Consider the following 119,599-nt stretch of genomic DNA (forward strand, 5'->3'; position numbering starts at 1 on the left):
TGTGTGTGTGCAAAAGAAGATGTGGAAGGGTGTAGATCTGAGGTGTTGTGATGCTTCAGAGTTGGTGCAGTCATTTTTCAGAAGGAGAAGAGAGAGTAAGCATCGTTGCTCTTGCATCAGTGTGTACAAACACATGTCGAGGTGTTTGCGTCCGACTAAACTCTCTATTGATGTCACATGCTTCAATGGTGAGCCCTGCATGTGGGGCACAAGACAATGACCTAGAATGGTACTTGTGTGAGAACTCGATGAAGCAGGAGCTCCCAAGTGGGTGTGTCGAACCAGTTGAAGTTACAGTTAGAATTCATGCAAGAGGTACAAGTGGATGATAAAGATTGTAGTTAGTTTAGGCTATGAATAAATTCATACCCAGAAAGAAGCTACTAGGTGTCTTTTACTTTGGATCCCATGAGTACAAGTGATCTCTTCTATCGGGTTGTAGCAATAGGAGAGGTACAGTCACATTATATCGTGCGATAGTAGGCAATAGGGGATTTTGTAGAGACAAAGTCAACAGTATTTTTCTTCAAGAGCGGCTTGCAGAAGTAAAGTCAATGTTGAGATTTGTTGGGTTTGTGTTTTCTATTTTGCATGACCACATAGTTATTATTGAGCTTGTATATGTTTAACTGGGTTCGTTTTGAGTCTACTATACATGTATACATGGAAAATTATAATGGGGAAAAGGTTGTGCATATATACCGCCAAGGTGCCCAACATGTGTCTTCCTCTCTCTTCCCCCTTTAGAAATCACTCCCTTACCCTCATGTGTCCAACCCTACAATTGTTATATGTCGCTAGTTTATTGAAAACTGGCAGCATACTCAACCCCCTCCCAATTATAATTATGTGGGAGTCAGAGTTTCTAAGGTATCTATTTATATTGTCTCTTTTGAAACAAAAAATTCATTAGAAAATCAAGTAATGAAGTGGAGAGGTGTAGAATTTTTTTTTAGTCACTAAAAAATTCTATGATTCTCTCGAGTAGAGATGTAAACAATTGTGACAAATCATGGGAAATTCTTTGTATTTATATGTGATTATTTGCTTCACTTATTCTTTCTCTTGTTTACGTACTCTACTAGACCCGACAAATAATACTACATCTAAAACTGAATTCAGCATGTCTCCATCCACCAGTAAGCACATTAAATTTGACATTTCAGCTACTTGATTCTAATTGAAGGAGTTGCTTGTTATTATTAGCTACAAGCAAGAAAGGCACTGGGGTGTCTGAGCCTCTGAGTGTTCTCCACTTGAATAGTTGTGTACGGGTTGAAATGTTGAATGATGTAGGTGTCACAGTGCCTCATCAGTCCTTCTCATCCGTATAATTTTGTTGACTTTAAAGAGTTGGACAAAGAGCATTTAATGTATAAACTATAATCACTGAGTGGTAAGTAAAGGTAATGTAATAATAAAGCCTAGATTGATTATGAAATCCTCATCTTCCTCTGATTTCTGTTCTTTTTGTCTACAATGCCTTAACCCATCTTATACACTTCTCTCTCTCTCTCTCTCTCTCTCTCTCCTCCCCCCCTCCCTGTTGTGTTGTGTTGTGTTGTGTTGTGTGGGTTAAAAAGAACGATTCTGGGGGATGGGGGTTGTTATTGTTGAAGCCTGATTTTAGTTTAGAAAGTGTAGCGGTGATTTTTTGATGGGCCGTTTCGTTTTCGAAATGGGTTAGAATGGTTAAACAGTGCATACGACGGCATCATAGGGACTAACTACTGTAGAACTTATCGAGAGCTTCGATTTGTTATGTATTTCGATCTATTTCGGTTTAGATCCGAACTGGGTGGATTACAAAGGGTGGGGAAAGGGACAATGTTGTACTTTTTGGGGTTAGGGTTTTCCTATTTAATGTTGCTAGCTCTTTCAGAGATGGTGAGAGAAGGTTATATTTTGATTCAGAGATTAGTGGATTTGTACTATCACTCGGCTATAGAAGTAGCATTCCTTGTTAGGGTGAACCACGTAAATCTGGTCTCGTGCATATGTATTTCTCTTTCTCTTTACATTTTCTTCGACAAATCACCATTTTGGACGTTGTACTCTTAACAGGGCATTTGGATGTTAACGATTGGCACAATTAGGTTCCGAAGAGAGTGATGATATTGGTTAGGTAAGCATGCTGGGACAGTGTTACATTAAAGATGTTCGCCAGTATTTATGTTCTTATGTACTTTGTCTTTGTAAATCTCACCCACGTATTTGCTTCTCTTTTCAACTCCAAGAGGTCCCAAAGAACAAAACAGCTGTACGTGTTGGTTCTTGACTGTATATCACTTTCTCTGTTGGCTTCCGGCTAAGCTTGCCTTCAAATTCACTTGGCTTTTGTGTTTGGCTTTCGTTTTCCCACTTAAATGTTAGGTTCCGACCTTCATCACCATAGATGACCTGAAATTTATTTATAGATCAAGTTTTCCTTCGCCGACGGTCGAGGGAGAATTCCCTGATCCAAGGGTTTGGATGGTGTTCATTAAGTATTGTACACTAGTAGGGGTATTTTTGATCATTCATAAATTGTTATGTGTGTCTCGAATTCTTGTATTCGTTTCGAAGATTGACTCGCATTGACATTTTTTGTGGCAATTCAAATGAGATTTTTTTTTAAAGGTTTGATGGTAGCGGAGGGGTATTTATATAGTTTTTGTATCTTTTTAAGTAAAATGGTAAAACAAATGAGATTCGGGATTTTCGAGTTAGGGTTTCTTGATAAGAGTTATTGCTACCGTTTTGGTGTTCTTAAGAAATCTCCACTATAATTTTCTTCCATTATATAATAAATCATCTTCAGCTTTGCCTATGGAAAAAATACCTCACATCGGTGTATGAACCACGTTAAATCTCTGTGTCCTCTTTGTTTGTTCGTGTTTCGTGGTGTTTGTTATAACAGAAATAGAGATAGCTATTAATAATCATTAATGATGGTTGTACGTTTTCTTAACTGCATAATCAAGAAAAACTTCCTCCTTTAGTTTTTAAAGAAAAGGTTCTCTGAGCCACTAGGTAACACTAGTGCTACCAGTGAATATTTTTTTTATTCTCACATGAAATGATCTCACTTCCCTCTTGTGTATGATACCGTTTTGTTCCTTCATATTGTTTTCTCCCAGAAATCTCCTCCCTTAATTAAATATTCTTCTTCTTAAAACAAAAGAATATTTTAAATAAATGCTAGCTATATTTTCTTTGATTGTCTAGAGGAATTTCAAAAAGAATATTTAAAATAAAAGCTGTCTTTTGTTTGGCTGATATATACCTCAAACCTACCTATGTGTCTGTAGGACATATCATGTAGGAATCTCTCTAGGTTTAAATTTAATGCCAGGGAGAGAGAGAGACCCATGAATCCTTAGGGGATACTTAATTATCAAATCAGGATAATACCCTTTAATTAATAACTTTCAAAGGTATTATCGATCAAAAGCTAACCATGTTTTTTTTTTACATTAAATTAATACCCAAGCACATTCATAGAATGACCAAAATATCCCTGATTAACAAATCAAACTACTCTTAATTAGTTGATAATTTACAAGCTATTAATTTACAGCTAAACGTAATTTTTTGTGTGATAATCAAAATACTTTATTACATCAATGACCCAAAACCCATCGTGCATCCATATCACCATACGTGATTAGTAACCCACCCAACCCCTCCCCCCCCCCCCCACCCTTTCTCTCTCTCCCAACAAAAGGTAGAGTCCATAAAGAATCCATTAAATCTACCATTATGGATGTTTAGCATGGTTTAAGTAATTGAAATTGACAACAGGATCAGGTTCCATCAATTCGGATCGAAGGAATTGGTCTAAAAATTGGTTTGAGCCCTAGAAATTTGTATCAAGAAGAAGAAGCAATGATCTTTTAATTTTTGATTTTTTAGAGTTTTTTATACAATAAACTTGGGTCTGAAATTGGTCTAAACCCTAGAAATCTTTATCTAAGAGAAATGGGACAAAAAAACAATTTTAACTGTGATATTTTGAAGTTTTTGATTCAATAAAATTGAGTGACTGAAAAAAATATGGGATGGGTCACAACCAATTTGGGTCGATTTGATTCCAATTCCTTTTGTTAGAAAAAAAGTGCCTAGAATGGTGATTTTGAAAAAAAAAAAAAAAAAAAAAAAAAAAACAAACACGAAGAGAAAGAGAAGACAATCACACAAGATAAGATTTTACATAGTGCACCCCTAAGTAGGACTGCTACATCCACGGCTGAGCAATAGAACGATTTCACTACTTCTTTGAAGAAAAAATTACATGTCCACAAATCTCACATATCCTCTCAAAGAGATAAAAACAATTTATAAGGAAACCTTAACCTAGAAAGTACAAAACTACCCCTAGAAACCCAAGAGACTCAACCAATATATGTACTTTTAGACCATTCTGATGCGTTTTGAAGACGAAATGATCCACCCAAGAATCATCACATCACTTTCTAGACTGAGATTAAGCTTTACCAATAACACCTTTCGACAAAGTGAATAAGAAATGAATCAATAAAAGAGGAAAAGGGCTGGGGGTTGCCCTCACAAGATGATTAGTATTAAGAGGTAATGGTAGTGGTCATAAATCATAACACTTTTTGGTTGCCACTTGCAGTGCATGGGATTGAGTTGATGCCCAAGCCTAAGCTGATGAATTGGTCAAGGGAGAGAAGCCAGACTCTGTGAGAGAGAGAGGATGACGGCAGGAACAGTACTCTGGATGTTTGCATGTAAGTATGTATGGGTAGGAGAGAGAGAGAGAGAGAGAGAGAGAAAAGAGTATAAAAGACAATGATGATGAGAGGGGTTGGGTTTTGAGACAGTGCTTTCAGCTCGTACTAAGCCGAGCCGACCAAAGCACGGCCACCGAAGCAAATGCCGGGATGGTGTAAACCTACTTCTCAACTTGCCCATCCCCAAGCAAAGAGGAAAAAGTTAGAAGAACCCCCAACCCAAAAGCTTCTCCTTATTTGCATGTTTCCACTGCTAATGCTCTCTATCTAGTCTCTCTCTCTCTCTCTCGTATGGGTATTGGGATGGGGGGACAACCTCCAACCCTAATCTCTGATCCTGTCTTTGGGGTTCTTTTTTTTTAGCCTCTTTTTTTTCTTTCTAATTTTTTCTGTATATTTATCATCTCCTCTTTTTCCTCCATTTCTCTTCTTGGGTTGGTGTGGGTAAATTATTTTTTCATTTCCACACTCCCCAACATAGAGCTTTGTTCTTACAAGTCCCAAGATTATCTCCTTCTCCCACTTTACCCCCATCCCCCCATTGCTTCTCCCCAATCCCCATCTGTCCCTCTCTCTCCCTTTATTTAATCACAGCCATACGTGAGATTTCTTCTCTCCCCTTTTCATCTTCAAATGTTTTCTTTCCTTTAATATTAATTTTCTTCTTCTCTTTTACTCCACAGCCCTTTAATCCTGTGATTTTTGTTTACTCTCCACCTTTTTTACACTTTTGAGTGATCTTTATCTCTCTCTCTCTCTTGGGTGCAGGTGAGTTTTCTACAATATACTCTACTTCATCCTCTACCTCTCTCTCTCTCTCTCTCTCTCTCTCTCCCCCCCCCCCCCCCCTTCTGTAGTCTATAATAACCTCTCCATCCAACAAAACCATCTCCCTTCTCACCTTTCACCATGGGAGACCCTTACTCCAATTTCTTCACTGGTCGGTACAATTTCAATCCTCTTTTCCACCATTTCTCTTCATCTTCTTCTTCTTCTTCTTCTTCCTCTAACCCATCTCATCCTCCTCCTCATACCTACAACTACTACAATAATTTCAACAACTCATCCACTCACTTTTATTCCCCACCTCCATCTCCTCCTCTAAGAGAAGCACTTCCCCTTCTCAGTTTAAGCCCAATCAGACATGAAGAAGAAGAAGAACCCTCTTGCAGTGCCATGGAAGAAGACAAGAACAAGACCAAAGAAAATGGACACAACTTCTATTCTAATCCTACTGATGATGAAACTGTAACTGTTGCCCTACATATAGGGCTTCCCAGCCCTAGTATTGCTGCTGATCTGATCTCTAGAGTCTCTTCTTCTACTGAGATGACAGATAAAGAAGGAGTAAGTATTGTTTCTGGTTATCAACCTAATAGACCCAACAAGGGTCAGTATTGGATCCCTACCCCTTCTCAGATTCTAATTGGTCCTACCCAGTTCTCATGTCCTGTTTGCTGCAAGACCTTCAACAGATACAACAACATGCAGGTATGTTTAATGACTACATGAACTCATCAGCTCTCCTTTTAATCAATTCCCTCTTTAATTTGGGGAAAGAAAAGAAAACCCAATTCTTCTTTCTCTATTTCTAGTTTTCTAGTTCATCCAAGTTTGATACTAGAAGAGTATATTGGTCAGAAGGGTATTTCCCTCTCTTTTTTTGTTTTTTTGGTTCAAGTTGTATTTCTAATTAAGTTCAGTTTTTAAATTTATAATCTTTTCCCATTTGCATGGTTTGTGGGTTTTGGAATTCGAATATTTATATATATATCTATCTGGTGCAACTGAGACTCAGATCAGATCAGCTGTGACTTTCTTTATGTGATGGAACAACACAAGCAATGTTCCTTATGTTTTTGGTACTTTGAAGTTTGTGTTCACATAATATTACATTGGCAAGCGTGTAAAACTGAAATATGTTTCAGTTCTTCCAGGTATCTTCATCAAAGAACCCAACTTCTACATCTGAAGATTTCTGAACACTCCAGTCTGAAAAAAAAAACCAAACAACCCCTACATGCATGAGAAATTCACACAAAGGAATACAATAGCTTGTTAAGACATTTCTAACACCCACCTTCTGATTTCCTCAGAGTTGATTTCCTTGTTTGAGTTCATCTTTCTTCCTTCTTTTTCTTTTTTATTTTTGAGGACCTGATTGGAAAAAGAAAAAAAAAGCTCCCTTCCAAATATCAATTAGGTAGGGAAGAAATATTCTTTGAACACTTGAATTTAGCAAGAATTAATTCAAATTCACTCCAAAAGATAGATAGAGCAAGCAGAGAGAGAGAGATTAAAATCTCCAAAACCCATGAATGCTTCAACCAAGAACAAAACAAATAATATGTTCCCATGATTCCAACTGAAAAGTATAGTGACTAAATTTGTAGCAAAAGTCCTGGTTTGCTTTTATTAGTCCTTTTTATTCTTTGCTGATTATTCTCTACTTGTGTTTGTGTGTCTGTGGGTGGGTGGGAAATTCTTGTTTTTTTGCAGATGCATATGTGGGGGCATGGATCACAGTATAGGAAAGGTCCAGAATCACTAAGAGGAACTCAACCAACAGCCATGCTTAGGCTACCTTGCTATTGTTGTGCACCAGGGTGTAGGAACAACATAGATCATCCAAGGGCAAAACCTCTCAAAGACTTCAGAACCCTTCAAACCCATTACAAAAGAAAGCATGGAATCAAGCCTTTCATGTGTAGGAAATGTGGTAAGGCTTTTGCAGTGAGAGGTGATTGGAGAACCCATGAGAAGAATTGTGGGAAGCTGTGGTATTGCATATGTGGATCTGATTTTAAGCATAAGAGATCTCTCAAAGACCATATTAAAGCTTTTGGACATGGACATGCAGCTTATGGTATTGATTGTTTTGAAGAAGAAGATGAACCTGCCTCTGAAATTGAACAAGATGAAGAGTCTTCACAGTGATGATACAGATGAACTTGGTCTTAAATTTTGGTGAATTCTCTGGTGGGTTGGAGAATCATAACCCATTTTCATTTCTTTTTTCTCTTTTCTCCATCTGTTCTTGTTAGTATAGCTGATAGGAGATCCTAAACAGGCAAACACATCATCAATGTTAGGACCAAGTTCCTGTAAATCCATTTGGATTTCAGTTCATGACTTCATGTGGGTAGTTTCCATTTTTCTCTTTTCAGCTTTTAGGTTCTCCTCCTATCTTTGGTAATATGGGTTCTGATAAATTGTCAATATTCCTTACCCATAGCAGCTTAAGCAGTTAAATTGTTTTCCTTCATTGGTTTAATGAAGAAACCGAGCTTTAATGGTTGTACTTCTCAACTCTCATAAATAGATGTACACATTCATGAATCCATGCTTAGATGCATATATTTTATTCATTCACTTCAGGCCCTTCAACAGAACTACAGAAGAGAAGAGAGGAGTTAAGAGTTGAGACTATGAGTCTCAAAATGTGAAAAAGATCTCTTATTCCTCTTTCTCTAGGGATTAGGTTACATGCATGGATGACCCATGTTTATTTATGTATTTATTTATTTGTTTTTGTGTGAAAGAGAAAAAGAAAAAGGGGAAAAAGAAAAAGGAGAAAGAGAAAATCTTTGATGGGGGTCCTTGGAGCCTTAAATGTAACCCACAAAATCTAGAAATGGGTAGGGAGGGATATAGGGTCTTTGGATAATTATATCAAAGATGAGTGAGGGATATTTGGTTCCAAATGTGGTTGGGATAGGCTTTTTAACCTGCAAATGCATCAGCTTTTTGGGTGCATATGATGCCCTTAACTTTGGGTAGTGGAGAGATGTGTTTGTTGATGGATGGAACCTACACCATGTGAGGATTCACTGCCTTGGGGATTCAAATCAAATGATTAGCTTTGAAGAGAAAGAGTGAGGTACTTTATAATATAAAAAGAAAAGATGGGTAGGATGCAAACAATAATAGTACCAATTATATAAGTGATTTATAAGGTTGGAAGGAATGGAATGGATCTTGGTACCAAAGCTTTGTTGATCAACCTTGAACGTAGAGAGAGGACTAGCAGTATGGGATCAGGACCGTCTCCAGGGGAGCTCAAAGCCCAGAGTGCTCTCAAGGGGCATCTAATAGCTGAGTTGTGTCGTACACATCTCGGTGGATGCCTAGGGAAATGTGTGGTATAGTTCAATGGTTGGCAGCATCCTGAGCGTGCTGGGCTCTTTAGAGACGAACTAAATTCTATATGAGGGGGGAAGGATAGAATTAGGGATGTATACGGATCAAATTTAGTTCAGATACAGATCCAAATATTCTTTGGATAGATTTGGATACTTCTAAACAGATTCAGATGGATTTGGATGCAGATTGAATTCAAATTATTTATCATTCATTTACATCTCTGCCTTATGTATTCCAAACCTTCTTCTCCCTAGTGAATACAATTCACTGTCAATCCAAAAGATCATGATTCTCTTTTCTTTATATTTTTTAACTAGTTGAATCTTCAAAAACCCCCCAAGATCATTATTATTATTATTATTTTATTAATAAATATTTAAATTTTTATAAGAGTATTCAAATTTTTTTCTGAATATCTTTAAATGAATACGAATATTCTAAAATGAATCCGGATAGAGGTCGAACTCGAATTCAAATTTTGGATTCCATTTACATCCCAATTTTGGATTCCATTTACATCCCTAGAGAGAAGTGAGAGGGAACTCTGAAAACAGTAACGGGCTAGAGCCAAAGTTTCAATGGTTGGGCTTATCTGCGACATATACTGATGTCTCCTTACAGTACACACACACACCCAACTGCTGGACCCTACCACTGTTGGATTGATTGTAGATTGATAAGACGTTTCAATACCACCCTTTGACTGCTCTCTCTCTCTCTCTCTCTCTCTCTGTGTTGCACTTTTACTTTTTCTCTCTTGGTTTTTTTTAACGTAGTCTTTGGATTTTCACTTTCTAACGAGGTAAGCAATTGGCAGTCTTTAATTGCAATTAAGTAATGTACGTATAAAGTTTCTACAGAACAGTCATGTCGCTGATGAATACGATGATAATAGTGTAAGTGCAGTGTCATCATTTTTTTTTTTTTGTACTTTCTGCACTATTTCTTCTTTAAACCCATCAACATAACTTAACAACCCTTTTAAACTCTCTCTTCTCATCACTTCTATGAACCATGGTAGGAAGTTAACTCACCAGTGGATCAACTGGGAAACCTTTTATTCTCTCCTCAAGGTTTATAATTATTGAGGTAATAATCTTACACGGTTGTAGGTGCATCGACTATCAAGTATAAGAGCTACAAGAGACCACCTTAGTTTGATGATGAGTCCTGCTCCATCCACAAACACAGAGCTCAAAAGAGGCTTGCACGTAAGGGGGAATATTGAGGTAATAACCTCACATTGGCTGTGGATGTTCCAACTATCATGTATAAGAGTCACAGGAGACCACCCGAGTTTAATAATGGGCCCTGCTCCACCCACGAAGACAGAACCTAAAAGAGGCTTGCATATAAGGGGAGTATTGAGGTAATAACCCCACATGGGGGACTGTAAATACTCCGACTATCAAGTATTAAAACCCACTTTATAACTCTCAATATTTGATGGAAACTGTGAGTTTATTCCAACCTAAGAATAAGCCTTAGTAGTTTAGTCAAGGACTCCCTACTTAAAATCCCAAGACCCTTTCTTTCCTTTCATCTTTGTTGATCATTAATGTTTTTGTTAGCTTTATAATGACATGTATTGACATGAATTTGTCAAGGAGACCAAGCATCCCTTATAAAAGAATATATTTTATCTTCTTAACTTATTCACATTCCAGCCAACACTAGGGGGGGGGGGGGGGGAGAAGGGGGACAACTTTGTCTCCCTTTGGCTCGAATCACAAGTCTTTTTCTTCTTCAAAATCTCTAGAACTCTTCTTGTTGCAAACAGAAACTAAATCTCTAACTAAAAACTGAAACTGAAATTGTAACCTAGAACTCATCAACCCAAAAACTAGGGTGAGGGTAAAGATAATCTTGAGACATAATCACCTTTTGAACAAGGAAAAAGTGAGGAAAACCTTCTTTTGGACTATGCCTAGAGATCCCTTTTTTTATATTATCATCATCCATGGTTGTGTATATGCTTTGTTTTTTTATCCATTTCTTATGCTAAAGTTTTCTTTCTTTGGATGTCTTGGAGATTCTCCAAGTTGCACGTATTGGGTCTCTTTGTTAAAGAATATATTACTTAGAGACTTCAAACATAAGAGAGAGAGAGAGAGAACAACTTCTAAGCTTTTCTCTAAGTGAGGAGCCTGGAGAAAAGCCATGTTTGACATTCTTGGCATGATTCTAGCTTATAAGATAAAAGGGTCTTTTGGTTCCAACCAAAACTGAAAGATCCATTTGAGATAAAGATCCTACTTACAAAGAACAAAAACCCTAATCAAAGTTTTTTTTTTTTAAAAAAAAAAAAACCCAAACCCAAAAACCCTAAAAGGAATTAAAAGATATGAATTTGACCCACATGTAAATTCGTCTTTGTTGTGGGCCAACAAAGATATCACTTCATCTCCTTTATGGTCTCGTATGCTTATCTTCTCCATTAAGAACAAACCCTGCCTTTTACAAGGACCAACTAGGTTTTGTTTGGAGCCTTTGGACACAAGAGAGAAACTGGAATCTCTACCTAAGCATGATCCTGACACGTGTCAGAAAATTTGCCAGCCAAACCCTTGAAAGATCCTTAGGGCTCCACTAATAAGAGAAGAGATGAGTGAGAGGTGTATGAGTGACGTGTGAGGAGGACATCAATAACAGGAGGAGAATGGGTCCCACTTTGAATGAACACATGGGACAAAAACTCTTTGTAGTTGCAGGCTTCTCAGTGTGAGCAAAAACAACACAAAAACAACAAGAACAACTCATATATATTGAATTTAATACACGAAAAGATATTTATGATGTAGGATTAATAATCCACCAAAATATAGTAAAGGGTCCACTATATATGAAGAATGATCCACTTTTTTTCTTTCTTATTTCTTTTCTAATTGAAGGAAATATAGAAAAATATATTTGCATTGTAACAGTTTTTTTTTTTTTCTTTGGTAAGAGAAATTTTATTAAGGATAACATGAGAAACTCATGGTTGAGATGAACAAATATCTCGTAATCATGGATCAGAAATAGGTCACACCATCGTACACGTCACCGATAGAGCCCTCCTTGCCAAGAAAAATAATCAATGTCTAAATCATTAATAATGTGGCATTGTGGCTCAAAATTCTTTTTACTTCCATATAAGCTACTAGCATTAAAGATCATTAAAGATGATTTGAGAATGTGACTCACAAATAATAAAAGATGATTGAAAACTAAAGATAAAATTCATTCTACATTTCTTTTTCCTTGACAAAAGGACTTAAGTTTTGTATAAGTAGATCGATGATACCTGATATAAATGAAAATAATCAGCATTGGATGATGATCATGTAGTATCAATGGATGATTGACGCGTGGCCATGGACCTGACAGGAGTCTGACAACAATAGAATTTAGTTATAACAATCACGTTCTCTCGAGATTGGAATCCCACACTCAAAGTAACAACACTCACGAGTAACAACCAGGGACTTTTCGAAAAATCACTTTATCCACAAGGACAAAGATGACTTTTCATCACTCCTTGAAGTTAGGGTTACATCACTCTCCGTACTATAAATGGTTAGGAGGGGACACAAGGTTGACATTCTTTTGATTATTATTAGAGCAAGAGATCTCTACTTGGTCGCATGGTCTATACACAAGTGTCTAGGCCAATGGGTGAGCACGCCTGGGTAACTACTTAGGGCGCAGAGGCATCATCTCACAGTGCCATGTGAGAGGACGTAGAAAACACCACCAAGAAGAGATCTTCTTCCCTTATTATCATTAGTTGCTTGGTAAATGCAATAAAAGTAGGTTTCTTTGTGTCAGTGGCTCCATGTTAAGATTAATTATCTTGAAATTTTCATTTGACCATTTATTGTATTCTTTTTAACAATTAGGGATTGAAGGCCTGCCCGGGATCTTAGACTTCTAGCTAGGGTTAGAAAAAATTAGAGATTGTTTTATTTTATTTAAAACAAAATAAATAGAAGAGTATTCTGTTTCTTAAAATTACAAAAATAATAATAATAAAAGCACAAAATCCACGGAAATTCAAAATCTTTTCAGCTAATTTATGTCTTACCTTCTACTTGATGGGGAGGGGAAAAAGATTATATTTGAGATTTTCATGAGAACCTCCTTGCTACACTTCCCTTGTACAGGTTCTTTTATACATTTCTCACATAATAAATAGTGGATCCCACCCTCTCTCTCTCTCTCTCTCTCTCTCTCTCTCTCTCTCTCTCTCTCTCTCTCATTCTGACCATGTGGGGCTATGTGAACCTCATATGGATGATATCATTTTCTATCCCCTCATTGATGTAGCATACAGATTCCTTCTTATACTGCACTTTTAGAAAACCCTTCATTTTCTTTTGATAGTGGTTTTTTTTTCTTCTAATTTGAGCACTACAATTAAAATTCCTCGAGGAATGGTTAACCCTACACTCATGATAGGGACTATGGTCCCAATAGATGCCTAGCTAGACATTGGACCTCATGTCAATAGGAGTTGAGAGCTAAGTTAGATAATTGAATTTAATAAATGGTCAACATTCTTAAACAAATTTAGTTCATATCTAAAGTTTGATTGCCATGGATGTCTATGATCAAGCAACATGGTGGGTCAAAATTTTCCTTAAAGAATAGTATGACCAAAGGAAGAAAAAAGGGTATGGCCCATTCAATAACTATTAAATAGGGATGAGATACCAAATAAAATTTTTCTTTAACCAAACATTGGATAATGGTAAGGTCATATTTCTTACATTGGCCATCAAACTAGAAGTTTTTATATTTCTTACACTCTTAATGGACAAACATATATAAAGTATGTACTAAATACTTAAATCTCAAAGTTGAGTTATAGAACACTTATTTAATCCACCAATCTAAAAACCCAAAAGCAAAGGGTGTTTATGGGGTTAAGTGGGTATTATGGGTCAGAGGTCCATCATGGAGATGGGCCTCTACCATATCTTTTTCAGAGACCCCCCTCCCCCACCCCCAAAAGAAATTAATATAAAGAAAAGCTCTATTTAGGAAAGAATGAAGTAAAATGGAAGAGAAGAGAGAAAAGAGCTCCTTCACCAGCTTCATCAAAGGCCCTTCTCCTCTCCCAACCTATAATTAAATTAAAGACGAAAAAAAAAATTCCCTTGAAAAGAAAGCGGCAGTGTACGATTGTGAAGGAACCTTGGGCTTTTGGTGCTGTTGTGACCTGCGTTTTTCATTGGGAGGAGAGGAACAGAAGGTGCTTTGAGAACTGTTTTCGCAGTCAAAGGCAGATTATTGAGTCCATTAAGGGAGAATTAAAGGATTGTAAGATGGTGATTAAGGGAGTCAAGACAGGTCAAGACCTGAGATGCGTCGGAGCTTTAGGTTTGGATACTTCTACCTCGGCTTCTAATGAAATATCTGAGGTATTCTGGTGTAAGCCTTCGCCTACTTGGACCAAAATAAATGTTGATGGTAGCTCTATAGGGAACCCTAGTAGGGCGGGTGCGGGAGGTGTTTTTCGTAATCACCAAGCGCAAGTGGTCTTTTCTTTTAGCAGATACCTGGGGATCTCTAGTAGTTATGTGGCGGAGTATGAGGCCCTTCTTGAAGGTCTCTTCAGTGCCAGGGAGATGGGGCTTAGAGAGTTATGGATTGAATCTGACTCGGCTTCAGTGGTTTTGTCTATACAGTCTTTGAACATCCCGTGGTTTGCTCGGCAGAGATGGATGGTTCTCAAACCATATTTGGACTCTTGTAATTGGAAAATAACTCACTGTTTCAGGGAGGCAAATCCAATAGCGGACTACTTGGCCAAACAGGTAGCGAAATCAGGTTCTTCAGTGACCAACTGTGTTCTTCCTAGACACATTGAGGAACATTTAACTCTGGACACCATGGGGCGGCCGAGATATCGGTTCTGGTAATTGTTTGTAGCTCCCTTGTGTATCTGGGGTTGCAGGTGTTTCTTGTGGTTGTGCTTTTTATTTTTCTCTTTTCTCTTTAATACAATGATCTTTTAGCAAAAAAAAGAAAGACAAACCCATGAAGCTGATCAGGTCAGATCTTTAAGATACTTTCTCTCAAAGATATTTACAGCCATGGTACTTCACTCATCAATGATTTAGATTGATTGGTTTTCATTATTTGGCCACAAAAGAATCCTTAATTCACCACAGTATTGCTAATATTGGTTGGTGAAGACGTGTAGTTTCAGACTTTAAGGAGCCAAGTCATATCACCTGTTGCAATTGGCTTGATTATGTTGTAACCAATGTGCTCAAACCTGATCAGTGGTTAGAAGGGATGGGATTTTTTTGATCTCCCTATTGCTTGTTCCAATCGGTGGGCTAGGTTGTCTTGGATAACCCCAGGTATCTGGTGGTGTCGGAGAAAATAGGGTTGAATCTTCAAGGTGCGTTACAAAGTCGTTTTCCTTAAGATACAATGAAGCCCAACCACTTGTTGATAATCTTGACTATGAATTGCATATACGGAATCAACAAAAATACCAGAAATCTTTTGAGAAAAACAGAAAATCTGTTTTACTGCAGGAAGATGTTCTACAAGATCAACTCAAAGAATAAGGAAGAGACGAAGAGGAAGAAACGTTTATTAATGCCCTTGATCTGATCTTGCTCGAAGCGTGCAAAGTGCTAAGTACGTGCGCCACTAAACGCCTCTATTGCCCACACACAAGTACGCGCTCAAATGATTGTCCTCGCACGTACACCATAGCGAGCCTATTTGTATTAAATTATAAAACATAAAGCACTTTATTAAATATACCCAACAAACTTTCTTCTCTTGCCCGATGTGGGACTATTCTCAAAACACATTATTTTGAAAATACTACAACATCTGGTTGATTTGGTCAATCTCTGTCCTTTTGCTTTCTCTTCGGTTTCTATCCAACTTGTTTCAGCTGTAGAGTTATGCCGTTGTTTTTGTTCTGGAAGTGTCTCCTTGTATTTATTTTCTTTATTTTTGCTGTTTCTCCCCCCCCCCCCACCCTTTTTTGGGTGGGCAGGGGAGAAAGAATTTCTGAAATTCATTGATTATATTTCATTCACCAAAAAAAAAAGTGCTGAAACCCACCCCAATCTGGTGGCAGAGGCAAAAAAAATTTTCCAGTGAGGCAAAGTTCTACTGACCCTATTGTAAGCTATGTTGGGGGTACGATGTCTTGTATTCCATTGTTTGCATTAGTGGGGTGATTAATTATGAAGGGCTGTAGAGATGCCGAAGGCCCCAAGATTTGAATTAACACGCAAGGACTGGGTCCTCGACAAAGTAATAGATCCATGCGAGGGTTTAGGGCTATAGCCCCGAGGAAAATTTTTTGGGGCTATATGGGTATCACAGTAAATTACCTATATAGGGTTTTGCTATATATTTGTAGCCAGGGCTTTTTTTTTTGTAATCAATCCGCGAGAGGTGTGAGGAGGAGCGGCTATAACCCTATTCTCCATTAATAGTGAACCAGATCTCATCTCACCGTGGACGTAGGCAATTGTCGAGCCACATAAATCCTTGTATACAACTATGTGATTATTGTTTGCGATTTCCATTCGTTCCCTGCATCGTTTTAGATTCTTGTTTTCTACTGGCTAAGTTACATGAGCTAAAATCTTGTCTTCACCATTATTACTAATTGTACTACCACAACTTTGTTGTAAGACTGCCAAACCCATGTGGAGTTCTTATTTTAGTCTTTGGAGAGGGGATTAGATATGATGTAGGTTCCAGTCGATAGGCCTATGTTTCTTCTATTCTCTCTGATGGCTCGTGGAATCCAGGTCCCCCCAGCTTCCACATCTCTTGCTGTGGTTTGGGATCAGCTCCATTTCATCCAGATAGTGGGATTACGCACAATGGATCCCTACTTGCTCCAAGAGTTTCTCCTCTGCCTTCGCTTGGGAGCTTGTTAGATCCAAATTTATTGTTGTCTCTTGGTGGAATGTTGTCGTTCAACCATCATATTTCAAGACATATATAGCTTCATTTCTTGGCGGGCCTTGACTAACAGTTTGCCACTCAGCTGTTACTTTCTCATAAGAATATTAATAGGGTTGATGTTCTCTATGCCACGGCGTAGCCTGTGCCTAGACACATGGGCCTGCCATTCAGAAGGGTAGGGTGATCATTTTGCCCACCCCCATGTGTCTGGGCGCAGCCTACGCCACCGGCACAGAAAACATTCTCCCATATTAATATTACTAACTGGTGTTTCTATTTGTATGCCTTGGAAGATATTGACCACTTTTTTTTTTGTTTTTCGCTACTTTCTCTTTGCATATTTGGAAGAGGGTTCTTTGGAAATGTTCACTTACTTATTCTCCCCTTATTTCTTTTGAAGGAGAATGGAAGTGGATTAAAATCGGGTGGTTAAATTAGCCTTTTGTGCTTCTATTTATCACATTTGGTGAGAAAGAAATATGCGTAGATGAACTTCCTCCCCTCAGACATAAAATCAGATTTGGAGCTCTATTGATTTCGAGATAAAGACTAAGGTCAACAAGCTTCGTGCCCCGGATTTGGATTGTGCTAAGAATCGTCATATAGTCTCCTCTTGGGACCTTCATATTCAGCTTCTCTAAGAAACCTTATTGCTCTTTGCTTTGTGTTTTTTTGCTCCGGGTGATTGTGTATTATATTTTTCTCCTTTTCTTGTATTCGTTGTTTTTTTGTTCCCTGGTGGGGGGTCCTTTTGTATAGTTCCCCTTCCTTCTTTAATCATAAACCTATGTTTCTATTCAATTAAAGGCAATATCTTGGTTTGAAGGCACTTATTTCTGGCCATATGCCTCATTAATAACTATTAAGATTCATTGTTAGATGGACCATACCTCAAAGATAATAGATCAAAGTCAGGTCAAACAAATGATTACAACAATGTTATGTTTTCCACATTTGTTTAAACAATAAAATGAAGTTTCAATAAATTCTAAAAGCTTTAGCATAAAAAAAAGTAAGTACGAAGTAATTAGCTAATTTGTTTGTTGGTCTACAACAGAGTTATGTAAATATGTATTTTTTAGTTGCTTTACCAATTACAAATATGTTTGATGGTGCAGTGATAAGTGTAAGAACTATAAGGGGTCAAGGTAGTGATTTCTCAATTACAATTGGGTTACATCGAGGATCAGTTTTAAACCCTTATTTGTTTGCTTATCATGGATGATTTAACCAGAGAAATTCAAGATGAGATTCCGTGGTATATGTTTTTTGTTGATGATATCATTTTGGTGGATGAGATCAATGCAAGGATTAATGCCAAGTTGGAGTTATGGAGATCAACCTTGGAATCAAAAGGTTTTAAGTAGAACGAAGACAGGGTATATAGTGTGTAACTTTGGTTACTCTAAGACGGATAATGAGGTGGTGATGAAAATTGATGAGAAGGAGATTCCACAAAGTGGTTATTTTAGGTATTTGTGTTCGATCATAAATAATAAAAAAAAATGATATAGAGGGTGATGTTTCACAAATAACTAAAAAATGATGGATGAAGTGAAAAGGTGCATCTGGAGTGTTGTGTGGTCGATGTACTTCTTTAAAATTAAAAAAAAAAATTTATAGGACAATCATTATCGGCTATGGTGTATGGTGTGGAGTTAGGAGCGCAATTAAGAAGCATCATATAGATAAATTCAGTGTAAAGAAGAAGAGGATGTTGACATAGATGAACAGCAAAACTAGGAAAGATAAAGCAAGGAATGACCATATTAGAATTGATTTGGGAATAACTCTGATACATAATAAGCTACAAGAAAGTTGTTTGAGGTGGCATGGCCATGTTCAACGGAAGCCTTTGAATGCTCCAATATGGAGGAGTGACTTGATTCAAATTGAAAGAACTAAAAGAGCCAGTGGTAGACCTAAAATGAACTTAGGAGAAGTGGTGAGGAAAAACATGCAAAGCGTAGGCCTTATATCAAGTATGATCTCGAATAGAGTTGATTGGAGGCCAAGGATTTATGTAGCCAACCCCATTTAGTTGGGATAAGGCTAAGTTGTTGGTGAGGCTGATTTACAAATTGGTCCAAATTAACATATTCATAAGACTCTACTTGTTTCAACATAAAATGTCTGAAAGTAAAATAAAGTAAAAGAAATATTTCCAAGTTCTCTACATTATTTTACAAAATTTGTGTATAGAATAGCTAATTTTGCTTGTTTTTTTTTTTTAATTTTTTATAAGATGAACTCTATAATTAGGTAACCTATTATCCACCATAGAAATCACATACGTATTTAAAAGGGAAAAAAAGATAAAATCTGACAACTTAAGCACAGACTCTCCAATTAATTTGTTCCTGTGAATCATGAATCAAATGAACTAAAAATTGAAAAAATACAAAAATTATGCACCATGAATATGAATTTGAATAACCAAACCAACAAACCAGGTAATTCTAGTCCTCATAACATGATGTGCTCATTGGGCCTAGCCAAAGCACTATTCTTGTGGTCCCAAATCCCATAAATTTCCCTTGTTTCAGTAAAAGCAATATGATGTGAGGATCTCTCTTCCAAATCATGGTGCCACAAATTATATTTGTGTGGTATGGGATACTTATTAATATTTGGTTAACTATAGTGTTTGTCTCTTATTATATAAAAATAAAAATAAAAAACCTTCATTCATTACAAAGCCAAAGGCTCAAAGTATTGTGTTCAATGAACCTTTAGTACAATGCCCTAATCTAGTAGTGCACTGCAGTGCGTGTCTGAGAGTTCAACATGTGGAAGATGCAACATCCAACGGTGCCAAGCTCGAGAAGAAAGAAAAGAAAAAAAAAGAAAAAAAAAAAACTGCCTTGCATTAAGCTCAATTGTACCGTTGAATGAAGCTTCTTCCACACGTCGAGCTCTCATGGCCGCACTGTAGTGCACCGCTAGATGCCTGCACTAAAGAGGATTTTAATCCAAACATTATTCACCAATTATAAAGAACCATAATAATGAAATGCAAAAATATTTCATTTTGAAAGCAAAATCTAAAACACTCATTAAGACAAATTTTACCATCAAAATTACTGCTCCAAATAAAAAAACAAAAGACTAAAATTTACTAGATAATTTATTTTAGTTTTTTTCAACAAGGTCAATCCATAATAGACAATGAAATTACACTTTAAACTTTTAGATGACAAGTAATTGTTTGGATCTGAAATTACCTAACATTGATAGTTTTATAAAATAATTCTCTCCAAAAATGATCTTTCTTCTCTTTTTCCTTTTTGGTGTAAAACCAAAATCAAATAAAAAAGACCCACAACATGAAAAAGGTGTCTATGGTCCAGTTTTGATCCTAATAATTTCACAGTCAGATTGGAACATCAAATGGTCCATTGATCATCACCATCATGATCATGTCCAACAATTCTTTTTTTTTTTTTTTTTTGGGTAAACCAACAACTCTTAAAAGGAGCTGGTCCAACCATGAGCCACCTGGTCTGACAGTGCTGTGAGCCCTATTCAACCTTCTGGTCTACCACTCTTACAAGTGTTAGATTTAGGAGGTGCAGCTAGGGTTAGTCAAAAAGGTTAATAAAAGGAGGAGTACCAGTGGAGCTGGCAATCAAAAGAGATGGAAGTACTAACTTTTGTAGGTTGGCTTGGGCAGTTTTTTCTCTCTCTCTCTCACTAAGATCCTTTTCTACTCTCTAGATTCTGAATTAATCATTAAATACTACCTTTGCAAATTGTAAGAGAGAGAGAGAGAGATCCTTTTCTACTCTCTAGAATCTGAATTGATCATTAAATACCACCTTTGCAAATTGTAAGAGAGAGAGAGAGATCCTTTTCTACTCTCTAGATTCTGAATTGATCATTAAATACCACCTTTGCAAATTGTAAGAGAGAGAGGGGAAGAAGAAGAAGAAGAATGGGTGACTGTGAGTACTGCAATGGAGAGATAGAAAAGGAGGGGGGGGGGGGGATGGGCCATGGGGTGCCTGTGAGTACTGCAATGAGCTTCAGAGAAGGGTGGGGGAATGGGCCATGGGGTGACTGTGAAACTGTGATGAGTACTGCAATGGAGAGAGAGAGAATGGGGAGACTCTGACTGAACTGTCCCTTCCTCTTTAAATCCAGAGTCTCACAGACTGAACCAAACTGAACCATCCATTTTGCTCTTGGGGTTTGTTGTTGGACTCTCTCTCACAGACAGATGGAATAATGCCCATTACGAATGACCCGACCTCTTCAGCCTTTGTCCTTTTTATATATATTAACGTCTGTCAAGTCAAGTATGAGAGTCTGTACAACCCCCTAACCCTAACCCTAACCCTAAGACCACTTCCACATGCCCTATTACATGTATAGGCTATACAGCCTTTAAGTTAGATGATCATCCTTCTTCTTTACTGCTCATTGGCCTTAATCAAAAAAAAAAAAAAAAAAACTTCTCATTGGCCATGCTAGACGTATGATCTTAACCGTCTGACAGGAATAAACAGTGGGTTCCTCAAAAATTTTGAAAAGAGAAGTGTTTCTCTCTCTTTCTTAGGGTCTTTAATGTGGATCCTGTACAAAGCCAAATGGCCGTCAGATTAGAATTTTTCAGTTTCCTGCATTAGAGAAACCAAAGCCAAGAGATAACATAGGGATGCGATTCTTTTTTTGTTATAGGATGTATTCGGCCTTTGGTCCATTAAATCCCCCAAGGCTATTCTGACTGGTTTGGTCTTGGTTGTTAATGCTGTTTTGGATAATATTTTATTGGGGATTGATAACACTACCTTGGCGTTCATCCTCAATGACCCTACTACTCCAACCCCAATTGAGATAGTCGGCATGGTGGAAGATATCCGTGTAGTCTTATCAAGATGTACCAATGTATCTGCGTCTTGTATCTGTGGAGAGGCAAATTTTGTTGTCGATTCTCTAGTCAAGAAGACCTTGTCTCTTGTAAGTAAGATAAATTGACCATTATCCACTCTTTGGCTTCTTAATTCTTGTAATCAGGATGCCTTGTGCTTCTCTTGCCTTTTTTCTTAATAAATTTGCTTCTTATCAAAAAAGAAAAAACTCCCCTAAGATTCATGTATGACCCTACAACACATACGAATCAGGAGATAGTGAAACCCCCATTGTTCAATAGGGAATTTCCTTACAAGTGGGTGACCCTAAGGGGGGGGGAGGCGGAAAGGATGAAATTTTTATTTAACGGTTTCAGCTGCTAGGGTCTAGGATCTCGACCGTAGTTTCTAATCTATTAAGATCGTCAACCTAGTCAATCAAATCTCTATCAAGCCATGATGTCCCTTTCATCGTGATTAGATGGAAAATCAGACGGAACCTGCACACGTGAAAAACGTCAAACCAGTAAGAGACATAAGAAGGGTTGAAACTGTGCTACAGAGACACCTTATTATCGTGCTTTGGTTTGGCTAATGTTTTCATCTATCAATGCGCTCTGATTGAATGGCCCTCTTTCGGTTCGATTTCTGTTTTGTGGTTACAAAAATTAACTTCACCCTTAGTTCCAATGGATCAGAACATCTAATCAGTATCATTATCATGCTGTTGTCCACATTGGAGTTGGCCCAATGAGTTCCACTTTTTTTTTTTGATAAAAACAAAAGCCCAATGAGTTCCACAGCTTTAAAACAGTTCTGTGATTGTGAGACTGAGTGGGTCCAGGATTCCTTCTTGTAAGATTCCAATTCAGTCTCTGTTATTGACCAGTACTTCTTGGACTCCGTTTACAGTGAAGTGACCTTAATATTGGACCCAGGTTTGAAGACAAGAAATTAGGTTTTGGCTCTTATTGAGGCCCAAAACTCATACAGCCCATACAAATTGATTTGATTAAAGCCCAAACCCCAAATTTTAACTGCAGAGTTGCTTGATTCAGATCAAAGCTGGGGTTGAATATATGCTTCAAAAATGGAATAATTGTTCTATTCTTGGAGATATACCCTCAGTCAAAGTGGATTCTTATATCAAAAAACTGTAAGAGAAAAGAAAGACCCTTTAATTTAGATAGTTAAACTAACTTGTTTCATGTGAAAAAGAAAAGAAAAAAATAAAATTCATGGTTAATTAGTGTAGGCCTAATGAAGAAACATCAGTCACTGTTCTTGGCAAGTGGTATAGTTTATCAAATCTCTCTTTATTCTTTTTCCAATGATATCATTGCAGAATTTTCGAGCGAACGGAAAGAAATATGGGTCCCCAAGTCAGTCTCCGTATCGTCTAAGCATAAATAATAATAATAATTTGTGGAAATGTAAATCTAATTAGATCAAACACTAATACATTTCCCTTTTACATAATAGTGATATAAAAGATATTCCACTAATTTCTCTTTTAGGTATTGCTTTTGAGGTTCCTTCATATTCAAACTTTAATGGACCTAAATAGGGGGATTGCTGCTATTTTAAGGCTCAAAATTTACAGGGGATGGACTCTCCTGATTCACAAGGAAAGGGGTTGGAGGTTAAATATAAAAAAATAAATTAATTAGAGCTAAAACAAGAGTTAATTAACAAAAAGAATCCTTTTATATATTAGTGGTATTAATTATTTCTTTAAAATAAGGGGGGAGGAAATCAGGTATCATACTTAGCCATGAAGGATAATTGTTCTAAGTCCTCTCTTTCATATATTCTGTTGGGGCATTGAGGGTAGCTTTAGGTAGCTTTTAACATTTACATTTAATCAATCAATGATGGGTTTGTTGCTATCTCTAACAAGTGGTGCCTCTTCCCAATAAAGTTCAAGAAAATAAAATTTTCCTTTTCTTCTTTTTCTCTTTTAGCTGATGAAACACTTTTCTTCTCTTTTGCTTTTAGTGTAGCTGTCTTTATCTCCCTCTAAGCCTCGGCACATATCCATACTCTCAATTAACTTGGTGAGAATCCATTCAAAAGCTCACTTTTTTTTTCCCAAATGAAGAAAAGGTAGGACAAGACAACTTTAGTACAATGAAATCCTTTTAGAGATTTATGTTTCATATTATCATATATGACATGTTTGGATGTTGCAATCAAAGCCCATTCTCTAATGTTCTCAAAGAATTTATTGTAGAAATTATATATGGAGATGGACAACTCTTCTTTCAAGTTTCAATCATAAAGTATCAGAATTACATCTCAGAATGGAACATTGAATGCCAAATTGCCATGGCAGGCTCTGATGTAGACTATGCCCATGCCAATGGTGCATGAATTTCTGCAACATAATTTTTATGTTTCAATTTTCTATTCACAGCTTTCTGTTTTGAGCATGTAAAGTACTTGGAAAAGATGAAGCTCAGTTGCAAGAGAAATGCAAATATTTTCCTGAGAAGTGAAATATATTTACAGAAAAAGTCATTTTTGGTGTTTGGTTGCAATATATATTTTACAGTAAATGCATATATTTCCCTTCACTTCCCTTTCCCCACTTCCATTCAATCAAATGGAGCCGTGAGGATTCCAACTTCGTCATCACGTCACGGCTCTTACAGATAAGGGAGAAAAAAATGAAAAGAACAGAGGATTAAAGAGAAATTGTCAGCCTTTGGCTGTGGGCTCCTTACTACAGAATGCATTCACAAAAACTCTATCCATTTACTTTACAGGAGTGTTTGTTGATAAGTTTCACACATCATGCATTTAAAACCCCTGACTTTCTATCATCCCCTTTGCCATTTCTTTTTCTGTTTTGGTTTGCTAATCTATTTATTTTTTCTGATGAGAGTGACTAATCTTCCATCACTAATTAGAGGGATGAGAAATAAACATTTTACAGAACATGTAATTCTTTTTAGTTACTGAATGAACCTGCCCACCATAACTACACTAAGAACTCACAATCCCAACTCCAAAAATATTAACTCAAAAGCCTTCTAAAAGCAAGCACACACACACACACACACGTACAGGGAAATCACAGTTCTAGAGGATAGAAAATGTGAAATAACCAGGAATAGTTTACAACGAAAACATAATACCTGTATTTCTTCAATCAACTGGATTTCCAGAACAACAGCTCCACAACCAAGACACTTCTTATAAGCAGAAGAGAAGTCCAATCTTTGATCAGCTAGCAACAGATCCTCACTTTGAAAGCAAGTGAAAAGGAAACAGACAGGGTTCCATTGTCTTAAGACATTACGTGCTGTCAAATTGAATGATCATATATGGAATATACAAGTATCAATATCCAACAGGGACATTGGGTTACACCCGATCATAGTTTTTCAAAGCCGGATTTTAAAATGAAGTCTCCTTAATTTGAAATTTGGAACTTCAAAGATTACTTATTAAAACATAAATGCTTCTTCATCAAGAGATAATCAAGGCAATTTGAGCCAGAGATTGCAACAAACAATATAACTTAACAAGCAGAACTAATTGGCACTGAGATTTGAAGTACAAGATGTACAAACATATAAATTCCCCCCCCCTCTCTCTCTCTCTCTCTCTCTTTTGGGTGGGTGGCTGGGGTTGGTAGGATAGGGAAGGCAGGGTTGGTGAATTAAATCTCTGGAGCAGCCTAGTAGAAGCTGCGGATCGGGAGAAACGAGAATGCTTCAATTCGTCATGGAGTTGATCAATCGAACAAGCACTAACAGTTGCAGGGGGGGATATTCTACTAGAGATCCAAGACTAATGTCTTAATTTTATTCAACCTTCACTACCTTCCTCCATTCATGGAGGATTACATATAGGCTTAGAGTTGAGTACATGTAAGGAAAAAAAGAAAAATAAGAATCCAATCTTCAATCAGCCCAATAGACTCTCAATCAGAAAATAAGAATCCAATCTTCTCTTCAATCAGTCCAATATACTCTCAATCAGAAAATAAGAATCCAATCTTCTCTCCAATCAGCCCAATATACTCTCAATCAGAAAATAAGAATCCAATCTTCTCTTAAATAGAAATTCCCCGATCGGCAAGTTTGACACACTATTGGAAATTTCAAATTCAAATCTTCCATGTATAGATCGTCACCCAATAGGAAATAATTCTATAGAAGATTCAATGCTTCCATAATAAGAACCGCTTTAATTAGGAAACTATGTGAACCAAGGTTTCCATTAAAATCCCGTTCCAATTAGGAAAGTGTATCTCTACAGCAGATCCCGTACTTTCCATAATAGAAATCTTCCAATTAATGTAGGGTATTGCTGAGATGGCTGATAGGAACTTCCAACAATAGAAGATGCAAAGCTGTCCTGCGAACGAAGGTTTCCATTAAAATCCTGTTCCAATTAGGAAAGTGTATCTCCATAGCAGATCCCGTATTTTCCATAATAGGAACCTTCCAATTAATGTAGGGTATTGCTGAGATGGCTGATAGGAACTTCCAACAATAGAAGATGCAAAGCTGGCCTGCATGAATCTCCTTATAATGACACAACTATTTTACCTTCATAAGAAGACAACATTGCACATAATACAAGCCCTTAATGATCACTAGAAAGGAGGAAAGGAAGAGCTCGGAACACATCAAGAGCCTGTAAAGATTGTTTTGGAATATACACAAATTATCAAATGCTGATCAACAAGTCCATAGTTACAAGCTCAGGTCCTTTGGCAAGCTGATTTCAAAAATACAGGATGCGAGAAAAGCAGAAAAATGTATAAAAAATATAAATGTGATTGCAGGTACAAAGAACAACCAGGAAACACAAACTGACCCAAAGCCAAGTATATATTGTTGCTCTATGACACACAGGTCCATCCATTATTCCTTGTGTGTTTGATGAAGATAAGTTTGCACTCTTGGATAGGACCCATCACTAACCAGCATTATGAATCTATAGCTAAACAGTGGGAGGGCCCAAATCCCTAGAGTCTGTCTGTGTTAATGAAACATTAACAGCTAAAAGGTAAATAATTCTAATAACAGCAGATGTTGTGACTCAGAACAGACATGTAAATAAGAGTTTATAGAACATGGAACACCTCAGCATATTAGAGACATCCCACTGTAATGTGCATAATTGGGTTACCTTGCAGACATGAAATCCATTCCAAGGAACACATCCTTGATTGCGTGCTTATGTGCTGCATAATCAAATGCCCATGGCAACATTTAATGCAAAATCAAAGTGAGAAAAGCCGTCACCCCTTTGACTTCATGGGAAATAAATAAATTTTGTCATGACTCAGAACAGACATTCAAATAAGAGTTTATAGAACAAGGAACACCTCAGCATATTAGAGAATATAATACATCCCACTGTAATGTGCATAATTGGGTTACCATGCAGACATGAAATCCATTCCAAGGAACACATCCTTGATTGCGTGCTTATGTGCTGCATAATCAAATGCCCATGGAAATATTTAATGCAAAATCCAAGTGAGAAAAGCCATCACCCCTTTGACTTCATGGGAAATAAATAAATTTGTAAAGCAAAATGAAACAAGGTAACATATACTAGTTCTCAGTCAATGGCCTGAAAAGATGGGGCATGTTCTACACCAAACCTGACCCAAGTAGGCCCTCGAGAATTTCAGGGCTTAGACTGCTGGGCATAAGTAAGCTGAAAGGGAACAAAAATATAAATCCAATAGCTTAATTTTTTTTATAAAGAACAAAAACCCGGACCAATAGATGATTTTCAAATATACTGAGACATCCATGACAATTTTTTAGCAGTGAAACTTGTATCTTAATTTTTACTACATGCATGCACGTCAGTTAAATATGTGGTCTAAGATGGTCAATACCATGGTTAGCAAAAGCTGATAATTATTTTCCTTCAAATTGATAGACAATAAAAGCCCACTAATGAATAAACAAGTTGGATTTAAAAAGGTACTGAGATAAGGATAACCATGAGAATTTTAACTGCAAAAGTTGTATCTTACTTCTTGCCATATGTATGCAGATCAGGTAAATATATGATCTGGTCACGAATTCATCATCTAAAGATTTGGAGCTATGAGATCCCTTATGTCAAAAATCAATAAGATAGCCAGATAGATGACTAAGAATTTGATCTAACACATCTTATGGACAGCTTTATCTACACGGGCATCGATGTTCGTTGCATAGGCTCTGGAAGAGAAGGTCTAGATAGGATGCATGCAACCTTCCATTAAGAGCTACCTAGTGGGGCTAGAAATTGCACGATGTTAATGCACACTCACTATAACATCCCAAGAAAATTAGAAATTCTTTAGAAATCTTTGTTAGGCAAGGTTTACAAAGTAAATTCTTCCATACATACAAGCTGCAGGACTTTTGTATTAAATTTGTTTTTTTCTGATTAGTATTGCTTTATTGTAATTTAAGTTTTCTTTGTTCTTCATTTTTCTAGGCTTTTGTTTGCATTTTCCATGTTCAAGTGAATTATTCATACAAAAAAGCAGCAACAAATCTTCTGACAAAGGGGCAGAACAAATCAGTAGCCATTGTAGATAAACTGCTACTCTTCATTAAGCATGAGAACTTAACCCCCGTGTATGTCTCCTCGAAACACTATCCCACTTATGACCATCTAGATATAATTCTCTGTCATTGTTTGATTCAAATAGCATTTGTTTGTACATTGCAGTTGTATTATTTCCTATGATTATGTGGGTTATATTTTAGTGTGAAAAGAGTCTACATATAGCATCCCAGTGCTCTAAACCTTTTTGAAACATTGTTTAGACAGTATGATATGTTCCAAACTTCCATTTTTCCACAAATTATTGGCTTTCAACTTCATTACTTACTAAAGTAAATGATTATACTCTGATTTTGCTGATTTATCATGTAAGTGATTCAGATCAAACTTGTTTTATTCTCTGAGAGAATAAAAAAATTATACATGATGCAATAAGATGAAATTAAACATACCAACAATAACCACACAAAGGGGCTTGAAATTAGCTTATTGCAAAATCTTCAAACAAATCCCATCAATCTTTTCAATAAAAATATGAACTTATAACCACATTCAGGATTTAAGTTTTTTTTTTGGGATGAATGAATATATTACCATACCCCAGGAGGGGGCAGGGAGGAAAAAAGGGGGGGGGGGATATACAAAGGGAGAGGAGAGAGAGGGGGGGGGGAAGAAAAGAGGACCAGCCCAGCCTACGCAGAGGAGGGGGGCCTCAAAAGAGACAAGTCAAGCCCCCAGGAAACAACAATATGCCTGTTCCTTGGGGATTTAAGTTCATTCATCCTTTTAGAAACAAAATCCAAGCAATGGTATGCCTGCAAAAGATCCACAAGTATTTTGCATGGTTGTGAGAAAGGGAAAACTCTCTGGTCTGGGTCTACAAGAGTACAAGATCTACACAGCTCTGGGGCCCAATAACTTGCTACATTGGACAATGTCAGAGGTTCAGGACCCATACATGAACAGATTTAACCTTAAAGATCATGCATAAAAAACCAGCATACTCTGATAGATCTAACCGTATGATCCAAATGCTATTGGTTGCAGCTTTCTGAAACTATTTAAATTCCTCTTGACCCTTCAGATAATGTAAAAGAAACACACAGTTGCAATCATCTCTCAATTCTCAATTCTTATTATGATTCTAGTTAATCTCTTATACCTCTCATTATGAGAGACATAACAGGCTACAAGACTGTTCTACAGGTATGGGGCCCCAAAGTGGAGATAATAAAATATTGCCTTTTCCAAAATAATACATCACAGCATCATTGATCAATGCATATTGACCAGTATATCCCACAACATGATGAAAATTTTAGTTATAAAAATCCACTATGTTCATCAATGGGTAATTAAATTACAGGGCAAGGGTTGGGCACGCCGCCTGCGTGCTGCAAGCTAGAGGCGTGCACCAATGGGAGTGCGGGATGGAGGAGGGCAGGGGGTCATTTCCAAAAGGGGGAGAGACAGACACAGGCTGGGCAGCCCAGAGGCGTGCCCAGCCTTTTCCTTAAAATAAATTTGAAAATTTAGATTTCAAATTTAGAATAAGAAAAGGAGAGAAGAAATCTGTTCCCCCCCCCCACCTTCCCTTGCATTTTGAACCATCCATTATTTGTGGATATGTTATGCAACATTAGTCTATGGTAGTTGTATTGATACAAACTATTATACCCGCACCCCGGATCATAATTAATTATTATTTCTCCCTCATGACGTGTAGATACCACTGCCATGTATGCTGGTGACCTGTTCTTGATGATGGTCGAACCCAGGTACAAAATTATTGACCATGATACGGGTTTGCCTATGGAGGAAGCTATTCAGGATCATGGGTGACGCACCATGGCAATGGAGAAGTAAGTTCTAGCCCTTGACTTATTTATTTACCCTTTTCTTTGGTGCCCTCAAAGTGCGGGTCAAGATTTAGACCGCCCGGGCTATTTTAGTTGAGTTGGGAATATTTTATTTGTGGGTCCCACTTACCTCGAGAAACGTGTGAGGGACTTGTGTTCCATTATTACGTGGTCCCACCCTTTAATAGACCCCTTTGATAGACTTCTTTCCTATTTAGAACTAATGGGTTGACCCATTTAACTTAAAATAACCCATTTGGCTTAATGACCCATCCAACCTTGGTGACCCATTTAACCTGGGTGGCTCATTTAAGTTTATTTGACCCAAGAATGGGTTTTATTCTATTTCTTGCCCAACCAAATGGACCCATCCTTTATTGGGTTCTTTTTCTATTTAAAACCAGTGGGTCGACCCATTTAGCTCTCATGACCCATTTGACTTAAGGGACCCAAGTCTCACTTACTATAAGTAGGACTAAAGGGGGGAGGGAGTATTCATTTCTCATTACTTCTCCTCCAACCAAAAACGTGGGAAGAAGGGAAAGAAGAGAAAGAAAGAGGAAAGGAGAGGAAGAGAAGGAAAGAAGCAAGAAGGAAGGAGAAAAGGAGGAAGGGGAGTGGAAAGGCTTGATTGGAGGCTTGAAGATCTCACTTCTTGGAGCCCTCAACGTGGAGCACCACTTCCTTGGGGTAGGTAAGCCATTAAAGCCTTCTCTCTTCTTCTATTTTGGGTTTTGGGGTTTGGGAAATGGGAGAGATTCGATCTAGGGTTTGTCTTGGAACCCAAAGATCGATTGGAACTCTTAGCTTTGGTTGTTGTGGAGTTATTTCACTCCATGGCTTGCTCTAAAGCTCTCAATCTCATTCTATTTGAGAAACCTAGGGTTTCTACCCTATTTGAGCTATAGATTAGGTTTTCCTTGGTTTCCCTCTTGAATCCTTTGGGATACATGGACCTAGTGAGGTCTTAGAACCCTAATGGACCTAGGAGGAAGCTTCCTTGAAGCCTCCTTACCTTTAAACCCCTTGGGAAAGGAACCCCTGGTGAGAAACCCCTCGAATCTCGAGTTTGCAGGTATGTGGTTTTACATGTGGTTTCAAGACCTACGAGAAACCACCCTTGCAACCACCCCCTGAATAAGCCCCTGTTAAAGTCCGTTTTAGGTGCGGTTTCATGTTCTGAGACAAACCACCCGTAAAACCACCCTTGGCAGAGACCTTCCTAAGCCCCTGGTTAGTTAGGATTTACATGTGGTTGCAGGAATTGGGCATGAGACCACCCATAAAACCACCCTGCCTCTGAAACCTTATACTTAAATGATTTATGGGATACCTTTTGGGGATCCTTCCCTTTACTTATTTAACCTTATTCTCACTCTTTCTTTAGGTTTAAATTCCCATCTTGTGACGTGTTACTTAATCTCGGCGACAACTTGTAACATCGGGGCATAACATATACTGTAAGTGGGTTTGGTTGTTTGGGCTTGTTACTAATATTTGCATTATGTATCATGCTATTAGTATAATTTATTAAGCATGTTTGTGCATTTGCATACTTTATTAAATGATTGATATGATGATGTTGTGGTTGCTTTCCATCTCTTATCGGGTTACGGTGTCGGTGAACGCCCATGCCGGAGCCCCGGATTATGTGTATAATATCTTTGATTGAATTTCATATTGAACTGTATGCGCCGTGCCGTGCTGGTACCCGAGTGCTAAACCAGATGAAAAGTTGATGCACCCAGAATACCTCTCGGGACGATAGGACTTGCATGTAGTATATCTACGGCTAGGATTTTTGCACCCTTATGCTACTACCCTTACCAACAGGGGTTAAGGTGTTGGGTAACCAGAACTCCGGATTCTGTGGAGGTGGGAGAGGCCAGTCATGGTAGTAATGGTTATCGGGGTCTGCCCCTGGGTGGTTTTGGTGGCTTCGACCGGCGTAGGCCCCCTGGTGACAATTGAGGTTCATTGTGGCGGTAAGTTAAGTGACCCACAGAATTTCCCGAGTTGTCACAGTAGCATATACCTTTGACTTAGTTGTGATGATAGGTGAAAATTTTATTTAACATATGCATGCATCATTGGACTATGTGATCTGTGTGTTGTGCATCCCCATCCCCTCACTGGCTCAATGGAGCTAACCCCCTCGTGTACACACTTTTTAGATTATAGTGCAGATACGGAGAAGCCGGAAGCTGTGTTTGAGGAACATGGCGACGGATGTCCTTGTGACGATTGCGCCTACGGCGTGAGGATACTTGGGACTTGTTCCCCTTTTGTTATTTTAGGGCTTAAAGCCCATGTATAAACATTTACTATTATACCCTTGTTGATAGTTATTAGATGGTCTTGGGAAATGTATTAATTACAGTATTTATCATTAACCTTTGAACATCTTGTAACTATTTGATTTTATACGCTTCCGCAAAACTATTGATCTTTTGGAATGTAATATTCCCTTTCCGCACTCTGATATTATATGGCTTTAATATTGGTTATGACTGTGCGTTGGGACACTGTGTCAGTGATCCTGGTAGCTTAATGGGACAACACGCGTCGTCCTAGTCACCCCTTATATTATATTATATCCCTTGTCTGGGATGGGGGTGTGACACAAACCCCACTGTTAACTTAGTTTCCATAGATATTGTTCAAGCATCTTTGCCACCAAACCTTCCTTATTACAGTTGACTATTTATGGTAGCAATAAAACAATCCCTCTTTGATTAACTTCCAAAAATATAAAAACATATTTCCATTAATTGAGCAAAAATTACCTGAAATGCCAGAATATTAAGCAGTTTCAGCATCATTTCCCTCAATAATATGCAACATTTTAACCATGTAACATTTCTGAAGCATGGACATTCACTTAGAAGTACTGGAAGATTCCAAGTCAGATGGCATTTTTAACACAATACGGACACCAAATATCCGAGTGGTACATTTTCTGTGCATGGATCAGGAAGAGGTGTATTTCTCAATAAATATAAACGAGCACTAAGATATATTTATGTGGTAGGTTCTTCTTTCCCCCTTTTTGTTTTTCCCTCCTGTGATTATCCATCACATTAAGGGTTATCTTAAGTCACCATTTGCAAACTTTATCATTTCTCAAATAAAGAGTTACTATGTACAAATCCTCAGAGTTAAAGTTTGAGGACTCTAGGATTTTATCTTGAGAAGTTCTCCTTGATCACTTACGGTGATTGGAGTCATGTATTTATAATATGCTTGAGAGTTACAACGTTGAGTTTGAATTTTGAAATACAACAAGTGTTTGAGTTTATCTCAACCTCTCTTCAAGGGAGAAGAAGTAGGAACGTCTCTCAGCTTCTTATGGGATTGCGTTGGACTTGGTCCACATGTGATAACGTTGAGTTGGGATTGGAAATTCAAATTGGAGGGATTAGCCGTTACACTCCCCCTCAAGCGAAGCGGTCGGTTGCTAACGGTGAGCTTGTCTCTTCGAGCACGAAACCGTAAACCGGAAAGTCCCTTTGTAAAAATGTCGGCGACCTGATCAGAGCTTGGTACAAACCGAATGCACAGCCGATTGGCAGCTACCTGTTCGCGCACAAAGTGATAATCAATTTCGATATGTTTTGTGTACACATGGAATAATGGATTAGCCACAAGGTAAGTGGCACCGATGTTGTCACAGTAGAGCATTGGTGCTAAGGTGGTGATGCTGAGATCCTGAAGCAATTGTTGAATCCATATTAGCTCTGCAGCTGTATTGGCCAAGCCTTTGTATTCTGATTCTGTGGATGATCTTGCTACTATGTGCTGTTTCTTAAAACTCCAAGAGATCAAATTTGAGCCAAGGTAGATGCAGTAGCCACTGGTGGAACGCCGATCTTGAGGACATCCTGCCCAGTCAGCATCTGTAAAGGTACTCAATTGAATGGACTTTGATTTTTGAAATTGAAGTCCGAATGCAATTGTGTCTTTGAGGTAGCGTAGTATACGCTTTACGGCCGCCCAATGTTCTTCTGTTGGATTGTGCATAAATTGACACACTCTGTTGACCAAAAAGGCAATATCAGGTCTTGTGAGTGTCAGGTATTGTAGTGCTCCCACTACACTTCGGTATTGGGTAACATCTTCAAATGCAGGTCCAATGTCTTTAGGCAGTGTTTCTGTCGAACTTGGTGTGGGCATGGGCTTGGCGGCAACCATATTGGTTTTGCGAAGGATGTCTAAAGTGTACTTGGCTTGAGACAAGTGGAGACCACTTGGTGTTTTTACAACCTCAATACCAAGAAAAAAATTTAGGTCCCCATCCTTGATCGCAAATTCGTCACCCAGCTTTGAGATTAGGTCTTGGACCATTGATGGGCTGGATCCGGTGATGATTATGTCATCTACATAGACTAAGACGTAGACCAATTGCTGATTCCAGGTGCGGACAAATAGAGCCGTGTCCGATTGGCATGACTTGAATCCAAGGGTTATTAGGAAATTCCCCAATCTATGAGACCATGCTCTTGGTGCCTGTTTACGGCCATAGAGGGCACACTTGAGGTGGCATACATGGTTCGGGTATGCTGGATCGACAAACCCTTCAGGCTGTGACATAAAGACCTGTTCCTCCAAATTGCCAATGAGGAACGCATTTTGGACGTCTAGTTGACGAAGTACCCACCCTTATGAAACAGCTATTGAGAGGACAATCCTGATTGTAGTTGGTTTTACAACAGGACTGAATGTATCAAAATAGTCGATTCCTTCTCGTTGGAGGAATCCTTTTGCTACAAGACGAGCTTTGTATCTAGAGATGGTTCCATCGGAATGCCTCTTTATTCGATACACCCATTTGTTGCCCACTAAATTCATAGAGGGATGGTTTGGAACTAGCTGCCATGTCCCATTGCGGAGTAGAGCGTTAAACTCTTCACTCATTGCTCCTCTCCATTTGGGATCTTTGTTGGCTGAGGCGAATGAAGTTGGTTCCTCATCAGTGGTAGGTGCATTGGATAAGAAGGTGGTGGGAAGGGGATGTTTGGTAGCCATTAGGTTCAGCTTAGTGATGGGTTTGATCGACCCAGTGCGAGACCGGGTTACCATCGGATGGTGAACGGCTGCTATTTGCGGGCCTGGAGGTGGTGGTATTGGTGGCGGTATGGAACCTGTAGAAGGTGAGTTTTGGGTATTTATCGACACCGTAGGTGATGACTGAGGTGACTGATTGGGTGGGGAAGATTGATTGGGTGGTGATGTAGGTGGTATGGTATGGGTTTGACAATTTGGGTTGGGAATTGCTTCACACGGGTTGATAATATATTATTACTTGTGATGACCACCGGAACTGATGAGGATGCATCTGTAGGGATGGATGATTTGGCAGCCAGTAATGCAAATGGGAATGTAGCCTCGTCGAAAGTCACATGCCTTATAAGTTCTGCCTAGCAGTGGATTGAAGCATCGGTATCCTTTATGGCTATTGCTATAGCCCAAGAAGATGCACTGTTGGGACCGGAATTCCAGTTTATTCCTATTGTATGGTCTCAACCATGGGTAGCAGGCACAGCCGAACGTGCGGAGCATGGTATAATCTGCTTCCGTCTGAAATAGTAACTTGAATGGGCTCTCATTATTCAAAGTTGGTATTGGCAGCCGATTAATAAGGTATACGGCTGTCTCAAATGCTAGAGACCAGAATGATAATGGTGCCGATGCTCTTGCTAGAAGCGTGAGACCTGTCTCAACTATATGTCGGTGCTTTCTCTCCACTCTCCCATTTTGCTCTGAAGTGTGAGGACAGGAATATTGATGGGTGATTCCTTGTTCTCTGAAATAGCTGTTAAAGGCTTGATACTCCTTTGCTCCATCAGACTGAAAAACTTTAATCTTACAATTAAAGATATTTTGAATGTGAGCATTGAACTTCATAAAAGTACTAAAAGCCTCAAAGCGGCGTACAATAGGAAAAATCCAACTAAAACGACTATAATCATCTAGAAAGGAAATATAATACGGAAATCCATGTACTGAAGGAGAGGGAGATGGGCCCCATATATCTGAGTGTACCAGCTGAAAAGGAAATGCTGCTCTTGATTTATTTACTGCAAAGGGGAGTTTGTGGGCCTTCCCCATTTGACAGGAAACACAAACGGTTGTGGTAGATGCGCCAGTGGCTGGTAGAGATGAGTGTCGGAGTAGATATTCCATGCTCTTTGATGAAGGATGACCCAATCGATCATGCCATATCGATTTGGGTACTCTTTCTCCAATATGAACAGTTGGTTGCGGCTGGTGAGTGATGGATGTGGATGGAGCTTTAGGCAAACGATAAAGACCAGCATCAATTGTTCCTTGCAGGATTATGATCCCCGTTTGTGGATCCTTCACATAACAATGATTAGGATGAAATTCTATAAATACATTGTTATCTGATGTAAACTTGCTAACAGAAAGTAAGTTCTTTGTAATCTTTGGTACATGCAAGACATCAGTAAGAGTGAAATCATGAGAAGAAGATTTAATGGAAGAAGTGCCAATATGTTTGATTTTCAAACCTGCCCCATTACCAACTCTGACTTGATCCATACCATTGTACGAGTTGTTGATGTTCAGATTAGCCATATCTGATGTCATGTGATGGGAAGCTCCTGAGTCCGGGTACCAAGCCGAGTCGAAGGAAGCATTGGGTGTGGCCATGAGTGCTTCTGTAGGAGTAGAAGCTGCGGGCTGTGTAGCTGGCTGATAATTCGGGTTAAACCGATTATAGCAAGTAGCCGCAGTATGGTTTGCTTGATGGCAAATCTGGCAAGACATGGAAGGTGTGGGTAGGAGAGGCCCATTGTGCTGTTGATTTGCATTACCACGGCCACGGTTGTAGGTATAGTGGCTACGGCCGCGGCCACAGTTGTGGCTGTAGTTGCTTCGACCACGCTGATTTGGAGTTGGACTCCTAGCAGCAACATTGGCTTCAATTTTTGGAAGATCAAGGGGAGAGGCCCTTTGATCTTTGAGAATCTCTTGGCTTAAGAGGAGACCAATGAAGTCATCCAATGGGACAGGGTCCAGCCGAGATGTGATAGAAGTGGCAAAGGACTCGTAATCATCACTGAGTCCCTGAAGAATGGAGAGGATCATGTCTGCTTCAGAGATCGGTTGAGCTGGTGCAGCAAGATTGTCAACTGTGTTCTTGACACGCTGCAGATATTCGGCCATGGTGAGATTGCCTTTCTTCATCTGGAATAATTGGTACTTGAGTTGCATAACTCTGGCCTGAGACTGAGACGCATAGGTGCGTTCAAGGGTGGTCCAGGCAGCATGTGAGGTGGTTGATCCAACGATTTGGGCAAGTGCTCCTTCAGTTAAGGAGGATATAATCCAAGAAAGGATTATTTGATCTTGCTTGCGCCAAGCGAGATATGCTGGATTGGGAAAGAGCTCAGCCGACGATGAGGATTCAGGTGTAGGAGGTAGCATTTGAGGAGGACTGAAAGTGCTTCCATCTACATAACCGTACAAGTCATGCGCATGAAGTAGTGGAAGGAATTGGGATTTCCACAAGAGATAATTGGTTCTATCTAACTTAACAGGGAGAAGGGAGACGATATTGGTCGGAGAGAGGAAGGTGTAGTGGTTGTTTGCAGAAGAGGTGGTGGAGTTATCCGAATTGGCCATGAGGATCGTGGACTCTTAGTCTTGGGCTCTGATACCAAGTTAAAGTTTGAGGACTCTAGGATTTTATCTTGAGAAGTTCTCCTTGATCACTTATGGTGATTGGAGTCATGTATTTATAAAATGCTTGAGAGTTACAACGTTGAGTTTGAATTTTGAAATACAACAAGTGTTTGAGTTTATCTCAACCTATCTTCAAGGGAGAAGAAGTAGGAACGTCTCTCAGCTTCTTATGGGATCGCGTTGGACTTGGTCCACTTGTGATAACGTTGAGTTGGGATTGGAAATTCAAATTGGAATTTGAATTCTCCTTATCCGTTACACTCAGGAAGAGGGTTTCTTTTTTTTTTTTTAATCTCTCTAGCAACACATTGTATTGGTATTTTTTTTTTTAATATCTATGCAGTTGGATGGATGAGGCTATCCTTAATAAGGCAAGATGCTTTCATGATAGCGGAGCATCTCATAAGGCCTTTTAACCAATATGAATATCATACATTAATGGTCCAAAAGAACTTCTTACTGGTCTAAAGCACGGAATATGGGTACTGAAAACTACAATGAGGCTAAGATAGACTTTGAAGAGCCTAAAAATCGTGTGAGTACTAATAACATGGTCTTTCTGATCAAGGAACTTGGCTCTCTTGAAACTACTGGAGGTTTCATTGAGATGGACTTGTTCACTGAATAACCATGGGCATCAAGTGAAAACAACCTCTAGAGGTCCCTATGACGACATTCATAGAAGACAAATGAGTCTGGATACGTTCAAAGATAACAAAGTGCTTTTTTATCCTCAACACTTGAGCTCCTCACATTTTCTGTTGCACATACCTTGCTTGAAACTTCTGTTTAACTGAGAGAGAGAGAGAGAGAGAGAGAGAGAGAACAGTAGACTACCATTATCACTATTAGCAGACATTCTAAGCTTCTGTCGATTGCATTTTATGGTGATGATTGGCAATCTAAACTGCCATATGCATTCAAAAAGACATGTCTATTCTTTAATTATGTCTAGTGCAAAGGTTATACGACATTTGCTACCCACTGTAGTAGCATGTAATGAAAGTCTGAAAGCGCTTAACTTAATTGGAGTTGCAATAATCCCAAAGTGTGTGTTCCTTTTCCTGCTGTTTTTCTTTCAAGAATGTTGTGACCTACAATAACAATTAAGGATTACTACCATAATGTATTTCTGATTGCAGTAACTAAAAAGAAAATCATACAAGAAGATTAATAGGAAACAAGAACAACCCAGGAATGCCTTGCAAGCATCTCATGGTTTAGACAAAGGTCAACATCAAAACTAACAGATGCATGTACCTATGGAATGTTGTGCAAAGCAATAGCCAACGCTAGGTTAAGACCAACATTAAGTCCTTAAAGCATTCAATAAACACAAAAACTGAATTGCCATTAGCTAATGTGAACCTCAGTTTATCAAAGCTTGAAATTCAGAACATATACTCCTTATGGCAAAAAAAGATGTCAAAGTGATGTCTAGCGAATAATATAGATTTGAACTGATTGTTCTCCCAAGCACATTTGGTTCCTCACCACCAAATCTTTAAATTTCAAAGTCACCACTGGCATGTCCAATGATTGCAATCCACAGTTTGGATCATTGATCATAAGAAGTAGCAAACATATATTAAAACACAGGTATGATATCAGAAGAATGAATAATATGTATTTTGCAACATGATACAGGATATTTACACATGCAATATTTAAGAAAATTTATGTGGCATAACCTAATCCAGGCATATGTTCATGTAATACCACCAAAAACCTGTATATTGTTCAGGAAGATGGATAATTTCTGGTTTGAAAATCTTAATTAGAGAACCAGGACTTCTAGTGATGGTAATAAGAAATCACAACTGGCTGCTTCCGGCTGCTCCAACTATAGCTCAACTCTGAAATAGTTCACTAATCAACACAAGTGCACATGGAAAAAGGAAATGTTGTAAAAGAAACACAGTGCACAAATAGGCAACAGTAGAGATGGGATAGCAGATCAAAGAAAAAAAAAAGGGAATGAATCATAATCACATTAATGGTACAGAAGCACGCAATATCAAACAGGTCACCATTTTATCAACTGTTAAAGATGCACAAATGCCATCCAGCTGTCAATAAAACCACTTAAGAAAGAAAAAATATGTTCTATTGAGTAAACAGGGGAAACCAAGTTAAAAAGCTTTGAAAGAGAACTTAGGAAGTACCTTGATTGATCCAAGGAACACTGCCATTCCTTCTGGGAAATTGTGCAAGCTTATACCTGCAATTTGTAAGAAGTACCACATTAGATGAGACAAATAAAAGCAGAGAACATTTATAGATCAAGGCAAAAGGGGAAAAAAGACTAACTTTTAGGAGAAGAGTCATTTGAGTTCTCAACCCACCAGTTTAGATGCGCCCATCAATTCGTTACCCAAAATTATCTAATAATTGGTGCATATTTTTCTTTGTTGAACATGGCTAAACCCTCTCAACCAACCAAAGAAACCCAAAGAATCTAACTTAACATCACCAAAACATAGGAACATATAGAAATCCAGAAATCATATTCACAGATCAGCTGAAAGAGGGAGAAAAGCAGAGTAATAAGCATAAATCCTTTCCAAAAGTTTAAAAATTACATAAATAAAGTTAATAGATACAAATTCTAAATGAATTTAATTTATAAAACTATGATCCAACTCGCAGATGCTTTACATTTGTTCTTGCTAAAAAGCTCTATCACAGATTATGCAAATTCTCCCTGTTTTGCCCTGTAGACCTCCTGTATTTAAGAACTCCACTTTCTTGTAGCTTGTGAGGTGCATCAAATTCATAATATAAGCCACAATCCATATAACCTCTAAGTATGAGAAACATGAGGTTTATTGATCGGGTTTTTGATTGAAAAAACCCACATTGTACTCCCAAATATGATAAACAAGGATTCTTTACTGACACATAAAATTAAAGATTTTTTACTTTTTGACTAATATTAGGAAGAAGATATAGTTTGAATGAAACTAGTTAGAATATTTGTTTTCAAACCACATAAATCAAGACAATATTGAGGATTTCCAAAAACAAGCCACAAAATCACATTTCATAAAAAGACGATCGATGGATTCTATCTGATTTTTGCAAACCTATGTCGATCAATCTTGTAGTTTGTTAAAGGGCTACCCCCAATGACCAACCTACCATATGAAACCATGCCAGCGGGGGTAAAGCAATTCAGTATTTGAACCAGTTTGTTGGACCGCATCTGTTGCCATTTCAGTTCAAATATTCATAACCAAACCGTTCATAGGTGATGCCCATGGAAGCTTGGGTGCTCTGTTATCTTCAATTTTTCATTTAGACATGCTAATTTTGAGTAATTTGTGCAGGTCCATAGACACATTGGGACGTGCACAGTATTGAAAGAGCACCACTAATTCAAGCTCGTATTCAAGTCCCAGTCCCTCCAAGAGAAGCAAACTCCACATGGCTTTGGCATACAGGCTACAGTATTCTGCAAAACCTTAGAAACCGAGTGAGATCACTCCCGAACTAAATGACGCCAAAGCCATCTCAGGTACCTGTACAGAAGATATGCCTTTGGTGCAATACCCTTTACCAAGATAAGGATAATTCTCCCACAGTTTTCTCTATCCACGGCTGCATCAATGGTATGGTTTACTCTTCACTGTTTGCATGCCATGTCCTTGATGTTTTTTCTCAAAATATTCTGTTCTGGTGAGCCGGGGGGGGGGGGGGGGAGTGTTTCTTTAATCCATTGAACAGAGTTTATGTTTCCCCATTCTTATAAGACCTGGAAATAGCCTGGCCACGATGAAGCAAGTATGTTCAAATTGGTGGGCCAAACTGAAAACAACAACAAACTCAGCCTTATCTCAACTTAATGGAGTCGGCTACATGGATCCAAACAAAACAAAGTAGGGAAAACAGAGTTCGAACCTAAAAGGGGAAGAAAATACGGAAAAGATGTGAGAAATCAAGAAAAGAGAAAGAGTATGAAAGATGGGATATAAATAGAAAGATGAAAGATAGTAACTGAAAAGCTTCCATAAATTTTCAAACTTTCAGTTGTTTATTTTTGAATCTCAGTCAGTTCCGATAACAACAAATTTACCCAACATTGAGAACCATGTGGAGCAGGAAAGAATGATTGTAAGGAGAGAAGAAATATTTGTCTAATTGCTGAACCGATTGCTAAGAGAAATGGACCCATAGAATTTCCATATTTTGTGCTTGAATTTTAAATAGGGTCTATTCTGATAATTACAAGATTCCCAAACATAACTATAATAACAGGAAAGATTGGTTGTAAGCAAGGGAATGAGAATCCCTCAATCAAATTGCTGCCCTGACTGATAAGATAAAGTTATGTTTTAATGTTTCTGTTGAAACCGCTCCCTCTAAAAGGCCAACCTTGTAGGAAAGGGAGAAAACAATATGTATATCAAATAGGAGCTCTAACACGGCGGACTATCTAAAGGTGGACACAGGTAGATAAATGCATTTTTTAACACCTGCCCACTCCCAGGAGGACTAGATACCGTGACCTCTGCCTGCTCTGATACCATGTTGAAACCGCTTCCTCTAAAAGGCCGACCTTGTAGGAAAGTGAGGGAACAATATGTATATCATATAGGAGCTCTAACACGGTGGACTATCCAAAGGTGGACACGGGTGGATAAATGCATTTTTTAACAGTTTCAAATTCAAAATCTAAGCCTGTTCTGATAATTAGAAGATTTACTCAACTTAGGAGAACCAGGGTAGTCCTAAGGAAGATCACAGAACGAAAGGGATGTGAAAGCCTTTGTTAACTGCTGTGCTGTCGCAATAGATGAAAGTTCAGGCTGAAACTTGGTATTTGAGCCCTTTGATCTATGGGGGCAGCACATAGATCATGAACAAACCTATATTTCTCCCAGAAATTTGCACCAGTGTCTAACCTCCTGATGAAAATTTAACTTCATCATATGTTTGTGGGAGAGAAAGGATTGTTTGCATTGGCCCCACCACACCAAGGGATCAATGGAGAGTGGAGTGACTACAGCGTTGTGATTGTTTACAAATGGAATGACAAAGGGAACAGACCAAACACTGGAAGTCCCAATTGAAGAATAGGTGGATCTGTTGTTCTGAATATGATGAGAATGCACCCCACTTGTTGACGAGGATGCCATGTGTCCTATGATATGGGTTCACTCTCTACTAGGAGCAGCAGTAGCAGCCCATGCTCATTGCATAATGAATTAGTAACCAATGCTGTTTATATGTAAACCATAAATGTTCTTGAACTATCTCATTCTTCTCTTATCAAGCTTTCGAACTCCATCAGAGACCTGCTTTAAGATTAATGCATCTTATTCCTGCAGTTGTTTTATCCCTGGAAGATTTGAGACCACGCCAGAATCCCACTTATCAATCTTTGAAGCTGTGAATTCAGCAGTCACATTCTGTAAGCGGAGATCTAACTGACAAAAAGTGGAAGATTCACCATGAGGGGATTTCTAGTTCCATAAGCCCTACTTTTCGCTGCCAGTACAGCATGGATAAATCTGTGATCACTTGAATTTCCTAGCCTGCAGAGTGCCCATGGCAAAGTGAATGATTGTTGGAGTTCAAAGAACATAGATAAAATCTGGAGCACAAAACACCAGCTATTGTCAAAAAAAACTTAAGAACCCATTCAATGTTGAAAGCTTCCATGACAGTACAGAGGATAATTTACATTGCAGAGCAGAAGCATCTACTTTGTTTTCTACAAGGGTAATTAAGCCTCCTGTCATTCAAAGAAGAGTCATATTCCACCCATTTGTCCATTGAACAAGAGGTTTACAGTTTGTACATCTAGTGTAAATCAGTTCACAAGTACTAAGTTGGAGGTTTCTTTTGGATATAAATAAAATCATTCAATTCAATACAAAAACAACTACTCAGCCTTATCCAAACTAAATGGGGTTAATTTGGCTACATGGATCCTTGCCCTCCAATCAGCTTATATGGTTGTAGAATCCATGTAAGAAGGTTGGCTGGGTTTTTTTCGGTGCTGTCTGCCGACCTGATTCACCAACCCTCCTCCTTTATCTGGGCTTGGGACAGGCAGCAAACATTGGCGGAGCTAAAATCATTCTATTCAATGCCATCTATAAATTATGAACAGTACTCTGTAGACGTTCAAGTTGGCCCTTCAGCTTATTCCATTCAAATCAAAGAGAAAAAGAGAGTTTGTCCTTTTTATCAAAAAATTTATAAAGGGGAAAAGAGAAAAAGAAGAGAGAGTTTGCCTTGATACCATCAACAGAACTACAATACTCACTCGAATGACTGAATCAATTGATGTCCCTGGCTTTATGATTATTTGATGCTTCCCCAGTTAAATACTTTCTTTGCTAACCACTTTGAAATTAACAGAGTGATTAACTGTCCATCAATACCAAAATCATTGAAAATTTATGATGAAACTAACAAATTTCAGTGAAATTAGTCATCCTTGATCGATATGACTCACATACAAAACTAAATGATTCTGGTTGAAACCTCCATAATCAAAAGCATTAAGATATTTTCATTTCAGCCATGAGCAAAATCAGGATCAAAGTAAAAAATTTCACTTCTTGATTAACTAGAAATGTAGATATAGCCACAGAGACAAATCAACAAAAATGTATTCCATAATACTTAAAACCTCCCTCTTATCAACCGTGAACATTGTTACATAATATCTAAAATAATCCAACCGTTCTAAATGATTCATGGATGTGCTTCAAAGTCTCTTGGTCCCTGTTCCATTCTGGTGTTGGCGCATTGACAAAATGTGCATAAAGCTTGTTCTTGGCGCAGGTGACAGAGATCAATCTATGCGAACCCAATCCATCAATCTCATAAACATAGTAGACCTGTCCCTTATCATCCTTCCTCTCTTCAGACCTGATGTTATCAGCGCTGGAGATGGCATCCTGCAACTCCACATCCGATAAGGCCAAATTGTTCAAGATGACGTCCATGGGTGCAAGCTGCCTGAACCCAGCAAGGTACGTAAGGTACTCTTTCTCGGATTTCTTCTTTGGGTTGTAGAATTCACTGTCGGTTCCATTGGTACCCTTCTCCACCTTCGATACAAGGCGTTCTTTCCACCCATCGGGGACGTCGTATACATACTCTGCTGAGTCCTTTTTGCTCGAATTGCCGCCGTAGCCACCGTAGTTAGCAGCGCTGGCGGCCGTGCCGTAGTAGACAAGGTACGATGTGGAGGTGTCAGCAAAAGAGGGAGGGGTGGTTGATAAGATTAGGGCGGCAGCTGCTGCTGCTGCGACAGCGGCTATGGCAGTTGGCTTGACAGTTATGGCAGTTGATGCTGGCTTGGTTGGGGTTTGTAAGAACAATTGAGGTTTAGGAGAATTTGAAGCTGAAGAGGCTTTTGGAGAAGAAGAAGAAGAGAGGATGGGTGATGGAGAGAAGATGGAAGCCATTGGGCTATTATGAATGCGTGGACGTGCTTATGCTCTCTTATAAGAGGAGTTTACTGTGAGGATGGGAAAGCAAAGATTTTTCCTTACCCACATGAGCTTTCATGGATGACATGGAGCAACAAAATAAATAAATTAGGCAAGATCAGGGTTGTTTTGGTAATTATGCATATAATCCATTTTTATATTTTTATATTTAAAAAAGGGGAAGAGGAAGGCCGGCGTGGGGGCCAATGGGAGCGTGCGCATAAACATCCAACAAGGGTGGGCTCATAGGGCAAGGTGGTCATTCCACCCTCTCTATGTTTGGGCATAAGGGCCAATGCGAGTGTGTCCAGAAGCATTAAAATATCATTTTTTTATTTTGATTTATATTCATGATGCATATGATTTAGTTTTGTTTAGGATACCTAGGGTCGAAGTTCAGTTTAATCAATCGGACTAAGGTGCCTAACATGTTCCTTGAACAATAACCTACTACAAACCTAACTTTTGATTGGGCTAATTTGGAGGATAATCAATAATTTTCTTATATGCAATTATGTGTGGGTTTTAAATCCCAATCTAAGTGGTGATTCTTTGTCATTGAGACCTTAGATCACCTGGTTCGGTCTAAACCCTTGAAACCAATGACTCTCACACTACTCACTAACACTTCATGATGTAGATTGGGGTGGTATTACGCCTTATGTGCAATGTACGATCATAATCAGTTAAATGGGAACGTCAAAAAAACTTTCTTTGATACATCAGTGTATTTTAAATGGCTTACAATTTGAATGGCACAGTAATATAATCGTATATTTAAAAAAAAGAAAAAAAAAGAAAAAGACAATGAAACATGTTTTAACATTTACATTTGAAAAATACAAGATAAAAAATACAATTATATACACATATAAATTTATTTTTTTGATAATAAAGGTTTAAGTGTTTAAAAAACTACCATTTTTCACTACACAAAATATAATACACATTTTAAAATAAATTCATGGATGGGCTGTTGGTCATGGAAATCATCAACAAATAAATTTGGTTTCATTGAACCATCAATATTGATACGATCATCTTTGATGGTTCATAAATAACATAACAAATCGAACTCTAAAATTTTGGGCCTTTAAGATAAATTATTATGAGTTGCTCCACCAATCCTAATATTGTATGTCTACAATATTTGATTTGATTCTAAGCAAATATTTTTGGTTTACAACATATTTGTACAATTTGAAACTGTCGATTTAACAATTTAAAACCAAACCGAATTGTTAGATAAATCCATAAAGGGTTTTATTGTTTTTAATCAGAAACGAACCATTTATTAAAACGGTTCAATTCAAATTTTGATAAACGATTTCGGTTTCTTTTGACTCCTTATTCTGTACGGCCTAACAGAGTGTTTGTCCCAAAAAAAAATGACGCCCCGTACACCGCTAACGCCCGACGGGAAGGCATGGTTGTCGGAAGATTACGACCCCGATTTTCCTTTTAATTACGAAACTACCCTCCACCATGAATCTTCCATGCCTCCCTCTCTGTATGAATGATTTTAAGGGATAGACTGTTGCGGACAATTTAGTATTATTTAAAAGAAGAAGAAATTAACGACGAACAACCAAAAACCCTAGAAATTCAGAAGAAGCTGGAGGTTCGTGTTCTCTCTTTTGTACGCCAATCCAATCCATCAATTGCGTTCCCTTTCATTTCACCTTATATTTCCATTCTATTTCAGTTTAGCCAATCCATGAATCACGTTCCTTCTCAGTTCACCTTATATTTCCATTCTGTTTCAGTTTGATTGTTATATATACCTTTATCTTCGGAAACATTGGAAGTTTGGAAATTAACGAAACTTGCCATGTCGAAGAGGTAACATTTCGATCTTTTTATTTTTATTTTTTACATTTCATGTTATTCCGTTTAGCTGAAACGTAGCTTAGTATAGCTCTTGATGGAGTTGTTTAATAGAAACCGACATTCCTTCGCTAAATGACCTTGTATTGAACTATCTTTCTTGTTATGTCAATGATGCCATTGTAAATTGTAAATTTGAGTAGGTGTAGGACTCAATTTTTTCCCCCGGTTTAACGAGACGTGTATTGGATTAATGGAAACAGATAGATTGATGGGTATTTGAAATAATATTTACCTTGTTCTTGGAGAGAAGAAGGATGGAAAAAAAAAGGATCCGGGTAGCCAACCCATTTAGTTGGGAGAAAGGCTTTGCTGGGTTTGAGTTGGAGAGAAGGGAACTCTCAATCTGTGTTTTCATTTCTCTTCAAATGATGCATCAGCCTTCATGTATCTTTTTCCAATTTTTTGAGGATCTATTTGTGCATTTTCATTTTCTCTTCTACTTCTTGTTAAATACTAAAATGGGAATTGGGGTGGGGGGGGGGGAGGGGGGATACGATTTGCAGTGATTTGGGTAATAAACAAATGATATATTTCACTTAAAATACGTAAATGGGGCTCTATAGAGCTTCTAGTTTATCATTGAATCTTTCCAAAGCTAGGCTTATGATAAATTGTACTTCTGTAGCCTTTGTAGAAGTAAAGTACTAAAATATTTACTAGTTTATTTTGATGAGGTTTACTAAAGTTGCAATCTTTGCTACCATTGATCCCCACAAGGCCTAATTATTTTGGGGGAATTGCCGAGATCCACTAGATAAGAAAATTTATTACAAGATAAGCATGTTTAAAATTTGTTTTGCATCCATTAGTTTAGATTTTGGAAAGATTTACTTAATCCCCAAAGTTAGTTATTGCTCATAGGTTCTAAGAAAAAAAGCAATGAGATTCCCCAATATCATGCTAAGAATTGTTACGATTTCCAGAAGAAGATGCCATTCGTTTGATGAGAAATAAAAAGGAATATTGAAAATTCGAGTGGCTGGAGCTGAAGCTATTAAACTTCCTAAAATACCCCAACATCACTTCTCGTGTATGACTGCTGAGCTGGAGTAAAGAAATAGGAAAATGCTTTAAACCGCAACAGGGGGAAAGAAGTGGGAAATCGAGAAGGCAGAAAGACGCGTGCAGCTTTCTCTAATAGCTTGTGTTTCCTAGGATTTTATCTCCCTTCTTCTTTTTCTCTTGTTTCTCTCACTCTCTTCTTTGAGTGTAGTGATAAAAAATACTGCTTTTCTTCTTATTTTTATTTTGGTCCTTTTCTTGACCAAACCAGAGGATAATTTCTCGAAGGGTCTGATTGATGATGCCGATACAAATGAAAAAATTGAATGGGGTTGTATCATGTATGTGTCTAAGGAGTGGGGTTTTATGTAATGTGTCTAAGCCTTGCAGGCTTGCACTACTATGTTAAAGCAGTGTCATGATGAGGTCGAGTTTTTTTAGTATCTTCCTGCTGCTAACACGTGTGACCTCATTTGAGAGGTTTCCTACTAGACACCAATCACTGTTCTGTCTTCTACGGTGGGAGAAAACCTGAGATCATCGGAACCTTTTTTATCACCCAGGTAGAGAAAATCCCGTTCTTTCTTCATTGCTGTTTAATTCCGTTTCCTCTCTCTCTTAGTGGCCCGGTTGATTCCATAAATTCTGAAACTTAATATTAACGTGACTTCAGCTCAGCGGGCATGCCCGAGAAGTGATGTTGGGGTATTTTAGGAAGTTTAATTTTGTTTTTTCTTGGAACCCATGAACAATAGCTAACTTTGGGGGTTAAGTGAATCTTTTCAAAATCTAAACCAATGGATGCGAAACAAATTTTAAACATGCTTATCTTGTAATAAATTTTCTTATCTAGTGGATCTCGGCAATTTCCCCATTATTTTTCTCTTGTCCATCTGGTCAGAGATCTACATTTTTTCAGTACAAAGTTCGTTTCTTTACAATATATGTTTGTGTGTTTGATGCCTTCTCTTTACAATATGTGTTTGTGTTTGATGCCTTCAGGATTCTTTGCAAGTTCTTTTCACATGGAGCATGTTTGAAAGGGGAGAACTGTGAGTTCTCTCATGACTGGAAGGATCAATCGAATAATGTAAAAATGTCTTTCTTCTGATAGCATCTTTCCTTCAACTTTCTTGGTGCATGGTGTTTATGATTCCTGATCATTGCTTCTAACTGGTTTATCATCACAGATATGCACCTTCTATCAGAGAGGAGTGTGCTCTTATGGTAGTCGATGCAGGTATGATCATGTTAAAGTTTCTCGTCCGCAGAATTCTGTTTCATCATCGTCAACAGATTCTCACCATCACCCAGCTTCAGATTCTGTTCAAGTGATTCGTCCTTGTAGAACTGCTTGGAGTGGGGAAACAACTGAAGTCCTTACTGTTCCTGTAGAGCTATCAGCTTTGAGTAGACCTTTCTTTCCTCCCACCAGATCAGCATGGAGTTGTGATACTGGAGATCATAACTTCTCTGATGATGAGAACGATGGGGAGTCCACATTCACTCAACCTGCTGACCGGCCTATATGTTCATTTGCTGCTGCTGGTACTTGTCCCCGTGGGGAGAGATGCCCACATATTCATGGAGACTTATGTGCCACCTGTGGAAAACATTGCTTGCATCCATATAGGCCTGACGAAAGAGACGAGCACATAAAAACATGTGAAAGAAATAAAAAACACCTTGAGGCATTGAAACATAGTCAAGAAATAGAGTGCAGTGTGTGTTTAGATCGTGTTCTTTCAAAGCCCACTGCTGCTGAACGGAAGTTTGGGTTGCTATCAGACTGTGATCATCCCTTCTGCGTATCCTGTATCAGAAATTGGCGTAGCAGTTCCCCGGCCTCTGGCATGGACATTAATACTGCACTGAGGGCCTGCCCAATATGTCGCAAACTGTCATACTTTGTTATTCCCAGTGTGATTTGGTATTCTACAAAGGAAGAAAAGCAGGAGATCATTGACAGCTATAAAGCAAAACTCAGGTACCATGAGGTTTCTTTTAGTAGCTATTTTTTTAGAGTAGAGCCTTTTATTTACTTTTCCCTGCCACCCTAAAGTGGGATAATTTAGAGTTCTGTAGACTACAACCCACCTGGCACGCCCTGCCTCCAGGGAGGAAAGGGCGGGGGAAGAGTCATAGATACAACCTAATATTCAACCCAAAATTTTAAGGTTGATTAATTGACCTACTCCTTTACAGTATGTCATATGTGAAGAATAAAAAATCTTTTGTACTTTTTTTTGGGTTAAATATGCATACCCCCCTAAAATGCACCCAATATTCCTCATGCCCCCTTAAGGTTCTGACAAGTCCACACGCACCCCCTGAAAATTCCACATACCACCCCTACTTTACTCCCCTAAAGCCATTTAAGTCCAAAATACTAAAATATGACCAAACTACCCTTTCTTCTATCTTTTCTAAAATTTGAAAAGACCTAATTGCCCTGACCTATTTGCTAAAAGATCAAAATGCCCTCATCTTCTTTTACCATGTAGATACCCACCACCACCATCACCACCACCACCGCTTTAGAACGGATGTGCAGGTACCACCACCTCTCTCTCTCTCTTCACCCCTCACTTCCTCCATCATTCTTTCTTCCCTCCACTCTCTCTCTCTCTCTGCAACTGATCAAAGGCGACGAACAAAAGGTTTCGAGGAATTACCCTGAGGTCTGACATAATCTGATTAAGAAAACACAATATAATAATAAGAAGGAAAATCAATTTCAAAAGGAAAAAAAAAAGAGCATGATTAACCAAGGGAATATTTATATAATTTAAAAGAAAAAAAAAAGATACAATTTGAGCAAAATGCCGCTTTCCTGAATGAGATCGCATCCATAAATTCTAAGTGTTGTTTCTGTAGCTTCATCTATGTCATCTTTCCTTGACGGGGAGTTTCTTAACTGCTCATCCGTCAAGTAGAATGTATTGATTGCTGTGTAAATCATTATGAACAGCTGCAAAACAAATCCAAGTTTCAGTTAAGGTAAGGTTAAGGGAAAACCCATGAAGGCAGACGCATTGCAGGCAATCCATGATTACAATCAGACCATCTAACCAACTAGCTTAAAAAAAAATGCAATTAATACTTTATCAAACGAGGGGAAATCAAGTCATGAGTGCTAATTGATCAAACCCTATTTGAACCTATCCGTAAATTTTAAAGGAAGCGAAGAATACAGGAATCCAATAAGCGTGGCAAATGTAATCGAAAGCAGATGGATACAGTAATAGAAGAATGAAGAAGAGCTATCAACTGACCTTCGCAGATTTTGCTACTTTTGCAGTGAAGAACGGAAACCCGGAAGCAGTTCGTCTGACATTGGAAGGAAGGGCAAAGGGACTCGAACCCACGAAGAAGAGGATTTCGAAATTAGACGCTTCAGACTGTATTAAAGTCCCCGCTATTACTATTAATTGTTGAGCCTTGAACCATCACTCCAGCAGATTGGAATCGCCGCAGACCGATCCATCTCCGATTCCGCATTTTAAAACCCTAGAGCACAATCAAAAAACAAAAGGTTTCGAGGAATTTTTTTCCCCCCCGTCACCGGAAGCCATTGATGAGCCAGGGAAGTTTTATAAAAATGGAAAAATGCAGAGATATAGAAATAGAGCGAAATGCGATTGAAGGAGACGTAAAAGAGTAAAGAATCGGCCATACCTAAAGCTAAAAGAGAAAAGAAAATGGAACTTCAAGAGAAGGATAGTAACAGAGTGGATCTGCAGAACAGGAGAGTATATTTTCAGACTTGCATTGGAAGAAAAGGTCTGGGTGATTCAGCCATCAATGGAGCTTAGCAATTGATTTATTTCACTTTTCACTCTGTATTCCCCACCCCACTCCCTTTTCTTCCGCTTTTCCTGTTTTATTTTTTCTTCACTTGTTCGTCGCCTTCGATCAGTTGCAGAGAGAGAGAGAGAGAGAGTGGAGGGAAGAGAGAATGATGGAGGAAGTGAGGGGTGAAGAGAGAGAGAGGTGGTGGTACCTGCATATCCGTTCTAAAACGGTGGTGGTGGTGGGTATCTAAATTGTAAAAGAAGATGAGGGTATTTTGGTCTTTTCAAATTTTAGAAAAGATAGAAGAAAGGGTAGTCTGGTCATATTTTAGCATTTTGGACTTAAATGGCTTTAGGGGGGTAAAGTAGGGGTGGTACGTGGAATTTTCTGGGGGTGCGTGTGGACTTGTCAGAACCTTAAGGGGGCATGAGGAATATTGGGTGCATTTTAGAGGGGTACGCGTATTTAACCCTTTTTTTTTTGGGGTGTGTGTGATGAAATCCGTCAAAGAGATGGGATTTGGTTTGGAGGTTTTATGTAAAGCACAGTGGCTTGTAGATTACAGTCTCCTCAATTGTTCTCTTGAAAGAACGGGATTTTTGGAAAGATAGAGATGTTGGGTCAGGCCTTCCCTCTTTCCCCTTGCTCCTGCACCTGGTTATATTGTGCTATTTCTTGTTGGCCTACTTCTTTATCTCATTCAGTGTATGGTTCTGAGTCAAAAGACTCACAGCCACAAAATTCATTGAGCTATTTGGGGGACTTTGGGACAGCAGGGTTGTAAAGAACCATTACAAGGTGCAAAAGACCCAGAGAAACTTGCTTGTGGGCTATGTCCACCAAAACCTGAATCACTTTAGGTTTACATTAACTTCTTTCAAGTAATTTATGCTGTTGTAGTGTCTAAATAATCCTTAGCCCCCATGAAAGGGTCCAGAATAAATGAATTAACTTTTAGAGTCTTTAGGAATATTGATGCCTAAAGAGTTCTTTTTTGAATGATTCTTTGAGTTCTCATTGTATTTGGACCATTTGTAATAGTCTATGGAATGTTTCAGTACAAGGTTTTGACATGGCAACTCTGATGCTTAGGTGTTTAGGCCTCTTGTGGCAAAGCATTGACTAGTTGATGCCTAGGAAATGATTTATTAACAGCCATAGGACATACAATATTAGGTGCTACGCCATAGTTGTCATGGCGTCGCCATGGCGTCCTGGCGCTGGGAGAGGTGGCATATTGAGCTACGCCATGGTGGATGTAAATATATCGTTCGATATGGCTTCCATGGCGACGCCATGGCGTCGCCATGGATGCCATACCACGATATGTTGGCATATCGGTCGATATTTGTACATATAAAAGTTAGATTAAATTTTTTTTTTTTAAACCATTTAATAGCTTAGATGCTTTGCTCCAAATCACACACACTAAAGAAAGACTATTGCTATCAAGCTTCAGTAAACAGGTTAGCCTATCATTTGATTTTTACTATTGCTTTCAATTATTTGACAGGTTAATCTATATTTTCAATTTTTCATACTTTCATATACACTAATGGATATTAGTTACACTTTCATGAATTAAACCATAGTGGCATAGTATATTAGTAGTAGTGTAGTACACTTTCATGTTGATTTTTTATGTTATAGGACATATATTATAGCATACTAAATGACATTAAAAATACAGAAAATAAAAAATTAAACATGGTCGACATGCTCGCCATGGCAACGCCATGGCGGGCGACATGTCGATATATCGTCGTGACACCCTTCCACCGACTTGGATCGCCGTGACGCCGTGACAACTATGTGCTACGCTGTAGAAAAAGGAACGCAATTAGTTTAACAAAGTACTGAATGACAAGAAAAAGTGAACCGTAACAATTGAGTATTGGATGCTGAATGCCTAAATGGTAAAGCTCAATCAGGTTTTCAACTTGATTGTTGAACCCAATTTGTGCATAGGTTGAGCTTTGATAACACAGTTCATTCAGCAGTGTTAGCCCTAGAGAGAGATTTTTTTATTTCAATGTAAGTCGATGTAAAGGCAATTATGGTCTGGTCCTATCTTTTCTTGCTAATGCAAGAACATATTTTGAGGTATTTTTTCTTATTCTGTTCTAATTATTATTATTAGTATTAGTATTTGTAAATCAAGTAGTAGAAAATAGAGAAGGAAGAAGAGGAGAAAAGGAGGAGAAGAGATGAGAGTTTGAGAGCCAAGAGCAGCTCACTCAATTAATGTGAGAGGGCTGCAATATCTTTACTAATAGGGTTAGAGATTTACAAGGGTAAAAAGGGGAAAACAAAAAGCATAAAGCAAAAAGCAAAAAGTAAATAGGAGAGAGAATATCTCTCGGTATTAGCGCCAAAATGCTGACGCTAATCCCGAGAGGGATATTCCTCTCTCTTAACACTCCCCTTCAAGCTGGAGCATATATATCAGTCATGCCCAGCTTGTTACATATATAATCAACCCTTCCACTTCCTAAAGACTTGGTAAAAAGATCTGCAAGTTGCTCTCCTGTCTTGATATGCTTTGTAGAGATTACTCCTTGCTGAAGTTTTTCTCGAACAAAGTGACAATCTACCTCAATATGTTTGGTTCTTTCATGGAACACTGGGTTGGAAGCAATATGTATTGTTGCTTGGTTATCACACCATAGTTGCATTGGTGAAGAATCCTCAAACCCAAGCTCCATCAATAACATTTTCAACCAAACAAGTTCAGAGGTTGCATGTGCCATGGCTCGATATTCGGACTCCGCACTTGATCGAGCCACTACACTTTGTTTCTTACTCTTCTAGGAGATAAGATTACCTCCCACAAATACACAGTAACCTGTAGTTGATCTCCTATCAATAGGTGACCCAGCCCAATCTGCATCTGAAAAACCTTCTACTCTCCCATGTCCATGATCAGCATAGACTAATCCTCGTCCTGGAGCCTTCTTAAGATATCTCAAAATTCTGATAACAGCATCCCAATGAGAAGTGCGAGGAGATGACAAGAACTGACTTACAACACTCACCGGAAAGGCAATGTCGGGTCTGGTGAAAGTCAAATAGTTGAGCTTTCCAACAAGTCTTCTATACTTCTCTGGGTCTACAAGGACATCTCCCTCATCAGCAACAAGTTTGACATTAGGATCCATCGGGTTATCAAGAGGTCTACACCTTAACATCCCAGTTTCTGTAAGTAGATCAAGAGTGTACTTCCGCTGCGAGAGAGATATACCTTTCCTTGACTGAGCCACTTCAACACCCAAAAAATAATTTAATTTTCCCAAATCCTTAGTTTGAAACCTCTGTTGTAAGTGAGACTTCAAACTCTTAATGCCTTCAAAGTCATCTCCAGTAATGACAATATCATCCACATACACAACAAGGAAAATTCTGCCTGTGGTGGTCTAACGATAAAAAAGGGAATGGTCATTGTTACATCGAGATAGACCAAACTCAAGAACTACTTCTGTGAACCGACCAAACCAGGCCCTAGGAAACTGTTTCAGGCCGTAAGGACTTCTTCAACTTACAAACCATGCCACACTCCCCCTGAGCAACAAACCCGGGAGGTTGCTCCATATAAACCTCCTCTTGGAGATCTCCACGAAGGAACGCATTCTTGAAATCAAGCTGGTGTAAAGGCCACCTATGAGTGGCCGCAAGAGAGATCAAAACCCGAACAGAAGTGTGCTTAGCAACAGGAGAAAAGGTGTCGGAATAATCCACCCCATAAATCTGAGCATAGCCTTTAGCCACCAGGCGGGCTTTAAGGCAAGCAAGAGAGCCATCTGCATTAACCTTGACAACATACACCCATCGACAACCTATAGCAGACTTCCCAGGAGGCAATGGAACAAGATCCCAAGTGTGGTTATGTTCCAAAGCCTGTAATGCCTCCTCCATAGCTTTCCTCCAGCCAGAACTAGACAATGCCTCTGCAGTGGTCTTAGGAACAGGATGAGATGCAACAGTAGATAAACAAGTGCTAAAAGAAGTAGACAAACCAGAATAGGAAACATGAGCAGAAAGAGGATGGCGAACACAGCGACGCTTACCTTTGCGCTGAGCAATGGGAAGGTCCAAATCGGAAAGTGGAGTAACCGGGGTAGGACCTCCAGACGGTAAAGACGTGGTAGCAGGGAGAGGAACAAGAGGGGCATCGGCTTCTTCTCTTGAACGACGACCATAAACTTTGTGAATTTCAGGCCGAGCTTGTGTAGGGACAGTAGCAGGTGGAGGAGGTACCGGCACATGAGTATGAATAATATAAATGGGAATATCCTCCAAATCAGATGAAGTAACTGGTGTGGTGGAATACGGCTGAGACTCAAAGAAAGAGACATCAGCAGTAATAAAATATTTCTGAAGAGTTGGAGAATAACACCGATACCCCTTCTGAAGACGGGAGTAGCCAACAAAAATGCACTTAAGAGATTTAGGGTCCAGCTTGGACAACCCAGGGGTGTGATCCCGAATAAAACAAACACACCCAAAGACTCGTGGAGGCAAAGGAAACAAAGAGTCAGAAGGAAAGAGTAAGGAATGAGGAATGCCCCCTTTCAACAAAGAAGAGGGCATTCGATTGATGAGAAAACATGCAGTCAAAATAGCATCCGCCCAAAAGGGTTTGGTCACCTTCATTTCAAAGAGAAGGGACCGAGTAACCTCCATTAAATGGCGATTCTTCCGTTCTGCCACACCATTTTGTTGAGGTGTGTCAAGACAAGAAGACTGATGAATCATGAGTGGTCGTGAAAACATTAAAGGGAGCAGAAAAATATTCGCGGGCATTGTCACTACACAAAATCTTAATATAATAACCAAACTGATTTCTTATTTCAGCAACAAAAGTGGAAAAGATAGAAAACAATTCAGATCGACTTCTCATTAAATATAACCAGGTAACACGAGAATAGTCATCAACAAAAGTAACAAAATACTTAAATCCAAGAGTGGATGTTACAGGACAAGGACCCCATACATCAGAATGAACCAAAGAAAAAGGGGCAGTGGCCCGTTGATTGACTCTAGGAGGATAGCTCACACGGTGGAGCTTTCGAAACTGACAAGATTCACAATCTAAAACTGAAAGAGAACGAAAACTAGGATAAAGTTTCTACAAACTCTGTAAAGAAGGATGTCCCAGCCGACAATGTATTTGGTGAGGGGATGAAGTACTCAAACAAGCAACAGAAGCCGTGTCCTCAAGAAGATATAGCCGCTCTGATACCCTGCCTCTACCAATCATCTTCTTCGTCTGGAGATCCTGAAAGACACAACCATCAGGGAAAAAGGTTACAGAACAATTATAAGCCTTAGTTAGTTGGCTAACAGACAAAAGGTTAAATGGGAACTGAGGCAAATATAGAACTGAAAATAAAGAAATGGTAGGAGTGGGTTGAACAGTACCGGTACCCTTAACTGTAGCAAAGGAACCATCAGCAATGGTAACAGTAGAAGAGGAGTTATGTAAAGAGGAAAAGATACCTGACATCCCAAACATATGATCAGACGCCCCAGAATCAATAATCCAGGGCCTAGAGGTGGAGAAGCACGCAGTGGCATTACCTGTCTGGACAAAAGTAGCAGTGGAGGAAGCCTCCTGAGAGGCCTTTCCTTGGCTGTACCGAGCATACTCCTCCTCTGTCATGGTCAAAGAGACCCAACGCTCCTCCGTAGGTACAAACGAGGCAGCGGGGTCAACACTAGCTGTGTTGGCTGTCCTGGGCTGAGATGGTTTGCCATGTAACTTCCAACAAAACCGCTGGATATGCCCAGGTCTACCACAGTGGTGACACACCATTCTTGTAGAGCCACTCTTCTCAGATTTATCTGGCAAGCCTGGGGAATGAGCAGAAGAAGAAACAACATAGGTGGGCTTAGGAGGACCACGTCCCCCTGCACGGCTACTGCTCACAAGGGCAGTACTATCAATAGTACTCGAGTCTCGGGTAGTGTCTCGTGACACACGAAGAACCCTAGAAAATGTGTCTGCAAGAGATGGAACCTTATCACCACCCAGGATTTGAGAGCGAACTGAATCAAATTCGGGTCCCAAGCTACCCAAAAAGCTCATAACAGCTAACTGTTCCCGCTGGTTCTGCATATGTGTCACATCAGAAGTAATGGGCAGCAATGCATTCAACTCCTCATACATACGCTTGAAATCAGCAAAGTGTTGGGTAAGTGGATTACCCTTCCTATCAACCCAATAAAATTCCTGAGATAACTCATAAACCCTCGAAAGGTTGTTGTGTCCAGAATACAACACAGCCAAGTAGTCCCACAGTTCCTTGACGGTGTTGATATGGGTGACTAAATCAACAACATGGCTGTCCATGGAATTCAGCATTTGTCCCAAAATTCGAGCATCAGTAATTTCCCATGAAGAGTCATCAGTACCCGCAAACTTCACCCCGGTCAAGTGATTTTTGTCCCCCCTTCCAGTCAAAACTAAGGACACAATCTTCTGCCACTGTTGGAAGTTGGGACTCCCTTCCAACCTCTTAGATGTAAGATATGTGGATGAGGAGGATACAACCTCAGTCATCAATTTAGGAGTGTCATCTTTTGGGGTTTCTCCCATTCCGATCAATATAAAGAGAAACCAGAAATATCACTTAACAAAGGCCAAAAACAGTAGCAAAGTATGTCAAAGCACTCTAATAAAGGCCAATATGCTGCAGCCAATAAACCACTAAAACAGATCCAAACAGCAGAAAAATAATCTCCAAAAAATGGTCCAAGATGCTTCAACCAATAACACCACAAGACAGATCCAAATAGCAAAATAATAATCTCAATCAAATAGACAGATATCCATAAACGAAAAGCTCAATCAGCCCAACCGAGAACCAGGCAGCCATAGGAATGAATCTAAGAATATTCTTCCTTTAATATCGAATGCAAACCACTCTTAGAGTGTAAAAGAGCAGCAAAAATCGAGTCCCACAAGCACCAACAGAAACAGAGCATAGAATCGAGTATTATGCTTCAGAAATCAGCCAAAAAGGGAAAGAGAACATCAAACCTGAACAAGATGTCATCAATCCATCATAAAAACAGTCCTTAACCACACTAAAAATGGGGTGAAAGCACCCCCCTGCTTCAGAAACTGAGTCGAGAGCCCAAAAGAAGTCGATTACAGCTGCACCTTCTTATTTCGTGGGGATGAAGGAAGCTATGGAAAACCAGGTGAAGAAGCTTAAGCTTGTATCCAGTAATTGAACAGCTCTGATACCATGTAAATCAAGGAGCAGAAAATAGAGAAGGAAGAAGAGGAGAAAAGGAGGAGAAGAGATGAGAGTTTGAGAGCCAAGAGCAGCTCACTCAATTAATGAGAGAGGGCTGCAATATCTTTACTAATAGGGTTAGAGATTTACAAGGGTAAAAAGGGGAAAACAAAAAGCATAAAGCAAAAAGCATAAAGTAAATAGGAGAGAGAATATCTCTCGGTATTAGAACCAGAATGCTGACGCTAATCCCGAGAGGGATATTCCTCTCTCTTAACAGTATTAGTAGTAGTAGTAGTAATTAGGAAGGATAAAATAAGGAATTAGAGGATTAGAACTGACTTGGGAGTTGCCCCGATAAATGACAAGCTCCGAGAGAGTCGTTTGAGATGGTATGGTCATGTTCAATGGAGGCCTAGGGACACCCTAGTAAGGAGGAGTGATATGAGTCCGATTGAAGGAGCTAAAAGAGCTAGGTGCTTTGTTTTTGTTGGATCTATGTAGCCGACCCCATTAAGTTGGGATAAGGCTGAGTTTGTTGTTGTTGTGGTATTATTTTTTTGCGTTCATATAATGTTTTCTCAGTTATGCAGTTTCATGTAGAACTTGATTCTTGTTGCTTATTCAGTTTCAATTCTTGTCAGACCATTGGTTCCGTGGTCTCTCTCTCTCTCTCTCTTTTTTGGGGGGAGGGGGGTGAGGATGGCAAAAGTATAAAAGATAATCACTTTATTTACACTTTAAAACTCTGTGGCTGTTTGCAGTCATACTTCTCAATTTTGATTTTGGGTATTAGTGCATTTACACCTATTCTTTGGCAGTTCTATTGATTGCAGGTATTTTGACTTCGGAAATGGGACATGCCCCTTTGGGACTAGTTGTTTCTACAAGGTATGTGATTCAGTCGTTGAATGAGAACATAACTGTTGTTTTTTCCTGCACTGTGCAACTTAATATTTTGCTTCTCTTGAATGCAATCATGGTTTTGGTTATCATGAATGAAATCTCATCCCTCTATGGAATTTCTCTTTTAACGTTATTAGTTTTCATAATAATTGTCGTTCTTCACAACCTCTCCCATGGTCATTTTAGGCCTGCCCCGGGCTCTTTTAGCTCCTTCAATTGGGATCAGATCACTCCTCCTTACTGGTGCATCCCTAGGCCTCCGTTGAACATGGCCATACCACCTTAGACGACATTCTCGGAGCCTGTCGCTGATCAGGGCAACTCCCACATCAGCTCTAATACGTTCATTCCTCACTTTATCCTTCCTAGTTTTGCCGCACATCCATCTTAACATCCTCATCTCTGCAACACATAGCTTCGCTATTTGACACTTCTTAACTGCCCAACATTCCGTCCCATTCATCATAGCTGGTCGGATAACAGTCCTGTAGAATTTTCCTTTAAGCTTTAAAGGAATACGTCGGTCACACAATACTCCAGTCGCACCTCTCCACTTCAATTCTCTGTCAAATAATCCTAATCCTTAACTAAAACTAAAACGGGACTCTAACTTGGACTCTAACTCTTTTAATGCTTAGCCAACTAAAACAAAAACAAAAATGACAAGATAAACCCAATGAATGAGTCTAAAATAAATAAAGAATTAAATATCCTATTAAACCCAAAAACCCAATTGGACCCGATTCATCTTCATATGGATTACACAATGGATTCTGGTCTAAGGAATTGCTCCTGCATCAAGATCAGCACACCCCGTATTTTTTTTCCATGTGGAAGAATGATCTGGCAGTTCTGACCGATCGATTTTAAATGGTGTGGATTGGCCACATGTCAAATTTCTGACCGATTGAGATTCAATGTATCCTCTCATATGTAAGCATACCCTCCAATGTATGTCCATGCACCCCATGGTAGTCCTTCTCATTGTCTTGTTTTGCCACTTGGCAAATTCAGATTGGTTGAGACTTGATCTGCAAGCAGAGGACCTTGGGGTCCATCTATACACAAAATCTCAGCCCTGCCTGACCAATGGCAGTAATTGAAGGGTGTGCTGAGGCCCTGCTTCCATATATTTATAATTTTAATATCTTGTGTACCGCTTTACTCTTTCAATTGACCTTAAAAATTAATATATTATGGTGTCCATTATGATAGGAGTTGTCTATTTCCACTTTTTAGTTAGTCCAATACCTAAAATATTCCTGTGGAAGAGCATCTGTCTCTTGTAAGTGATTGGTATCTTATAATGGCCAAATGCTAAACAGGACCAGCCAAGTCTCTTTTGAACACCTCTCAGACGTTCGCATCTTGGGTATCAGTGTATATGTCACTAAAATAGTTTAACTCGTAGAGAAGGTTTATGGGTTTAATGGATAGCATGTTTGTTGCGTTTCAGCACACACACAAGCCAGATACAAACAGGCCGCACCAATATATGCCACATAGAAACCGCTCCAGCTGTGTGAACACATATGCCAAGACCATTTTGTTTGGGCACATATACAGGCCACATATGCTTGATATTGATGACAAGGATCTATAGTATCTTGATGATGACGTAGAATATGGCAGCTTAACCCTAGAGGAGGTGCTTTTCTACTAATGCAGCTGGATTTGGATATGTTTGGCTCGTCAAGCGATGAGGATAATTAAGTACCACGAGGCACTAGATTTTTTTGGTTGTTAATCTCACTGAAACGTATTCCAGTGATTCTGCAAGACTAAGGGATGTGGGAATTATTGATCTCTCTGTTTTGGCTGGGGGTGAGAGGTTGCCAGGTGGGGTGGCGAAGATGACAGACGATCTAATTTTCCAATTTTTGATTGTTGTTCGAGTTCTCTTGACTATCTTTTGGTGGCAACGTTAATTCATGTTCAACTTATATGGTGGTTGTGTCTATGTTCATGGAATTTGATATTGACAAATCTTAAGATGATGGAGCTCTGAGATCAAGGTCAAGCTTGTATAGGAAATATATGTTATGGTCATTGGAGTGTTGAAAATGCATCATATTTAAGCATGGTTTCTTTTTATCCAGGAGATATACTTGAGATAGAATTCCTTGGCATAGGTCCACGCCCATAGTCATATGCTTGCTATGGGTTCAAAATATGTTTAGAATGTTTGAAATTGGTTGGATACAGACAAGGTTCAAAGCACCAGGAAACTTTAAAAAAGACACTTTTTGTTAAACAACTTGTCTATTCAACTGGTTATTTTGTTAGACTAGGCAGCTTTCAAGGTTTTTGAATGGGTAATGAATGAGAAGGGTGTAATGGAGATTGTGCAACGATGAGCTGTTTATGATACATCATCTCCTTTCCCATTGTGAATTCATGATGTCAGAACTGTTTCTGGTTTTGTTGAATTTCCTTCTCATATTGATTCCTGGTTGTTCCGCTGCTGACTCCCCCACCCCTTACTGTTTTATTGGTATGGACTGTCTCAGTGACATTATAGACTCATTACCTATTCAATACATTCATGTTTTGCTGTCGCAGCATGCCTATCGTGATGGTCGCCTGGAAGAAGTTGTTCTGCGGCATCTTGGATCTGAAGATGGAAATAGTGTAATTGCTAAAGATATAAGGTTTGTGTTACTTCATGCTCTCTTTTCCACTTAGTTCATTTATGATATTGTTCCTTTTTTTATCTTTTATTTCTGACCGATTATATGGTTATTCCAGGCTTTCTGAGTTCCTTGGTAATTTGCGTCTAAGGTGATAAGAACTAGCTGGGGAAGCTTCCAAGGTATGGTGTGTGGTCTGCGATCTGCTTTGCCCATTTTTCTCTCCCTCATGTATCTATTACATGTGTTATCCAGAATATAAAGGGAAAATCTGCTCCTATATTATTAAAATTATTGCCATAGTAATATATATCATGAACTTATGATGGTAATCTGGGTCCTTGTTATGGTTGATGGTGATGTCAACTTTATCTCCCATGATTTCATGCCCTGAGGTTTTTTGTTTGTTTGTTTGTTTTTTTTTTTTTGAGGTCACAGGTCTCGGGCAAATTGTTCTTGGCTTAGCCTGATTCATTTTATTGACAGGATATTCACTGTGGTTTGAATGAATTCTACTGAACTCTTAAAAATCTGCCTCTTCTGACTTGTCTCCATATGAGCAGGTTTTTAATTTTTATTGCAGACATATGTACGACTTGAAGTGCCGAAATTTATCTAATCTGTTGCCCTTTTGCACTTCACTCTGGCAAAAGTGAGGTCATTCATATGACTAAGACTGTGCTACTTATCCTGTAGCCGTAAATAGCTATATTTAAGGGTTGAAACCATAGTTGTCATGGCGTCTATGCGATTCTAGGCGTTGAAGGAGGGAAAATATCAAAGTGACACCAACAAAGTGCTAAGGCGCTGCCTAGGCGACCAAGGCGCCCTTCCAACAAAGGGCGCCTGGATGCCTACTTGCCTAGGCATCCTAGGCAGCACCATGACAACTTTGAGTGAAAATGTCAGAATTATTTCTAAGTGTGACCATTACATTTTTAATTTTCAAATGAGTAATTATGGAGACATCTCAAGGCAAGCCATTGGACATGGAGATAATTATGTCCTAAATAAGTCTGGGCTGACCTTTTTGAGGATAGTTGAGTGTGGAACTCTCTTATGGTGAAGAAGGATTTTGCCGAGCTGCTCCCTTTAAAGAAGCCTAAGCATAACGCTTAAGATTTAAGCGTAAAAGCCTAAGATGAAAGTCTCGTGAATTTGAGAACATCTTAACTTTGATTTAATTAGCCAATATCATGTGTCATTGGTTAAGGTGCTATTGTTTATTTGTATTGACTAACAACTTGGACGGTCTCCTTCTGTATAATCAAACTTTAATCTGTAGGTGTTGTATATGATATGGCTAGTAGCCAAATGGTTTTTGAAGTGGTGCTTATTTGGTCTCATCCTTGTATCTTGAGATTTGGCATCAGGTGGTACTCTACGTTTTTCTTTGATTCTTGTACCCAAACAATTGCAATTGCATTTGGTGGGTTAAACAGGGTCTTAGTAAGGCCAGCTCATGACTGGTGTATGGAGGTTCAGTGTTGATTCACTGATGGGATATTTAACTAATCCACTCCCCTAGCCCAGGTGTTCTGGTTTATTTTTCTTTTTCTCTTTTGGGATTTGTCATCAGAAACAGATGGGTTTCCTCCACTGCCATTTCAGGCGATGTTGGTCATCATTTTGCTTGGTTGCGAAGCTTCTTGAGCTTAGGTCTTTAGTGGGTTTGTTAGAAATTTGTTTCAGGCTCCTAGGGATGCAAGTGCATGGAGACTAAGAGATACTGGGTATATAACGGGTCCTTTATTAGTAGCCAAATGGAAAGTGAAGAAAGAAATGTGTATATAGGGCAATAGATCAACTACTCAACCCCAACCACCCCCCCCCCCCAAAATAAATAAATAAATAAATAAATAAAAAAGAGAGAAAAAAGCACACACAGGTGCCCTCTACGAAAAAAAGAAGAATTCTTACATTATTAACATTCTTCTGAATCAATGATCTTGTGGTTTTGTTGATTACGTTTTGTTTTGTGGCTAAAGTATGCATGTCTGTCTGTATTTCTCTCATCTCTTTGAAGTAATCTTAGAACATAGGTCTTGTTACTGATTCATTGTTCTTTTGCCAGCGACTCGTTCAGAATTTGGTTGCTGGGGATCCAAAAGGTGGACTTACGTGGGGGCATATTGAACTGTATTAATAAACACCTTTCACTATAAACAAAGGTGGTTAAGGAAGAAACAGAGAAACAAAATGGATGGTAATGTTGAGGCTCAAGGTTTTTGAGAATTTCCTTTTGGTGCATTGTCTCATGGATCCCTGGTAGCATCCTTGAAATGGTTCACATTTCACAATAATGAGTTATGAATGTTGTGAATGAACGTGGCAATCGCCAGACCGTCATTGTTACATCAAGACTGTATATAAATGGATATACATATATATTTGGATTTTTCTATTAAATTGCTTGATTATGATGAGATTATATAGGAAAATACCTATGGAAGTTTTATGTATATGAATTATTCTAGAGGAACAAATACTGCTGTATGACATTAGTCATACTAGCTGACATGAAGTTGTGCTTTGAAGAGCAGAAGTAATTGGAAATGCCTTGCATAACGTTTCTAATGAGAGTTGAAGATTGGTTGTGGTTTGTGTTTTTCTTAAAGATACAAGGTGTGAGTTTTCGTTCGCCCAGGGTGAAGAAAGAATTTCTTCTTCCAAGGTAGTATGGCTACAAGGATTTAAAATCTAGTATGTTAAAACAGATTGGTCACTACCAAATTCTGATCCCAATCTGGATCAATTGATTTGTCTGATGCTTGGCCGGAATATCAATTGTATTAGGTCGGTATCAGATCCACTGATGGTATTGTCCTGTACTCAGCCATAAGCGTCTGGTTATGCTAGAGCATTTATGTGGTTGGGGAAAAGATACACAACTTTACAAAAAAAAAAAAAAAGATACACAAGGATCTCAAATAAGTACTTTTTTGGTTCCTGGGCTTCGACCAAAATGGATTGACCTCATCTGTGTTGTTCTCCAATGCTCCTTTTCCATCAAACTGGAAGGTAGTTGTTTTGAATATTTTGAACCCTCTAGAGGATCGAGGCAGGGATGCCCTCTTAACCCCTATCTCTTTATCCTCACAATGGAGTGTCTCTCAAGACTTCTTAATACCTTCAGAGACTTCAATCTCTTTAAAGGCATTAAAATTGCAAGGAGGGCTCCCGAAATTACCTACCTACTATTTGCCGATGACACTCATCTTTTGTAGAGCAACCCCTGAAGATGTTAATACACTCAAAGCAATCCTCAACCTCTTTGAATCACTTTCAGGTCAACAACTGAATATGTCAAAAAGTGGTATTTTTTTTCAACAAAATACTCCAACATCAATAATAAATGATATTAAAAGAATTCTTGAAGTACTTGACAAGTTGATATGAGTGACAATGCTAAATATCTAGGTACATCCATCTTCCCTCATCGATCAAAGAAAGTTACCCTATCTTCCATTTTCAATCAAGTTCATACCAGACTAGCAAACTGGAAATCCAACCTCCTATCCCAAGCAGGTCACACTATCCTCATAAAATCTATCCTCAATTCTGTAGACACTGAAATTTTGCCACCACCCTTGGCGATGATGACAATGGGATACGGATGGAAGGTATCGCACCTATGACCCTTGAAAAACCCCAAAAAACCCTTGAAAAGCTCAAAAAGTCCATTGAAGTCCAAAATCGGAGTGCTAATGGCGCCGTGGAAAAGGACAAACGTCAACCGAATGACGTCATCCACAACGCCGCGGAAGACCAACACGGCGCCACGGTTATGGGGTACCTCCTCCCCCAAAAGATGAAGAGATAGAATGGGGGAGAGAGTCCCAGTCCCTTTTTCAGCCTTTTTCCCTCTTCAAAGCCACTTTTGAGTGATTTCGAGTGAGGATTCTCTTAAGCCACGGGTAGATCCTTCGATTACCCTATTTTGAGTGCTCCCATCCTAGGTTAAACCGTTATTCCGTCTGCATACGGATAATGAAAAAACCTCTCTTTACAGTCGATATTTCGTTCATGTACGGGTAGCGAAAGGTCCTTTTCACAACCGTTATTCTGTCCGAGGAGTCAATGACGATTCACCCATCCATTTCCATCTGAGCCCAGGGACTATCGACAGTCAAGAACTTCAAGATAGAGGTATAATCATTGTATTTTAGGCTGGCATAATGTAGTCTTTTTGGGTTTACCGTGTTAGTGTAAATAGTGTACATATTGATAGAATGCATGTTATGTAGTCATCTTGTGAATATGTCATGAAGAGAGAACATTCGATATTTAGCAACTATGATAGAAAGATCAGTTTAACCGGACAAGATGGGATGTTAATACCTTCCCATACTTGTAACCTGACCCCTTACCTATTCTCTGGACAGACCATATGAAATCACGTGAATCTGTTCAATAACTCGGACATAATCACAATCATTGGGCCCTAGGCCCTAATCCTAGGTGGCGACTCCATTTTTTATGAAGCATGATCCCAATCCCCTATGAAGATGTATCAAAACGTTACGCCATGACACTATGAAAGACAACTTGTTGCCATAAGGCCACAAAACCCTGACCCGACTGATTCGGGACCGCGACACTTACACATTCCATCCCTTCTTTTCAAATGACTTGCTTCTTTTTCCCAAAGTCTTTATGTTCTCAACTAGATTTCCTTAGTTCAGCTTTCTAGATAGACCACATCTCATCGAATAAAGGTTTCTCCCCAATACATTGGGGGAAAATTTGTAAACCTAAGAGTGTTGGTGGTCTAGGCATTAGACTCCATTGGAACCATAATAGAGCTCTTCTCTTGAAATTGACTTGGAGGCTAGTTCACAATCCAAACCATCTTTGGGCAATGATCCTAAAGTCCAAGTATTTTCTGTCAATATCTCTCCTTGATCCAACAAACAACTTCACTGCTGGGTCATGGACTTGGAACAGTATCCGTGTTGTGCTCCCTATATTCAAAAATATGGTAAGGTGGTCCATTGAAACTGGTACCAATGTCAACATTTGGTCTGATCCTTGGATCCCACTACATCAAGGAGTTTCTCTACCCTCTGTTGTCCAACAAAACAGAAATTACCTTACAGTTGATGAATTGATCATTGATAGATCCTGGAATACCTCCCTCATATCCTCCCTATTTCCACCTTCTATCAGTCAAACCATCATTTCAATCCCTCTCTCTCAATACCCCATGAGGATAAACTGTTTACCTTCACCACTAAATCTGGGAACATATCGACCAAGAGTGCCACAACTTTCCTTGTTTCTGTTCGAAGCACCAATGGTCAACATAAGGTTTGGAACCGGATATGGAGGCTTAAAACTCATCCAAAATTCACACTTTTCCTTTGGAAGGTCCTTAATGATGGTTTATCCACAGGGGATAAATTACAAAAGTTAAATCCCAACTTGGCTCTCTGCCCTGTGTATAAGGAGACAACTGAAACCATTTGGCATATCTTCCTAATGTGCCTGCTTTCAAAAAGAATCAGTGCGGGAGGACTTTTGGGCCTTAGAACTGAATTTGTACAAAGAAGTAATCTGAGAGAAGCCATTTCACATATGATTCTTGATGATACAACTTTGATGAAATCTGAGGGAGATAGAGTGCTAGGAATTGCTAGCATAACTCTGTATTCATTTGGCAAAACAGGAATAGATCTGTATTTTATACCAACAAACTTCATCCCCCTATTATTCTCCAACAAATAAATAGATGGGTGAATATGATAATCATCTGACCAACAAAAGAGCTGAGAACATTGAGAACCTCCAACTTTTTCAGAATATCTCACAACAACAAACTCTGATTCCAATGGGATTTTATGTAGAACTGGAGACCATGGGTTCCGGCATGTTGATCACAGATGGAAGCTTTAACCTCACTTCAAAGAATGGAGGTTGGGGATCTGCTCTAATTTTCAAACAAAAATTCTATGAGCGTACCAAGGGACTTACCGACCGAACCTGCTCACTAATGTGACTCCAGACAAAAAATTTCACCTGATCACCTCAATGCCCCGATTGGAAAGCTCTCCTCTACACGCCCTAGCCTAGCCCCTAGCCCCTAACCCCTAAGGCAACCCTATATGCATCTTCAATGAACTTTGGATTTGCAGGGACAACACATGAGACATAACTTAGAGGACTCAAAGAGAGGCTTGAAGGGGCACTTCTATTGGAATGCAGAGAACTAACAATCTGGACGGATTCTGAAGAACTCAAGAATTGATTGACAAATGAGGAGATCAACCCATGGCCTTGGGAACTTTATCATCTTCTTCAAGACATTAAAACTATCTTCAAATTTTTTTTTTCCTGGTATGTTATAGTAATTAAGCAACCCAGACATTTAATATTGTTTGCACATAACTTAGCAATGCATGCTAGAACCTCCCAGATAACATCAAATTGTATGACTTATAATCTTTCTATTATGTTTTAATCTAAATTTTCTTAGTTAATAAAAAATAATAATTTGTTCCATTGTGACCAAGTTGTCACGGGTTCGAGTCTGGAAACAACTTCTCTATAAAAAAATAGGGGTAAGGCTGTGTATAGTATAACCCTCTGCAGACCTCACAGTGGCGGGAGCCTTGTGCACTGGGCATGCCCTTTTTATTTTGTTCTAAAAAAACATTTTTTTAGAAAGCCTCGGGTAACCTTGTGCTCACCGCTCGGAGTTTTTCCCTTCTCAATTTGTGAGATTTCAGGTCTCAACAACAAAAATTTGTGGGTTTTATGACTTCTCTGGAGATGCAACTGAGCCCTTTGTGGATGTCATGTGAAATGACATGAGAATCACAGATTTTCATTTTTGAGGAGTCTTTAGCAGGATAGATCACTATAACCTTAAAAAGACTCAAATAGGTACCTGGATATCCTTCCTAAGCCATACATACATTAATTATAAAAAGAAGGGAACACTATCCAATCTTAATTGGAGGTATCAAATCCATCACATAGCTTCATCTATGATGTTTCTATTTTATGTTTTGGGAGGGGGATTGTTGCCAGGCTGCATCGACGTGAGGCATCCAATAAGGGTAAAAATTTTGCCATTCTTGTGTTTGGGCATAGGGCGCGCTGCTTGGTAGGCTCTTTTTTCCTTATTGTTTTTTTGTTATATAGTTTTCCATTTTTCTTATTTGTAAGGAAAATTTCATTTTTTATGGATGAATGGAAATTAATTAAGTGAATAAACAAAGTACAATGACAGAAGCCCAAAAGCTAGACGGATAGGGGAGGGGGTATCTAAACACCAAAATAAAATGATGGGAAAAAGAATTCTCTCGGGGAGTGTGGCCTACACCAGCACTCCCATGAATCAATCTCTCTCCTCCCCATATGAAAAGACACATCTTCCCCCTTTTTGAGGAGGAGAGAGATAGACACATGGGATTCAGGGTTGGGCTAGGGTTTTAAAAAGCCCGGCCCAACCCGACCCTGTTGCAGCCCTAAGTGATTGTATAACAATTTGGATAACACCAGAAAAGAAATTCAAGAGTGGAAGGCCTAGAGACTGTGACTTTAGGTTGTAGATGTAAGAGGTGGCCGAACCACTCTAAATAATGTCTTTTCCCGTGTATTTTTTTCAGTTAGAGTAGCTTGTATTGCATCATCCAAAATAGTGCACATTGTCTTAGCATTTCCAATTCACCCCTCTTGGATTAAATATTTCGATCACCAGTTTTGAGTCATCAGGTGCAATTGAGACCAACAAATTAGTCAACCATATAGTGAGGAGAGTCACCAAAATGTTGTGTAATCTGTTTTTTTATATGATACAAATAGAGTTGCTCTTCTAACTAGGCCAAAAAAGCTTTTATTGCATTATAGAAACTCAAAATAGAAAGCAATGCTGGGCATGCCCTGTCTCCCCACACCCTGAAATAAAAATAAATAAAGAAAATATGAACAAATGACAATGGTTCAACAGAAGACCTACTGGTACAACTCAAAATTGAGCCCGGATCCACTGCATGTATGGCAACGCTCAACATGATGACCCAAATGGGTATTAGATAAAAGGAAGACCTTGTTAAAACCAAAATTGGGGAAAAATAAATTGTGACTTTACTTATTTTGTTTTTTTTCTTTTTTTCAATGTTGGTAAATCTTGTCATTTCATATATGTATTCGAAATACATACAAGACAATAACAACTATATAATATTTAGTTACTTCCAAATTATTTTGATAATTTACAAAAGAACCTTAGATAAACCATACTGAGAAGATAGAATATAAAGAAGTAAATAATAGATTGATGAGAATCTCTTATTTCACCCTTGGAGAGATGTGGGCTTGCAATGGATTTTTCATGACTACTGTGAACTCTAGCTTCTCTGACAAGTCAACATCAACTCCCTCAACAGCCGTCCATTTGTAATCTCTGATCAAATTTGCTACAAAAAACTCCAGATGCAGCACAGCTAACCCAAGTCCTGGGCAAATCCTCCTCCCTACACCAAATGGCATCATCTTAATCTCCCTACTCCCTGTTATGTCAAACTGTTTCCCTTCGTCACCCAGGAACCTCTCTGGTTTAAACTCCATTGGATCTTTCCAAACCTTTGGATCCCTCCCCATCTCTGCAACCGTGAAATTCACTGCGGCATTCTTTGGTATAACATGGCCGTCCAATACAATATCTTCAGTGACAGCATGTGGCAATACGAAGTGGCCTGGTGGGTGTCGCCTTAGCCCTTCCAAAACCACAGCCTTCAAGTATGGCATCTTCGCCAAATCGTCTTCTTTGATCTCTTCTTCACCTGAACCCACATTTCCTTTGATTTCTGAATACAGTTTTTCTTGGATTTCTTGGTTCTTCACCAGGTTAGCCATGATCCATTGAAGTGCAGTAGATGTTGTGTCTGTACCGGCATTTAGAAACTCTGAGCAAAGAGTCACCATTTCTTGTTCTGTGAGCTTTCGTCCCCCTTCATCTGGGATTTGAAGATTGAACATTGTATCGATGTAGGAGATGAATAATTCATCTGGGTTCTCTTGTTTCTTCTCTTTTCGTTCTCGTCTGGCTCTTATTAGAGGGCTTATAACAGAGTCCTGTCTGTGGCGCATATCAAGCAATTGTTGCCAGCGATTTCTGAAAAATATTTTCCCCAAAGTAGGGAAGAACGCAAGTACATTGAAAAAACGGAAATTGACAAGTAAGGTTCTTTCTACGTCTTCGATTTCTCTAATGACCTTCTCATCAAGTTTCTCACCAAAGCACATGAAAACCAGTAAGCAGAACATAACGTACTGAAAGGTATCCATTACATGCACAGGCTCACCTGATTCACCATGGAATCTGAGCCGTGACTTGAGTATCTCCAAGACCCATTTGCGGGCATGAGAATAGGATCTAACCTTAGAAGGATGGAGGAGCTCAGAGGTAAGGTTCCGACGAAGGACTCGCCAAAGAGGACCATAGCCGGCAGAATTGATGTTGTGTTGGTTTGTAGTAAGGATGCGGTTTGAAGCGGTGGATGGTGGGCGGTCGGCAAAAGCGGCACCATTCTCAATGAGGGCTTGATGGGCGAGAGAATGGTCTGTGATGAAGATGGCTGGGCGGGAGCCAATATGGAGGGTGATGATGGGGCCATATTTGTGGCGGAGGCTCTGAAGGATTGGTTCAAGTTCAGAGAAGGATTTGTAAAACCAGAGTAAGTTACCAATTATAGGTACTTTTGGAGGGCCTGGTGGGAGGGAGAGTTTTGTTTGCTTGGGTTTGCCGTGGGAGGAGAGTTGGAAGAAGGATTTGATAGCTGCACAGATACAGATAGAAGAGAGGATGATGAACCAGAGCTCCATTAGAGAATGTTCTCAAGACAAATGAAAAGAAGGATTAATGTGAAGGTGTTGTAATGGTGAAATGGGTTTAAATATTAGTAAGGTATGGTGCAGGGTTAATGTTTGATGGAAGGACAACTCTCAAATGAGAGAGCAATGCTTTGAGGTCATTCAGTGAATTACGTTTTGCTTCCTTTTTCATGCCTTTTTATCTGCATGCCCCCAATGCGTGCAAGCATCTTCTCATGCTGTAAATCTTGTGATGTCTGTATCTGTTTTTCCCTAATGGTTTCCAGAAATTTGCCGTTTCTTTTCCATTTCATTTTCTAATTAACCGGACCATGTTTCCCCAATACAGAAAGAGGAAAGCGAACCAAGTGTTTGAAACACCAAGCAATTAATCATGGTTTGCGTCGGTTCATTTGGTCGCCATCGCCATCGCCATCGCCATCGCCATCAAGAGAGGAATTAGGTACTGTGCCAAGGAGAGAAGGGTTAGAATGATTGAATACAAAAGAGTTCCGAGCTTTTCTGATTTTTCTAGAAGGGCAATCCATTGGATGATGACCACCATTTGGATTTGGAAAAGAACCAGAAAGCTTGAAGGTGCAAGAACTGGATAAGGACTTCTTTGATATTAGTACCTTGCATACTCCTTGTATTGAATCTAAAAAAAAGGAGGCTAACAAAATATTTGAATCCGATGACCAAATTCCTATTATACCCTTAATCAAAGAAATAATGCAAGATTTTACATTTTTTAAATTATTTTTCAATTCAAATTTGTGAAATTACATGTCTATCTTAGCTTCAACCAATGATGGGGTTAGTAGAAGAACATTGGAAAATCGGTTATAATTCCTATGTAACCTTGGTTACAGCTAGGGAAACCCTAACTCATATTGAGAATTAAGATTCTAAGTATGGGTTTATAATACAGGTTTATTACATTAAATAAATCCAAAAATAAAAGCCCCAAAGCCTATTAAACCTAATTATAATCCAAAAAAATCTTCCAAGTCCCAATTGGCCAATTGGACAATCTTAACTGCATCACCACCGGATGCTGATCCCAATTTGGATCAATTGATTTGTCACATGGTACGGCACTATACCCACTGGATCAGTGCCAGCCAATACCAATCCATATTGGAAGATCCAACCTTTGATTGTAGTTGAAAGCCATAGAAGGATCAAAATCATGTTTGCTGATTATACTAATAACATTTCTTTTTGTAAACACGACAATTCCTCAAGCTCTGTATGGTTGCAAGGGAAACGCAAATATTTTCTTAGTAAGTAAAATATATTTTATCAAAAATATAAATATTTCCTTTTCCTTCCCTTTTCCCACTTCCTTCGCAACCAATTGGAGCCTAGGGACAACACCACCCCTAAGAGAAAAAAATAAAATAAAATTGTGTGCACTACATGTATCTCCTATCTTATTGCAGTTTTTAAATCCATTCCCCAAATTCCATCATGGTAGAAAATGTTTATAGGCAAAGGGTCAGCCATTTAGAAGAACCCCAAATTGAATTTCACTGCTATGTTTATCAAGATATTTGGCAAGAAAACTTCCTTCATTATGAACTGTTTGGTTGACAATTATGTGAGAAAATATTAATCTACAACTTATTGCAAAAGAAGATTATCACAATAATTATATTTTAATCCATTTACAGTTGTTGATGATATAGATGTCCACCAGAACACTTGTTTTCATTTTCTCTCACTTCTTCTAGTTGAACATTTTTAGAATGCCAATGGAACAGTTCTGGGTTAGGTTTCACCAGTAATAATTAAATTAAAGTGAGATCTACTAGTTATTGAGGTGGGGTTCATGCATACCCATTGTGGAAACCCTTTCCCAAACGTCCACTGCAATCGTCATGTGATAGACAGTTTGGGGCTCAAATTCAGGGAACGTGACTACGTTATTGTATTTTTCTGTTAAATTACAAATTAATTAAATTTCTTCACATTTCTGTTATAATGTTTTAAAGTTATTTATCAAAGTGATGTTGTGGTATAAAATAAAGGAATGAAATTTAAAAATAAAAAAAAAAAAAAAATGTTCTTATAATTGGTGATTTGGATGCTCAAGAGGTTCACATTATTTGTGAGTGTAACATTTTATAGGGGATTTTAAAAACCCACTCGCCCCCCTCTCTCCCCCCACCCCCAAAAGAAAAAAAAAAAAAAAAAAACATTTTATACGAAAAAAAGAAAAAAGAAAAGCCTTGCCTCGCATTTAGTTGCAACTAAAGGAAAAGAAAGAGAAGTGAAATCAATTTTAATATGCAAAAGAAAGCTTTTGTAAACATGATTGTGTAACTATATAAAATTTGATAACCATACTTTTTAAAATATTTTTTTTTTATTTATTAAAACTAATTTATTTTTGGTAGTGAAATTTAATAATAGATTTAGAATATTTTGGATTTTTTCAGCCTACGACAATATACAGTGGATATTCTTATGGAGAGGGTTCTCTAGGCTTCCAGTGTACGTAGGAGCAATCTCCCACACCACATCAGTGACGACGCACATAATGATATCATACATAGAGGCCCATTATGGATAGAGAAGAGAGAGAAAATGAATAAGAAAGCCCTGTTCGAGTACATATCTTAAGTTGGCAATGTGGAGTTTTTTTTTTCCTAATTTTTTGTTGGGCTGATTTGTCATGTAAACCCTGCACCAACATGGGGCAATGGGAACTTGCACAAGAGCATCAAACACGAATGAGATTTTTTATTAAGGGAGATTGATCAGTAATTTTGCACGTTCTTGTATCTAGGGAAAGAGCCACATGACCAAACAACATTTTTTTTTCCCTTTTTCTGTTATTCTAAACCCCATTAATATCTAACTTTACAACGGCATGACTAAGGTGCTAAACATTCTTATAAAGAAAAGGGAAGTAGGTTGGGGGGAAGTTGACCAATAGTGGCGTGTGGCTATCGACGGTGTACATATGATATTGCCATCTAAGCTTAGCATATGAGTTCGATTAACTCTACGTACATGGAGAGGTCAGAACAGAGGAGAGAGGGCAGGGCGGGGGATGGGGAGGCACAAAGGCAAGGTTCAAAATCCAGGTATTGGACTCGGGATCGGTCATGGTCAATACCGATCTGATATTGATCCGGATCAGTAAAAAATGACCAAAATCCAAGTTGTTTTGGATCGGTCAAAATATTAATAAAATATAAAAAATCGATAAAGATCGATAAAAAATTCAAAAAAAGAAAAAAAAAAACTAAAATATCTGCCAACCCCCCCCCCCCCCCAAAATGGCAAGTATTAGATCGGATCGGCTAATCCAACCGAGTTGACCAATCCTAGAATACCTTGACGGATTGGTCTAATCTCAGGATCGGTCATGGACAATACCGATCCCAGTCAGCAGATCCGAGGTTACGAACCATGCGCGGAGGGCAGAAAGATCACAGCGGCAGCTGGTTTTAGGTAAATAGTACAACGGCTGAGGTTTTGGAAGGGCTAAGGCGACACCCACCAGGCCACTTCGTATTGCCACATGCTGTCACGGAAGATATTGTGTTGGACGGCCATGTTATACCAAAGAATGCCGCAGTGAATTTCACGGTTGCAGAGATGGGGAGGGATCTAAAGGTTTGGAAAGATCCAATGGAGTTTAAACCAGAGAGGTTCCTGGGTGACGAAGGGAAACAGTTTGACATAACAGGGAGTAGGGAGATTAAGATGATGCCATTTGGTGTAGGGAGGAGGATTTGCCCAGGACTTGGGTTAGCTGTGCTGCATCTGGAGTTTTTTGTAGCAAATTTGATCAGAGATTACAAATGGACAGCTGTTGAGGGAGTTGATGTTGACTTGTCAGAGAAGCTAGAGTTCACAGTGGTCATGAAAAATCCATTGCAAGCCCACATCTCTCCAAGGGTGAAATAAGAGATTCTCATCAATCTATTAATTACTTCTTTATATTCACTCTTCTCAGTATAGTTTATCTTAAGTTCTTTTGCAAATTATCAAAATAATTTGGAAGTAACTAAATATTATATAGTTGTTATTGTCTTTGTATATATTTCGAATACACATATGAAATAACAAGATTTACCTAACATTGAAAAAAAGAAATGTGTTGTACTAAAAAAGCAAAAAAAGTAAAATTACAATTTATTTTTCCCCAATTTTGGTTTTAACAAGGTCTTCCTTTTATCTAATACCCATTTGGGTCATCATGTTGAGCGTTGCCATACATGCAGTGGATCCGGGCTCAATTTTGAGTTGTACTAGTGGGTCTTCTGTTGAACCATTGTCATTTGTTCATATTTTAATTATTTATTTTTATTTCAGGGTGTGGGGAGACAGGGCATGCCCAGCATTGCTTTCTATTTTGAGTTTCTATAATGCAATAAAAGCTTTTTTTGCCTAGTTAGAAGAGCAACTCTATTTGTATCATATAAAAAAACAGATTACACAACATTTTGGTGACTCTCCTCACTATATGGTTGACTAATTTGTTGGTCTCAATTGCAACTGATGACTCAAAACTGGTGATCGAAATATTTAATCCAAGAGGGATGAATTGGAAATGCTAAGACAATGTGCACTATTTTGGATGATGCAATACAAGCTACTCTAACTGAAAAAAATACACGGGAAAAGACATTATTTAGAGTGGTTTGGCCACCTCTTACATCTACTACCTAAAGTCACAGTCTCTAGGCCTTCCACTCTTGAATTTCTTTTCTGGTGTTATCCAAATTGTTATACAATCACTTGTCCCTACGTGAGGAACCACCTGCTGTTTCCCTATGCTCACTGTTCAGAAAGTAGTTTTCTGGGCTCATTACTTACAAGGCTAGTAGTTTTTCGTGCTCACTATTTATTATAATCTTCTTGTTACTGCTGTTAAAAGAGATGAGGTCAACCATAGTATGAAAAATAAGGGGTGAGCTCCAAATTATCACAAATGATACTTCGGAATGTTCCAACAAATGCCAGGGAAGAGTATGATGAAAAATCAGAGCATATGCAGCAAGTGTAGACAAACTAATTACATCTTCTAGAAAACCATAATGCCTTGCAATTTCTAGTACTTGAACACCAAATAAATACAGTTACACTTAGAAACTTAAGATTCTTAGATTACAGTGCATTCCACCCAATTTCAATCCAAAGTACATTCTAAATACTACATCTTATGAAATGTGAAATCCAATTATGACCATCACAAACACAGGCATAAGGTACATGGATCATCCTTCATTTCCAATATAAGCAAGATTCCCCTGTTTCAGTCAATGAAAAGTTTGAAAACTCCTTCATAGTTTCATACAACCCCTAATGGTTCGAAAGCATCCTTGAAACCATCTTTTCTACTTATGCAAACAACCTAGGAACTGATTAAACTTACCGACAAATACCTCTGATCTAATTCAAATGAGAAGTAAGAGCACATCATCTCCATTGCTCATCAAGAGAGCTCCTTATCTCCACCAATTTAGTTGGTTGTGGCCCCACTCTCAATAGAAATGACATTGATGCTTTCCTACATCATTCTAACATAGGCGTCACCTTTTTTTTTTTTATTTATTCTTATTCTATAGCAATATCAATTAGCAATTACAATGGAACAATTCCCCTAAAATCAAGGACAAATTTTACTAGTATACTTTCTATCGATCAAAAGAAGTTTTCACCACACCTACCCCTTGTTTTTCTATACTACCACCCTTTGTATACTCGTTAACACCATACATACAAGAAGGAACCCAAATGAATTACTGTTCCAAAACACACACAAAAATAATAGTCAGGAACGACTGTTACTATGGAGTTTGCAAGCTAGTCCCAATAGTCTTGAGCTCAAACCTCTTTACAGATGCATCAACTTGTTCATGGTGTTGTCAAGGACATTGGAAGTTCCCTCAAATGTGAGCTCTTTTGTTCATGTGCTGCCAGCATGGATCACAGCGCTACATGATGGCGCCATGATAGTGGAGCTACTTGATCCAGCGGTCTGTTTTATGCTGCGTCTTTCCGGCCACATGTTGCGATGTGCACTCCTGTCACATAAAGCTTGTACAGTTGCACTCCGTACTTCCTATCCCTCGTCACTGTGCTCTTCACATCTTGTACACTAGGTTCTCAAACCCCCATTTCCTACATAGCAACAAAAATCAGGATGTCAAATTAGCAATAAATTAAGATTGCAAACTTAGTAAAACAACTACCAATCAACCAAACATAAGCACCCAATTTGCATTTGATGATCATTTTTCCTTTCTTATCCAGTTTTGACATTTAACTCTAGAACAGAGTATAAAATCATCACACAATCAGATGTTGGTATGCTCACCCACCATGCCTACCTAAACTATGCCCTAGCTACTTAGAAGATTTAACACATATTGCACTGAATATTATTGGAAGAACAGGAATTGAATTCCAGGACAGTTTCGCAGACCATCAAAACACCAATTCATTAATTGGCTACTATGGTATCAAACTAGTATCTCATTAAACATGTATTAGGACCTAACATTAACAATCTAGGTTTTACATTTCTAAATGGCATAAAAAAAATTCCAAGAGTATTTTATGATCATAGTTAATGAGATACAAAAGATATCAATACCACCACTCTGCCCATGCATGGTGATGAAGAAGTTACAAAACAATTACAACTCATTGGCTGTCAGATAACTATTTCTTGCCAATTTAATTTAATTAGCTATAATATTTGAGGCAATTTTAGTTTTTTTTAAAAAAAAAAATAAAATAGAAGAGAAAATGGAAACAGTCAGGTTGTGGGTTCCAAAAATAGAAACATTTTCTGCAAACATTTGCCTCTCCCAGACCCTGCAGTAGCGGAAACCTCATGCACTGTGACGCTCTTTAGAATAGAAAATCACCATGGATGAGAATGGGAAGTGAAACCCGATTGTACAATTCTGAATCAAAATTAAATACTGATGAATCTTAAATTTGTTCTAAAATTTTGAATTTTCCATACAGTTAATTCTGTGCTCAATCTAGTTACATCAGAAATATAATTAAATCAGTAAGTAACCAAGAGAATAAAATGGGGAATAGAGATGGAGTAACTGAGTAAACTAAATACCTGAGAGTATTTCCATTATTGGTGGAAATCTTCAAGCTTCCAGGAGCTTCTTTCGGTGCTTCGATTTCTTCAGGAACATTGATGTCTCGATCGCCACCACCGTTGGTGGAATCAAGCAGAATCAATCCTCCTCTGGAGCAATCAGCTCTGACGGGCTCAGCGAAGGTACAATTATTGACGACGATGACGACGGTATAGTCGCCACCGTATCCCGGGAGAATTTTGTAATCGAGAGTGGAGATGGTTTTGTTATTGGATTGCTCAGAGACCATTGGCATTCGTATCGGGGCTTGGAGGGCTTGGTGAGGGCTGACGAAGACCTGCAAGTATCTTCTGGATAGAGTAAGAAGGCCTTGGATCTCTCCAGTACACGTGTAAGATGAAAATCTAAAGCCTTGCTCTCTGATTTGTCGTCTTCCACCAAACATTATCCCCGCAAATTCTCTACCACATATCAAACAATTTAAGCCAATAGACCATCACAACATCTTCATTAGTACATCTTTTCATCTGTGTTGAGAACATTCTGTAATGGAAGTCTGGTTCATCATCCTCTTTTCTCTCTGTATCTGCGCAGCTCTCAAATCCTTCATTTTTCCATCTTCCCAAAGCAAACCCAAGCAAACAAACCTCTCCCTCCCACCAGGCCCTCCTAAAGTACCTATAATCGGTAACTTACTCTGGTTTTACAAATCCTTCTCTGACCTTGAACCAATCCTCCAAAGCCTCCGCCACAAGTATGGCCCCATCATAACCCTCCACATTGGCTCCCGCCCAGCCATCTTCATCACAGACCACTCTCTTGCCCATCAAGCCCTTGTAGAGAATGGTGCCGCCTTTGCCGACCGCCCACCATCCAGCGCTTCGAGCCGCATCATTACTACTAACCAACACAACATCAACTCTGCTGGTTATGGTCCTCTTTGGCGAGTCCTTCGACGGAACCTCACCTCTGAACTCCTCCATCCTTCTAAGGTTAAATCCTTTTCTCATGCCCGCAAATGGGTTTTGGAGATCCTCAAATCGCGTCTCAGATTCCATGGTGAATCAGGTGAGCCTTTGCGTGTAATTGATACCTTTCAATTTGTCATGTTCTGCTTATTGGTTTTCATGTGCTTTGGCGATAAACTTGATGAGAAGGTCATTAGAGAAATCGAAGACGTAGAGAGAACCTTACTTGTCAATATCCGTTCATTCAATGTATTGGCGTTCTTCCCTAAATTGGGAAAAATATTCTTCAGAAAACGCTGGCAGAAATTGCTTGATATACGCCAGAGACAGGACTCCGTTATAAGCTCTCAAATAAGAGCCAGACGAGAACGAATGGAGAAGAAACAAGAAGACCCAGATGAATTATTCGTCTCCTACGTCGATACAATGTTCAATCTTCAAATCCCAGATGATGAAGGGGGACGAAAGCTCACAGAACAAGAAATGGTGACTCTTTGTTCAGAGTTTCTAAATGCCGGCACAGACACAACATCTACTGCACTTCAATGGATCATGGCTAACCTGGTGAAGAACCAAGAAACCCAAGAAAAGTTGTATTCAGAAATCAAAAGAGTTGTGGTTACAGGTGAAGAAGAAATCAAAGAAGAAGATTTAGCGAAGATGCCATACTTGAAGGCTGTGGTTTTGGAAGGGCTAAGGCGACACCCACCAGGCCATTTCGTATTGCCACATGCTGTCACTGAAGATATTGTGTTGGACGGCCATGTTATACCAAAGAATGCCGCAGTGAATTTCACAATTGCAGAGATGGGGAGAGATCCAAAGGTATGGAAAGATCCAATGGAGTTTGAACCAGAGAGGTTCTTGGGTGATGAAGGGGAAGTGTTTGATATAACAGGGACTAGGGAGATTAAGATGATGCCATTTGGTGCAGGGAGGAGGATTTGCCCAGGACTTGGGTTAGCTGTGCTGCATCTGGAGTTTTTTGTAGCAAATTTGATCAGAGATTACAAATGGACGGCTGTTGAGGGAGTTGATGTTGACTTGTCAGAGCAGCTAGAGTTCACTGTTGTCATGAAAAATCCATTGCATGCCCACATCTCTCCAAGGGTGAAATAAGAGATTCTCATCAATTTATAATAATTTGACTTTATATTCCACCTTCTTAGTATAGTTTATCACTTTATCTAAGGGTGTATCTTGTTGTTATTTTACCCAAACCAAAATTTGTCACCAAAGTTATAAAGTGTGTTCTTACCAAATAATTTTTTTTTTTATAAAGTGTGAAGTTGTATTCTTCTTTTGATTTTATCCTAAACTTATGTTTATTAGTTTCTATCAAAAAAAGGGAAGAACTTATGTTTATTAGTTTTTATTTACTGATTTGTTTCTTTTTGTAATTATAATTAACTCAAATTTATGAAGTGCTTATGCTTATCAGCTCAATCATCATTAACGGTACTGGGTTCGTCCTGCTATTTGTTTTCTCTTTGGAGCAAGAACACCCCCAGCCCTTTTTGTATATGTCTGGTTCTGATTCTATGCAATGAGAAGCTTAATGGAGAAGAATATAAACATTTTTCTGAGTTAAGGAAACCCATCAATTGAATTGCCCATTAATTTGGGCTTAATGGGCTAATCATTTTAAGAAGTTAAATAGGAAAAGAGAGAGGGTTATCAGGTGGGCTAAATGGATTAATGGAGGGTGGTTTGCTTAAAGGGTCGGGCTAGGTCGGACTGTAGCTGGGCGGGCTAGGTTGGGCTTGAAAACGGTCGGTCCGATCAGACGCCCGACGGGTTAGGACCCCACACCGAGACCGCCCTATTATTAAACGTGTCGGGCTTAAGCCCGACACGTTTAAGATTCGGTCCGGTTCGGGTCAGGCTTTAACCGGGCGGGCTCGGTCGGGCCTGCCGGACCAGGCCTGGAATTGACACCCCTACTACACATGGGGTCCTACAACTAACCACGGGGCTGAGTGTGTTCCCATGTCATGTGTGTGTGCATGAAAGTGGTGTAAGAAGCGGCCATCATCCGACCTCAGAGTACTTAGTATGATGTGCCCACCTCCCCGGGGGTAGAGGCACAACAAGGAGTACCCTCGTTGTTTGATATCACTTCGAACATGATGCATGATGCAGTTAGTATTACACTAAAGGTTAGTTATACATGTTTTCACACAATATTAGAGAGAACATTCTTGCATTTATCGGAAGCATCTAATTTTGAAAGCTTGACCACGACTGGGTATTTACCCATGTTTCCCCAGTGGAGTCGCCACAGTAAGTATCGCGGTCTCGAATTAGTTCCACAGTGGAAATGCTCGATGGAGGCATCCCCGTCGGGTTAGGATTTCGTGGCCTTATGGTGACAAATTGTCTTTCATAGTGTCATGACGTATCGTTTTGATACATCTTCATGGGGATTGGGATCATGTTTCATAAAAAATGGAGTCGCCACCTAGGATTAGGGCATACGACCCAATGATTGTGATTATGTCCGAGTGATCGAACAGATTCATGTGATTTCATATGGTCTGTCCAAAGAACGGGTAAGGAGTCAGGTTACAAGTATGGGAAGGTATTAGCACCCCATCTTGCCCGGTTAAACCGGTCTTTCTATCGTAGTTGTTAAATATTGAATGTTCTCTCTTCATGGCATATTCACAAGATGACTACATAACATGCTGAATTGAAAATTTTCCTTCCCTTCCCTTTTGTTTCCCTTTCGACCAAACGTAGCCTATACGAGGAATTTTGATTCTAAAATCTCGTTCGATTCCTTGTTAATGCCAAATGTGGCACTTTAAGAGCTTTTTTTTTTTTTTTTTTTTTTTCCTTCAAGTGCTTTTATCTGTCTTTGAAAACTGAGATTAAGAACTGTTGTCTGACCTCAAAATCTAAAGTTGAAGTCCAAGTCAACTCCTACTATGTTTTTCAATTCTCCAATTGAAGCTTGTAAGCGATAAGGATAAAGATCTCCCTCTAACGGCTAAACCAGCAGAGTCCAACTCCACTTCTACATGTGAATATCAGCCTTGAATAAATAAAAACTAACATTTGGAAACCAATCTAACCAAGCAAACTAAGAATTTAATAAAAAATAAAATCAGAATTATTTGATTCAGTACCATCTAACCAACTTTATTTCATCATTAGGGAGGTAATACATAAGAGCAAAGAACAAAATAAGGATTCATACCAAATTTAACCCAGGCGTGTGAGAATCTCTGCAACAACAGAATTAAAGAAATTAGAGTCAATTAAACTAATAAGGATTGATTTTCTGGAAACAGCCTCTCTGGAAACAAAGGTAAGGTTGCGTACAATTGACCTTACCCATGTAAAGCATAGGAGCCTTGTGCACTGGGTACGGCCTTTCAATTAATAAGGATTCATACCAACTCATATTATTGGGTTTTTCTTTTTGAGATGATGCTCAAGTGGCAGAATAGAATTATATAGCCAAACCCAAATAACTGAGATAATGGTTTATCGAGTAGAGCTAAGTTTTGCTTGAAAGACTGCGAGGGGTTACCACTCAAATTCTTTGCAAGTGAAAATGGTCATAATTTCAAGTAATAGCATTGGATCAGTCTTGGCCAATGCTAGTCAAGATTTTTGGTAAAAAACTATTAATTGATAATACACAGTCCAATGTGAAGATCATTACAAATTAATATTAAGTCAAGTTTTCAAGCTGTGTTATTGTAACTTGTTGGTTGCGGGTTCAAAACTTGTAAACAGCATCTCCTGCGTAGCAGGGAGTAAGGCTGCATACATTTGTGCCCCCCCCAGACTCTACAGTAGCGGGACCCTCGTGCAAAAGGTTGCTCCTTTTCAAGTTTTCAAGCTCATGGTTGAAAAGACTTCAATCAAAAGATTGGAAGTGGGGAATCCAAATCATGGAATGAGTTGCAGACCGCGATTCAGTGGCATAAGATCTACATACTTTACTAACTAATTAAATTGCCATCTTAAGTCCCAACCATCTTTTCATTCTTTGTTTGAAGCAAAAGAGATGAACAAGGACCATTGGAAATCAAGGGAAAGAACTCATACATGACCAGCATATGATTGAAATAAGCCACGCAATTTAGCTTGTGATTCTTTGGTTGATTCATCTTTCCACGATGCTCAAGGTATCCCACAGGGTTTACATTGGATTATTAGTCAGGACAAAGCTAGTTTACCGGTCTTCAGAATGTAATTATTTTGTCAGGCGATTTTTTGTTCCTGTGATGTGTGAGAGAGCGAGGCTCTTTGGGTTGGGGTAATGCGGGTTTTGTCCCCACTTGTATTCTCCTTTTTAGTTGGTTTATTAATAAAATTTCAAAAAAAAAAAAAAAAAAAAAGCCACGCAATTTGACATACAGCCTCTTTACTTATTTTGAGAACTTCCTATATATCCAATGTTCAAAATGACGAAAGGTAATGTAAATATGACTCTATATCCTATTTTATCAATTCGCTAACAAAAAACTATTTAAACTAAACTACAACACAAGTTAAAGAAAACAAAATTCAAGTAATTGAACAAAAAGGAAGGTTTTTTTTTTCCCTTCTTATTTTGATACAAGGAAGATCATTTTTATCCATAAAACAAAAGATTTGTTTCACCAATCCTCAAAACCCAGATGGAGCAAGTTCTAAGGTGTATCTACCAATATCTTTACAAGATCGGTTTGTGACCGCACTGTAGCCTCCACGACATGGAAGAAACATTTACAATTCTCGCGAATCGATAATCGATGGATAGGAAGCAGTGCTTCATCACTCTTTTGGTGCCATAGTAATTCGCTTGTACACATTCTTGGACTGTCTCGTAAGTTTGCTTTGCCAATTGTCTAAATTTAGCTTCCTTAACTTCTTGCTGCATGAGTAGAAGCATTCCAGCATAAGCTTTAATCCTTTCCTGTTATGGTTAAGCAGTTTATTCCTTCTTCTTTTTTATGAAAATAGAATTTTATTAGAAGGGGGAAAGGAGAGGTCAAGAGCCCAAGAATACAACTTCTGAAGAGCTAGGCAGCCTAAAAGGCAAAACAAACAAATTTACAGGAGAGAACAAACCCAATCAATTGAAAAAACTAAGGGAAAGATCCAGCTGCAGCACAGCTAACCCAAGTCCTGGGCAAATCCTCCTCCCTACACCAAATGGCATCATCTTAATCTCCCTACTCCCTGTTATGTCAAACTGTTTCCCTTCGTCACCCAGGAACCTCTCTGGTTTAAACTCCATTGGATCTTTCCAAACCAATGCTATAGAGTTGTAATTACTAAAATGCCCTCTTAGTCCTTCCTTGTGAGTCAAGCACAAGGAAATCTCTATTTTTGAAACACTGAACGCCTAAAACAGGTTAATCGTTTGAAGATCCTATTGACTATTGTCTGAATTCTAAATTGTTTCCTTATGATCTTTTCTGTAGAAATCACAGCGAGGAGGTGAAATCATTATTTGATTTCTCTCCCGTTCTCTAGTACGATTCATGCATGGTAATCCACGTGCATGCATGGGTTTATCTTAGCATTATCATTTATCTTATCTTAGCTTATTTTATTATTATTTGTTATTGAGTCGTTATGAGTTATTGAGTTGTTATGGGTTGAGAAGTTAATGAAAGGTAGATTTGAAATCCAAAACATATCTAGCAATATTGCGAGGGATATTTTTATTGTAGTTCACGATTTCCTCATCCTTGGAAATCAAAATCATAACATTTGGTATCAGAGCAATGGACATGGAGCATTGGCAATACCCAATGCTCGATTATTGAGACCTCCCTAGCGGAGTGGTGGTACAACACTTCCTTCCATTCTTCCACAAAAACCACCTCCTATGAAATTGTGTATGGCCAGTCACCACCACCTGTCACCTTGTACGTGCCTGGAGGAACCAACGTGCCCGTCGTGGACCAATAATTGTAGGATAGAGATAGTTTTCTTAGCGTCGTTCGTGAAAACTTACATCGCGCGGCCCACCAAATGAAGCAGTAGGCTGACACCCATCGGTCCGAGCGTGTGGTCCAGGAGGGTGATTTCATTTTCCTTCGTTTGCAGCCCTATCGCCATGTTATTGATGAAGCTTGATTTTTGGTCTAGAATGTGTGGTTGAAATCTTCAGAGGGTCATTTCGGCCTCGAAACGATCTCAGATTGCTGAAAAATGGCGTATGTCCCTCCAGTTGCTGAAATGGTATATTATGGGATATATGTTATGTTTTGGTCCGACCTTGTCCGGTTTGGCAATTTCTAGGTCCAGGGGTATTTTTGTACTTCCTCAGGTTAGGGCTTCTGTATATAATGTTCTTATCTTTGAGAGGGCTGTAAGAGTGGTTTTGTAACATTTCCAAAGAATAGTGAAATTTGTTCTCTTCCCATCCTGGGGGTGAACCATGTAAATTTCTTATGTTGGGTGTTGCTTGTTCTTCTCTGTTTTTCACTTTTCTTCTGCAAATCGCCATTATGGGCATTGTTTTCTTAACATGCCAGTCCATAGTTGGCCTCAAACCCCTGCATAGACTTTGAGATCCGGAGGAATTAGCCCACTAATGCAAGTGATTGAATATAAGACATCGTACCCCCAACGCAGGAGAGGGTATCATGGAACAGTGGGGGGGGGGAATGTTTTAGGACCCCAGGATGGTGGTTGAACCCTTCCCGTAAAACTATGCTGTTCTTAGAATGCCTACAGTTAAATCTGTGAGTTTTTGTGCGAGTGACAGAGAGAGAAAGAGAGAATAGGATTTGTATGGTATAGTTGCAAAAAAGAAACTCTGTAGTTTGTATTAATTCAGCTCAACATTTGATACATATCTACAAAATGTTGCCCCTAAGAAAGGTGTTAGACTCATATTTTAGAAGCCCATCAAATAATTCTCTGGTATGCAGAGGGAGCACAGGAAAAAAAAGAGTACAGAGTTCCCAAACTGGGTGTTGTAGTGTTTGAAAATCCATCAAACAGTTCTCAGTTATTAGCCAGTGTTTGAAAAGCAAAGCAACTGGATGGCTGGACCAATTGGATCCAGATCGTCTACGGCACAGCTTCCCATCCTGCCTGTGCTGCACAGACATAGGGCCGCGCGCAAAGACTGCCTTACCCCCACTCAGGCAAGGTACTTGATCGAGCAAAGGTAAGGCGGTCTTTGCGCGCGACCCTGTGTCGTCGCAGCACAGGCAGGATGGGCAGCTGCGCCGTAGACGATCCAAATTAGGACCAGTTTCGACGGTCTAGTAGAACATTGCCTCTAGGGATTCTAAAGGGCATGATAATTTATTAGTTAGTGAGAGGAATAGCTTGGTCAACATTGGGAAATTTGTTGAGAAATTTTCTTGCTATTATAAAATTGATTGGGTTTGTTCTCTCCTATAAATTTGTTTGTTTTACCTTTTAGGCTGCCTAGCTCTTCAGAAGTTGTATTCTTGGACTCTTGACCTCTCCTTTCCCCCTTCTAATAAAATTCTATTTTCATAAAAAAAAGAAGGAATAAACTGCTTAATCATAACAGGAAAGGATTAAAACTTATGCTGGAATGCTTCTACTCATGCAGCAAGAAGTTAAAGAAGCTAAATTTAGACAATTGGCAAAGCAAACTTACGAGACAGTCCAAGAATGTGTACAAGCGAATTACTATGGCACCAAAAGAGTGACAGAAGCACTTCTTCCTATCCATCAGTTATCTGATTCGCCGAGAATTGTAAATGTTTCTTCCATGTCAGGGAGGCTACAGGTACTGGTCACAAACCTGATCTTGTAAAGATATTGGTAGATACACCTTAGAACTTGCTCCATCTGGGTTTTGAGGATTGGTGAAACAAATCTTTTGTTTTATGGATAAAAATGATCTTCCTTGTATCAAAATAAGAAGGAAAAAAAAAAAAAAACCTTCATTTTTGTTCAATTACTTGAATTTCGTTTTCTTTAACTTGTGTTGTAGTTTAGTTTAAATAGTTTTTTGTTAGCGAATTGATAAAATAGGATATAGAGTCATATTTACATTACCTTTCGTCATTTTGAACATTGGATATATAGGAAGTTCTCAAAATAAGTAAAGAGGCTGTATGTCAAATTGCGTGGCTTTTTTTTTTTTTTTGTGTGAAATTTTATTAATAAACCAACTAAAAAGGAGAATACAAGTGGGGACAAAACCCGCATTACCCCAACCCAAAGAGCCTCGCTCTCTCACACATCACAGGAACAAAAAATCGCCTGACATTCTGAAGACCGGTAAACTAGCTTTGTCCTGACTAATAATCCGATGTAAACCTTGTGGTAGGGGTGCAAGTTTGGCCCTGTCGGCCCGAACCCGCCTTGGCCCGCCTTGAGCCCGAACAGGGTCTGGGCTAAGATTTCTGGCCCTGAGGGCGGGTTAGGGTAAAAAATTCCTGACCTTGAGTCAGGGTCGGGTCGGGTCGGGTCAGGGTTGAGACCTAGGGTCGGCCTGACCCTGATTTTGGTCCTGATTTTGACCCTGATTTTGGCCCTGATTTTGATCCTGGTTATATATAATGAATTAATGATAATATGATATTATATTATATGGGATATTATATTACAAAATATGATAATATGACACCAAGTCACCAACTACTGTTCTGAATCTTTTTCTATTATTTTGATTTTCTTAAAATAAAAAATAGGGTTCATAAATTTGACCTCTAAGTACATTATATATATATATATATATATATTTATTATAACCAAGTTCTGAAGGATTAATGTACAAATTCATTAAACAAATAAAACTATAAAATGCCAAATTTAGGTATTGGGGGCCAGAGGGGGACATAAAAGAAAAAAATATGACCTCTAAGTACATATGCAAAGCAACATAAAATGCACGTATAAATAATAGATCCATATCTGACGTTTTATATGGGTAAAACCATCTTTTTCAATTAAACGTTTGATTTACTAACTATATTTGATTCCAACTTTTGTATTTTGTTTACATTTCCCCTTTTTGTTTCAAGAAATTTTTTTTAATCAATTAAATAATTGAAGATCCCAAGAATCTCACACACATAAAACCTACACGACGACAATTCATCAAATAGGCATAAACCTTAAAACAACATAGTAGTTATTTAAAGCATAGTTGGAAAATCGGGTTTTGACTTGGGGCAGCGAGTCACCCGAGTCGAGTCAAATTTTGAAAAACTTGGTCAAGAGTCGGGTAGACTGTAGAAGTGCAGAGTTTGTAGACTTTGTACTCTGTAGACTAGGTCAGGGTAAAATTGACGAGACTGGGTCATCAATTGTCCGAGTCAAATAAGACTCGATATTTTACCTAAGTCATGATAAATTCGGCAAAAGACCAACGACGAGGAAGGTCATAAATTGTCCAAATCATATAATGATATAAATATAATCATATTTATAGCATAATAAAAAAATGTGACTCATCTTGACCGAGTTTGACAAGGCTGAGTCAGGTTCAGGGCGGGTCTGGGCCTAGCTAAAGGGACTCAGGGTTGGGCTAGGGTTTTAAAAAGCCCGGCCCAACCCGACCCTGTTGCAGCCCTAATTACACCTATTTTCAATGAAATACAATTTCAATTTCTTGACCAAAAATCCATTTGTTGACTATTTCATGAAATCAATGCAAAATTGAAATAAAAATAATACCAAATATGGCCTAAGCGATGATTTGGTATGATTTCTATTTCAATTTTATAGGGTGATTTATATTTATGAATTGGGATGTTGTTTGGTTTGATTTCTTTTTCGATTTTTTCATAACGAACGTATAATACGCTTCCTACCAGGAAAAAGAACATATAATACGCTCGCTTCTAAGTTTTTAATGTTATTTAAAAAAAAAATGAAATAAAACTCACAACTCACAAACCCTCGCCCTACCCGATTCCCACTTTCCCAAACTCCCAGTCAAGTGTTTCTTATCTCCTCTTTCGAACAAAACCCAAATGCTTGGAACCCTAGTTGCTGCCTCATTCTGCTCTGTTGCCGTTCTCGTTTCAGGTTGACTGCAGCCGGCGAGTCATCTTCAAAACCTCAATATCCTGCTCCCTTCCTCTTCTCCGTCTCCGATTAGTTGCAGCGGCTGAAATATAGTATCTATTTCCAAGGTGACTGCAGGGGTGGAGTGTGGACACACTTTGTTCCTCTTCTTCTTCTCTGTCTTCGTTCAGCCAGCGATTTCAGTGGCGAATCTCTCATTTCTTCCTCTTTGTCTGTAAGTTTTTTTTCTCAGAGAATGCCAAGCCCCTACCCCTTTGCTTGTAACTTAAAGCAGACAAACTCGTCTCTCTCATGGAGTGATTCTCTTTATCACCTCTCTCTCTAACTCGCTGGAGAAACGAAGGTTCTCACTTGCTGAACGATCGAAAGTTCTGTTTCTAAAACAAGGTAAAGAGTCGTTTAAAATTCTCTGGTGATGATGAAGAAAGAGATGGAATCTAACCCTTATAAGATCTATGCATTTCTCATTCTCTTTATGTCTCTATATGTATGTGGGTCTATTGCTCATTGCGCATTGTTCATTGCTATTTAATGGCAGAATATATATGGTCAAGATTCCATCTTATTAGTATTTCATAGGGCTAAATATTGCAACAATCTTGCATAGCTGCAATCTGTTACGCCTTGTATATTATTTTTAGGTTCAAGATTCCATCTGATTACTATTTCATAGGGCTAAATATTTCTTCTAGATTTCCTTTCCTTCACTCTTTCACCTTACCACTATCATGGTAAGAGGAAGAGTGTCCCATCTCTACTGTTAAACACCACAACTCATATTTATCTACAAATTGGTGCCTTTCCAATGTTGGTTTAGAGTATTTAGCACTCATGTCCTTGGCTTTTTGATTTTCTGTAGGAAACCCGTCTGTTAGCTTCAGCAAGTGATGATGGAACGGTGAAGATATGGGAATTTGCCTCTGTACCTTTCCAAAGAATGGTTTTGACTCAGAGTTTGCTTTATTGATTAGAATAGGGTGATTTTAAAGGCTCAATGATAGTTTGTTTTTTTTTTCCAGTTGTTCACCAAGATTTAACTAGAAGCTCCTGTTTTGTGATTCAATAAGGTTCTGTTATAGGTTTGTAGTCCTTGTGATTTCTGTAATTTTGGGCTAAGCGCCCTTCTTTCTCCCTTCCCTCTTAATTGAATTCCCCTTAAAATGATGACTATGCTCTGTTTTTTTTTATTTTATTTAGTAAAGTGGTTTTATTAGAAGGAAAGATGAGGTCAGGGTCAGGGTCAGTCAGGGCTAGTCCGCCCGGCATGGCCCAATCAGGGTCAATCAGGGCGGGCTTGGGCTTGGCTTGGCCCGTCAGGGTCAGGGTTAGGGTCAAGGTTTTTAGGCCTTGAGTCAGGGTCAGGGCGGGTCTGGGCCTAGCTAAGGGGATTCAGGGTTGGGCTAGGGTTTTAAAAAGCCTGGCCCAACCCGACCCTGTTGCAGCCCTACCTTGTGGGATACCTTGAGCATCGTGGAAAGATGAATCAACCAAAGATTCACAAGCTAAATTGCGTGGCTTATTTCAATCATATGCTGGTCATGTATGAGTTCTTTCCCTTGATTTCCAATGGTCCTTGTTCGGCTCTTTTGCTTCAAACAGAGAATGAAAAGATGGTTGGGACTTGAGATGGCAGTTTAATTAGTTAGTAAAGTATGTAGATCTTATGCCACTGAATCGCGGTCTGCAACTCATTCCATGATTTGGATTCCCCACTTCCAATCTTTTGATTGAAGTCTTTTCAACCATGAGCTTGAAAACTTGAAAAAGAGCAACCTTGTGCACGAGGGTCCCGCTGCTATAGAGATTGGGAGGGGGGGGGCACAAATGTATGCAGCCTTACTCCCTGCTATGCAGAAGAGGCTGTTTACAAGTTTTGAACCCGCAACCAACAAGTTGCAATAACACAGCTTGAAAACTTGACTTAATATTAATTTGTAATGATCTTCACATTGGACTGTGTATTATCAATTAATAGTTTTTTACCATAAATCTTGATTAACATTGGCCAAGACTGATCCAATGCTATTACTTGAAATTATGACCATTTTCACTTGCAAAGAATTTGAGTGGTAACCCCTTGCAGTCTTTCAAGCAAAACTTAGCTCTACTCGATAAACCATTACCTCAGTTATTTGGGTTTGGCTATATAATTCTATTCTGCCACTTGAGCATTATCTCAAAAAGAAAAACCCAATAATATGAGTTGGTATGAATCCTTATTAATTTAAAGGATATACCCAGTGCACAAGGCTCCTACGCTTTACAGGGGTAAGGTCAATTGTACGCAGCCTTACCTTTGTTTCCAGAAAATCAATCCTTATTAGTTTAATTGACTCTAATTTCTTTAATTCTGTTGTTGCAGAGAATCTCACACGCCTGGGTTAAATTTGGTATGAATCCTTATTCTGATCTTTGCTCTTATGTATTACCTCCCTAATGATGAAATAAAGTTGGTTAGATGGTACTGAATCAAATAATTCTGATTTTTTTTTTTATTAAATTCTTAGTTTGCTTGGTTAGATTGGTTTCCAAATGTTAGTTTTTATTTATTCAAGGCTGATATTCACATGTAGAAGTGGAGTAGGACTCTGCTGGTTTAGCCGTTAGAGGGAGATCTTTATCCTTATCGCTTACAAGCTTCAATTGGAGAATTGAAAAACACAGTAGGAGTTGACTTGGACTTCAACTTTAGATTTTGAGGTCAGACAACAGTTCTTAATCTCAGTTTTCAAAGATAGATAAAAGCATTTGAAGGGAAAAAAAAAAAAAAAAAGCTCTGAAAGTGCCAAATTTGGCATTAACAAGGAATCGAACGAGATTTTAGAATCAAAATTCCTCGTATAGGCTACGTTTGGTCGAAAGGGAAACAAAAGGGAAGGGAAGGAAAATTTTTCAAACCATAAAAAGAAACTTTTGTAATCATTATCTCATGTGATTGTATAAATTATTTATATTTTTCTGACTGTATTTAATAATGATACATTTTACATGTAATTTTAATTTTACTTTTTAAACCGAAGGGAAATGGATGCAAAGTAAAGTGAAATTTAATATCCAAATATTAATGACTTAGAATTAGTGATATAGTCACATGGGATAATGATTACAAAAGTTTTTTTTTATAGTTTGAAATTTTCATACTTAAAAAAAGAACTGTTTTTTATCAGTACCCCATGTGACACCATGTGACAATATATTTAACTCCAAATCATTCCATATTTGGTTATTAAATTTGACTTTACTTTGCATCCATTTCCCTTTGATTTAAAATGTAAAATAAATATTACATGTAAAATATATCTTTACTAGATATGGTAAGAAATTTAAGTAGTTTATTCAATCATATAGGATAATGATTACAAAAGTTTTTTTTTTAGGTTTGAAAATTTTTCCTTTCCTTCCCTTTAATTCCCCTGGCAACCAAACAGAGCCCTTGTAACCAGCTTCAACATAGAGCAAGAAAAAATAATTACCGATGCATTTTTATTATGAACCATTAATCTGTCTCCAACCGAAAAGGGAAGGGAAAAAATAAGAAAAAAATCAAAGAAAATCGATCTAATGAAGATCAATTTGACAATTTCTATACCCCTAAGAAGTCTCCCATCCTCATCAACAATACTAAAATAATAATATTTAAGAGAGATGTTTTTAGAGCTGTAGGATACGTTAGTGTTTCTGTGTCTCTCTCTTTCTTCTTCATATGAAATGACCTCACTGTCCTTCAATGTATGATACCATTTTGTTGCATTTCATTGGGGTGCTCCTCTATATATACTGCTTGCTTAGAGAACGTTCCCCACAAAATTTAACTTACTAGGATCGAGTTTCGCTTTGCCCTTGATGAAGGAGGAATTTCTACGCTATAGTCATCAGTAGTGGGTACTGTCAAATCACATCAAGGACATGCAGTTTCAATAATGATGACAGGAGACTCCAATCATGGGATACATCGAATCCGGATCCTCTGCCGTACCGTACACCCTGCAATGAATCACCTTTGGAAAAGGAATTCTTCCCAACTATTAAATGGGGTTTTCATGTTTTCCTTTGACTAGACTAGTTGATTTCTAAATGATGATGTAAGTGCACTCGAAAGCAAGAACAAATTTTCCACTCTGGCAACTTAAAAGAAGCTTTACCAAAGTTTCTTGAACAGTTATAGAAGCTTTACTTAACACACATAGATAGTTTTCTTGTATTACTCTGATTAGAATGTCTAGTTTTATTGACTTCCTCAATAATATGACGTAATGGCACTCGATAGCATCACAAAATTTCACATTCTGACAACTCCAAAAATAAACACAAGATCATTGAGGGGAAACTTTGGCATTTCTATAAATAGACTCCTAAGCCTCAGCATATCTCAGCAACAAAGAACTAGAATACATTTTACCTAGACTTTGATTTGCTTAACTCCATCACTTTTCATCATCCAACATGACAGACACCAACACAAATTCTGCATCAAAGAGGTAACTGATTCAGCTCCTCTAATGGCACAGACCCATTTAAGTTTCAATCGGACTCCTCTACTTCCGCTTGCCCCTACTGCCGTGTATGCCCTACACACAAGCAAAGCGGAATGTACCGCCTTACCCCTGCCCGAATGCCTTGCCCGAGCAGGGGTAAGGCGGTACTTTCTGCCGCACTTGTGTGTGGGGGCACCCGGCAGTACCACCAGTTATCCTAACCAAGAGTTGTATTGCAGATTGGCAGTTGTTACAGGAGCTAATAAAGGGATTGGATTGGAGATATGTCGCCAGTTAGCCTCCAATGGTGTAGCAGTGATTTTGACAGCCAGAGATGAGAACAGGGGTGTTGAAGCTGTTGAGAAGCTCAAAGGGTCTGGACTATCTGATGTGGTTTTTCATCAGCTGGATGTGATTGATTCTGCTAGTATTGCTTCCCTTGCTCATTTCATCAAAACCCAATTTGGAAAGCTAGATATCTTGGTAGTTTTTTTTGAACTCCATATTTTTATTTATATCATTACAGAGTGCATATATAAAATCTTGCAATCTTGATTAAATTGGTTAAATGATTTAAACTGAAATCTGTTCTAGGTGAACAATGCAGCTGTCTCTGGAGTCAAATTAGATGATGATACTAGTAGAGCCCTAATGACAATGGATGGTTCTGTCAGTCTTTGATTCTCTCTTATCCTTTCCTACTCAAATCCTTATAGGAAAGGACTAGAACTTATGCTGAAATCCTTCAACTTGTGCAGCCAGAAGAGAATGTACTTAAATTAAGGCAAACTTATGAGACAGCTGAAGAATGTCTACAAGCGAACTACTATGGCACCAAAAAAGTGACTGAAGCACTTCTTCCCATCCTTCAGCTATCTGATTCGCCGAGAATTGTAATGGTTTCTTCCGCTGCAGGGAAGCTACAGGTACTGATAACAAACCTAATCTTGTAAAAGATATTGGTAGGTGCACCTTAGAATTTGCTCCATTTGGGTTTGAGGATTGGTGAAACAAATATTTTGGTTCTATGGATAAAACAAACATTGTCCAAGACTGATCCAATGTTATTACTTGAAATTAAACCATTTTCTCAGCTCTACTCACAAAAAAAAAAAAAAAAAAAAAACCCAATTACTATGATAATTTATTTTAATTGATTATAATTTCTTTAATTCTGTGGTTGTAGAAAATCTCACACACCTGGGCCAAGGAAGTGCTAAGTGATAGTGATGGCCTCACAGAAGGAAGAGTGGATGAGGCACTGAACAAGTTTCTGAAAGATTTCAAGGAGGGTTTAGTGGAGACTCAAGGCTGGCCTGCCTATAATATGTCCAAAGCAGCTTTGAATGCCTACACAAGGATTGTATCAAAAAAGTTTCCCAAATTCCGAATAAATTGTGTCTGCCCAGGTTATGTCAAAACTGACTTTAACTACAACACAGGGAACTTTACTGTTGAAGAAGGTGCAGCAGGTCCTGTAAAATTGGCTTTGTTGTCTGATGATGGTCCTTCTGGGCTATTCTTTTCCCGGAAGGAAGTGACTTCTTTTTGATTGAATATTGTTCCAGATTATTGTTTTTTTTCCTGGTTGGAGGTTGATGGTCAGGGTTGAAGATCATCTTCTTTTGGTTGAATGTTAGTTCAAGATTGTCTTCTTGAGAGAGAATAAAGCTAGAATTACCTTGTTTCCATATATAGTTCTTTGGTCCTATATATTAAGTACATCTCCAATGCTGAAATAAAGAATGTTACAATTGATATTGAATCAAATAATTTTTTATTGGGTAAATTACGCGACCCACCTGAAAATCGAATGATACTCAACTCATCCCCTCTTTTTTGAAAATAGTAACCCGTCCCTTGGATTACAATGCTACATTACAATTTAGTCTCTACCGTTAGTTTTATGTGGCTAACTTACGAAGTCAACAAGTTAAATATATTTAAATTCCTAAACTACCCTTAACCAGTATAGATTTACTATTTTACCCTTGAAAACAAAGAAACAATAAATTCCAAATCGCATCACTACGAACCACATCAAATATGCTTGAACAAACTCTAATTAACTTAAAATCATCAGAGAGACTGAGGGGAATCATTATCACCTCCAATTCCTGTCTATTCCAATTCCCTCCAATCCCTCACATAGGAGCGGAAATGACCACCTACCCATTGCCCGAACACACTGCCCAAGGTGGGGTAGGGTGGTCATTTCTGCTCCTATGTGAAGGATTTGAGGGAATTGAAACGGACAGCAAATTAGAGGTGATAAAAATTCGACTGAGGGAGAGGAAATACCACTGATGCATTGACGGAATCACGGAAAGGACGAAAGCTGCAATCCGTTTGGATCAGATAATACCTGAAATTTCCAGTAGTTACCTACAAAAACCAGGTTTTGGCGGGTTCTAATTACTGCTGCAACTGTTCAACTTTTTAAATTATCTAATTCCCCCTCCAAATCCAAGGGCGGCTATATCTAATATTATGTCGAAAATGCCCTTCTCATGAGGTTTTATTTTCAAGAAATGCCTGGAACGAGGCAATCATTTGCAGCATGGTTTTAAAAATCGAGAATCGAATGGGTGAATCCATCGATTCGGATCAGAATCGACTGACACCAATCCCAATTTCCACCATTTTTAATCTTTGCTTCATGAATTGCAATCGGATCCGAATCAGCCATTCATAGTCATTTTCTTTATAATCCATCTTGAATCAGATCGATTCATGGGCCAATTCTTGATTCTAATACCCTTTCAATATAAAATAGCTATATTCCTAATTCCTGAATCAATTTCAGAATCATCACTGTCTGATTTCTAGGGTTATTGAAGGTCGATTTTGATCGATTCTGATCCGACCTACATTTTAAAACCTTGACAGTATTAGATTTGAGTATAGATCACCTTCAAAACCAAAACCATATCGATACGTTATTGATAGTGTCGGATAAATTGGATAAATTTATCCTTGATTTTCCTGTAAAAAAATGGGTTTTTTTTTTTTACTATTTTACCCCTTGTCCATATCATTTCACCGATATTGTATTGGCCAAGTATCGTTCACCTTCAAAACATGCAGTATTGGTCGTATTGTGCGATCTGATATGATACTTCAAACCATGTTGGTGACAAAATCTATCCCTGTCGATTCCAATTCAGATCGAATCGAAATCAGCCGGAATCGGTTCGATTTAAGCTTAGAATCTCATTGGAAGAATAAAAATCGAGGAATCTTGAGATGAATATTTCAATTTGGAACAGCAAAAAATGGAATCAGACAGGACTGATTCCGATACATATCAGCCAATTTCAGATCCAATTTATCGATTTTTGAAACCCTACATTAAGATTCTTACCTGTCCACAGAACGATCCCTTGAGGATCTGTGGCATGGTGGTCTTGATTGATCGCACATTGGTCGCCTTCAAGAAGAAGATATTGAAGGGAAGGCGGCTTTTTTGATCCACCTGGCCATGCTCCACCATGACTGTTGAAAGGCATCGGAATGTAGGGCCGTAGTAGATCAAAAAAGCAGCCTTCCATCTCAAAACTCACACTCCATCATCTCAACCCCTCCTCCACAATCAATTGTTGCCAAAGAAGGTCTGTTCCACTCATCTATCGATGGTCGGGAAGCAGGTTGACAACAGGGTTTAAAACAAACAAAATTAGGATCGTGATTGGAATCAGACAGAATCAGCCAAAATATCCGCGAACCCTAGAAATCAGTTATATGGATTGGCCAACTCATTGGACGAGGGTGCATGAGGCCCTGGTTAGGGTTGGGGCCCACTATCAAACCAAAGTTAATTATTTAGGGTTTATTATTAGGGAAAAAAGACATTGTGTAGTCATCATGTTCCTCCCTATGCCACACATAAGGGGGGCGAAATGACTGCCCTACCCCTCGGAGATTGCATATTATGCCAAAAAGGCACCCCATTGGCCACTCTCCCTCCCTCCCCCCCCCCCCACCACTTGTTGTAGATTGTTAGGTTGTCTTAGCCTTACCCCTTAGCTTGTAGTTGGCCAATGAACCCTTGTGTAGGATAGACAACAAAAAATGGCCTCCGCTGTAATGTAGAGCCACACAACCAGGCAATAAACCCTTCCCCTATTATTATTATGGGGCTATTATTATTTTGTGGAAAAGAACACTACGTGGTTGTGTGGTCCGCTTGAATCTTACGCGTAGACACAGAAACACATGAAAGTACTGTGTTGCCTCCATGAAAAGGTGGAAATCTCGCCCAAGACGATGCTCGTGTGTGCGCTCCCATTGGCCAGCACACGCATGCAGACTCTAGAGACCCAGAAAACGATCCCTTTTGCTATTATTTTTTTATTTTTTTTCCTTCCAGGAAGGCCTTTAGGTTTGGTTGGGCTAAAATCAAATGGATGTCCAAATTTATGGGCATGGATGTGCTTGGGCTTCACGCCTTCAGACACGACATTTCTTTGCTAGATTTTACTTATTAATATGCCTTATAGCTCAGTCTAGTTGCGAGAAATTTTAGAAGGGAATGGAATTTTTCACAAAAAAAAAATAGTAATTATTATCTAACATGGTTGTGTTACTAATTCTAAATGATTCTAAAATTGGTTATTAAATTCTACTTTATTTAGCATTTAACTCCCTCGGATTTGAAAAGTAAATTAAAAATTATATCTAAAAAATATATAATTACTAGGTAATCTGCATAACAGTGTTAAATAGTGATTGCAAAGTTTCTTAGAATTTATAGCGAAATCATTGTTACAAATCATATCATTATTTATCATTAATTGTACTTGTATCATTGTTTTCTTACTTATTGAAATTTTTTTAACTTGTTGACTGCGCCTAAAGAATATCCTTGGAATAACAGAAAGAAGTAGTGGTCAAGTGCCTAGTGCACTTGGTAGCTAGTGGTGCGTAAAGGCCCATTGCTATCAGGAGGTCTTGAGTTCAAGTCTCCTGGCTCACATCCTACATCCTCCCTACCTATCAGAAAAAAAATAAATAAATAATAGAAAGAAGTAGATAATCTTGACAAGGACCCAATAGCGTGGTGACGAAACCCTTGTTTGCTCGCTCATAGATTCTCTCCATTCCAGTACGGGAACAGCAGCCGTTAACTAGTTTCGTCTCATGGAAATCGAAGTATTTCCTGGGGTTTTGTTGATTCTGTCATCGGACAGGTTCTTGGTTTCTCAAACGAAACCCCTTCTCCGCCGTTGTGCTTGTTTTTTCTCAGCCATTTTTGGCGTGCCATTTCTTCGCCGTTTGTGCGTGTCTTTTCTCCACCATTTGTGTGTGTAATTCTTCTCTCCTCCATCCACCATGATCCTTGGAATTGCCGACGACGATGCCGACTCATCCACCGCTCTGTTCAAGGATCATCACTACCCCATCTTTTCCGTTTTCATTGTTTGCCTGTTTGCAGGTGATGTTGTCCCTGATATTGGTGGCACTAAGTTTATAATCTACTCAGAACCTCCAGCCCCGCTCAACCTTTACCATACCTCTCCTGTCGCTGGATGAATCTCCACTCGCCGATCCAGCAGATCCTTGTAGATCTGTTCGAAAGTAGGTTGTGGCAATGTTTCAGATGGTTTTTTTTGCTGTCTATTGAAGCTCCACTCGTCAATCCAGCAGACCTTTGCCGCTCTAGCAAGTCTGTTTGAAAGTAGATTGTGGCAGCGTGTCGGCACACATGGGAAGTTTGGTGTTGGTCTGTTCGGCATGTATGGGCCCCCCTCTATTGGCACGTATGTGCATGCGCTTATATTTAGCTGTGTTTGTAGCTTTCTCTCTAGGGATATAATCGTAATCCATCCCCTACTCTGGATGACCTAGTCAATGGCATGTGAGACTGGGTCAATTTCCACTCCTTGGTTTTAGACATTGTATATCCATACCTTGTGTTTATCATGCTCTCTATTTGTTTTATGTATTTTGTTTTCCTTTGTTTAGCGTTAGACGCGCATGAATGAATAGCTTTCTTTTCTACCAAAAAAAAATTTATCAATAATTGTAAAGGGAAAATAACTAATAATGAAATTGATGAAATCGAGTCACTAAGAAGATAACTAACATTGAAATCACAAAATGAACCCGACAAATCATTCATTTGACTATCCAAGGAATTTAATATAGTGAACAAGGAGATCTATGGATTATTACAAATCAATTTCCATATTCATAACCTTCAGCTCATTGGTTTGTAACAATTCCCCTTACAACCAGAATTTTTCTCATTAATATTGAAATCAATGTACAATCAATTCACCTATTCATAACCTTATGTTCAGTGATTTTTTATCAGTTCTTTCAATTCGGTTTTCGATTTGGATATTGGTCGGTCCTATCATACTTGAGCCCAAAAACAATTTGATAAGGATCGATTCGATTCGGTAGGGGTTGTTTCTATTGGTCTTACCGGTTCGGGCTAAATTTGACACCCTTATATGTTACTGTATCACATAACCTCTTTCTTTGCGATATGCTACTGTATCATAATTTCTCTTGGAATCATGCGTATTTCCTTAATGTTTAATTATTGCTTAGATCTACTAGATAAGTAAATAAATTACAAAACAAGTGTCCCATTATTAAATTGGGATTTCAGTAGATATAGGAACGAATTGGTTTCTCAACAATGCGTAAGGGCACTCGAAACTCGAAAGCAAGCACAACTTTCCCACTTCCCACTTCCCACTTCCCACTCCTGCGCAGCTTCAAAGCTTAAAATATGTATGCTTTCCTATTTATTTTAATCGGGGTGTTGTTCACTGTGCCATAGTGCAGGTTGCGCCTAGGCACATGGGGGTGGGTATAATGATCATCCTACCTCCTGAGTGGCAGATCTATGTGCCTAAGCGCAGCTGCGCTATGGCACAGAGAATATTCTCCCTTATCTTTCTGAGTTTTTTCAAATGCCCCTTGAAAATGACCAAACTTATAGTTGCCCTCTTGAATTTTCACTATTTCATGTGTACCCTTGCTTTCCAAACTAAGAACCACTATAGTCCCTACCGTTAGATAGAGACGTTATGTTATAAGGGATCCCAATTTTTGAACATCGATGGACCATTCTACCCCTTGATAGGGTAAAATGACCAAAATAACCTTACCTGGGAAAAAAAAAACCTGTAACTCATCTTCCCCAAATCGATTAGGGTTTGGGGAAGATGAGTTTTTGAAAGAAATGTCATCATCAAACACATTCAGGTTTAGAAATGACACAAATTTTACGATTCAAGCTCTTGGATTTGTTGTGGAGTGTGTGAACTTCCTTTTAGGGTTGCACAGAGTACTTTCCAACCATCGCAGCCCAGAACACGCGAGAGACGGATGGGAGGGCACAAGACAACCTCGGGTTTAATTTTTCAGGACAACACATCTAGTAGTAGTAAAGAAGGGTTTTCTGGGCTTCTGAAGTCCGCTAGGGATGCATGGGTAATAGGGAAACAGCTATGGGAAGAGCTGGAGTCGGAGAATGGGAAGTTCGAAGAGGAGAAGAGGAAAAAGGAGAATCGATCCGAGTTTTGCCCACATTCAATTTCGCTTACTGGGTCCGAATTTAAGAATCACGGTAAAATTATAGTTCTTCCATGCGGGCTTACTCTGGGATCACATATTACGTTGGTGGGGACACCGCTTCCTGCTCACGCTGAGTTTGACCAGAAGATTACCCTCCCAAAAGGAGATGATCAGTCAGTTATGGTCTCACAGTTCATGGTGGAGTTGCAGGGACTGAAGATTGTAGATGGTGAAGAATCCTTGGGAAGAACCTCCAAGGATTCTGCACTTTAATCCTAGGTTGAAGGGAGACTGAAAAATTAATCCCTACAAGGAAGTTCACAAGCTCCACAAAAATCACACAAATCTTACGATTCAAACATGAAGATGTTCACAAACTCCTTATTCTTCCATTCTTGATTTAACATGACGTCTCTGTCTAACGGGAGGGGCTATAGTGGTACTTAGTTTGAAAAATAGGGATGCACATGAAATTAGTGAAAGTTCAGGGAGACAACTGTAAGTTTAGCCATTTTCAGAGGAGCATTTTGGAAAAGACCTATCTTTTTTAGAATATCTTTACATGGAGACAAAAAATATAAGACTTCTTCATATTAGTTTTAGAAAAGAAGAAGAAGCTCGAACCTTTAATTGACGTCTCAATTCTCAATAATAACGTAAGGGCACTCGAATGGATTAGTTGTATCTAATGAAGATTTCAGAATTTTCTTTTTCTTTTCTTCTCTTGGCTTCTAAGCATATCGGTGCAAAGAACAGCTAGAACTACAATTTCAGAATTTCCTTTTTCTTTTCTTCTCTTTGCCCAACTCCATCACTTAGTCATCATCCAACATGACAGACGCCAAGGCAAATTCTGCATCAAAGAGGTAACTGATTCAGCTCCTTTAATGGGTTTCTAACCATAACCATTTAAGGTTACCACCAGATATCCTAACCAAGTGTTGTATTGCAGATTGGCAGTTGTTACAGGAGCTAATAAGGGGATTGGATTGGAGATATGTCACCAGTTAGCCTCCAATGGTGTAGCTGTGGTTTTGACAGCTAGAGATGAGAAGAGGGGTGTTGAAGCTGTTGAGAAGCTCAAAGGGTCTGGACTATCTGATGTGTTTTTTCATCAGCTGGATGTGAATGACCCTGCTAGTATTGCTTCCCTTGCTCATTTCATCAAAACCCAGTTTGGAAAGCTTGATATCTTGGTAATTTTTTTGAACCCCATATTTTTATTTGTATCATTACAGAGAATTTCATCAGAATCTAGTTGCAGAAAATCCTGGCATCTTGATTAGATTGGTTGAATGATTTAAGCTGAAATTTTTTCTAGGTGAACAATGCTGCTTTCTTTGGAATCAAACTAGATGATGATGCCTATGGAGCCCTAATGGCAGTGGATGGTTCAGTAAGTCTCTGATTCTCTCCTTTGTAGTTAACATTTGTGGTTGCAAGCTTTACATTCTCTACTTTCATATTCTATAGTTCCTCACAAGAGCCCTAAAGACCAGTTTGCTTAGACCCCAATCCAATCACCTGGTTCGATGTCCTGTATAGTTTATCAGCTAGTTAGATGAATAACCTGCTCAGCATTGGGGGATTTATTGAGAAAATTTTCTGCTATAATCAAATTGATTGGATTTGTTCTCTCCTGGAAATTTGTTTGTTTTTTTCCTTTTAGGCTGCCTCTTTAATGGTTGTATCTTGAGGTCTAGACCGCTTCTTTCTCCCTTTAATAAAATTTTATTTCATTAAAAAAAAGGGATGAAGAAACCTGCTCAATCCTTATAAGAAAGGATTAATACTTATGCCGAAATGCTTCAACTCGTGCAGCCAGAAGTAAAGCTAGCTAAATTTTGGCAACTGGCAAGGCAAACTTATGAGACGGTTGAAGAATGTCTACTAGTGAACTACTATGGCACCAAAAGAGTCACTGAAGCACTTCTTCCTATCCTTCAGCTATCTGATTCGCCGAGAATTGTAATTGTTTCTTCCTCTGCAGGGAAGCTACAGGTACTGATAACAAACCTGATCTTGTAAAGATATTGGAAGTTACACCTTAGAACTTGCTTCATCTGGGTTAGAGGATTGGTGAAACAAATATTTTGGTTATATGAATTAAAGAAACTCTTCATTGGAGTCAAAATAGGGAAGAAAAGAAAAACCTTCCTTTGCCCTCAATTATCCCCTTGCAGTCTTGCATGCTAAATTCAGCTCCACCCAATAAACTTTTATCTCAATTATTTTGGGTTGGCTGCACAATTCTCTTCTACACCTTAAGCACTATCTTTCTTCCCTTGAGGAGAAAAGGAAAAAAAAAGGAAAAGAAAGACAATTAGATGTGTTGGTATGGATAATATGATAATTTATTTTATTTGACTATAATTTCTTAATTCTGTGAATGTAGAACATCTCACACACTTGGGCCAAGGAAGTGCTAAGTGATATTGATGGCCTCACAGAAGAGAGAGTGGATGAGGCAGTGAACAAGTTTCTGAAGGATTTCAAGGAGGGTTTATTGGAGACTCAAGGCTGGTCTGCCTATAATATGTCCAAAGCAGCTTTGAATGCCTACACAAGGATTCTATCAAAAAAGTTTCCCAAATACCGAATAAATTGTGTCTGCCCAGGTTACGTCAAAACTGACTTCAACTACAACACAGGGAATTTCACTGTTGAAGAAGGTGCAGCAGGTCCTATAAAGTTGGCTTTGTTGCCTGATGATGGTCCTTCTGGGCTATTCTTTTTCCAGAAGGAAGTGACTTCCTTTTGATTGAATACTGTCTCAGATTATTATTTTTTTCCTGGTTGGTGGTTGGGGATGAAGATCATCTTATTTGGTTGAATGTTGTTCAATATTGTCTTCCTGAGATAGAAAAAAGCTAGAACTACCTTGTTTCCTGTCATAGTTCTTTGTTCCTATGTATTAACTATCTCTCTAATTAATGATAAAATAAAGTGTTACAATTGGTACTGAATCAAATAATTTTTTATTTTATACTGTCATTAAATTCTTAGTTTTATTGGTTCCCAAACATTACTCTTTATTTATTCAAATAAACATTGCTTTCCATTACCTTCAATTGAAGAACTGAAAAAACGTGGTACAAGTTTATTCCGGCTTCAATTCGAGATTTTAAGGTTAGACAACACTTCTTAATCTCAACTTTCAAAGACTGATAAAAGAATTCGAAGGAAAAAGCTCACAAGGACAAAATTAGCCATTTAACTGAAGCAACAATAGAGCCCTTAAAACTCTGCCACCAAGAGGTATCAAACCCCTTCAGCTGCAAAATCACAGCCTGGTTGCCATTAACACAACAGTTTCACACGAGGAGATGTTTTATTTTACAAATTCGAATAGAAAACATAAAACCAGACTAGAAAATCATGCATATTCTACTAGAAAGCTGTTTCTAAGTGTTAAGGAATACCAGTTCGAATTTTGAATACGACAACAACCTTTTGAATTTTGAAATTGTTTGACATGTTCAAAATTCTTGTAGCTACTTATCCTTTCTATCTAGCTGGTTCCGTGTTATCCAAACTCCACAATTGATAGAGTTCACTTGTAATACAGTTTGTAACAAGATTCAAATATAAATACACAACTCACCTCCTCAAATGAGGATGAGAAGAAATACCCAAAAATACTCTTATTTTTTACATGGTATCATCTGCCACTTGATCCTCTTAGTGGCCATAATGTCTTCTGCTTCTTTGCCCTCCTCTTTCCCTAATTCTAATTTCCAGCACCATATCACTTTGAAACTCTCTTCAGGTAACTTCTTACTATGGAAAACTCAGCTCTTTCCTCTCCTGCGCACTCATGATCTGGTTGGATTTATCAGTGGCAGCAATATATGCCCACCGATCCACACAACTCCAACAAATTCCTCCACTGCTGCAACGGAATCCTCCATTTCCTCTCCTTCTACTGTTAATCCTGACTATGCTGATTGGATTCGCAAGGACCAACTGGTGATGAGTTGGCTTCTTGCTTCTCTAACGTCTGAAGTTTTACCATATGTCGTTGGATTCAAAACTTCTGCTGAAGTTTGGCATGCCCTTGAGACGGCGTTTGGAACACTCTCCAATACAAGCATTCTCCAACTTCATATGCAATTGCAGAGCACCTCTAAAGGTGACAAACCAGCCTCCACCTATTTCAGAGAAGTCAAGTACATTGCTGATCAACTAGCCGCCGCAAACAAACCTCTTTCTCTAGAGGAACTCAATGCCATTGTTTTTCGAAATTTGGGAGCTGATTTCAATGATATTGTAGCCGCTCTTGCCACCAAAGCTGAACCAATTTCATTCCATGATCTTCAATACCTTCTTATAGTAGGGTCTTTGTTTGAGTTAAAATAAAACCGCAAGCGTACGGGTCAATCGTAGCTACGGGTCGAACACGAGGAGATATACGCCACTCTATTTAACTAACTTAAAAGTAATGCAAAATGAACCAAATTAAAGTGTTAAATTAAACTAATTAAACTAACGAAAATCAATGCATCCTAACTCATAAGCATCTAACAAAATTAAGGGATTAAATCGGCGTCCTAACACATGAGCATCTAACCTATCAAACTAAAGCGAATTGAAAGGAATAAAAATGCAGCCACACATACTAACCACATAAAAAGAAATAAAGGAATAAAAATGCATCCATAAATCACAACCATATAAAATTAAAATAAAAGAAATAGAGGGGGAAGAAGAAGAAGAAGATAGAGGAGATGGAGAATGAGATTGAGAGTTTAGCTAGTAAAACCTGGATGTGCTTGCATGAATGTAAATGAAAAGCTTGAATACTTGCATAAACTTACTATGGCCTCCTCTTCTAAATCTTCAAGTCTTGTCATCAACTTAAGAACTTAGACTAGAAGGCTTAAAACCTAAACTAGAATTAAGAAATTACAACCCAATTGAAGACTTAAATTGAAATTAAAGCATAAACTAAACCTATTATAAGCATTAACTAAAAATTATAAAAGCAAACTAGAACTTAGAAAAGCCAAAAATCACAAATTAGAAGGAGAAGAAGAGAAGAAATTTCACTAAGTGAATGAGCAAATTTTTACAAGAGAGGTAGGGGGTATTTATAGGTGGAAGAGAGGAGAAGAGAGAAGATGGAAGTGTAGGAGAAATATTCCCTAAGAAAAGAGAATATTCTCTTCTCTTTCCTCTTTTACAATGCCTTGAATCCTAAGAAAAAAGAAAAAAAATAGAAAAAAGAAGAAGAGAAGATTGTTTACATAGACCTTCTATTTCTAGAAAAATAAACTTCCAATTTTAACAAGTGCTTCCTTTTCTTTGTAGATATCTTCTCCAAGCAATAAAATCAAAACATCTTTGATTTTTCAACTTTCCATAGGTGAGAGAATATCTTTCAAAATAAATCTATCCCAAGTAGAATTTCAGAAGTGCCCTTGAGAAGTTGGAGGAGAGAGAGAGTAAGGGTGATGACTAGGATTCCTTCCAGAATAAATAAAATATCCATTCTGTCCTTCAGGAAACGTGGAGCATGGGGTGCTTATATAGGCCTCACCATTGTGTTCCTTGCGAAGAATCACCCAAAATAGACCCAAATTTCGTCCAATTTGGAGTTCGGGAGCCCAAGATATCTCAAGTTGAAGTTGGACTGTCCAGAGCCCTCCAAATGGAATCTTTCGGGTACAAGAAATATAACTTCTAATAATTGCGTTAAGGCCCCTGCAATCTGAACTTTCGTTTCACTTTATCCCCAGCCGACTGTCAATAATTATAAATAAACCCCTGCAGACCATTTTCACGCATCGTTACGGAAACGGCCATAACTCCTTCGTTTCAACTCGGAATTAAGTGCCGTTTGAACCATTGCGAAGCTGACTCGATGGGCTATGCATCCATTTACACTTCTAAAAAGCTTAAAAACATCTCCTTAGCATCATCTCCTTCATTTTCACAAGAATTCACCTAAACCCTGAAAAGCACAAGAAAGCACCGAGTAACTCTGTCCAATGTGGTAAAATGTATAATTTATGCCCTAAAATTTCACACATAAATGTGCTCATCAGTCTTCTTTTCATTTTCTGAGCAGGATATACTCTTATCATACTTACAAACTCATATATTTTTATAAATTAGATAATGCCTTTCCACCCTTCTCTCTCATCTGCAATGCTCTATGTTCAGTTTTGCAGAGCCCTGTCTTTTATAGATAAGAATCTCTTTTGCTTTTCGTGTCCTTCCTAACTATGTACCTGTAGCATGCTTCAATAACATTCTATCTCTTCCACCAATTTCGATGTTTATTATTCAATCTAAAGTAGTTTTCTGCTTATCGTAGCTGTTCACCATGAAAAAGCACCAGTTCAAACAAACATTCATACTCTACCTCAGAAGTCCAGAAACACTGGCATTTTGATAATTTTCTAACAAATATGACAGAATTCCACACCTTGGTTCACCATTAATGAGAATCATCAGTGAACTCAAAAACAGGATGTAGTAGTGGCTCAAATTTCTAGATAGAATAAATTAGGTGGTTTTAGAACGATCAGATACAGATCAATCTCTGATTCAGTTAAAGCCAGTATGATTGTTACTGCTTATCAGCTAACAAGTTGAGACAGTGAAGTTGAGAGTTGTGGATTGAGATGCAATGAGGCCCAACAAGTTCATGAGAAAATTACTCACAGAAATCTACACTATAAGTCATTCTCTTTTTCTTTTTCTTTTTTTCTTTTGTTTATTTTGATATAATAATAAGCCATCTCTTGTTGAGCATTTCAAATGGATTTTAAATTTTATTGCTTTCCTCCTCAAAGCACTCCTCCCAAGGCAAGTTCTGAAATTGATTTTTGTATAACAGTTTAGGTCTTGCAGCATAAAGGCCAACTTATAAGTTTAAATAACCACAATCTTACAAATTTTTTTTGGGTGGGGCTGGGTGTGGTCAGAGACTTCCAACTTTCTGAATGGATTAGTTGTATCTAATGAAGATTTCAGGATTTCCTTTTTCTTTTCTTCTCTTGGCTTCTAAGTTCTGAGCATATCGGTGCAATGAACAGCTAGAATAATGATTTGCACAGACTTTGTTTTGCTCAATTGCATCACTTCTCACCATCAAACATGACAGACACCAACACAGATTATGCATCAAAGAGGTAACTGATTCAGCTCCTTCCTAATGGATTTCTAACCAGACCCATTTAAGGTTACCACCAGTTATCCCCACCAAGTGTTGTATTGAAGATTGGCAGTTGTTACAGGAGCTAATAAGGGGATTGGATTGGAGATATGTCGCCAGTTAGCCTCCAACAGTGTAGCAGTACTTTCGACAGCCAGAGATGAGAAGAGGGGTGTTGAAGCTGTTGAGAAGCTCAAAGGGTCTGGACTCTCTGATGTGGTTTTTCATCAGCTGGATGTGAAGGACCCTGCTAGTATTTCTTCCCTTGCTCTTTTCATCAAAACCCAATTTGGAAAGCTTGATATATTGGTAACTTTGGAATTCCATATTTTTATTTTGTATCATTACGGAGAATTTCATCAGAATCTAGTTGCAGAAAATCCTGGCATCTTGATTAGATTGGTTGAATGATTTAAGCTGAAATTTCTTCTAAGTGAACAATGCTGCTTTCTTTGGAATCAAACTAGATGATGATGCCTGCAGAGCCCTAATGGCAGTGGATGGTTCAGTAAGTCTCTGATTCTCTCCTTTGTAGTTGACATTTGTGGTTGCAAGCTTTACATTCTGTACTTTTCTATTCTATAGTTCCTCACAAGAGCCCTAAAGACCAGTTTGGTTGGATCCCAATCCAATCACCTGGTTCAATGGTCCTGTAGAACATTGCCTTTTGGAATTCTGAAGGGCATAATAGTTTATCAGCTAGTTAGATGAATAACCTGCTTAGCATTGGGGGATTTATTGAGAAATTTTTCTGCTATAATCAAACTGATTGGATTTGTTCTCTCCTGGAAATTTGTTTGTTTTTTTCCTTTTAGGCTGTGTTACGAATGTGGGATCAAGAGATTAGGGTTAGATTAGTTAGGTGGTTTGTTAGTTAGTTTGTTAATTCTCTTTGTAATATCTACACGTATTGCTACTATATATAGTAGCTAAGGATCGAAATGAAAAAAAGAAGAATTAAGAAATTAATTTAGTTTGTCTCTCTCTGTCTCTCTCTCAGTTCCCCCTTCTTAGGAGTTCCTCACTAGATTCGAATTAGTGAGATTTCTTCCGCTTACGATTCTTGAACCCTTCCCAGATTTTAGAATCATAACATTGGTGCTTTCATTGATCCTTCCCCTTCCATTTTGTTGCTTACAATGGGTCTCTTCACTGAATACAACAGTTTGGTCCTCTGTTGGTCTCTGCCTCTTTAATGGTTGTATTCTTGGGGTCTTGACCGCTTCTTTCTCCCTTTAATAAAATTTTACTTCATTAAAAAAAATTGATGAATAAACCTACTCAATCCTTATAAGAAAGGATTAAAACTTACGCTGAAATTTGGCAACTGGCAAGGCAAACTTATGAGACGGTTGAAGAATATCTACTAGTGAACTACTATGGCACCAAAAGAGTCACTGAAGCACTTCTTCCTATCCTTCAGCTATCTGATTCGCCAAGAATTGTAATTGTTTCTTCCTCTGCAGGGAAGCTACAGGTACTGATAACAAACCTGATCTTGTAAAGATATTGGTAGGTACACCTTAGAACTTGCTCCATCTGGGTTAGAGGATTGGTGAAACAAATATTTTGGTTCTATGGATTAAACAAGTTCTTCCTTGGAGTCAAACTAAGGAACAAAAGAAAAACCTTCTTTTACCTTCAATTATCCCCTTGCAGTCTTGCATGCTTAATTCAGCTCTACCCAATAAACTACTATCTCAATTATTTTGGGTTGGCTGAGCGATTCTCTTCTACACCATAAGCACTATCTTTCTTCCCTAAAAGAGCAAAGATTTAAAAAAAAAAAAAAAAAAACCCAATTATATGAGTTGGTATGGATACTATGATAATTTATTTTAATTGACTATAATTTCTTAATTCTGTCAATGTAGAACATCTCACACACCTGGGCCAAGGAAGTGCTAAGTGATATTGATGGCCTCACAGAAGAGAGAGTGGATGAGGCAGTGAACAAGTTTCTACAGGATTTCAAGGAGGGTTTAATGGAGACTCAAGGCTTGTCTGCCTATAATATGTCCAAAGCAGCTTTGAATACCTACACAAGGATTGTATCAAAAAAGTTTCCCAAATTCCAAATAAATTGTGTCTGCCCAGGTTACGTCAAAACTGACTTCAACTACAACACAGGGAACTTAACTGTTGAAGCAGTTGCAGCAGGTCCTGTACAGTTGGCTTTGTTGCCTGATGATGGTCCTTCTGGGCTATTCTTTTTCCAGAAGGAAGTGACTTCCTTTTGATTGAATACTGTCCCAGATTATTATTTTTTTCCTGGTTGGTGGTTGGGGATGAAGATCATCTTATTTTGGTTGAATGTTGTTCAAGATTGTCTTCTTGAGATAGAATAGAGCTAGAACTACCTTGTTTCCATTCATAGTTCTTTTCTCCTCTGTATTAAGTATCTCTCTAATTAATGATGAAATAAAGTGTTACAATTGGTACTGAATCAAATAATTTTTTATTTGACAGTGTCATTAAATTCTTAATTTTCTTGGTTTCCAAACATTAGTCTTTACTTATTCAAATAGACATTGCTTTCCATTACCTTCAATTGAAGAACTGAAAAATGTGGTATGAGTTTACTCATACTTCAATTCGAGATTTTAAGGCCTGACAACACTTCTAAAAGTCAACTTTCAAAGACTGATAAAAGAATTTGAAGGAAAAGGTTTCAAGGACAAAATTAGCCATTTAAGTATTTAACTGAAGCAACAATAGAGCCCTTAAAACTCTGCCACCAAGAGGTATCAAACCCCTTCAGCTGCAAAATTACAGGCCTGGTTGCTATTAACACAACAGTTTCGCACTAGGAGATGTTTGATTTTATAAATTCACATAGAAAACATAAAACCAAACTAGAAAATCACACATGTTCTACTGGAAATTTGTTTCTAAGTATATACCATTATCATACTTACAAACTATATATTTCTATAAATTAGATAATGCCCTTTCCACCCTTCTCTCTCACCAGCAATGTTCTATGTTCAGTTTTGCAGAGCCCTGTCTTTTATAGATAAGAATCTCTTTTGCGTTTCTTGTCCTTCCTAACTATGTACCTATAGCATGCTTCAATAACATTATATCTCTTCCACCGATTTCGATGTTTATTATTCAATCTAAAGTAGTTTTCTGTTTATTATGGTTGTTCACCATAAAAAAAAACACCAGTGCAAACAAATATTTTCATACTCTACCTCAAAAATCCAGAAACACTGACATTTTGATAATATTCTAACAAATATGACAGAACTCCACACCTTGGTTCACCATTAATGAGAATCATCAGTGAACTCAAAAACAGGATGTAGTAGTAGCTCAAATTTCTAGATAGAATAAATTAGGTGGTTTTAGAAAGATCAGATACAGATCAATCTCTGCTTCAGTCAAAACCAATATGATCGTAATTGTTTATCAGCTCACAAGTGAGACAGTGAAGGTTGAGAGTTGAGGATTGAGATGCAATGAGGCCCAACAAGTTCATTACAAAATTACTCACAGAAATCTATACTATAAGTCATTCTCTCTCTCTCTCTTTTTATTTTTTTATTTTTTTATTTTAATTTCAGTATAATTATAAGCCATTCTCTTGTTGAGTATTTCAAATGGGTTTTAAATTTTATTGCTTCCCTCCTCAAAGCACTCCCAAGGCAAGTTCTGAAATGGATTTCTGTTTAACAGATTAGTTCTTGCAGCATAAAGGCCAAACTATTTGTTTAAATAACCACAACCTTACACCCAAAATGCAAAAATTTTAAATTTTTTTTGTGGGGGGTGGGTCAGAGACCTCCAACTTTCCTTATTGATTAATTACAGGCGCTGAGTTTTAAAGATTTTAATTTTATTTTTCCAATTTGAAGGAATATTCAGAGGAAAAAAATCCCATGAAGATTGCAGAAACACTCTGCTTTTTACCTTACATGGTTTAAATTTCATATTGATCAAACCTCTACCGAACTACTTATATGACTAATTCCTGTCAAAAGGAACTGAAGGTTGGGGTTAATTAAAATCTAAGTTACACTGGAACACTAACGGAGCCCAAATAAATCTATTTCCCCTTCTGTTTTTTTTTTTTTTTATTTCACATTTTATTGGACAGGGCTTTAAAAGCATTACTTTGATTCTGAGCTTAGGGTGGCCTGGGGGTGATTGATACAACCTCATGAGCTTATCATCGTATATCTTCTTAATATGCGGCAACTAGTAGGAACGGTAATTTTATAGAAATATCATAACATAAGTTTCTACCTATTTGGTGGAATGTTTCAACTTAAATGCATTTTTCCTACGTTAATAAAAATGAATTTCGATATCATTATTTTCATGTTCAAACAGTTGGAAATATAAGAATAAAAGTTTGTTAAAATCTGAAGTGAATTCATGTGGCGAATCTAAGGACAAACCCATCCGCTGATTGGTTTGATCAGATCAATCCTCCTTGGGGCTTAGAGGGTGTTCACCTTCACCTTACACAAAATGTGCCTCCCTCCCCTCATATTTTGAATTGAAGAGAGTAAAGAGTAGAGTGTTTTCATGGGGACTTGCCCCTGAATGAATCCTGATTACAGTTGATACGCTCCTCTATGCCGCTTGCTTAGAGAACCCTCTCCCATAATAATATTTAGGACAAGAGATCATTGCTTGGTCACGTAGTCCCTGCACCAACGTGGATCCAATGAAAGTACACAGAGGAGTGTATCAATACGGATGAGATTTATTATTTCAGAAGTGGCTGAGCGGGAAATTCTTATCCTATTGGCCTACTGTGTTTGAGTGTCCAACCAATCAGCGTTTTTCCTTACTGTTTAATTATTAAAAAAAAAATTGCCTAGATCTACTTAGATAAGAAAATAAATTATAAAACAAGTAAGATTGATTTTGTTTTATACTATTTTTCTTGTAAATCTAGGAAATTGTCCCATTATTGAAATTGGGAATTCCTGTTTTGCTACGACTTACTAATTGGTTTCTCAACAATGACGGAAGGGCACTCGAAAGCAAGCACAAATTTCCCACTTACCAGTTCCCACTCTCGACTCTCGAGGCTTAAAAGCTTAAAATATGTACGCTTTCCTCATCTTTTTGTAGAACATTTTTATATGGAGACAAAACATATAGTAAGACTTTCATATTAGTTTTAGAAAGGAAGAAGAAGCTCAAACCTGCTTCCAAGCATAGCGTGAGGGAATACTTTGGCATTACCCTTTCTATAAATAGGTTCTTAAGTCTAAGCATATCGGTGCAGTGAACACTTAGAATAACGATTTGCACAGACTTTGGTTTGCTCCATTGCATTACTTCTCATCATCCAACATGACAGACACCAACACAAATTCTGCATCAAAGAGGTAACTGATTCAGCTCCTTTTTTAATGGATTTCTAACCAGACCCATTTTAAGGTTGGCACCAGTTATTCTAAACAAGTGTTGTACTGCAGATTGGCTGTTGTTACAGGAGCCAATAAAGGGCTTGGATTGGAGATATGTCGCCAGTTAGCCTCCAATGGCGTAAGAGTGGTTTTGACAGCCAGAGATGAGAAAAGGGGTGTTGAAGCGGTTGAGAAGCTCAAAGGGTCTGGACTCTCTGATGTGGTTTTTCATCAGCTGGATGTGAAGGATCCTGCTAGTATTTCTTCCCTTGCTCTTTTCATCAAAACCCAATTTGGAAAGCTTGATATATTGGTAACTTTGGAATTCCATATTTTTATTTTGTATCATTACAGAGAATTTCGTCAGAATCTAGTTGCCTTGAATGATTTAAGCTCAAATTTATTCTAGGTGAACAATGCAGCTATCTTAGGAATCAAATTAGATGATGATGCCTACGGAGCCCTAATGGCAGTGGATGGTTCTGTAAGTCTCTGATTCTCTCCTTTGTAGTTCACATTTGTAGTTGCAAGCTTTACATTCTGTGCTTTCTATTCTATAGTTCCTCACAAGAGCCCTAAAGAACAGTTTGGTTTGACCCCAATCCAATCACCCGGTTGAATGGTCCTGTAGAACATTGCCTTTTGGAATTCTTAAGGGCATAATAGTTTATTAGCTAGTTAGATGAATAACCTGCTCAGCATTGGGGGATTTGTTGAGAAAATTTTGTGCTATAATCAAACTGATTGGATTTGTTCTCTCCAGGAAATGTGTTTGTATTCTTGGGGTCTTGACCTCTTCTTTCTCCCTTTAATGAAATTCTATTTCGTTAAAAAAAAAAGAAAAAGGAGGAGGAATAAACCTACTCAATCCTTATAGGTAAGGATTAAAACTTGTGCTGAAGAAATGCTTCAACTCATGCAGCAAGAAGTGAAGATGGCTAAATTTAGACAACTGGCAAGGCAAACTTATGAGACGGCTGAAGAATGTCTACAAGCGAACTACTATGGCACCAAAAGAGTCACTGAAGCACTTCTTCCAATCCTTCAGCTATCTGATTCGCCGAGAATTGTAATCGTTTCTTCCTCTGGAGGGAAGCTACAGGTACTGATAAACAAACCTGATCTTGTAAAGATATTGGTAGGTACACCTTAGAACTTGCTTCATCTGGGTTAGAGAATTGGTGAAACACATATTTTGGTTCTATGGATTAAACAAGCTCTTCCTTGGGATCAAACTAAGGAAGAAAGGAAAACCTTCATTTGCCCTCAATTATTGGAATTTCACTTTCTTTAAATTGCAAGTTTAGTGTAAATAGTTTTTGTTAGTCAATTGATGAAATGACCTTTGCTCATTTTATAATATTGGATAGATAGGAAGTTCTCAAAAGAAGTAAAGGGACAGTATGTCAAATTGAGTGGCTTATTTCAACGATATGCTTGACATATATGGGTACTTTCCCTTGTTTTTCAATGGTCCTTGTATAGATCTTTTGCTTCAAACAGAATGAAAAGATGGCAATTTGATTGTTTGGTAAAGTATGTAGATCTTATGCCGCCCACTGAATCTCGGTCTGCAACCCATTCCATGATTTGGGTTCCCCACTTCCAATCTTTTGCGGGATTGAAGTCTTCATTGAAACCATGAGCTTGAAACCTTGACTTACTATTAATTAGTGATAATCTTCACATTGGATTGTCTAATATCGATTAATAGTTTTTTACATAAATCTGGACAAACATTGGCGCCGACTGATCCAATTCTACTACTTGAAATTAAGACCATTTTCTCTTGCAAAGAATTTGAGTGGGAACCCCTTGCAGTCTAGCATGCTAAACTCAGCTCTGCTCAATAAACTACTATCTCAATTATTTTGGGTTGGCTACACAATTCTCTTCTACCACTTAAGCACTATCTTTCTTCCCTTTAAAAAAAAGGAAAAGCAAAAACAAAAAAAACCCAATTATATGAGTTGGTAGGATACTATGACCATTTATTTTAATTTACTATAATTTTTTTAAATCTGTTGTTGTAGAAAATCTCACACACCTGGGCCAAGGAAGTGCTAAGTGATATTGATGGCCTCACAGAAGAGAGAGTGGATGAGGCACTGAACAAGTTTCTGAAGGATTTCAAGGAGGGTTTAATGGAGACTCAAGACTATTCTGCCTATAAAATGTCCAAAGCAGCTTTGAATGCCTACACAAGGATTGTATCAAAAAAGTTTCCCAAATTCCGAATAAATTGTGTCTGCCCAGGTTACGTCAAAACTGACTTAAACTACAACACAGGGAAATTTACTGTTGAAGAAGGTGCAGCAGGTCCTGTAAAGTTGGCTTTGTTGCCTGATGATGGTCCTTCTGGGCTATTCTTTTTCCAGAAGGAAGTGACTTCCTTTTTTGATTGAATATTGTTCCGGATTATTGTTTTTCCTGGTTGGGGGTTGGGGATGAAGATCATCTTCTTTTGGTTGAATGCTGTTCTAGATTGTCTGAGAATAAAGCTAGAACTACCTTGTTTCCATTCATAAATAGTTCTTTGCTCCTATGTATTAAGTATCTCTCTAATGATGAAATAAAGTGTTACAATTGGTACTGAATCAAATAATTTTTTATTTGGTACTGTTATTAAATTCTTAGCTTTCTTGGTTAGATTGGTTCCCAAAGGTTAGTCTTTATTTATTCAAACAGACGTTGCTTTCCATTACCTTCAATTGAAGAACTGAAAAAACATGATATGAGTTTAGTCTAACTTCAATTCGAGATTTAAGGTCAGACAACACTTCTTAATCTCAACTTTCAATGACTGATAAAAGCATTTGAAGGAAAAGGTCACAAGGACAAAATTAGCCATTTAACTGTAGCAACAACAGAGCCCTTAAAACTCTGCCACCAAGAGGTATCAAACCCCTTCAGCTGCAAAATCATAGGCATGGTTGGCATTAATGCAACCGTTTTGAACCAGGAGATGTTTTATTATATAAATAGTTATAGAAAACATAAAATTAAAGTAAAATAATTGCATATTCTACTAGAAAGCTGTTTCTTAGTATATATAGTAGGGTCTTCTCTTCATTTTCTATGCAGGATATACTATTATCATACTTACAAACCCAGCGATGCTCTATGTTCAGTTTTGCAGAGCCCTATCTTTTTCAGATAAGAATCTCTTTTTTTTTTCTTGTCCTGCCTAACTATGTACCTATGGCATGCTTCAATAACATTATATTTCGTCCACCAATTTCAATGTTTATTATTCTAAAGAAGTTTTCTGCTTATTGTAACTGTTCACCATGAAAAAGCACTAGAGCAAATGAACATCCATTCTATACCTCAGAAGTCCAGAAAACACTGACATATATATATATTGATAATATTCTAACAAATGAGACAAAACTCCAGACCTGCTTCACCCATTGATGAGAATAATCCTTGAACTCAAAAACAGGATGTAGTACTAGCTCAGATTTCTGGATCTTATCTTGATACTTTGTCCATGTTTGTGATGTAGGGATGAATGATTGAGAATCAATGCAGACATGTGGGGAATGTTGAAACAGATAGAGCTACTGTTGGAACTCATGCAAGAGGTACAGGTGGACGACAAATACTGGAGATGGTTCAGGCGATAAACAAGTGCAAATCTAAAAAGAAGCGTGTGTCTTTCACTTCTGATTTGATGAGTGGCAGTGATTTCTTGGAGATTGTAGTGGTAGGAGAGGTGGAGCCACGCCACATCGTGCAGTGACAGTGAGTTGTATGGGAGACCACAGGTGGGGGTTTGCATCTTGTCGGTTGGATATGGCGGAAAGAGAGACAATGACAGAGTTTGCAGAATCAATATCAACACCGTTCTTCTTAAAGGTTGCTTGCAGAATCCAATCCAAGGTGGAGATTGTTGGGTTTTTATGTTTTTGTATTTTGTTGGGGTCTACCTAATTATTATTGGGTTTGTACAGGTGTGAGTCTGGTTTGGGTCCATTACATGTACAGGGGTAAAATTGTAATTGTGTGGGATTAGAGTATCTTGTATATTGTCTCTGTGGGAAAAAACTCTAGTAACAAGCAAGAGATCACATTATGAGGTGGAGAGTGCTGTATAGAGTTTTTCTTGCTTAATGAAAAATCTTTGATTCTCTTAAGTGGATGTAGGCATTTGTGTCAACCACATTAAATTCCTCATATTGCTTTGATTGTTTGCTTGGTTTTTTCCTCATGGTTGCACATTCATCACCAACAAGACGAGTTCCTAGATAACGCCATGGCTTTCGACAAGGTTATGACGAACACTCACACACATGGACAAAGGGTTAATAGCATTGCTCTTGTCTCTTAGAAGTGTAGAGTTTGATGGTTCTTCTACAAAAATGACATAGATACGATAGCCCTTCTCTATCACACACCCTTTTATAAGTGATAGAGTTCCATTTGGGAACTTTTGGCAGAATATAACTCCTGTCCTTGAACTGTTACAACTATTCTACTAATGTGGAAAATGGGCCACATCACCCAACGATAGTCT

At 38.4% G+C, this 119,599-nt stretch overlaps 12 protein-coding genes across 15 annotated transcripts; 8 read left to right on the plus strand and 4 right to left on the minus strand.

Annotated features, from left to right (window-relative positions):
* Nucleotides 1-5,388: 5,388 nt before the first annotated feature.
* LOC122641673 (zinc finger protein WIP2-like) lies at nucleotides 5,389-7,723 on the plus strand. Its single transcript, XM_043834959.1, has 2 exons — nucleotides 5,389-6,227; nucleotides 7,236-7,723. The coding sequence occupies exons 1-2, from the start codon at nucleotides 5,646-5,648 to the stop codon at nucleotides 7,671-7,673; spliced, it is 1,020 nt and encodes a 339-aa protein (XP_043690894.1). The 5' UTR covers nucleotides 5,389-5,645; the 3' UTR covers nucleotides 7,674-7,723.
* A 25,640-nt stretch (nucleotides 7,724-33,363) lies between these two features.
* On the minus strand, nucleotides 33,364-34,653 carry LOC122642295 (uncharacterized mitochondrial protein AtMg00810-like). Its single transcript, XM_043835735.1, has one exon. The coding sequence runs from the start codon at nucleotides 34,651-34,653 to the stop codon at nucleotides 33,364-33,366; it is 1,290 nt and encodes a 429-aa protein (XP_043691670.1).
* Nucleotides 34,654-34,722: 69 nt separating this feature from the next.
* LOC122642299 (uncharacterized mitochondrial protein AtMg00820-like) lies at nucleotides 34,723-35,088 on the minus strand. The gene has a single exon (XM_043835740.1). It carries the CDS (start codon nucleotides 35,086-35,088, stop codon nucleotides 34,723-34,725), a length of 366 nt encoding a protein of 121 aa, XP_043691675.1.
* Nucleotides 35,089-44,317: 9,229 nt separating this feature from the next.
* On the minus strand, nucleotides 44,318-45,217 carry LOC122643949 (thylakoid lumenal 19 kDa protein, chloroplastic). The gene has a single exon (XM_043837526.1). The coding sequence runs from the start codon at nucleotides 45,195-45,197 to the stop codon at nucleotides 44,451-44,453; it is 747 nt and encodes a 248-aa protein (XP_043693461.1). The 5' UTR covers nucleotides 45,198-45,217; the 3' UTR covers nucleotides 44,318-44,450.
* Nucleotides 45,218-46,856: 1,639 nt separating this feature from the next.
* LOC122643941 (E3 ubiquitin-protein ligase makorin-like) lies at nucleotides 46,857-65,234 on the plus strand. Of its 4 annotated transcripts, XR_006330199.1 has the most exons (8): nucleotides 46,867-47,063; nucleotides 49,116-49,203; nucleotides 49,304-50,100; nucleotides 59,971-60,040; nucleotides 62,618-62,706; nucleotides 62,804-62,867; nucleotides 63,172-63,244; nucleotides 64,760-65,234. XR_006330199.1 is itself a non-coding variant. In XM_043837516.1 (7 exons), exons 1-6 carry the CDS (start codon nucleotides 47,053-47,055, stop codon nucleotides 62,838-62,840), a joined length of 1,092 nt encoding a protein of 363 aa, XP_043693451.1. In that variant the 5' UTR covers nucleotides 46,867-47,052; the 3' UTR covers nucleotides 62,841-62,867; nucleotides 64,760-65,234. The 4 variants fall into 4 exon arrangements, 3 of the variants coding, with proteins under 3 accessions (XP_043693450.1, XP_043693452.1, XP_043693451.1); XM_043837516.1 differs by lacking the exon at nucleotides 63,172-63,244; XM_043837517.1 differs by lacking the exons at nucleotides 62,618-62,706; nucleotides 62,804-62,867; nucleotides 63,172-63,244; nucleotides 64,760-65,234 and adding an exon at nucleotides 61,512-62,121 and having other exon boundaries at nucleotides 46,858-47,063; nucleotides 49,304-49,353; nucleotides 49,509-50,100.
* Nucleotides 65,235-70,935: 5,701 nt separating this feature from the next.
* Nucleotides 70,936-72,531, minus strand: LOC122643940 (cytochrome P450 89A2-like). Its single transcript, XM_043837514.1, has one exon. It carries the CDS (start codon nucleotides 72,514-72,516, stop codon nucleotides 70,981-70,983), a length of 1,536 nt encoding a protein of 511 aa, XP_043693449.1. The 5' UTR covers nucleotides 72,517-72,531; the 3' UTR covers nucleotides 70,936-70,980.
* Nucleotides 72,532-75,525: 2,994 nt separating this feature from the next.
* Nucleotides 75,526-76,465, plus strand: LOC122642303 (cytochrome P450 89A2-like). The gene is made up of 2 exons (XM_043835743.1): nucleotides 75,526-75,599; nucleotides 75,978-76,465. The coding sequence occupies exons 1-2, from the start codon at nucleotides 75,526-75,528 to the stop codon at nucleotides 76,426-76,428; spliced, it is 525 nt and encodes a 174-aa protein (XP_043691678.1). The 3' UTR covers nucleotides 76,429-76,465.
* A 3,675-nt stretch (nucleotides 76,466-80,140) lies between these two features.
* LOC122643939 (cytochrome P450 89A2-like) lies at nucleotides 80,141-81,679 on the plus strand. The gene has a single exon (XM_043837513.1). It carries the CDS (start codon nucleotides 80,141-80,143, stop codon nucleotides 81,677-81,679), a length of 1,539 nt encoding a protein of 512 aa, XP_043693448.1.
* Nucleotides 81,680-94,928: 13,249 nt separating this feature from the next.
* On the plus strand, nucleotides 94,929-105,512 carry LOC122643946 (salutaridine reductase-like). The gene is made up of 5 exons (XM_043837521.1): nucleotides 94,929-95,016; nucleotides 95,253-95,496; nucleotides 95,608-95,682; nucleotides 104,368-104,547; nucleotides 104,942-105,512. The coding sequence occupies exons 1-5, from the start codon at nucleotides 94,982-94,984 to the stop codon at nucleotides 105,305-105,307; spliced, it is 900 nt and encodes a 299-aa protein (XP_043693456.1). The 5' UTR covers nucleotides 94,929-94,981; the 3' UTR covers nucleotides 105,308-105,512.
* A 4,084-nt stretch (nucleotides 105,513-109,596) lies between these two features.
* On the plus strand, nucleotides 109,597-110,134 carry LOC122643950 ((+)-neomenthol dehydrogenase-like). The gene is made up of 2 exons (XM_043837527.1): nucleotides 109,597-109,685; nucleotides 109,774-110,134. Exons 1-2 carry the CDS (start codon nucleotides 109,651-109,653, stop codon nucleotides 110,117-110,119), a joined length of 381 nt encoding a protein of 126 aa, XP_043693462.1. The 5' UTR covers nucleotides 109,597-109,650; the 3' UTR covers nucleotides 110,120-110,134.
* A 713-nt stretch (nucleotides 110,135-110,847) lies between these two features.
* LOC122642304 (salutaridine reductase-like) lies at nucleotides 110,848-112,079 on the plus strand. The gene is made up of 3 exons (XM_043835744.1): nucleotides 110,848-110,888; nucleotides 111,044-111,185; nucleotides 111,583-112,079. The coding sequence occupies exons 1-3, from the start codon at nucleotides 110,848-110,850 to the stop codon at nucleotides 111,946-111,948; spliced, it is 549 nt and encodes a 182-aa protein (XP_043691679.1). The 3' UTR covers nucleotides 111,949-112,079.
* Nucleotides 112,080-114,981: 2,902 nt separating this feature from the next.
* On the plus strand, nucleotides 114,982-117,677 carry LOC122643942 (salutaridine reductase-like). The gene is made up of 5 exons (XM_043837518.1): nucleotides 114,982-115,059; nucleotides 115,150-115,393; nucleotides 115,490-115,564; nucleotides 116,003-116,182; nucleotides 117,114-117,677. The coding sequence occupies exons 1-5, from the start codon at nucleotides 115,025-115,027 to the stop codon at nucleotides 117,483-117,485; spliced, it is 906 nt and encodes a 301-aa protein (XP_043693453.1). The 5' UTR covers nucleotides 114,982-115,024; the 3' UTR covers nucleotides 117,486-117,677.
* Nucleotides 117,678-119,599: the final 1,922 nt, after the last annotated feature.

This window comes from Telopea speciosissima, chromosome 10, assembly GCF_018873765.1.
Source record: "Telopea speciosissima isolate NSW1024214 ecotype Mountain lineage chromosome 10, Tspe_v1, whole genome shotgun sequence".
Taxonomy (NCBI): Eukaryota; Viridiplantae; Streptophyta; class Magnoliopsida; order Proteales; family Proteaceae; genus Telopea; species Telopea speciosissima.

What these genes read in the sequence shown, in the direction of transcription:
- LOC122642303 (XM_043835743.1), top strand. Translation starts at nt 75,526, where the DNA reads ATGGAGAGGTCAGAACAGAGGAGAGAGGGCAGGGCGGGGGATGGGGAG. An exon ending in AGGCAAGGTTCAAAATCCAG is followed by an intron (nt 75,600 to 75,977) that starts GTATTGGACTCG and finishes TTAGGTAAATAG; the next exon opens with TACAACGGCTGAGGTTTTGG.
- LOC122642295 (XM_043835735.1), bottom strand. Translation starts at nt 34,653, where the DNA reads ATGTCACAGCCTGAAGGGTTTGTCGATCCAGCATACCCGAACCATGTA.
- LOC122643941 (XM_043837515.1), top strand. An exon ending in GGAAGGATCAATCGAATAAT is followed by an intron (nt 49,204 to 49,303) that starts GTAAAAATGTCT and finishes TTATCATCACAG; the next exon opens with ATATGCACCTTCTATCAGAG. An exon ending in GGACTAGTTGTTTCTACAAG is followed by an intron (nt 60,041 to 61,511) that starts GTATGTGATTCA and finishes GTTGCGTTTCAG; the next exon opens with CACACACACAAGCCAGATAC.
- LOC122643939 (XM_043837513.1), top strand. Translation starts at nt 80,141, where the DNA reads ATGGAAGTCTGGTTCATCATCCTCTTTTCTCTCTGTATCTGCGCAGCT.
- LOC122643946 (XM_043837521.1), top strand. Translation starts at nt 94,982, where the DNA reads ATGACAGACACCAACACAAATTCTGCATCAAAGAG. An exon ending in ACAAATTCTGCATCAAAGAG is followed by an intron (nt 95,017 to 95,252) that starts GTAACTGATTCA and finishes GTTGTATTGCAG; the next exon opens with ATTGGCAGTTGTTACAGGAG. An exon ending in CCTCTGCAGGGAAGCTACAG is followed by an intron (nt 104,548 to 104,941) that starts GTACTGATAACA and finishes CTGTGAATGTAG; the next exon opens with AACATCTCACACACTTGGGC.
- LOC122643950 (XM_043837527.1), top strand. Translation starts at nt 109,651, where the DNA reads ATGACAGACACCAACACAGATTATGCATCAAAGAG. An exon ending in ACAGATTATGCATCAAAGAG is followed by an intron (nt 109,686 to 109,773) that starts GTAACTGATTCA and finishes GTTGTATTGAAG; the next exon opens with ATTGGCAGTTGTTACAGGAG.
- LOC122643949 (XM_043837526.1), bottom strand. Translation starts at nt 45,197, where the DNA reads ATGGCTTCCATCTTCTCTCCATCACCCATCCTCTCTTCTTCTTCTTCT.
- LOC122643942 (XM_043837518.1), top strand. Translation starts at nt 115,025, where the DNA reads ATGACAGACACCAACACAAATTCTGCATCAAAGAG. An exon ending in TAATGGCAGTGGATGGTTCT is followed by an intron (nt 115,565 to 116,002) that starts GTAAGTCTCTGA and finishes CAACTCATGCAG; the next exon opens with CAAGAAGTGAAGATGGCTAA. An exon ending in CCTCTGGAGGGAAGCTACAG is followed by an intron (nt 116,183 to 117,113) that starts GTACTGATAAAC and finishes CTGTTGTTGTAG; the next exon opens with AAAATCTCACACACCTGGGC.
- LOC122643940 (XM_043837514.1), bottom strand. Translation starts at nt 72,516, where the DNA reads ATGGAGCTCTGGTTCATCATCCTCTCTTCTATCTGTATCTGTGCAGCT.
- LOC122642299 (XM_043835740.1), bottom strand. Translation starts at nt 35,088, where the DNA reads ATGGCTACCAAACATCCCCTTCCCACCACCTTCTTATCCAATGCACCT.
- LOC122642304 (XM_043835744.1), top strand. Translation starts at nt 110,848, where the DNA reads ATGGGTCTCTTCACTGAATACAACAGTTTGGTCCTCTGTTG. An exon ending in AACAGTTTGGTCCTCTGTTG is followed by an intron (nt 110,889 to 111,043) that starts GTCTCTGCCTCT and finishes GCAACTGGCAAG; the next exon opens with GCAAACTTATGAGACGGTTG. An exon ending in CCTCTGCAGGGAAGCTACAG is followed by an intron (nt 111,186 to 111,582) that starts GTACTGATAACA and finishes CTGTCAATGTAG; the next exon opens with AACATCTCACACACCTGGGC.
- LOC122641673 (XM_043834959.1), top strand. Translation starts at nt 5,646, where the DNA reads ATGGGAGACCCTTACTCCAATTTCTTCACTGGTCGGTACAATTTCAAT. An exon ending in ACAGATACAACAACATGCAG is followed by an intron (nt 6,228 to 7,235) that starts GTATGTTTAATG and finishes GTTTTTTTGCAG; the next exon opens with ATGCATATGTGGGGGCATGG.